This window comes from Brassica napus, chromosome A5, assembly GCF_020379485.1.
Source record: "Brassica napus cultivar Da-Ae chromosome A5, Da-Ae, whole genome shotgun sequence".
NCBI classification, from domain to species: Eukaryota; Viridiplantae; Streptophyta; class Magnoliopsida; order Brassicales; family Brassicaceae; genus Brassica; species Brassica napus.
Genome location: NC_063438.1, coordinates 13736604 through 13877414, shown reverse-complemented (window position 1 = coordinate 13877414; position 140811 = coordinate 13736604). Strand labels below are relative to the sequence as shown.

General features: G+C 35.9%; 19 protein-coding genes, 1 long non-coding RNA gene and 1 other non-coding gene across 24 annotated transcripts; 8 read left to right on the top strand and 13 right to left on the bottom strand.

Moving 5' to 3' along the window:
* The first annotated feature begins 12021 nt into the window (after positions 1-12021).
* On the top strand, positions 12022-16691 carry LOC111213155 (zinc finger protein WIP5-like). Its single transcript, XM_022714823.2, has 2 exons — positions 12022-14229; positions 15041-16691. The coding sequence occupies exons 1-2, from the start codon at positions 13666-13668 to the stop codon at positions 15497-15499; spliced, it is 1023 nt and encodes a 340-aa protein (XP_022570544.1). The 5' UTR covers positions 12022-13665; the 3' UTR covers positions 15500-16691.
* Positions 16692-19194: 2503 nt separating this feature from the next.
* Positions 19195-25270, bottom strand: LOC125609557 (AP2-like ethylene-responsive transcription factor PLT2). The gene is made up of 8 exons (XM_048781054.1): positions 24008-25270; positions 23335-23776; positions 23152-23234; positions 22970-22978; positions 22785-22873; positions 22609-22682; positions 22378-22505; positions 19195-22076 (listed from the first exon to the last, which is right to left on the bottom strand). The coding sequence occupies exons 1-8, from the start codon at positions 24144-24146 to the stop codon at positions 21346-21348; spliced, it is 1695 nt and encodes a 564-aa protein (XP_048637011.1). The 5' UTR covers positions 24147-25270; the 3' UTR covers positions 19195-21345.
* Positions 25271-43068: 17798 nt separating this feature from the next.
* On the top strand, positions 43069-60504 carry LOC111207240 (non-structural maintenance of chromosomes element 4 homolog A). Of its 3 annotated transcripts, none has more exons than XM_048779562.1 (9): positions 43069-43401; positions 43561-43637; positions 58359-58581; positions 58661-58741; positions 58826-59075; positions 59162-59252; positions 59584-59800; positions 59885-59976; positions 60062-60504. In XM_048779562.1, exons 3-9 carry the CDS (start codon positions 58377-58379, stop codon positions 60287-60289), a joined length of 1164 nt encoding a protein of 387 aa, XP_048635519.1. In that variant the 5' UTR covers positions 43069-43401; positions 43561-43637; positions 58359-58376; the 3' UTR covers positions 60290-60504. The 3 variants fall into 3 exon arrangements, with proteins under 3 accessions (XP_048635519.1, XP_048635518.1, XP_022560823.1); XM_048779561.1 differs by having other exon boundaries at positions 43070-43358; XM_022705102.2 differs by lacking the exons at positions 43069-43401; positions 43561-43637 and having other exon boundaries at positions 58236-58581.
* On the top strand, positions 43645-47376 carry LOC106429031. The gene is made up of 2 exons (XM_048779560.1): positions 43645-46858; positions 46959-47376. The coding sequence occupies exons 1-2, from the start codon at positions 45967-45969 to the stop codon at positions 47261-47263; spliced, it is 1197 nt and encodes a 398-aa protein (XP_048635517.1). The 5' UTR covers positions 43645-45966; the 3' UTR covers positions 47264-47376.
* LOC106429043 lies at positions 47607-55516 on the bottom strand. The gene is made up of 4 exons (XM_013869788.1): positions 54848-55516; positions 53952-54716; positions 53715-53858; positions 47607-47798 (listed from the first exon to the last, which is right to left on the bottom strand). The coding sequence occupies exons 1-4, from the start codon at positions 55514-55516 to the stop codon at positions 47607-47609; spliced, it is 1770 nt and encodes a 589-aa protein (XP_013725242.1).
* Positions 60505-60586: 82 nt separating the features above from the next.
* LOC111209359 (AP2/ERF and B3 domain-containing transcription factor At1g51120-like) lies at positions 60587-61630 on the bottom strand. Its single transcript, XM_022709197.2, has one exon. It carries the CDS (start codon positions 61628-61630, stop codon positions 60596-60598), a length of 1035 nt encoding a protein of 344 aa, XP_022564918.2. The 3' UTR covers positions 60587-60595.
* A 4140-nt stretch (positions 61631-65770) lies between these two features.
* On the bottom strand, positions 65771-67405 carry LOC125608914 (transcription factor bHLH115-like). Its single transcript, XM_048779559.1, has 5 exons — positions 67150-67405; positions 66795-66860; positions 66634-66711; positions 66401-66563; positions 65771-66328 (listed from the first exon to the last, which is right to left on the bottom strand). Exons 1-5 carry the CDS (start codon positions 67266-67268, stop codon positions 66077-66079), a joined length of 678 nt encoding a protein of 225 aa, XP_048635516.1. The 5' UTR covers positions 67269-67405; the 3' UTR covers positions 65771-66076.
* A 415-nt stretch (positions 67406-67820) lies between these two features.
* LOC106443096 (probable histone H2A.1) lies at positions 67821-68470 on the bottom strand. Its single transcript, XM_013884699.3, has 2 exons — positions 68228-68470; positions 67821-68154 (listed from the first exon to the last, which is right to left on the bottom strand). The coding sequence occupies exons 1-2, from the start codon at positions 68414-68416 to the stop codon at positions 67942-67944; spliced, it is 402 nt and encodes a 133-aa protein (XP_013740153.1). The 5' UTR covers positions 68417-68470; the 3' UTR covers positions 67821-67941.
* A 2447-nt stretch (positions 68471-70917) lies between these two features.
* LOC125608599 (phosphatidylinositol 4-kinase alpha 2-like) lies at positions 70918-72335 on the bottom strand. The gene is made up of 5 exons (XM_048779018.1): positions 72252-72335; positions 71886-71960; positions 71741-71776; positions 71205-71380; positions 70918-71143 (listed from the first exon to the last, which is right to left on the bottom strand). The coding sequence occupies exons 1-5, from the start codon at positions 72333-72335 to the stop codon at positions 70927-70929; spliced, it is 588 nt and encodes a 195-aa protein (XP_048634975.1). The 3' UTR covers positions 70918-70926.
* Positions 72336-73533: 1198 nt separating this feature from the next.
* On the top strand, positions 73534-74315 carry LOC125609626. The gene is made up of 3 exons (XM_048781159.1): positions 73534-73875; positions 73960-74097; positions 74199-74315. The coding sequence occupies exons 1-3, from the start codon at positions 73681-73683 to the stop codon at positions 74298-74300; spliced, it is 435 nt and encodes a 144-aa protein (XP_048637116.1). The 5' UTR covers positions 73534-73680; the 3' UTR covers positions 74301-74315.
* A 408-nt stretch (positions 74316-74723) lies between these two features.
* Positions 74724-75503, top strand: LOC106355693 (glutathione S-transferase T3-like). Its single transcript, XM_013795595.2, has one exon. The coding sequence runs from the start codon at positions 74724-74726 to the stop codon at positions 75501-75503; it is 780 nt and encodes a 259-aa protein (XP_013651049.2).
* Positions 75504-83987: 8484 nt separating this feature from the next.
* On the bottom strand, positions 83988-85247 carry LOC111215626. 2 transcript variants are annotated; one of them, XR_002664538.2, is made up of 3 exons: positions 85023-85247; positions 84786-84895; positions 83988-84616 (listed from the first exon to the last, which is right to left on the bottom strand). It is a non-coding gene; the product is annotated as an uncharacterized LOC111215626 (long non-coding RNA). The 2 variants fall into 2 exon arrangements; XR_002664536.2 differs by having other exon boundaries at positions 83989-84616; positions 84806-84895; positions 85023-85244.
* A 1098-nt stretch (positions 85248-86345) lies between these two features.
* LOC111216046 (gibberellin 2-beta-dioxygenase 7-like) lies at positions 86346-88442 on the bottom strand. Its single transcript, XM_022720326.1, has 3 exons — positions 87997-88442; positions 87227-87548; positions 86346-86576 (listed from the first exon to the last, which is right to left on the bottom strand). Exons 1-3 carry the CDS (start codon positions 88440-88442, stop codon positions 86346-86348), a joined length of 999 nt encoding a protein of 332 aa, XP_022576047.1.
* A 3247-nt stretch (positions 88443-91689) lies between these two features.
* LOC106453769 lies at positions 91690-94544 on the top strand. The gene is made up of 5 exons (XM_013895980.1): positions 91690-92346; positions 92443-93084; positions 93165-93299; positions 93394-93740; positions 94037-94544. The coding sequence occupies exons 1-5, from the start codon at positions 91690-91692 to the stop codon at positions 94542-94544; spliced, it is 2289 nt and encodes a 762-aa protein (XP_013751434.1).
* A 1109-nt stretch (positions 94545-95653) lies between these two features.
* On the bottom strand, positions 95654-99250 carry LOC106453767. The gene is made up of 6 exons (XM_013895979.2): positions 99115-99250; positions 98502-98936; positions 97639-97902; positions 96958-97547; positions 95811-96641; positions 95654-95737 (listed from the first exon to the last, which is right to left on the bottom strand). The coding sequence occupies exons 1-6, from the start codon at positions 99248-99250 to the stop codon at positions 95654-95656; spliced, it is 2340 nt and encodes a 779-aa protein (XP_013751433.2).
* Positions 99251-105881: 6631 nt separating this feature from the next.
* Positions 105882-109065, bottom strand: LOC106455005 (protein disulfide-isomerase 5-3). Its single transcript, XM_013897067.3, has 15 exons — positions 108907-109065; positions 108662-108752; positions 108471-108565; positions 108294-108351; positions 107924-108108; positions 107777-107834; positions 107639-107679; positions 107470-107544; positions 107333-107389; positions 107142-107208; positions 106908-107051; positions 106605-106826; positions 106373-106534; positions 106209-106286; positions 105882-106110 (listed from the first exon to the last, which is right to left on the bottom strand). The coding sequence occupies exons 1-15, from the start codon at positions 108945-108947 to the stop codon at positions 106033-106035; spliced, it is 1452 nt and encodes a 483-aa protein (XP_013752521.1). The 5' UTR covers positions 108948-109065; the 3' UTR covers positions 105882-106032.
* A 6921-nt stretch (positions 109066-115986) lies between these two features.
* On the bottom strand, positions 115987-118515 carry LOC125608598 (meiosis-specific protein ASY2-like). The gene is made up of 5 exons (XM_048779017.1): positions 118296-118515; positions 118087-118221; positions 117106-118004; positions 116196-117018; positions 115987-115997 (listed from the first exon to the last, which is right to left on the bottom strand). Exons 1-5 carry the CDS (start codon positions 118513-118515, stop codon positions 115987-115989), a joined length of 2088 nt encoding a protein of 695 aa, XP_048634974.1.
* A 2598-nt stretch (positions 118516-121113) lies between these two features.
* On the top strand, positions 121114-121276 carry LOC125609762. The gene has a single exon (XR_007339909.1). It is a non-coding gene; the product is annotated as a U1 spliceosomal RNA (small nuclear RNA).
* A 3356-nt stretch (positions 121277-124632) lies between these two features.
* On the bottom strand, positions 124633-125370 carry LOC106345302 (vascular-related unknown protein 2-like). The gene is made up of 2 exons (XM_048780326.1): positions 124999-125370; positions 124633-124656 (listed from the first exon to the last, which is right to left on the bottom strand). Exons 1-2 carry the CDS (start codon positions 125368-125370, stop codon positions 124633-124635), a joined length of 396 nt encoding a protein of 131 aa, XP_048636283.1.
* A 7389-nt stretch (positions 125371-132759) lies between these two features.
* Positions 132760-133565, bottom strand: LOC125609206 (protein LHCP TRANSLOCATION DEFECT-like). Its single transcript, XM_048780325.1, has 2 exons — positions 133200-133565; positions 132760-133111 (listed from the first exon to the last, which is right to left on the bottom strand). Exons 1-2 carry the CDS (start codon positions 133470-133472, stop codon positions 132854-132856), a joined length of 531 nt encoding a protein of 176 aa, XP_048636282.1. The 5' UTR covers positions 133473-133565; the 3' UTR covers positions 132760-132853.
* A 475-nt stretch (positions 133566-134040) lies between these two features.
* On the top strand, positions 134041-137325 carry LOC106453763. Its single transcript, XM_013895976.1, has 8 exons — positions 134041-134955; positions 135117-135387; positions 135474-135742; positions 135842-135976; positions 136084-136430; positions 136540-136621; positions 136705-136771; positions 136874-137325. Exons 1-8 carry the CDS (start codon positions 134041-134043, stop codon positions 137323-137325), a joined length of 2538 nt encoding a protein of 845 aa, XP_013751430.1.
* Positions 137326-140811: the final 3486 nt, after the last annotated feature.

Below are 140811 nucleotides of genomic sequence, written 5' to 3'. Positions count from 1 at the left end.
TAATGCCTCCGAGAAACACTTCTGAAATGAAATTACTCTCAGGATCAATCCTTTGATCCATCCACTCCCTTAAATCAAAGTAGAAAGACATAGTTTTGTTTAGAAAATTTGATTGAAGAACGAAAGTTCTTAATGTTTCACACGTGAAGAGTATATATTTTAGAAATTAGCCACGATATAGCCACGGAAAGTTCGTGGCTTTTAAAAATATCACTGCCAAACTAATCTTTCTCTGTTTCGAACTGCATAAATTTAATCTAGCCACGACACATACATGATAAAAGCGTGCCTATGCACACTGTTGCACATAACACTGCCGTTTTGATGTCGGCACAAAAAAAACAAAATCTAGCCATGACCGTTTAAAGTGGTAAGTTTGTGGCTGTTATGTTTGCCACGAAAACTTTGTTGCTAGTTCGTGGCTGCTGTAGCCACGCTTTCTTTTCGTGACTAGTTCATGGTCTGATTTTTTGGGTTTACCGTGGCTATTTCGTTTCGTGGCTAAAATGTGGCGGTTTCGTGGCTTTTTTTAATAGCCACGGTTTTGTAGTGGCACTTCCGTGGCTATACGGTAGATATCTACTAGTGTAAAAGGGCCATTATAAAAAACTGACAATTCTCTTATAATTTCTTTTAAATTATATAATTAATTATTTATTAAAGGTAAATCATTCTAATGGCTCTAACTTTTAACGGGAAAACTCCAATGTGAAAAATCATTTTATAAATAATAGTATAGAAAAAAATCATCCTAAAAATCTACTCAAAAAGTTATTACACCTATTCATTTTTAGCCCAACCTATTACATATAACCAAATGTTATAACTAACCCTTATTTCTATACTGTTTCAAAGAGATTTTTAAAAATAAGGTTACTAAAATATTTATCAACTATATATATATTTAAACGAGAATTAGTGTATTATAACCAATCAGAATATTTATAAGTTTTATTTTCTTAATATTCATTGGTCCATTTACATATATTCTAATAAGGTTAAGATATTATTCTGTTTTTATAATACTTCATTTAATATAAATTGATAAACACTCAAAAATGAATATCTTATTAAAGATACTAATTTGGGTAAACGGTTCGGTCTTCGGGTTGGGTACGGATCGTTTTTCTTTATCTTTACTGAATCCCTCAAGTTCTAGACATTTAGACCTAATTAGGTATTAAAATTTTTTTTGGTTTGGGTTCAGTTTGATTCCTTTCGAGTCTGGTGGGTTCGGGTCCATAATTCAAATACATGTAAAATAATTGGGTATGCAATGGGTCAGGATTGGTTCAGGTATTTAGGACCCCAAAAAGACTCGTAGTACTTGAAAACCCAAAAATAATTTAGAAACACAAAAAATACCAGAACAAAATTCAAATACTCAAAAAGTACCAAAAGTTTACCTGAAATCTGACTCATAGAATCAAAAATACCCAAAATTTTATCAGTATGCTGAAAATATATTTTAATTTTTTTTTGAAATTTTACCCAAAACTCAAAATTATAACCAAAAATCTGATCCCAAAACTTAAAATATGTCTGTAATATTAAAAACACATATGAAACACGTAAATATACATAATATACTTCGGGTACATTGGGTATCCGATCGGATCTCGGGTAGGACCCGGACTCAAACTAAGACCCGCAGTCCAAGAAAATACTCAATAGGTACTTTTCCTTGAACCTAGAACTGCACCAAACATGTATTTTTTGGGTCGATTTTGTTTGTTTTTTTGGTCCGAATAAAATATCCATACCGAAGAGAGAGTTACGTAAGAGTGTATATACAAAATTCAAATAAAATTATAATTTTTTAAAAAAAATCCTTCTACAATATGATATGATTTTGTAACATATTAATGCAACAATCCCAAAACACTAATTCATATAAATTTTTTATATAATCCAAAAAAATATGTGTTTTCGATGCGCGAGTCAAAATTTAGTAGGATATATATTTTGATTCAAATTTACTTGTATCGCCGTGCCATTTCTGTGACAAAAAAAATATATTTTGGATGAAAACTGATCCCCAAGTGCGATTAATATGATGTTAACCATCAGGCTTGTGCTTATACAGATCAAACATATAAGAACATAGATAGATACACATGCATGAAGCATGCATTATTACTAAATTGTATTAGTATAGTATTGGTGCATAGATAGAAAAAGTATGTTTGGAGAAGAGAGAACAACGAAGAAATAGTATAGTGTACTGGATGATGCATAGATAGAAAAAAGTATGTTTGGGGAAGAGAGAACAACGAAGAAACAGAAGACAAAAGACGGTTTGAAAGAACGTACTGATGCAATTGCAATTGCAAGTGCAACCACAAAACATTCACACTCGTGCTATCTCGGGAACATCTCATGTTTTAATATCCTAATTAATAATTAATTATATAAGAAGTAAACTGTATGTCAACATAGCTTGGACTCTAAACCAAAGATCTTCGCGTTCACACACATTGACATTGCCACTGCCACCAACACAAATTAGTTTCAAACCCATACTGTTTGACCCATCTTCACAATGTTTGATCTTGCAGTAAGGAAACAAATTAAATAGTCAATATATCACTTAAGCCCTTTATCTAGCATCGGTAACTTGACCGATTGGCCATCTTTTTAACCGTAACAAAAAAAACCCCAGAACTGGCTGGAATATGGACGACGAAATTGAAGAAAGTTACTAATATGTTGATTGTTCTAGTCACCTATCAGAGATTAAGACCTATAACTTTTTGCATTCTTAAGAAAAGTCCATTGTTTGTTTTGTTCCACCAAAAAAAATTTATATATTGGTTTGTTTGATTTTTACAGTTTATCTATTTGAGAAAATTTCTATCGAAGTATAATTTAAAACAATTGAGTTCTGCTTTTACATATAAAATCAAGACAATTAAACCAAATAAAATTTAACTTTTTATGTAGATTTATCTACTTGCCACTAGCTAAAATATGTAATGTATCGAGGAACTAGCACTACAAGAAAACATCGGGATACTGAGGGAAAAAATCGTCGGTATGTCGTCGGAATAACGTTATTCCGAGGACATACCGACGAAAAAAGTCCTCGGAAATAACTCCTCGGAAATTCATAATTCCTCGGAATTCCGTCGGAATTTTCCGACGGAATTCCGAGGAAACAAAATTCCGAGGAAACTCCGAGGACACAATGTTCGTCGGAAGGTTCCTCGGAAAATACCGAAGGAATTCCGATGGTCCAATCCTCGGAAGTTTCGACGAAATATTTCTCGGAATATTTATCGGAAAATTCCGAGGGAAGAAAGTTCCTCGGAAAATTCCGAGGAACATTTGTTCCTCGGAAAATTCCGAGGAACTTTCTTCCCTCGGAATTTTCCGAGGGAATTGAGTTTCTCGGAAAATTCCGAGGAATCCTTTCCCTCAGACAATTCCGAGGAACTTAATGTTCGTCGGAATTTACCGAGGGATAAAAGTTCCTCGGAATTATCCGAGGACCTCCATTCCCTCGGAATTTTGAAAAAAATTATTTTTTTAAAAAATTTATTTTTTTTAAAAATTATTTTTTTTTGGAAAAAAATTAAAATTTTTAAAATTTAAAATTAAAATTGAATAAAACATAAAATAAAACATAGTAGATAATATTCAAATTTAAATAAAACATTCAGAGTTTTTGGAAAAAAAAAAACTACGGGTCTTGAATGTTCGGGAACGTCTCGTTCGGGTACATCCTCTTCATCATGTCCATCATCTGCTCGTTCAGCCTCTTCTGGGTCTCATAGCCCGCCTGTTGAGCTGCCATCTGAGCCTCCAACGCAGATATCCGATCATCCTTGTCCTTCAGCTGAGCCGTAAGAACTTCTGGATCAACATACGCATGTGGTGCAGAAGAAGGAGCAGCCGACCGGGAGCGACGACCCAAACCGACCAAACGTCCCTTTTTCTTTGGAACCGACTGAAATATAAATAAAACGAAGTTAAGATAATTTAAATTGATGATAAAATAAAAATCAAGAAATAATTAAATTGAACTTTTAAAAAAAAAAACTTACCGATTCAACGATTTCGTTGATTCGAACCCGAGACAAGTTGGTCGAGGCCGTCGAATCGTCATCATCGGTTTGAAGCTGAGACACTTCGTCATACACCTGAGTCTGGACCAGGTCGACCACGTCCCTCACAAGACCATCATCAATCTGGCCGGTCTTCTTGTTGGTATACGCCCTTTTCATAAGGGCGAGATCATCAACTGGGTGGCCTTCATTTTCTTCCGCCTTGAAAAAAAATAAATTAGACAAACATTAGAGATTTGAAAATGCAAAAAAAATAAAATTCTGAAACTTAAATAATTGAAGAAAAAGCGGTTGAGCTTACCATGCGATCCGCCAGAGTGGCAATAGATTGAGCACCCAAGTTATGCTTGTAGATGCCCTTTCCTTTACGGTCGCTCCTGCGGTTGTTGGAGTTGGTGGAAGAAGTTTCTTTCGTCTCTTCTTTATCCCAATGCGCACACAACTCCTTCCAGACCGTGCCGTTCATCGACTTTGGGACCTTTTAATTAAAAAAAAAAAGTTTAATAATTTTAAAAATAGTTTAATAAATTAAAAATTGTTAATAAATTAAAAACTACCTTGTTTACTTCCCACTTCTTCTTCCACTCGTACATCTGCTTCCCATAGTTGTCCATAACTTTATGGACAAAATGGTGATAGATAGAGAGCGTATCATCGGCATTCCAGTTGAATTCTTGCTGAAATAGTTTAAAAATAGTTTTTAAGCACAAAAATATAATAGTTTAAAAATTACAAAAATCGTCGTTTTAATAAATAAAAAATAGTTTAATAATAAAAAAATAATTTAATAATTACAAAAATAAGTTTTAATAATATTTAAAATGTCTAATAAATATATAAATTAGTTTAATAATTACAAAAATAAGTTTTAATAATATTTAAAATGTCTAATAAATATAGAAAATAGTTTAATAATTACAAAAAATAGTTTTAATAATATAAAAAATATAATTTAAAAATTAGAATACTTACCGCAAACTGCTGAAACCACAGATGCTGCTTCTCGACAGGGAAGTGAGTGAAAGTCGGATGTCCGCTGTCGAGGGCCGAGTACATCATACGGTTGATCCATGCGCTGATCCCGTTCCCGGATCGGTTGAACCTAACAAAAAAAATAAATTATTAATAAAAAAATAGTTTAAAAATTAAAAATAGTTTAAAAAATAAAAGTTTAAATTACCATGTTTGACCATGTCCATGTGGATACTCAGTGAGATAGGGAAGATGGTCACGACCGGGCTGTCGAACCAACTCCGCAACCCTCATCACTCCCAGAGGACCAGGTGCAGCAGCGGGACCAGGAGCGGGTGCAGCAGCGGGAGAGGGAGCAGCAGGAGCGAGTAATGGAGAGGGAGATGTTTGGTATGAGCTGTGGGGCGAAACGGAATCCTGAACATGGCTGGAAGAACCCCGAGACTGGCTCCCCATACCACCCCGGCTACGACGCTGGCGAGGCCGGATCTGATCATCATTAGACCTGTAAATTAAAAAAAAACATATTTAAAAATTAGTTCTAATAATTTTAATTAAAAAAAACAGTTTAAATTAAAAAAAATATAAAAACATAGTTTTTAATCACAAAAATATAAATAGTTTAATAATTTTAAAAATGTTTAATAAATATATAAATTTATATTTTACATATAAAATACAAAAAAAATGTTTTTAAATATTATATAAATGATTTTTAATCTTAAAAAAAGTTTTATAGATTTTAAAAATGTTTAATAAATTTATAAATGAATTTAAAATGCAAAAATAGATTTTATATACAAAAAACGTTTTCAATATATATATATATAATTTCAAATTCGATTTTTATAACCACAAAATTGATAAAAACTAAAAAAAAAATTCAAATCAAGTGAAATACATAATCAAACTCCATTTTACACAAATCTACCATTCACCCTAACAAAATCTATAAATCTCATTCCAAAATCATCAAATCTACTTAAAAACCATACAAATCTAACCTAAAAGAGTGGGATAGGGTTCTTACATGATTATGGGGGAGGATTAGGGGAGAATCGCCGGAAAAACGGGAGAGAGAACGGTGGAATCGCCGGAAATCGCCGGAATCGCGAGAGGAGATGTGCAGCGGCGCGGAGAGAAAGAGAGAAATGGGGAAGAAGATCGGGCTCGCCCTAATCTTATGAGGCGTCCGACGGAAAATATCCGTCGGAATTTCCTCGGAAATATTTTATACTTCCGTCGGAATTTCCTCGGAATTCTATGATTCAATTTTCCCGAAATATTTGGCGGCTTCGTTTACCCGGTTAGATGAAAATATTCCGACGAATCCAGTTTCCTCGGAATACCCTCGGTAATCTCCGAGGAAATTCTGAGGAACCAGGGTTTGGGGTTTTAAAACATCGATTATTTTCGCCGTATTTCATTTCTTATACAATTATAATGCATACCATTGAGGATTCTTTGTATAGATGATCATAAACCATGAAATAACACAATTTCAAAAATAATTCTAAGTATTCCCTTTACCGTTTATTAAAGTGTATAAGTGTTTCTCTTACGTTGTGTGGTTTTCGTTCATGCAATCGTAAAAGTGTTTGTTATTGGATAAAACACCAAAGTTCATAGTTCCAAACATCATAATCTGGTTATGACACTTAATGAAGGTTATATACGTGTTATTCAATCCGTAAAACGTTGTTTTCGATTTAAAACCCCCAGTTCCTCGGATTTTCCTCGGAATATACCGAGGAGATTCCGAGGAAATCCTTATGTTCGTCGGAATTTCCTCGGAATATACCGAGGAGATTCCGAGGAAAAAGAATCTATAATCAAATCCCCATCTCCTCGGAATTTCCTCGGTATTTTCCGAGGAAATTCCGACAAACATAAAGAGTTCCTCGGAATTTCCTCGGAATTTTCCGACAGAATTCCGAGGAACTTGGGGTTTTCAATCGAGAAGATCTATTCCGAGGAAATTCCGAGGAAAACCTATCTGTCCTCGGAATTTCCTCGAAATTTTCCTTTAAAAAAAAAAAAAAAAAAGGTCGAGGCTAGTCTTCTTCCGAGTCGTCATCACCAGATGAATCTGAATCTGGATCTTGGTGAAACTCTCCAATCACTGGTTCATCCTCTTCGTGAACGGCGGCTTCTTCTCCGAAGTCAGTTAAATCGACTACAAGGCCAACTCCACCTAAATCTTCTGCTGCACTTAAGTTGCCGGATGTGCTTGGTTGTAGTGGGTCTTCCAGCTCAGAACTTCCCTGAACTCGGCCTCTCGGGTTGAGTCTTGTAACAGTAACCCATGGATCATCTCTGTTCCTTACCCGGGGGTACTTGATATAACAAACCTGATCGGCCTGAGAAGCAAGAATGAAAGGATCATAATATTGCAGCTTCCGTCTTGAATTTACTGATGTAACACCAAATGCATCTGTTCTCACACCTCGATCTGGAGTGTTGTCGTGCCAGTCACAATAGAAAACAGTACAGCGCAATCCAACCATGCCCAAATACTTGATTTCCAAAATCTCATTTATGTGTCCGTAGTATACATCATCTCCTGATGCAGAACAAACACCAGCATCGTAAGTCGTACTCGAACGTCTCCTCTTCTGAGTTGTGAATGCATATCCTCGAGTACAAAATCTCGGATATGACTTCACAACAAAGTTTGGTCCAACGACCATCTCGCGTATCCAATCGTCAAATGTTTCACCTCTGGCCAAACCATCACTCACATAGGTAAACATCCATCCACCAAATTCTCTCTGCTTCATTTCTTCTAGTTCGTCCTCTGTGGCGTATCTATATTCTAACCGCTTTTCTGCCATGAAAATCCTTTCATATTGAAGAACATCTTCGCAGTTGGTGAGTAAATATGTTTGCAAATGACTGCGCTCCTGATCAGTAAGTCGACGGTCTTTTGGTTTTCCGCTAAGTCGTCCAACGTCTGTGAAAATGTCTGGAACCTTCCAATGATATGTTGCCCGTTCGCCTCTATCATCATGCCGAGCAGGTCTTCTGTTTTTGGTCTGAACTTCTGCTGGAAAGTAGTACTCGGCAAAGTTTGAAGTTTCTTCATTGATCATCTGTGCGACTATAGACCCTTCCACCCTACTTAAATTTTTCACCATCTTCTTCAAATGGAACATATACCGCTCATACAGATACATCCATCTATACTGCACAGGACCACCAAGCTCCAATTCTCTTACCAGGTGAATAACAAGATGCTCCATAACATCAAAAAATGAGGGAGGAAATATCTTCTCAAGGTTGCACTGAATCACAGCTATGTTAGTCTTCAAATTTTCAATACCTTCAAGAGTCACTGATCTTGTGCATAAATCGCGGAAGAAACCACTTATCCCTGCAATTGCTTCATGAACATTTCGTGGTAATAGTTCCTTGAAGGCAAACGGAAGGAGACGCTGCATCATTACATGGCAATCATGGCTTTTCAAGCCAGTAAACTTTCCTTCCTTTCTGTCGATACAGTTACGCAAATTAGATGCGTAACCGTCTGGAAATTCCACATCGTTTGAAATCCAATCAAAGAACGCATCCTTTCCCGCTGCATCAAGTCGGTATATGGGAAAAGGAGCCCTACCACTCTCATCAACATGAAGTTCTGAACGAGCACATATATCGACTAAATCCAGTCTTGACTTCAAATTATCCTTTGTTTTACCTTGAACATTAAGGATCGTGTTCATCAGGTTGTCAAAAAAGTTCTTCTCGATATGCATGACATCTAAATTATGCCTTAGTAGATGATCCTCCCAGTATGGCAGATCCCAAAAAATACTTTTTTTGTGCCAGTTATGTAGGTTTCCAACACCATCTACCGGAAAATGCTCATGTCCACCGACGTCTGGCGTTCTTTCTGCACCAAAATCTCTAAGTTGTGTCTTCAAATCTTTCCCACGAATTTCCGGAGGTGGACTGTCAAACACCCTCTTGTTCTTCGTAAACAAATTCCTACTTCTACGATATGGATGATCTGGTGGTAGAAATCTCCTGTGACAGTCAAACCAACACGTTTTCCTTCCGTGTTTTAGTTGGAAAGCATCAGTGTTATCTTGACAATATGGACATGATAGCCTTCCATGCGTTGTCCATCCAGATAACATACCATATGCTGGAAAATCACTTATTGTCCACATTAGTACTGCCCGCATTTGAAAGTTTTCTTTATACGAAACATCGTATGTTTCAGCACCTTGAGTCCATAGTTGTTGCAACTCATATATTAGTGGCTGAAGAAACACATCAAGTGATCTCTTAGGATGCTCTGGTCCGGGAACGAGAATCGAGAGGAACAAAAACTCTCGTCGCAAGCACAAGTTTGGGGGTAGGTTGTATGGTGTAAGAATGACTGGCCATAGAGAATACTGTCTTCCACTCTTGCCAAACGGGCTGAAACCATCAGTACATAATCCAAGGTAGACATTTCTTCTCTCATACGCAAAGTCGGGATACTTTGATTGGAAATGCTTCCACGCTTTTGCATCTGAAGGATGTCTGATCTCACCATCTGTTGAGTGCTCCGCATGCCATCTCATTGGTTGCGCTGTGCGTTCAGACAGATACAGCCTCTGCAACCTTTCCGTCAAAGGCAAATACCACATCCTTTTATATGGTACTGGAATTCTTCCACTCGTATCTTTATAACGAGGCTTCCCACAAAATTTGCATGAAACCCGCTGTTCATCCGCCCTCCAATAAATCATGCAGTTGTCTCTGCATACATCTATTACCTGATACGATAAACCAAGACCAGCTACGAGTTTCTGAACCTCGTAGTATGAGCCAGGAGCTACATTATCTTCAGGTAGAATACCTTTTACATAATCAGCAATCGCATCCACACAGTCTTCAGCCAAATTATAATCCGTCTTAATGCCCATCAATCTTGTAGCAGATGATAAAGCTGAATGACCATCTCTGCAACCTTCGTACAATGGTTGCTTTCCAGCATCCAACATATCATAAAATCTCCTAGCTTCGGCATTGGGTAAATCTTCCCCTCTAAAATGATCATTTACCATCTGCTCAGTACCTACACCGTAATCTACATCCGTTCTAATTGGATCTTCTAATCTAACCGGTGGCTGAGGTTCGCTAGTACTACCAAGTTCATAATCAGTTTCTCCATGATGATACCAAATTTTGTAACTTCGTGTAAACCCACTCAAATATAAATGAGTCCAAACATCCCATTCTTTAATAACTTTTTTATTTTTACAATTAGAGCAAGGACATCTTAACATACCTGTTTTTGCTTCCGGTTGTCGGTGAACTAACCCCATGAATTCGGTTATACCTTGTTGGTATTCTTCCGTAAGCAATCTCGTGTTCGGATCCAAATGAGGTCGATCGATCCAAGAACGAAAATAATTGGAAGAAGACATGTTTTTTATGAATCAAATTCGTGTGTAAAGAAAGTGAGAGGGAGGATGAAGATATGGTGTGAATGAAGAGGAAGAGGGGTGCTTGTATTTATAGGTGAAATCCTGCCGACGGTCCGAGGAAATTCCGACGGAATTCCGATGCAAACGGCTAGTTCGTCGGAATTTCCTCGGAATTTTTAAAATCCCCCAACGGCTCTCCAACGGCTCTCTAACGTCTATAATATTTCCTCGGAATTCATCGGTTTTTTCCGAGGAATACTAGTTTCCTCGGTATTCCGTCGGAATATTCCGACGAAATGTGTTTTCCTCGGAATTCCGTCGGAATATTCCGACGGAATTCCGAGGAAGCAAAATTTTGTATTTCCTCGGAATTGCCTCGGAAATGCCTCGGTATATTCCGAGGAATTCATTTTCCGTCGGATCGTCCGTCAGAATACCGTTGTTTTCTTGTAGTGTAGTTATTAAACTTTAAAAGTTTCGATTTCCTCAAGTTAAATGTTCATTCCTAGTGTGTACCCCCATAGCAACAAAAGTCTATAGACCACAAAACAATTAGAACAGTGAACAAAACTATTTCAGCATTATTACAGAACATATAAATAATATATGCCTTTAAAATAACATGATTTTCTATTAAAAATTAGAAAAAAAACAAAAATATCATATGTTAACTGTGTTAGAAGCGTATATATATGTGCATGAAAGCAAACGAAAATGCAAACCAAAGAAAAAGAAAAGAAAGAAAATCTTGTATATAAAATAAAACAAAATAATATACATCGACGTAACATCTTTTAAATTACAATAAAACAGTAAAATACACATTGAAGTGTAGATGAATAAGAAACTGGGGTCACCATTCCCAAGTAATATGTTTCTGAAGCAGAGCCGACATGGAAACGAGACCACCAAAGCAACTGCTGTGTTAGATCGCAACTATCTCCTTTCCCAAAGCCATCAATATATTATCCCCAAACACCTTATTATTAATCAATTACCTATCTCCATATACGGGTATATATCTTTGATTCATGCATGTAATCCATTTGATACCGTTGTTATACATAGGGTTAGTTGGTGTTTTGGTGACCAATAAATTCACTACTATTAACATATAAAATTTGATACCTTTGATATCCAACTAGGTAGTAACACATACACCCTGTGCAGGGTGAAATTTTCATTAATTTGTTTTTCTGGGAATCAAGTACAAAAACTCTCTTAAGATCTACTCCCTCTGTTTTTTAAAGATGGATGTTCTAGGAAAATATTTTGTTTCCAAAAGATGTATTTTTCATGTTTTCAAAGCATATTTTGTCAATTAATAATGAAAAATTGTGTGTTTCAAAAATATTAATTACATTTCTTTTAATCCTATTGGTTTAAAAATATAGGAAATATAAAGTTACAAAAAACTATGCATTAATAACTAAGTTTTAATATGGTTTCTTAATAAATGTGAAAATCATAGAACATTCATCTTTAAAAAACAGAGGGAGTACTTTGCTAGAGCATCGGCCAGTCTATTAAAGTTCTTGAGCTTTGCAAAGAGCCGATATGATTGCATTGAAGTTCTTGAGCTTTGAAAAGAGCCGATATGATTGCGATTGCATTTGCAGTAAGCGCAGATAGAGCAAAGGAACCGAATATAAAATTTGATTGCAGACAGAAATACTCAATAGAATACCATAAATCTCTAGAAATAGGGTTCTAGGAGTTTATCCATCGGATAAGTTAATGGGAAGAGAGTCTGACTGGACGATTAATCTTCTGACTCCAAGCTCATTGAGCTTTGAAAAGGGCCGGTCTTATTGCAATTGTCTCCGTAGTAACGGTCGATCTGACTGCAATATATAATATATTGATGTTGTGAACAAACGCGAATCAACTAGAATAAAGCAAAGTAGAGCAAAAAAGTATTGAGCCAAATACATGTTTAAGATTTTTTATTATTATGTGAATGAATAATTTTACAATTCTTAACCTCATATTTATATCAGCCTCAAAACCAGATTTCTTTTTTTCTATAATTAAAAATACATACTTATCTAGAAAAAAAAATTTCTAAACAGAAAATGCATACACCCAACGAATACTGGGCATTTACTGGTGCACAGAGATTTAAGATACTACATGGTGCAACAATTGATGATATTGCTTAGAAATAGAACATATTATAAAAAGAAACCATTTATAAACCAAAAAAAATTACAACTATCTTGCCTAACCAAACAATTTGAAGAGGAAAAATATTTTGGATGATACATTTTTCAATACTGTTCATATATTTGGTTTAGTCTATGCATAACCATCAAAGGAAATTCATGCACAACATTTCATAAAATCAGGCTTCAAACACTTTTAGTGATACAAAACAAAATTGGGCATTTAAAAAAGTTACGAGGCTCCTTCTATGCTTTCCTTCACATTTTTCCAGTTCAGCTGGCTTCAAAGAAAACTTTAGATGCATTTGTTCAGATTTCTCTGGTTAAGCTAACTTCAAAGAAATCTACACTTATATCCTATTTTTTACATTATGGGCAACCGTAAAACATTTCTAACCGTTATCAGACCAAATACAAATTCTCTTGAAAAATCATAAATGATTAAACACCATACACCAGATTTTTACCTAATTTAAGCCACTTAAGTATACTTTCGTCATCCTAGTTCTTGAAGTACAAAAATCTAAGGTTCTAAATGATGACGTGCGGGACAATTGTGGAACAAGTGCAGTACGGTTGTAATATTAACAAAAATATATAAATACATAAATATATATATAGAGATTTTTGTTACTATTTACGGCGATGCGTTGCGGAGCGGTTTATCATCGAAGCCTAAATATATTTGACTTTATAGTGTATACTCGTACATCCAAAGACATACCATTGCGAGTCCCAAAGATAGTTTGTTTAGTTTCTTTTTTGCCTCTTCAACTTTCTTCTTTCTTCTTGGGTCTTTTCACCCTACTTCCCTCTCCGTACCCTTTCTTTATCATCATGAACATTTTCCACCGCTTCGTCACATCTCAAAAGTTACATAAATATATATTATATACACGCACACACCCATATATATTATATACACGCACACACCCATATATATACGTACTCAAACTAACATCCCTATCTCCTCTCTCTCTAGCACAAACCCATCAACCATAGCTACGGTGTCTTTCTTCTTCTTTGTCTTCTCTCCTCGAAGTCATGTCTAATCCAGCTTGTTCTAATCTCTTCAACAATGGATTTGACAATACAAACTTCAACTATTCCACTTCTCTCTCTTACATTTACAACTCTCAAAATAGCTTCTATCACCCTGATACCACAAACCCTAATTACATGTCTCCTACTACCACTACCTCCACTTTCCCTAACTCACCACCGCTCAGAGAAGCTCTTCCCCTTCTTAGCTTAAGTCCCATAAGGCACCAAGAACAACATGGTCAACCCTGTTTCTTGAACACAGATAACACTACCTCTTCAAACTTTCATGATGTAACCGTGGATCTTCATCTAGGGTTACCAAACTACGGGGATGGTGGGAGCTATATTGCTCCTGAGGCAACCACCGAGGAGCAAGATCAAGATCATGACCAAGAAGTGGAGGTCACAGTCGAGTCCCACCTTCATGATGATGATGATCATCATGAAGATTTATACAGAGGTCATCACTATTGGATCCCTACTCCTGCTCAGATTTTGATTGGTCCTACACAGTTTTCTTGTCCTCTTTGCTTCAAGACATTCAACAGATACAACAACATGCAGGTACTACTACTCCATTGATTTAAGAATCAAATAGTAACTCATTTCAAGATTTGACTTCGTGTTATTGAAAATAGATTTTAATTAGTTCGTAGACTTTTTGGTAGGTCTAATATACAAACTCGTTATTGATTTATGGATATTTAGGTGTATATCTAAACCCATACTATGCCGTGATGTTTTTAGTAACTCGAGAACAATTAACTCTTTTACAAATTTGATTGTAGACGTCAAATCGATTTCAGGGTGTTGAATGATGGTGGCTATGTAAAGATCAACTTACCAAATAAGTCAGAAGATCTTCTTTAACCAACAGTCTTTTTGTCAGACTGAATTTATATAACCCTGAAACATGCTTAGTCCACCTCCATCTTTATTGTCTCTCTTGATTTTTGTAAACTCATAAAACCCAATAAAATACGAGATATAAATATGAAACGATAAAGAGGAGTTAATGTCTAGCAGATTATTTGTGCCTATAGACTTTGTTTTGTTTAAATCAAAAAATATATTTTATTTTGTTTTATAGATATATACTAGTAAGAGAGTAATACTACCCAAAAGGCCAAAAGATAGACAAACAGCTAATAATTATGTGGGACTAGTTATTTCATGCCAAAAGCAAACTTTAACATGAAATAACGAGGACTGTATATGTACATAACTTTACATATAGTGTTTTTCACATTTATGATTGATGAAATACCTCACAACAATAGTATTTATCCTAAACTTAAAAAGATTTAAGCCAATACTTTCTAATACTGATGATGACTCATTTATGATTGGTGACATAAAAACGTTTTCATTATAGATGCACATGTGGGGACACGGTTCACAATACAGAAAGGGACCAGAGTCACTTAGAGGAACACAACCAACAGGAATGCTAAGACTACCATGTTTCTGCTGTGCGCCAGGCTGCAAGAACAACATTGACCACCCACGAGCCAAGCCTCTCAAGGACTTTCGAACCCTCCAAACACATTACAAACGCAAACACGGATCTAGACCTTTTGCTTGTCGCAGGTGTGGCAAAGCCTTTGCAGTGAAAGGAGATTGGAGAACGCATGAGAAGAATTGTGGTAAACTTTGGTATTGCTCATGTGGCTCGGATTTTAAACACAAGAGGTCTCTTAAGGACCACGTCAAGGCTTTTGGGAATGGTCATGTTCCTTGTGGGATTGATAGCTTTGGGGGAGATCATGAGGACTACTACGAGGCTGCTTCTGATAACGAGCAACAAGATGATTGCAACAACAATGAGTGTTAGTCTTTTTTTCTAGTTTGGTATTATGTTCAGAGCTTCCATTGTTTTGGTCAAGACTTGAACATAATTTCTTTGGAGTTTAGAGGTTTTTTTTAACTTTTTTGCACCTCTAAGCTTTCAGAATAGCTGAAAAGCAGATTGTGGTTGCAGTAACATGTAACCAAACCTTTATTATTGCAATGATATTTACCATTTAGCAAAAAAAAAACAATGAGTGTTAATGTTATTTCGTGTGTTCTGTTTTGTTCCCTCATGCATTAAATTTTTATGCATGTGTCGTTTCGTTTTGGCCATGTTATATGTAACATTATCCGCATTTGTCCCACCTAACCTTGGTATGTTGTGTTGCTTTTTTACTAATTGTGTTGCTTTTTTACTAATTTTTCTTAAAATTATTTTAATTCTGGGCCAAAGTCTAATTTATGACACCCACGAATTCTAAGATTGAGTCCATGATGCAAACAGATATTTGGAAATATTTAAATATTTTATCATTTATTTTATCAATTATTTTAAATCTAGATAATAATATTTTAGGGTTTTAGAGATTTATGGTTCTTATATATAGCCATTTATAGTATTCAGTTTAAGATTTGACTAATAAAATTTAGAGTTTTCTCTTTATTTCTTATTTTCAGTAGATCTATAGAGATTTCGACAAATTTAAGAAAATATTGATCTTATGCATTTGAAGACTAAATAAAATCATTATGTTATCGTGTTCTATCTTTGAACTTATGTAATATTTTATATTTTGTGAATTTGACTAAGTTTTCTTGAGAATTCTTCTCTCTTAGTTGTAATAAATTTGATTAATTTTTTATGTTATTGTGTTTTGCTATTGAAGTTGTATCAGTAACTTCAATTATGTCAAGTAATTTTGGCAAGATAATATTGTGAAAAAATGAACATATTTACCAAATTTTTTTATTAATATCTCTTCAAATTTACAAAAAAAGTCACAACTAAAGGAGTACACATGCAAAACATAAAACATACCACAAACAAAGCTATTATAGAACATTCCTCTACAAAGACAAGTTTAAATTCCATTTGATATGGAAGAAGACTCCGTCAGAAGACTTTCTAGAAGACTACTTTAAAGTCTTCTGAAAGAAGTCTAACTGAAAGTCTTCTAGCGCATTATATTTTAGAAGATTTCCGAGAAGACTTTCCATAAGTCTTCCAAAGTCTAATCCAGATCTGAAAAACATGTATATCAAACTCAAATTTGAAAAACCTGCATATCATATCAAAAAACGTTCAAATGGCTTAAAAATAGAGAAAACGAGTGGAAAATTAGATATATATATATATATTTATTGAACACACAAAGTACATATCCAAGTGGAAGATAAGAACCATCTGATTAAAAACCTATAACAAAAAGATAGATTAGTGAGAAAGACATAAGCCAAAAATGAAAAATTCATATAAAGTTTAGTGTTTTCAAGTCAAAGAGATTAGAATGGATTTGGAGAGTTTTAGTTTGGAAAAAAGGTATGAACTTTATGCAACAGGAGGTTACCAAATGAATAAAAAATCAGACATAAAAACTTACTAAAACGCTCAGATCTATTATGAAAGGGAAACAAGGGAGAAGACTCCGTCAGAAGACTTCCTGGAAGTCGTCTGGAAGACTTCCTGGAAGTCGTCTGGAAGTCTTCTAGCCCAGAAGTCTTCCAGATCTGAAAAACTTGTATTTCTAGATTTGAGAAAACATGCATATCAAAAAACGTTCAAATTGGTTAAAAACAAAGAACATGAGTGGAAGATTAGATAGATCTACCTTTATAGAACACTCAAAAATACATATCTAAAATTAATAGATCTACCTTTAAATGAGTGGAAGATGAGAACCATGTGATGAAAAACCTGCATAAACAAGATAAATTAGTGAGAAAGACATGAGACAAAAAACAATAAATTGATATAATGTTTGATGTTTATAAGTTCAAAGAGATTAGAGAGAGGTTCGAAAGTCTTAGGATGAGGAACATGACATTTTTGTTGCAACCATTTGAGAGGAGGAGAAAGAATGTGTAAATTTTCTTTACATCAATATTTTTCCTTACATCAATATTGAATCTTTACAATAAATTTTAGCGGGAAACTAAAATAGAATATTTCCTAGACAACTTACATGTTAGTCGTCTAGACCTTAAACATAACCTCTAAACTAAATTAACAAACTAAACAATTCATAAAATCAAATTAAACTTAAAAAGTGTTTACAATACACATAAATAAACACATATAGGTAAAATTTTAATTTTTCAAAAATAAAATTAAACTTTCCAAAATATAACCTTAAGAATACATACAATACTACAATATATATTGTCAAACCCTAAGCCAAAGAATATCATGATTAACATTCATCTATGTTGAAAACTATTCAATTTTATTATATCTTAATTTACATCACTTAAAACTATTTATAATTACATGATTTTAATTTTTCACTTGTTAAAATATTTTTTAAACCATTTATAAATTATTTTTAAGATCAACAACACTAGACGACTTCCAGTATCTCAGAAGACTCAGGTGACTTACCGAGGGTATATTGGTAAAAATGAGTTTTGTTTTTTTGTTTCTTCACAAGGGGTTGGGTGTATTTTTACAAGGCTTTTAGTTTAGTTTTGCATTTGATTCAAATTTGGATATAGGTTTGCATTTCAAATCAAGTTTTGAGTCATATTTGACAAATTCTCCTAAACTCAAAATCAAGAGAGAGAGACAAATATAATCCGCAATGATTACGTACAGTTCTGCGTGCGTTTGGTGCCTATGTCTTCAATGCATTAATGAGCTGGAGGGAGTCTGAGTAGACTTGAATCTTACGGATCCCTCTGTTTTTTTGCAGAAATAAAGAGTTTCTCGGAGAGCCAATCCTTCAGCCATTAAAGGGGGATAGAACATAGTGGCAGTGAGCCATTCTCAAAACTGGTCGCTGATCATCTTTTAAAACCCATCACAGTCCTGCTAAATGAAGGTCTCCTCTCCATGCTGCATCCATTTTCAGGAGAGGTGTTCGGTGGAGTCAGTGACGCCCGGTGTGTCAACGTGTTTCGAGGAAAGGAATTCCTAGTATGTTTGTTTAACCATTCCCTAGCAGCTGAGACTGCAGTTGTGACAATTTCCTCCGCAAGGATTTCTTTATTATCAAAGACCAGCTTGTTTCTTGCTGTCCACAGACACCATAAAATCCAAGGAGCCAAAGGTCCTGAAGTAATGCGGACGGGTGAGAGGCAGGGTCACTCGCAGAGCCTAGACCAAGTAGATCCTAAATCTATGAGTCCTCTAATATCAAAGCCGGGTGAGAAAGGTGCAAGGATCCAGACTTTTTGCGCAAAATAGCAGTGAAGGAACAGATGAGTGATAGATTCAGTAAGGTTACATCGCTTACAAGCTATGGCAGAGGATATATTTCTTGCTGCTAGACATGCTCCCACTGATAAAGCTCCTTGGAAAAGTTTCCAAAGGAAGAGTTTCAGTTTTGGTGATACCTGTAGTTTCCAAATACTTAGTTGACAATCAAGGGGGACTGTGAAAAAGGTGATGTCGCATTGAGATCGTTCTTTGCTGTCCAATATCCAGAGCTTGTTGAGTACTCCCCAGACTTGGTACCTAACTATATTAATCTGTCCGCTGCTCTCAGCTTTCTTGGTTTTATCATGAGAATATTCTCTTCTTCCTGAGGGATACATCTTTGAATTGCATCTTTGTTCCAGTCTGAACCATCTTGAAAATGGAGGCTGTAGACTTTGAGATCGATTTGTCTCTCACGTATTAGTTCCATAGGTCATTCCTTCTCAGACATACTTAGCCATGGCTCTGTGCATTAGTTTATCATGAACCATTCCCAACTGCCCATCCCGAGTTACACAAAATGAGGTCTTTCCCAATTAAAATACTCTTCCAGCCGTGTGACTCAACACTTCTGTGGGAGACTTGAAATTGTTTTGAATCATTGCAATATTTTCCGAGGAGGACACGACTAGGAAGGCATGCTGGGTTGTGAATAATTCTCCAAGCTGAGCTTAGCCAAGAAGGTGTCATTGAAACTCGGAAAATCTCGGAAACCCAAGACTCCAAGCGATTTCGGTTGGGTCATTTTTGAGCAAAAGACCCAGGCCATCTTTCTACTTCCGCTTCTTCCATCCCACCACAATCGTGTAACCGCTGAGTGGATTCGTTTAGAATAGAGAGACCGGCAGCTTAAAGCATGTCATTCCAGAAGACGAAATAAGCTGTCAGATGCTTTGGAGCATGACCATCTTCCCCGCTGTAGATAATAATTTATTTGACCATCCTTTCGCTTTGATCTTAATTCTAGCTACTATTGAAGTAAACATATCTCTTTTACGTCCTTCAAAATATTCGGGTAAGCCTAAGTGCATCCCGGTTCCGTCTTCCTTTTGAATTTGGAGACCGTCCTTCACACGGTCTTTGGGCGATGTAGGGGCTTTCTGTGAAAAGGTTATAGAAGACTTTTCAGCGTTGATGAACTGTCCAGATGCAGATTCATTCTGAGACAAGATCGATTTCATAGCTGAAGCGTTCCCTTTGTTGGTTTTAAACTTTTAATGAAAAACATTGTGTCATCCGCAAAGAGAAAATGATTGACTCGATGACTCCCTCACGCCACTCAAATTCGAGCCATATTACCGGATTTTTGAGTTATGTTACACAAACCCGAGAGCACTTCACCGCATAGTATAAATATGTATGGTGATAGTGGATTTTCTTGTCGGACAACCCTGCTCGGTTTAACTCTTCCTCTAGGCAAGCCATTAATAAGGAATATAGGTAACAGTCGAGACACATTCCATTATCCACATAATCCATCTATGGTGGAATTTGAGTCTCTCAAGAACCAGTTTAATAAACTCCCATTCAAACGTATCATAGGCTTTGCTTGCTCATATCTGTCTTAACTGCCATTGATCATCTTTTACGTGTTTTAGAAGGTTGAAGGAAGTGTAAAACCTCATGCATGATTAGGACCTTATCCGAGATTGCTCTTCACGGCACAAAAGCAGACTGCATTTCGGAAATAATGTTTGGGAGAAGCAAAACCGTAATTATATCAAGTTTTATAAACTTAGAACCGTACATAAATTTAAAAGTATAAGACCCTATTATGAAGAGTGGGGAATCAACAATATGTGTTTATTCCTCAACAGTCATGATATTTATACGTTTACAAACTATAGAGGGGAAAATACACACTAGATGTCTGAAAAATTCTGTTAAGGTTCTCAGCTGGCACATTATTTACATGTTAGATACAGGAAGATACAAGTTAGACTTAACTTTTACGCACTTCTAAAAGTCAATTAAGCTATACTACAAAATTGATTGACCTAACAACTGCACATATTTGTGAAGTTTTGTGGTGAATTTTAAGCAAAAAAAAAAACTATGTGGAAGAGACGCAAGTTTATTCACATGCAGTGTAATATAGACTCAATATAGTTAAATTTGTTGGCAAAAAAGAGTTATATTTTTTTCAGCAATATAAGAGAATAAAACAAAGGGAACATAAATCTTCATTATAAAAGGAATTACAGGTTTGAGAAATTAGTCAAAAGGGTTAGCTTTTAAACAAAATTTGGGCACGTATCCATCTTGTTTCAGTGCCCATAAAACACTAACCCTTGAGGACTTGATTAACCGCCGTCTACAAATTCATCATCTTCGCCGTCAAAAGTGATAAAAATTCTAAAGCCTCTGCTAATCAAGAAGACTCCAGCCGTTTCTAAACTACTTGGTAAACAAGAAAATAATATCTATCATTCAGAACCATACCTTGCCTAGCAAGAGAGACAGAAAACAACCTTTTATTCATTCCACATTGTGAAGACACCTCCTGGATTTGACCCCTGACCATGCTCTCCATTAGTCCATCGTTCACACCCTGTGGCTCCACCTAAAGGAGGCATATCGTAATCAACTTTAACCGTGGGAAACTCTTCCTCGGCCGATGTTCCTACTGTGGAGGTTGACCCAATACCAATCCCGTTGTTTCCATAAACCGCTGGAGTGTTGTTATTATCAGAGACAAATCCGTGAAGCAAACCAGGATTGCTCTGAAGATAAGCATTGTAGAGTTGCGAGTTGTGACTAGAAGACTGCAAGTAATTGTTGGTTTGTTGTTGGTGAAGATGAAGCTGCGTCTGGATGTAACTGTAGGAATCATGAACGTTAGTATTATACTGTGAGACATCGTTGTTGTTCTGTAGGGTAAGTAGAGGCTGGTGATGAAGATGCTCAAAAGGTTGTTGAATGCTTAGTGGGTAAGGTTGAAGCTGAAGCCCAGAGCTAGAGCCGCTCGCTGCACCATACTGATGGAAATTTGAGCTGAGGGCTATCATTTCCTCACGTTTTCTTGATGATTCTAGAGCTTGAGCTTCTTTCAGCCGTTTAGCTGCACCACCTCCTATAGGAAGTGTGTTGCTCTCTAGGATAGCTTTTACATCGTACCGGTTAATCTCAAAATTCGTAACCGCGTTTAGACCTCGAAACTTTATTGCAGCTATGTCGTATGCTTCTGCTGCTTCTTCCTCTGTGGCTGACCAAGGCAAATGAGAATATAAGCATGACAATCTATTTACGTGAGTAGTTTATTCACATCTTCGATAAAATATACTTATTAAACAGTTATCTTTTTGCAATATTAAACTTATCTCTAGGTCTACTGATCGCCAAACAATTTGAGTTGTATAGTGCGGTTCATAGGCTAAAGTATAATTTCCTCAATAGTTTTAGAAGGTGTTGTAACAGATAAGTACTGAAATAAGAGTTTTAAATAAATATTTTTATATTAATATGAATATATATATACAATATAGGATAAAACAGAATGTACTTACTGAAAGTTCCCAAGTAGAGATCTTTGTTTCCAGCAACTCGGCCAATCCTTGCTTGCCATCTTCCATGTTGATGATGCCTTGTTACTCCTCGATACATCGATGCACCACGCGAGAATCCGCTACTTTTCCTAAAATGATTAAGAAGTTCTTTGATTAGAAAACTCCATACTAATATACTATATATCTATGCAACGAATACGTTCAAATCTAATGAAAAAGGGTTAAGACAACCTTCTAATAGCAGCCACAAACTCTTGTCTCGTCATATTTTTCATCTCCTCAACTTCCTTCTCATAGTTAGTAATCTAAAATATGTGAAAACGTAGGAAATTATAACGATATTATCAATCATTACTACCGTTTAGAAGCTTTGAAATATATAACCATGACAATTTGAAATAACTTACCGGAAAGTTGGTAGTAGTAGAGGGGCCCCAATATTTGAGTGCAGCTAAATCATATGCTCTTGCTGCTTTCTCTTCTTTGTCATACCCACCTTAATGTAATTATACCTCTATTAAAAAAATTCTTAAATTCTTAAATCAAAGTATATATAATGGAGACCAATAAAACAATATTAATGTATACTCACCTAAGTAGACTGTAGAGATTTCGAAGAAGTCCAAGATTCAAGCATCAAAACCATAAGAATGATGAGGAACATAATTAAATAGCGTATCTATAGTCCAAATTAAATATTTTTGCAGAGATGGGACCAAAAGAGGAAACGAATTAAGCAATTAAGAAATTAATAAAATACATGACTACACTTACCTTGTCTTCCTTTCCTTGATTGTCCTTCTCTTCTACAACTATTATCCCAAAGATGAGCTTCATATCTACCGGTCCATCTATGTCTATAATACCAAGAATAAAAATAAAATATTTATATACATTTCGTTACTAAACTTTAAGATAAAAAGTAAACAATACTTTAAGACTTGATATCATTAAGACCTTGTAACACCACGATAGATAGAGGTTCGTTGTCCAAAAGTTTCCACGGTCCGTCTAGGTGCAGCTTCAACGGTGGTTCCTCCACTTATGTTAGTAGTGCTACTACTATTATCCGCGCTGGTCTCACCAGGCGAGGCTTTAACGGCCGCCGCTGCAGCAGCGGCGTCTCCGGCACTTCCCATTGAAAGGGTGAGAGATTGCAAATTGTGGGCACTCTCTTGAAGCTCATAGTTATTAGGAGTGTTAGAGGCACAAGTGACAACCGTAGGTAACAGACTATTTGTTTGGAAGTAGTAATCTGAGTCATTGGTTTGATGAATGTCGTTGTACGGTACGAGGTCGGCTTGATGATTGTCCGACTTGCTAACTCCTAAGAAATCAGCCACTTTTGGAATCTCTCCTCCTTCTCCGCCTCCACCGTGTGGATTGATCATATTCCATTCTGAGAAAGCATACAATGCTTTTGTGAAAGCAATTAAAAACAAGAATCTGAAAAACGGATGATATAAACATTTCCGTTTTTAAACATGTGCTAGTACATTCGACTAGATTGCGATTTAAAAATAGTTACTATATTATTAATGAGTGTAGAATTTGGACCCTCGTAACAGATATATGATAAATGAAACGATTTCAAATATACATGAACATATGTACGTGTGGACGCATATACCTTGGTTTTCAAAAGGGTTGTCCATATTGTCGTTGACCAAGCCGAGATTGAATTGAGAGGTTTGTGAGGAGTGGATGAGAGGAGGCAAAGAAGAATGGGTTGGTGATAGAGGAAAGGCAAGCCAGTTGTTAGAATTCATTATATTTCCTTCCTATGAAAATCAAATCTTAAATCACTTTGATAAAATCTGGAATAAGGGGACATAAATTGATTAGAGACGTATCATAAGATAAAGAGAGAGAGAGAGAGAGAGATTTAAGCTACTTTAGTGAATAGAAATGTTATGATGAAGAGACTTACCTATCAAGGATAGACGGGAAGAGATCTTGTTTTGCTCTCTATGTATGGCTGCAACACAGTCGCAAACTTGTACTTTCTCTCTCTAAACACACACTCTCTATCTCTATCTCTATCTCTATCTCTCCGATAACTTGAGGGGTTTAAACAAAGTAGACGAAGATATTTGTAAAACTCTTAAAAATAGGAGGAGTACTTTTTAGGAAGCTAAACAGGTTTTGAAGTTAAACCTATTACATTAAATGCTCGCTTTAAATTGTTTTTGAAACCTCAACAAAGGATTGCCGCAATTTTATTATCAACCATTAAAATTATGCAAGAATAAGTGTAAATATATAATATAGAGTTTTTATCTGATTGTTATGCACAGCCACATTATATATCAAAATAATAACTTACTCATAAATATATATATCTTTTTTTTTGAACGAATCTCATAAATATATATATCTTAGATAGAAATATTGTAGATATATATTAAATAGACAACCACATGTTATCATATCACAATAATAGAATGAAATGAGACGATAGAAAAGTGACTAAATTAATACAAATGTTACACTTCACATGTTTGATCATGTATCTGGGATATGATACTGCGATAGATTTGGGACACGAGTGTCGCGAATAAGACAAATCTACGCTTCCAAGTGGAAAAAATCCATACCCTAAAAGCAAACAAAATCAAAATCACTTAATATTTTAAAACCAAAAATTTACCCCACTTGGATTATCGGAACTCACGTTCCTCGTTTGTCGCGATTAATGACTCCCCAAAGCCCAGCATTCCCACACTCTGCGAATCCTCTCCCACTCTCTTACCATTGACCATTCTCTCTCACTGCATACACATGTACTTACATATCCTTAAACATGTGTAAGCACAGGGCTACGTATTCGTATACGTTTACGTGTACATACATGCAATCACATTGAAATGACTCAAAGGTAATATTCATACAATTGGATCGACCCTTTTAAACTATGCTATTATATTTGTAGATCCCCGAGTTTGCTATTCTGCATGTGTTCAAGGACATACAATGATACAATATTATATAAAGCACATAATTTAATAATACTTACTAAGAATATTTGGAAAGAGTGAAAGTCACTCTTCGTTGACGTTCATAATAATTTGAATATATGTAAGATGAAAATAATTCAAATAGCTTATAGTATTTAGAAGAGTAAAAATATTTTATTTATTTAGTTTTCACCTGTAAAAAGGATATTAGAAAATGAAAAAGAATTGGGGTGGGATTTTGTTTTGGTCTTCCCGAGTTTAAATCTGTTGACTGATTGATTGGACTTCGCACCCGTCAAAGAGAGATATTGTCTAGTATTTTAAGATTAAATAAAAATAACATAAAATTAAAATAACTAATTGTCGTATGCACACTAGAAGCTTGTATTGTGCTACTAGGACTCTACTATTTAGTAGCATGCCTTTGTGTCATCCATAACACAGTTCCTATTATTGTATGTGTAATTGATAAATTATAGTTTAATTTTTTTTTTCGCTAGTTAAAATTTTATTGAGGTTTCAAACATACAAACCCAAAAAGAAAGGCCCACCAGCAACAAACCCAAATCATAAACTAAAAAACAGAGGCCCAACATTGGTCTACCCTAACACACAGAACACAAACAAACGGTGCCGCCGATACTATGAAACGTGTTAAAATAAACATGGAAAGAGGGACACGTGTTGTTACAATCCTCCACCATCTTCACCGACAGAAGGTCGTCACCGATCCAACCCAAACTGCTAACCACCAGAATCTTTCGGGAAACAAGACCACAGCCAACAAAGCCTTCCAACGACTATATTGGAAGTTTGGGACTCCATCAGCTACACCGTCTACGCTTGTGCTCGTCCATCGGAGAGTATCAATCACCGAGATCTCATCCAAAGCCAAGCCACCAAACACGAAGACACCCACACACGAGAAAGAAAACTCTTGCGTACACCTACAGACGATTGGATACGATAGCCGGCGACCAACACCGAAGAAGACGACACGGCCCCAGAGTCAAAAGCCAGTCATCCACCATAAGAAGGTGCGATACTGGAACGAACCCGGACATGCAAACTCAACAGAGCCAACGATGCCGGAAAGAGATCAACAGAGACACGGACAAACAAACTTACAAGATGAAACACAAAGAAAAAAAAAAGAAGAGGATGGTAACCGGCGGCAAAGCCACCGGCCACCGTGAGTCAACTGTTTTCTGAAACCTTTTTCTAGTGAGAAGTTGGGAGCTCGTCTCTCTCTCACTACAAAATTAGAATATATCTCATTAAATTATAGTTTAATTTTATTTTAATACGTAATTAACAGGTTTTAGTATAATTTTATTAAGGCTCCGGATGTTTTAATCGGCCTCGCACCGTAGCGCAGTTAATAATAGCAAAAATCTTTACATATACCATATATTTATACATTTTTATAACTATTAGAACCGCACCGCAGTTGTACTGCTTGTCCCGTACCGCTCAATCCGTTATTACCATTCATAACCTTTTTAAACATAAGAGAGAATTAGTCAATATTTAACACTAAACAGTAGGGATGTGCGTTTTACGTGATACCCGAATTCGAATCCGATTCGAACCCGAATGGATATCCGAAGATAACCGAACATATGTATACTTAACCATATATTTCTAGTTTACCTCTTTTATTTTATTCTAAATATTTATATTGATGCTGTACATTGCTAAATTTATATTCCCTCTGTTTTATATTAAGTGTCATTGTAGAGAATTTTTTCGTAACAAAATAAATGTCGTTTTCGACTTTCAATGCAAAATTTATTAGTTTTATTCAATAATTTATTTTTCTATTGGTTGAAATATGGTTGGGTGTATTGGTAATTGTGTTTTTATATTGAAAATGTACAAAATTAATTGTTTTCTTAATCCGTGTGCACAAACCCAAAATGACACTTAAAATGTGGACAAAAAAATTTGGTATTCACTTAAAATGCATGTTATGATTCTTTTTCATGCATTACCAAAAATTACATTCAAATTCTCAAAACAAAAAATAAATTAGTGTTTTTATATTTCCAAAAAAAAATTCCAAACTATTAACGTTCAATCTATTATAAGAAACTTGAGTAATAAAAATTTTGTTTTTTTCAAAATCTAAATATCTAAATCCGACCCAAAATAATCGAACCCGAATTAAAAATACTCGAATCCAACCCGATATCTAAAAATATCTGATTGAAGTCTATACTTCTATACCTAAGTACCCAGAAATCTAAAATCCCCAACCCAAACATGTATCAGAACACCCAAACCTACTGATCAGTATATTCCATTCCATTTGACAAGAAAAGAAAACGATTTCCCATGTGAAGACCACTTTAGTTTATTCAAAAAAAAAAACACTATAGTATTCGTTTGTACTAATTTTAGTTTTCCTGCTCTACTTCATACTTCATCAATACTACTAAAAGGGAATGAGTTTAAATAAATCTACTTACAAAGTTGTTTGGACTTTTATTTTTATTTTATTTTTTGGTCTTTCTTATATATTATATTTATCCCTATTTAATCTCACTTTGTTATCAGCAAAATAAATATTATTAATTGGGCATTGGGCGTTTAACTTAAAAAAGATAATTTAACTGATACAACACATTTAGAAAAGAAAATTATAAATCCAATTAATTTTTGTTACAGAAAAAAAAAATTAACCAAATTAACTTTAGACTTTTTTTTACAAAATCCCAAATTATAAAGACCATTTTATACATAAATACATATAAATGTAACATTATTTAAATTGTATGGATTTCTAATAATAAAATATCTGTCACATGCTGATTTTTTTTTTAAAAAAATTGATAATGGTTTGATAGAAAATTAAATAAGGAAAAAAAATAATACTTGCTTCACTATTTTGGTAGATTTATAATTAATATATTTATAAATAAACTTAACAATATTTATTAAAAGAAATTTCTTATACAAGTCAAATATATATTAATATATCAAAAATTTATAAAACAAAAAACAAATTATATTTTTCTCATTGGGTTAATAACGGTCTTTTTGATTTTCAGATACTTTTACTATATTCATTTTATTATATTCTATCCCACTATATATGAGTTACTAGATCTTACAGTTCGACCACAAGTCTGATTCGGATATGAAAACTCAATGAAAACATTGTACCGGACTGAAATAATAATAATAAAATAGCTTTTAAATATTTTAGATATCTAATAATAAATATAAATTCATTTAATATTTGAGTTTACGGTCACCAAAAAAATATCCGCGCTTCTTAAGTGTGGGTCAAAATCTAGTCAATACTATTAAAAGGGAAGTAATTTTAATAAATCTACTTTAAAAAGTTGTTTGGACCCTTTCATTAACTAATAATATTTTGGTCTTACTTTGATTTGGACAAACAATATATTATCTTAAATTTCTCAAACAACTATTTAGTCAAAGTTTTTATTTATTGGACTCATATCTTTTTGTAAACGAAAAGATTATACCGTATATATAAGACCACATAAATTTGGTTCACGAAAATATAATATCACGTACACTTTATTATACTCTTCTCTAAATATGTCTCATTAACTTCATAATTAAGATAAGTTTAAAAATTATATATTATGTTAATTTTATTTTATTGATAAATAACAATTTAGTATTTAAGATAAGTTTAAAATTATCAAAAACCCAACAAATCTTTTTTTTAGTGCTCAACAAAAAACCTACTAATCTATAGTATTAAATTAGCCAAAAACCTCGCATATAAATCTTAAGTTTCACCAACTGAACAAATGTAACTTTTATAAAATGCACAAAAATATAGTGAAATGTTAGATTTGAGCATTTAGATCTTCGGGTCAAATATAAATTGGTTTCTTTCAGGTCCAAGTTCTTTGGGTGTTGGACATTTATATCCAACTAGGTATTTAAATTATTTGTTTTTGTTCAGATCGGTTCTTTTTAGTTCCAGGTCAGTTTGAGTCAATAATTCAAGTATCTGTAAAATTTACTATGTAATTTAGCTACGTAATGAGTCTAGCTCGGTTTGAGTATTTAGGACAAAAACATCTAAAGAATCCGAAAAGCCAAAAAATCAAAACACGAAAATACCCAAAATCAAACAAATATTAGAAATAACTAAATATCTAAAAGACCAAAATCTTACCCGAGAAACAAAAATATCTAATATTTTAAATATATTTTTAAATTTTGAAATTTTACCCAAAACTTGAAACTATAACAGAAAACGCGAATCCAAATTTTACAATAATATTTTTATACTGAAAACATATATGAATTACTCAAATATACATAATATGAACAAAACATTCTGGGTACTTTGGGTACGTGGAATCCAACAGAGACTCGCAGGTCCAAAACAATCTAATAGGTACTTTTTTCCTAATCCCGAACCTCAACTTGTATTTCGTATTTGTTTGGTTCGTTTATCAAACCTGGGTAAAATTTTCATACTTAAGAAAGAGTTACATAAGAGCGTATATAAAAAATCTCGAATAAACTTATTCATAAGTTATATAATTTTAAATAAATTTATGTATTCGATATAATACGACTTTATAACATAATAATACACAATATACTCAAAATACTATCTCATACCCAACTTCGTATATAACCCATAAAACCCGCACTTTCGAAGCGCGGATCAAAATCTAGTAAGATAATTAAATTATTACATTTATGCATACATAAATTAATACATACCCCATTTAAATAGTATCAACACCAAAATAAAGGTCTAAATTAATATTTCCTCCGTTTCATAACAGATGATGTTTTAGAATTTTTTTGTTGTTTCAAAATAGATGATGTTTTGATATTTTTTATGTTATTTTTAATTTTATTGAAAAATGTGTAACAAATTAGATATTGTAGTCATTTATGTAATTGGCTGGATGATTTTTAAATTAGATTTTTTTAACCATTTTTTAGAGAAAAATAAATTTATTAATCTTTGTTCACTAAGAAATAATATCATGTATTGTAAAACGGAGAGAGTACATACAAATATATATATATATATAAACAATGTAACTTAACATAAGCTCTGTTGGTTGTAGATTTAGTTTTCTATTCACACAAATACAGTATTTTATCAAACAGGTCTAAAGGTCTGCTCCATAGATTTTCTGTTGTTCTCATTTCTAAGATTGACGCTATACAATAATTTTTCTATAAATTAATAATATTGTAATTTTTTATTTTACCAATTTGTTAAATTATTAAATTATAAAAATTTTCCTTTTAAAATTATACATATTTAAATGTAATAATGTTTAAGTTGCTGACAAAAAAAATACATATATATTAAAGTATGTTTTATGTAAAAATATGAATATTATTTGATTTTACGGTATATGTATTGATTATATTTAATGAATAAAGATTTTCTATCGCTCTTATTCGATTATTTGGTCTATACAGTAAATGTTAATGCATTTTAAGTATAAAAAAAAAATTATTTAGAAAAATTAAGAAAAGCTAATAATAAAGTTCAATATGAATAAAAACAAATTACAATATTGATTATATTTATATAAAATTTATTTTCATTATTCTTAATTTATATTTATATTGGGATCATATATTTATATAAGGTTTTCAAAAATTTGTTATTTTATTATTTTATCAAATTGAATCATATTTTACACTTATCCAATTCCTTTTTTCTCATCTAAAAGTTATATTATTCTATATGTTTATCAAAGACAATAACATAAAGTTGATACGATTCATTTCATCAAGAAGCCAAACCAAGCTCTTGAGAAACAATCTAATCTAATGTGTTAGAAAAAAATGATTTGAAGTATACGACTACAATAAAAATAACTGATGAAATCAGACCAAAATTTGGTTAAATACACTATCAATACATTGACATCAGAATAATCTTGTTATACGCGTTTTAAACAATTGAAATGCATTCCAACCTTACAATGGGTTGTAGTCACATTCATTGCCTATACTAATCCTGTTTAGAACCGTTGAAATTTATTAATTATAACTAGATAATAACATGGGCGCACGCGCGAGGTGAGTTTTTTATACTTATGTTTGTTCATTAAATAATTTTAACATTTGCAAAATTACATTTTTTTATCGATTATAAAATGACGAATACAAATGTTGGTCTCTTAAATGTATCATCGTTGTTGAAAAGTTAACATATTACAGCTCATTTTAGTTATTTTAAAACTTCATATACAGACAAAAAAATTAAGTTTTGCGGCTGACACAAATCATTAAAACATGATAGGAAATTATAAAATAACGAAAGGGGATTAGGTTTTCTTTCCTCAATCTGTTTACTATTGACTCTCCATAAGTGATTTCATTTTGTAACTCTATAAAATTGTGCTTTCGCTCTCGTTTTTGTTTCAATGATATGAATTTTGTTATTATTTTTTAACTTCTTATGTAAATTCTGTGAATTACGTAAGTCTAAATTTAAAAATACGGACATCTGTAAAAATTTGTTCCACTCCAGATACATATCTAAAAATCAAACTTTTGAAGAAATCACCGGCAAACTATATTCACAGGTTAGTATTCAAATCTAATATATCAAGTTGTTATGGAATATATGCAAACTCGAAATATAAATATTTGTCTAGTATATATTAACCTGTTCGGTCTAAAAATCATCTAATTTTGAAACAGCAAAATAAATTACTTATTTTATTAACCTACGCTTTTGAGGTTAGTTATTTAAGAATATACCAATAAAAAATATAAAGTACTTTTCCATTCCATTATATGTAAACTAAGAAATTTTTGATTTATTAAATTATAAACTAAAAAACTTATAATAAATAGTTCAAATATCTTATTCTTACTATTATAATAGCTAAATATGGTATTAGGAAGAAACAATTATTAGACGGAGGATCAAATTTATCATTCTTCGAACATACTCAAAAGGAGATGATTGGAATCTTGTCATGATATTCACTAAAAGCTCTCTAGGAATAAAAATCAAGACTGAATTATTTAATCTGAATGAAATAATATATAGTGCTTACAATATTAAAAAGTCACATCAATTTGAAAAAGTATATTTCTAGGATTGTGAGGATCAAATAACATATCAGAAATCACATATTCGAAAAATAATTTGTATACATAAAATTATACGCATTAGAGTAAACACATAAATCAAAATCAATATATTTTGAGGGTTATTTATTTAATGCCATGTTTTTGGTAAATAAATCAAAATAATCATTTTATTTACTTTATATGGTATATAATTAAACTTTAGTGATATTGACACATATATATATAGTATATTTTAATAAAAAATATTTATTATTATAACAAAAATTAAACCGTTAATAGCAAAAAAAATTAATGTGAGATTTTTCAATACAAATTTCAGAATTAAAATAGTAAGATCTCAATAATTTTTCAATGCAAATTTTGAAATTAACATATTTCATATTTTTATAGTATATAATTTAAATAATTAATATATGTATGTGAATATTTATTAAATGAGATGTCATATTAATACGATTTATGATCATTTTTATTCTTCTTGAACAAAAAAAGTTAAACCATTGATCACAAAATATTCAATGTGAAACATATACCATTTTTAGTAATTTATAGTCGTTTAAAAAAATATAACATATAAAATATAAGAAAAAATATATTTTTATTATATGCTTAATGTGAATGTTTAATTTCTTTTAATAATATAAAATTAATTAAAAAGAGAGAGGATACAAAAATTGTTATCAAATATATATTATTTATAATCATTAATTGTCATATATATGTTAATCATATGAGGTAATTTTATAGTTTTTATTTAAGAAAATAATTGAGAATATTTTTTTTGTACACTACTAATTAATTTAACAGTTAGCTTAATAAAGATATAATATATATTTATGTGAACCAATTTTTTTTTTAAGAATTCAAAAAAATCATCATATTGATAACACTTGGCTACAAAAACATGTTGTAATGTTCCAGAATTAATATACATGAAATGTTTATTAATTTACTAAATATTAATTTATATATTTTTTATTGTATGTAAATCATTCGCTCTTTTCTACGTTTATTAAAATTAAAGTTTAACCAAAAGTGTCATTTTTGGCAAAACTATAACGAAGTTAATAATATAACAAAAATTGTGAGAAAAAGATGGATTTCCTTTTTCGCTTTCTTCCAAACTGAACTCACTCAGACTGCAGCGTCTCAGATAATCAATGCTCCCAGAAACTAAAGAATAATAATCAAATAAAGAAAATAATGTGTCAGTTATCAACTGATCATATGATTGTCTATGTAAGGAAACAGTGATCTGATGCATACATTTTAGAAGATTTAAGTAAAATAATGGACAAACAAAAAGGAATCACATGTTGCGTCAATGCTCTTCGAACTTTATATTTGAAATTTTGAGAAGTGAGATATTATATTTGAAATTTTACTATTCAAAATTTCAAATTTATAATTCTTAAATACTTTTCCGTTTATCGTATTAATCCTTTATATCTCATAAAAATTTCAGTTTCTTATAAACTTATTTTTTACACATAAAATTAAATAAAATTTTATAATAAGATTTAAAATATTTTAAAACAAGATTTAGACAACAACAATACAAAAAAACTTAACAACAAAAAAAGCTTCTAGAAATTACATGAAGATATAAATATTACACAACAAATATTACAACAACACTAATAATCATTTAAATTTGATCTGGAACCTCCAAAATCTCCAAAATATTGTCTAAACAAATTTTGTGTAACCGAAAATAGTTGTTGTTGTTGTTGTTGTCTTGATGTCTTTTTCGTATCATTATTTCTTATTCAGATCGAATGAATTCACGAGTATTAATATCATCGATTGAAATTAAGTCTTTTAGAAATCTTTATTTTCCTCTTTTACTTTCTTGTTCAGATCTAATGTATTTACAAGTTTAAGACCACCTGATTTCAACAATTTTTAGTTTGTACGATACAAATTGAAAATATAGAGTCATTTTTTAGTTTGAAATGTACTAGTTGATCATATATACATTACGAAAATAATTTTATCGAATAATATAGTATTTTGCTTAAAGTTTAATATTAACCATGTTATTTCTATTTAAAATTTATGTTTTAATATAACATTTAATTAATTAATATTATTGTAATATTTTTAAATATGTGCTTAATTATTTACAAAAGTTTTATGAATTTAAATTGATTATAAAAAATATAAAGACTATAGTATAAAATACAAATAATTTTGAAGTTAAGTTTGAAGTTTTGTTTTTGGAGAAAAACACTTTTAAACTTCAAATTTAGTCTTGTTGAAATTTTATAATAGAATGTCTTTTCGAAGATGTTCTTATCTTTAAACGTTTACTTCTAAATTTAATTATCTATACTATTATTTGCGAAGTAAATTTTTAGAATCGAGCTCTCACGTTAAAAGTTAGAGTGGTTATTATCGTTTATACCCTTAATGAATAAAATGTATAACTAAACTAAAAAATAAAAACGAAATTTTAATTTATTTGATTAGATAATTGATTAAAATTAATAATAGTAAGAATTATCCAAAATCTTAAAATATAATTTTAAAAAGAGATAATTTATGTATATATTGTATTGTTATTTGAAAAAGTCTTTTAGTAAAAAGTTAAAAAGATGAATTATATATAAAAAGTTAAAAACATGAATTATATAACTAAATATTAATCAAATAAAATTCTTAATTATATAATTAAAATAAAATATTGAATTATCCAAAATCTAAAAATATAATTAAAAAAAGATAATTTCTATATATATATTGTATTGTTATCTGAAAAGTATTTTAGTAAAAAGTTAAAACATAAATTATATAATTAAATATTAATCAAATAATTTTTTTTAATTATATAATATTAAGTTATTTTAAGATTTATTTTAGTATAATGAACATCATGTACAAAGAACTTTTCAAAAATTATGAAAATGTTTAAGTCCGCGTCGCGGACAAAACACCTAGTTGTAAAGTACTTACCAAACTAAGTTCGTCTTTAAGTTAATAAAGCAAAAGGCGATAACAACAAAAACAAAAGTAAAAGGCGATAGTAGGAATCAAACAAAAGACGAGAAGAAAGTGAAAATGTTTATGTTAAATAAACTGAGTGATTAGAAAAAGAACAACTCGATATACTAGAAATAAACATACAAGTTATATAATTATTACATATCAAAGCGTAGGGCTAGCATAACCAAAATCATAACCGAATCAGGACCAAAAAAAAACAAATCCGTCATCCAATCCAAAATGCAAAAATTGCCGAACAAATCTTGTAAAATAATATATAAGGCGGTATTAGTGGGAATTGGATTTATTGAGTTTTAAATTTCTTAAGTCTATTGTTATTGGTTTATAGATTCTCACATCCTCATTAATAGCTAGTGTTATTAGTTTGATGATTCTATACAAAATCATTTATTCAAAAAATGTAGATTTTAATGATTTTACAAATCTATTAAAGTAAGCGTTACTGGGAGATGAATTCTTAACATTTTAACTCACAAAACAAGAATTTGAGAATACTATATATTTCCCTTGAATTTTTAGAATCATTACATTATTTTATTTTCATAGATTTTCACAATATACGAAATTCTCTACAACTCTTTCCAAATTTAACAAATTTTTCAACTTTTATAATCAACAAATCTATAGAAATCTAAGTCTCACTAAAACATATCCAAATGCAAAAAACAATTAACGAACCCTAACGATAACCTAAATTCTAAAATTAATAGTCAATAAAAATATGTAAAACATATATGAAATACTCCAAATCATCAAGTCAGTTTTTATTTTGGTAGGATACATAAAAATAAATATTAAAACTTAAATAAATACTTTAAATATCAATTACCGATAAATAAGTACTCATTATTTGCTCTTTAAATTAAATAACAAGTTTATTCCATCTATAAAGTAATACATATTATTTAGAAACTATATTTATTTCATGTTTAATTTAACACTTTATTTTTATTTTGTTAATTTGATGTGTTTTAGATTTTTTTTATTCAGTTTAAATGTTTTTTATTTTGCTTTTAAATTTGTCTTTTATTTCGGATATATCTGAACCAAACCTATATAATTTGAATTTGAACAATATAAAAATATTTTATAGTTTTTAGGATGTCTTACAAATATGAATCCAATGTGTTATTATTCAAATTTGATAGTACTTTAAAAGTATTAGAATGGAATTTAGGAGAATAAATTCAAACCTCAAAATACTAATTCAAATCCAAACAGGTACCTGAATGGCCAGTTATATTAAAGGAATTTTAAAAGAAATTGTTCAGGTTTTACTGGAAAAATACTAAAGAAACATATAAACTTACATATTAGGAAGAATCTAAGGAGTTGAAATGTGTCGAGAAGCGTGAAAACGGGTGCAATTTGCTGACTTTGGTCACCGGCCACCACCGGTGTTGTTATGAAATTTTCTTATTATTCGCGACTTTCCAGTTTTTGCCCTATTCTTAATTACGATCTATCCACCGTCACGTGTCAATTTATTTGATCAGCCATATTTTGATTTTGCAGAGATTTTTTTGCTGTGAGTTTTTTAAGAAAAGAAAAACTCGATTGGTTGACATATATATTTCTAGACTAAATTTTGGTTGTCGAGAACATCTACAGCCACAACCAATCATCCCCTAAGATGCATAAACAAGAATACAAACCCAATTCACTATTTTGTCTTACGTAGAGACATATACTCAACTACATGCTCATTTTCTAGGTTTACGAAACCATTTGAACCAGGAATTGAAATCTTATGTAACGGCCCGGTTCATGGCCCAAAAATTCTCATAAAAGATTGGGCTTCTCTACGGCCCATTTGACAAAAACCTAGGGTTCCCTTCACCCTTTCCTATAAAAAGAGATGCAGCCCCTTCTTTTCTCTCATTTCTGAAACTTGAGCGAAGCTCTGCAGAGATTTAGAGAGACTAGGAAACCCTAGCCGTCAAGCTTCTCTTTTCCTTTTCTCTCTTCTTCTCTCACGCCTCTCTTTCTCTCTCTCTCTCCGTGATCTCTCTTCTCTCTCCTTGCCGCGAGCCCCCCCAAGAGCAAGCCGAGCCGCCAGTGGTGGTGGTGGTGGACGTCCAAGGGGTGGTGGGGTGATCGTCGGAGTGTGGTGATGGTGGTGGCTGTGTGGTGTTGTGGTGGTGACCAGATCTCGTCTCTCTCTTGTTTACTTGTTCCAGATCTGTTCAGATCTCCTCTCCCTTGTCTCTTGTTCCCAGATCCGGATCCAGATCTAGGCTAAGGTGGAGTGTCTTGAACCCATCTTGTTCTCATGTTCTGTATACTCCTATATGTTGGAGTTAGGTTTGATTAGGCCCTGTTTGGGAGTTAGGTTGATAGTACATGGTATTGCTAGGATGATAGATGAATGGATCATGATGCATAAGAACCCTCATATTGATAAATGGGACTTGATGAACTGAACTGAATTGTTGTGGTAATGGTTGATTGGTAGTTGATACTTGTATGTTAGGTTGTGTTGTCCCATGTGTGGTTGTGATTGAAGTTCGGATGCTAGAGAGAAATAAATGCTAGGATGATAGATGAGCAATGATTATCGAAGTATTTGAAGTAGAACTTGAATGCGATGTGTATTGTGGGTGACACCGATAACGGGTGGTGTCTAGTGATTGAGTCCAAGTTCAAGTAGGAATGAAAAGGGAGGTAATTGGGAATGGGAAGGGTTAAGTGAAAACGATAAGGAAGTGAAAGGATAAGTAAAAGTATGAAAGAATGTTGTTAAGGTTAAGCATGGGTGGGAAAGCATATAGAGAGTCTAAGGAAAGTAGGTGGGGTAGTAGTCCACGCTAGGTATCCATAGGAGATGTGGCGAATCCACATGAATATGGAAGCACTCATAGGAGATGTGGCCAATCCACATGAATATGGGGTAGAAGCCTAGTGGGGGGCTACCCACTGAGGAAAAGATGAAAGGGATGAAAAGATGAAAAAGATGTGCATTGTAGGGTTTTAGCTCATGGTCGGGTAACAGGAAGTTAAAGAAGTCATAGGATCGAGTCGGACTGGTAAGATGAGTCGGTTAGGACTAGGGTTGGCGTGTGTGGCAATGAGTGAGATCATTGTATTGATTGATTACTAGGTTGTTAGAAATGAATGGAAGTGTGTGTAGAAATTACAGATGGTGATAGGAAATGATAAAATGCATTAACTGATTGTAGTGGCTAGTCGGTCCTAGTTCCCGCATAGAGTAGCATAGAGTGTCATGCGGGCAGGCTGGTCTATAGTCACTTCACTGAGTAACTTGTTGCTCACCCTCCCTCCATTTCCATTTTTCCCTGTGCGCAGGACTGTAAGTAGAAGTATATGGATGTGGGTGTGACGGTATTTCAAAGAAGGTTATGCGCTCGTCTCTCGGGACCAGTAACGGGACACGTAGGGTTGTCTAAATGAGTAGACACGTGTCCATAACACCCCTTCGATAACCCCGGTCGGACGCCGGGGGATCGGGCTGTTACATCTTAAATCTTCAATATAATCACTATGTGGTAACATCTGCCAAAATCAGAATATCGAAGTATCGAACTTAAAACGGATCTCATTATGCTGAAAAATTATTCTTTCCACAGTTACGTATGAATAATCATTTGAAATAAGACTTATTTTCTTTAAACATCAAATTTTACTTACACCTGGTAAATACGTTGAACCATTCCTACCGAGACTTTATTACATGCAATATGTTGAACGCATGCATGCATCGTACATATGCATCAAAGGATGTGCAAAACCTTGTATATGAGTTTAAGTGGATGTTAGAATAGTATATATTGAATCACTGTCAACGTCAAGTACATATGAACATATGATTGTGAAGTATACACATTTTTGCTTTCAAAGATTTTAATTTATCAGTATTGTGGCGGGTTAGCTTCTTCATCCTTTCCAAATAAGAGCTTCTATGATGTCCTGGCTCTGGTGGTCCCTCTGGGCATAGCAGCATTGTTAAGTGTTAGCTTTTGCTGATGATCTCATGATCTTCACTGATGGTACTCAAAGCTCTGTGCAATGCATAGCTGATACGATGGAAGAGTTTGCTCTGTGGTCGAGGCTGAGAATGAATAAGGCTAAGACAGAACTCTTCACTGCGGGTCTAAACGATGCTGAAACTCTAGCCATATCTGGCCTTGGTTTCAGTATGGGATCGATGCCAATCAGGTATCTGGGGCTCCCACTTATGTATAGGAGGCTGCGGTTTTTGGACTACAGATCCCTCATAGATAAGATTGCTTCGAATTTCAACTGCTGGTCCGCAAAAGCCTTGTCTTTCGCAGGGAGGAGACAGCTTTTATCATCAGTCATATACGGATCCATAAACTTCTGGACCTCGGCATTTATTCTCCCTAAAGGATGCATAAAGAAGATTGAAAGCATGTGTTCCCATTTCCTCTGGGGTGGAACTGAAACGAAGAAATGCATTGCCAAAGTCGCATGGAGCACTGTATGCCTCCCAAAGCGTGAAGGTGGTCTGGGCATGAGAGATATAGCTCGATGGAACAAAACTCTGTGTCTAAAGCTGATCTTTAAGCTGTTTACGGAAGGAGGTTCACTTTGGGCAGATTGGGTAAGAGAGTACAGGATCAAAAGCGAGAATTTTTGGTCTATTGATGCTGAGAATGCCACTTCCTCAACTTGGAAATCGCTACTATCTCTACGGGGTCTGGCATCTCAGTTTATTCGTGCAAAAGTAGGAAATGGCCGACAAGTAAGCTTCTGGTATGACCATTGGACGCCTCTGTGTCCATTAATAAACAGATTTGGCGACTCGGGTCCAAGGGAGTTATCTATTTTTATCTCATCCACTGTATCAGAGGCGTGCACTAGTACTGGTTGGCTTCTGCGTGGCGCTCGATCTCCTGCAGCAGAGGAACTCCAGACCTATCTCACGACTGTCCCGCTCCCTGGAATCAGTCAAGTAGAGGACCATTATGCTTGGGAGGTGGAAGGAACAGAACTCCAATCCTTTTCTACAAGCAAGACTTGGAATGTAGTTCGTAACAGGGCAGTGGAACAGGGTTGGACACAAAGTATCTGGTTTAAGGGTCATGTCCCCCGCCATGCCTTCACGGCCTGGATAGCTCAGCAAAACCGCCTCCCTACCAGGATGAGATTAGCCAACTGGGGTATGAATGTCTCTCCATCTTGTTGTCTCTGTAACAGGGCAGATGAAACCAGAACGCACCTACTTTTGAATTGTGAAATCAGCGAGGCAGTCTGGACTTTGTTCCTGAGAAGGCTTGGCTATTCTCATCGAGCTTTCCACACATGGATAGCTTTCGCAGAATGGACAGCGTTGAAAGACTCGGTAACCAGCAGAACTCTCAAGCGACTGGTTTCACAAGCCACAATTTCGAGCCTCTGGACTGAGAGAAATAAGCGTCTCCACGACTCAGTGTCTCGGACTCCGGCAGCTATATTAAAGATGATTGACCGCTTCATCAGAGACGCCCTCCTTGGGAAACGGCAGCTTAAGCACTTCCAGCCTCTGATGCAGCTTTGGTTGCGATATGAGTAGAAATTTTGATCCAAATTTTGTCAACTTAGCCTTGTTTATTTTTTGCCTTGGCTGACTTGACCCAGCTTATCTATTTTGTAAATTACAAACTCTTCTCATATTTATTATGAAATTCACATTTTGGCAAAAAAAAAAAAAAAAAAGCATTGTTAAGTGTTGATGCTCATAGCGTACGCTTCCGTCTGATGTAGTTTCTGGATCTAGGGTTGTAGTAGCTATTTTTTGGAGACGAGTTTGGGCTTGCTTTAGACTTGTAACTCATGGTTTTCACTGATGCTAGTCCTCATTGTGTTCACCTGTGTCCGGAAGTGTCTGTGTCCGTCTGATGTAGATTCAGGAGCTTCGGTCGTAGTAGCTACTTAATGGAGGCGAGTTTGGGGAGGCCAAAAGACCGGCTCGTCTCTCTGGATTTTCCTTTGATGCTACTCCCCTTTGTCTCCACCTCTATGTCCGGATGAGTCTCCACTTCCCTTGGTGTAAGTCTCTGTCCAGCTTCTTCATTGGTAACTCAAGATTCATCAGGTGTTGTGTTTTCCGTTTTGTATTTCGTTGTTGTTTAGCTTGTTTTCAATTTTCTGCTACTCGTAATCTCTGTAACTTCTGTAAAAAATTCAAAATGGTATAATATTTAATATTTATCTAGTAAAATGCAGAATGAATACAACATGGCACCATTTATGTATATCTCAAAACCGAGCCCAAAAAATTATTAGGTTTAAAAGGAAATTTGTTAGGTCCATCGCCATCACGATTAAACATAGGATTTACCTCTCTTTTTCTTATAAATAGAGGTTTCCTCTCTCTTTTTCTACAGAACAAAACCACAGACAAACCGTGGAGAGATTCAAAAACTGATACTAGGCTTGGGCGTTCGGGTCTTCGGATCGGGTTCGGGCCGGTTCCTTTCGGGTCCGGGTCTTTCGGGTCCTAAATATTTAGACCCAATAGGTACTTAGAAATTTTCGGTTCGGGTTCGGGTCGGTTCTTCTCGGGTCTGGGTTGGTTCGGGTCTATAATTAAAATACCCATAAAATACCCATAATTTTTCGGGTCCATATCGGGTCCGGGTCGGGTTCGGATACTTAGGATATAAAAAAGATATGACATACCCAATTCTATCAAATTTAGTTAATATTTGTCATATTAATAATTAACATAAAACATTTTTAAACTCTAAATTTTACATTTTAATGCTTTATATTACTTAAACAATATTACAAAATAATAACAAATGTTGTTAACAAAAGATATTTCAACTAAATCATAAAATAATATATATAAAATATAACACAAAACATTATAGTTTTAGATATACATGTTTTTAAGTCGGGTACAAATCGGTTCTTATCGGGTCGGGTCTATTATGGTCGGTTCTTTTCGGGTCAGGGTCTATTCGGGTCGGTTCCTTTTGGTTCCAGATCCATTTGGGTACAAAAAAATTAGACCCAAAAGGTACTTATAAATTTTCGGTCCGGGTCGGATATTTGTAGGTCGGTTCCGGTTCGGATCAAGGTTAAAATGCCCAGGCCTAACCGATATCTTAGCCGTCAAAATACCTCTCCTCTGTCTCACCTCTCTCATTACGAGAAAATAGCTCTATTGCAACATAAAAATTGCAACATCCATTTTCGTTAATAATTTGCTACGATAATTGCAATAATGAATATTCTTTATAGTTTCATTACAAATTTATTGCAAAATAACAACTATAACAGACGTATATTTTTTTTACTAAATTTCAAATTTTTACAACATAAATATATATCCTGAAAATTTTGCAAAAAACATTCAACACTTTTCAATCATTGCTAATTTGCCAAAAAAAAAATGTGTGGCAAAAATGTGAAAGTGATTATACTTTCTTTTTATATTTTTATAGAAAAAATTAAATGGCTTTCATATATTAATTACAACAAATATATAATATATATTTCTATTGTATATTTAAATATGTACACTATATTTTTTAAGTTTCAGATTGTTGAGATTTGTTAACAGTTTTATGTTATGAATTTTATTTTGTTTTGGTCTAATATGGTATGGCTTACTTATTCCTAGTCAAGAAAAAAAGGAAATTAGACAAAATAATCATTTAAATATTCGTTCAAAGATAATTATAAAATAACTATGCTATAAACGTAACTTTTATCTCTTTTTCCCTTTAATTCAGATAAAGATAGGTAGCTTACAAAAAAAAAATTCAGATAAAGATAGGTCCAAGGTCTTTATCATTAAAAAAAGAATTAATAATTTCAAGAAAAATAAAACTAGATACATACCTCTTCCAAATCATTAACGGAAAAAAATACTTCTCATCTCTTTAATTATCGACATACCCCAGAATCTCTTTCTCCACTTTTTGTCGTGAAACAGAGCATATTACAGCAGGTTTCATTAATATCACAGTACGCTGACTCCATCTTTCTTCCTTTGATATTTCTTCTGTAGGTAATGTTACAATTTCCAGTACGCTGACTCGTTTTTTCATGACGATCCCTCTTATCTATTATGTTTCTCTCTGCATTTATTAGCTTTATAGTTTAAGTCTTATAAGGATTGACTTTTAAATTATTTGTTTAACCTCTGTTTTGATCCATTAAAAAGCAGATAATTGTGTTGCTGTTTCCTCCTTGATTGAACGGCTCGGAATACTTACTTGTTGTCATACGATTCTGTTCACCTCAGTAAGTTTTGTTACATGCGCTCATGATACATGTTCTTTATGCATTGAATTAATGATTTATTCAAGGTCTAGATTGGTTGATCGCAGATTTTTCAAAAATTCAATTGTCTTAAGAGTAATGATAATCATGCTACGAGGCAATGGATGTACGCAAGAATTGATCCGAATACCAATCAAGTTTCTAATGCATTTATAGAAGGATTGCAATATTTCTTGGTTGTTGCTAAAAACCATGTTTTATTTACTCAAAAGCAGAAAAAATTTTACCCGTGTAGTAAATATGAGAATAGAAAATTTCATGACGAGCAAACAGTTGTTGGCCATTTATATAACAGTTAGCCCATTTTTAGTAAAGTTTTACACTCTTTAGCTTAAGTTGTTTAGATTAGTCCATTGAGCCTTCCTTTTGTTTCTATAAACCCACATTTTTATTCTCCTTTTAGACCAAGCCTTTTTTGTGTTGAAAGAAGAGTTAATTATTCTCTAACTTTTTTTTAGGGAAAATTGGATAAATGAGACACTTTGAACTTTTATTTATCACAGTAGAATTTCTGATATTTTGGACAATTCTGGACATATTTTACCTTTTCTATGAAAAAAATAGTAAACTAAATTTTAAAAATGTTAAAAAATATCAAAACTATTGGAAACATAAGTATGACAATATATATGTTTAAATTGTTTTTTTTTAAAGATGAATCATATTTTATTTCATCTTCTAGCTACAGTTACAATATTCATTATGGTCATCTACTTAGTCTAGAAATCGGCTACTAATGTTTATACATAGATATATCTTTGGTATACAACGTCACCTATCTTTTCTTATATATTCTAACCATAGCTAGGTTACGTTACGTTATAATCAAGAAAGATGTCTTCCGTATACCTTTAGCTTGATAACGACATATAGCCACAATGCGTTGATATACCTTATCTATATTTGGAGCCATGATATGTTTTTTGTTTTACCTTATGTGGCGCTTGAGAAAGAATATGTTTTACATCTACTTTACTGTGTTCTGACTTCCCTAGGTTATACATTCTACAGGAAATCCGAAAAATATGGAAACTTCCATAATCGGTTAAAGATGTTTCTTAAATCTAAACTAAATCTTCCCTAAATATCTCCAAAAATATTTTCTCCCACGTTTTTCTCCTTCTCCCACGATCTTTTGTCGTCGTTCTTTGTGTTTCTCTCTTCTTCATCGACATAATCATCTCTCTTTTCTCTATCAATACAACATGGTTCTAATCTATGTCAAATCTGGTGAATGGATGTGTAGCCGCGGTGATGACTGGAGTTTCATGGTAGACAAAGAAAGGCGTGGTCGAATGGTAACATTAGCAACTACTACGTTGAAGCAGCTCAAGATAATGGTGTGTGAGGATTATGGGGTGGACCATAATGCCATTAATGTCGAGTTCAGTTATTCGTTGTTGACTCAAAGAGGGAATCCTCCAATTATTATCACCAATGATCGGCAAGCATCTAATTTTGTGGGCTATGCAAAGAGGGAATCGTCTACTACCTTGTGTGTGATGTTCTCTGTTTCTGGTGTAAGTCAAAAGGAACGAGTCAATATCGATTTGAATAAGGAGCCTTGGGATTCAAGTAATGTTGAGGATGAAGAAGTTCCTGAGATAAATCGAGTAGAGTTTGTGAAGCCGTCAAAGGAGTCTTGTGTTAGAAGAACGAATCATGTCACTGCGGATGGTTGCGGTGCTTTAAGAAGTGAAAACATTAAACTTTGTCAAAACAATGGAGACAGTGATAAGGATGGTCGAGCTTGGAGAGGAGACTTCGTGAAGAAGGATCAAATTTTCACAAGTAAAGGGGTTCTGAAGGCAACAATGGAAATTTTGGCAATGAAGAATAATTTCGATTAGCCGTTATCAAATCCACGAGAAAATGATGTTATATTCGATGTCAGGATGCATTGTGCAACTGGACTGTGCGTGCAGAAGGTATAGATGGGTCTACATATTTCATGATCAACCAATGTGATGGAAGACATTCATGTGCTCCTTCAAAGAAAAGGAAATTCGGAAAAACAGCATCGGCAAGAACAATTGGGAGTATGATACAACATCGATTTGATGATGCAAACGATGGCCCAAAACCAAATGACATCATTCAATTTATGAGATTGGAGCATAGTTGTGAGATTACTTATTGGCACGCTTGGGAAGCTTGTGAGTTTGCTATTGCAGCTGCTAGAGGTATACCAGATCGCAGTTACTCTAAAATACCAGCATATTTGCATATGATTAAATAAGCTAATCCTGGTACGCATACTCACTATGAAACTAATGAGAAGGGAAGATTCATGTATCTATTTATGTCATTTGGGCTATCAGTTAGAGGATTCTGCAATGCAATGCGAAGGGTGATTATCGTTGACGGAACTTTTCTGAAAAATAAATACAAAGGGACACTTCTTGTTGCTACTGCTGTAGATGGTAACTCTAATTTGTATCCGATTGCATTTGGGGTTGTTGATTCAGAGAATGACGATTCATGGGGGTGGTTCTTCAGACAGTTGAAAGTGGTTATTACTGATTGTCAAGACCTAGCTTTTGTCTCAGATAGAAATGTGTATATTTCTAAAGCTATTGGGACTGTCTACCCTCGATCAGCACATGGAATTTGCATTCATCACTTATTGACCAATGTGGTCTCATTTTTCAAGACAAAAGGGTTGACTGCGTTGGTGGAAAAGGCTTCACGGGCATATAGGTACACTGAATTTCAAGAATGTATCACCAAAATTTTTGATATGAGTCCTGAGCTTGGAAGATATCTACGGGAGGCTGATGTGCGCAAATGGGCTCGTTCTCTCTTCCCTGGCTCCAGGTATCATATTAGGACCATGAACCCTGCAGAGTCTATAAATTCAGTTCTTAGAATACCTAGAGAATATCCGGTTATTCCTTTGCTTGATAGTATAAGAGAACTGTTGACTCGATGGTTCTATGAGCGTCGCTTGTTAAGCTCAAAGCATCTAGATCCTTTAACCGCTAAGGTGCAGAGAAAGATTGATAGGAAAATTGTGAAGGCAAAAGGATTCCAGGTTTACAAGGTTGACAACTTCAGATCGGTAGTAAAAGGAGACATATATGATTGTCATGTTGATTTGGAAAGAAGAACATGCATATGTGGTAAGTATGATATAGGAAAAATTCCTTGCCGACACGCCATTCCTGCAATTTATTCACGAGGTATGGAAGTATAAACACATGCATACTTGAGAATTATTTATTTTCGGGATTTTCAGCATATAGGCTTCATATTTATCACGTTTTTTTTTGAGATTGACAGGTATGGAAGTGCACAGATTCACTGACACCTTATATATCACTGCAGCGTGGAGAACCGCTTATGCAGATTCCATTAATCCAATAGCAGTTCTAGAGTCTGAATGGAATGTCCCTGCTGAGGTTAAACTTGCAAAGGTTTTACCAGCAAAGACAAGAAAGAGTGCTGGTCGACCAGTAAAGAGAAGATATGAATCAGTAGAAGACAAGATCGCATCTTCTCAAGGATCAAGGAAGAATAAAAAGCATAAGTGCAGCTGTTGTGGAACCGAAGGACACAAGAGAGGAACATGCGATTTACCCATCTAGTTTGTTATGTGTCTGCATCTGTCTTTTTTTTTTCATTATTGCTCTTGAAACTATTTGATCTTCTGTTTAAGAACCTATTTGACAATTTGGTATTTGGTAGTTGCTAAACTCTAGAGACAAATCAATTTATGCTAGTAACAACCAAACTATTTACAAAATAATTAGTTTCAGTAGATGATGATCACCTCGAAATAACAAGAAACATGGTCTTAACTTCTTTGAAAAAAGAACAACAAATTGAGGAAGCACATCATGCATAGGTATGGTATATGAAGACCATCACCAAACAACACACAAACAAAGCTTTTATGCTCCTTAGTTCCCTAATGCATTTCGAGGTATTCTATTCGCAAGGTGCGATTGCATCTTCCATCTCTTGAATTCTACTCTCATGGCATTTCATCATGGCCTCACCAGCTCTCACTGATTTCTGAAACTCGGAATTGTCAACGAGTAACACGTCAAACAGGTCTTGGAAGTCTTCAATCTCCTCAACAACTGACTTGTCAGTCCATTTGAATAAGTGGGTTTTGTCCTTCATCAGTAACATCCAGTACACAATTAGATGGACCAATTCTACTCTCATCGGACAACAATGAGACAGTTGTATGATTACAAGACTAACCTTCTGAGATCCCAAAGGACAACAATGAAATAATCTTCCCGGATTTTTAATTGTTTTTGAAGTGAAACGAGACACTGCCTCACCGCAATTGCATCTTGTGGGAATTCCCCTTTGTTTGGCGATGCGATCTCTTGTAGTGGATGAAGAATTTACTGAAGACATGAGGGAGTCGATCTCCAAATTTTCGCCGCTGCAAATCTCTCTACCGAGGAAGAATGAGGAAGAAAAGGGATTAGATCAAAAAAATAACCAAAACTACGTCGTTTCATACTCCCATAACGCGTACTCTAGCTAAGGCAGAGCAGAAAAAATCACAAGAACTTTGTCTTTGAACCCTCTAAATTAGTGTTAAAACATCTTACAAACATAGTGGACGGACGTACATAGCTAGTGACCAATGTACATAATATTCAATAAATAGATGTGTGTTTGGGGCGTTGGATTAATTTATACTTTGGTTTTAGTTAAGGGTTTGGTTAGGATATGTCTACGGTTATGGTTTAGGGTTTGTTTAGGGTAAAGGGTTTGACTATGAAATACAGATTTAGGGTTTGTTTAGGGTTTGATTAAGAATCATTATTGTATTATGGTTTTAGGGTTTGGTTAGGGTATGTCTACGGTTATTTGTTTAGGGTTTGGTTAGGGTATGTCTACGGTTATGGTTTTAGTTAAGGGTTTGTTTAGGGTTTGGGTCCTCAGGTCTTATGATCTTGTAGCACACAATTCTTTGTAAAAAATCAAACTCAAAGCAAAAATTGTTTCATAATTTATACAAAATCAAATCTAGAGTCGTTTCTTAATTCAAATCAATTACCAAAGCCAAAGTTGTTTTATAATTCTAACTCAATTTGGCGTCCTCTTTTCCGGGAATCTGTCACAATCATTGTCAGGTTCAGTTCATGGTCTTGTTTGGAAGGGAGCTCGGGCCAGAGTTTGTTGGAACTCAATTTTAATACATATTTTAAAATTGAAGTTCGTTCGAATGAGAAATGTTTGTCTTATGATTGTTGCTTTAATATCACAAAATAGACATTGTGGAGAAGTCTAACAAGGTTGATAACCTTAAACAATTATAGAGAATGTGAATTTATATTAAACCAAGTGCGCACACCAAATTGAGTTAATGTAAACTCGGACTTGAGTTTGGTATAGATAATGGTTTGGATACATGGATCATGATCCAACAACCTATATTTTTACATCAAAGTTTAATTTTATGTAATTGATCACTGCATAAATAAAAATTTGGTTAAAAAAATAAACAAGTCTTTTAGAGAATAAAACTTGGTCAAAAGTCATCAATTCTTGTTAAGAATTAGTCTTGGTCACCAAGGTAAAAAATATCTTTAATTTTGTGATTAATTTTGTGGTTAATACCAAAAATTAATGCAATATTTATCTCCACTAAGACCAAAACGTTTTTGAATTTTTCCTAGGCTATATAATGTCCCCCTCATTCCACTAAGAAGATAGTGAACAACAAAAATCTCTTCCACTCCTTCTCTTTATTTATTTTTTATTTGTCAATGAGAGTACACATTGAATGAAGGTTTGCTAGGCTTCTTATTCCAGTGATGTGAATAGAAGAAATATAGTAGTTTTATCCTAGGACTCTAATAAAACTCATTATCCATTTCGTTTGATTCATGGTATTTCTGTATTTATATAATGTTCTTTATAATCTATCTTACAATTATTCAGATTGTGCTCCTTTATAATTAAGGTCCTACAATCATAACTCTGAAGAAAAAAATCGTTTATTGCTTTTAAATCGTTTATTCCTCAACAAAATTTCAGTGATAATTAATTTATTTTCTATGATAATTTGTTTAAGTTGTTGAGTTTGACTTCGAATATAAAAAGTTGTCAAGATGAGTTTGCTTGATATACGTTTGATTCTGATTTTTATTATTTAAAATCAACTAAGTTTCAGCTAGTTCTAAAATAAAAACTGTCTCCACTCAGTGCTCTGGGAAGGATTAATGGGGCCTGAGGATAACAAATGGAACCTTTTTTATAATTTTTTTAATTAGAGAATAATATATATTTGGAAAAAAAAAAACAATAACTTATGAAACTAAGACAAAAAATTCTTTTCATATTTTTCGATAAATTTTTTATCCAAATTTCATAATCTAGATTCTTAACTAATTCTCTTTCATCTAATAAATATAGATATGATTGTTAGACCATTTAACATTTTTTGCGACATGATTGATCGCATATATGAATTTATTAACTTTAACTTTGACTGAAATTAGAATCGTCAAATAATAGACAAGATATCATCCATGAGTTAGGATAACACTTTTCCCTTCTTTTCAAAAAGTTCAAAACTTTTAAGAGGTCTTTTATAATATCGTGGCAAAACTTCTTTTAGAACCACCAGTTTAAAACACAAACCATCGATCCCAATAACATCAGAATGATTTCCAAGCTTTAAAGCTGCTTCAAGATTGGTTCAAAATGCCATCAAACTAGACTGATATGAAGACTGTATGTAGAATACTTAGGAATATATAGAAAATATATATAAAGTAACCGTACTTTTTAATTTTTTTTTATTTAGGATTTTGACATACGAAACATATATTCCTTTTCAATTTGAAAAATTGATAGTAAAATAAACAACTATTTTTTCTAAAAACAATTTAATGAATAAATAATGGCAAATTTAAATTACCATGCTACTATCTATTTTCTAAAATTTAGAATTCTAAAAAAATTATATAATTTGGGGGCTCTAGGTAAAAGCCTTTTTGGTTATGCTTCTAGCACGGCTCTGTCTCCACTAGTTTAGTGGTTGCTAAGTGTTAGCAAAGTTCTCGCCATTGACTTTAATTGTTCTGAATGAGTCAAAAACTTTTTTGAAATTTGGCATACTTATAGTTAACTAATATAAGTTTAATAAATAAAAAGCGTTACGTGTTAAACTGCTAAATCCTTGACTTGGTAGAAAAGGTTATTAGTTCTAAATTGGTTTTGTTCTGAACGTGTTATTTATTTAACAACAACTTTGACCAGTTCTCATTTGCCTATTATTCCCAATTTATTTGCAGTATATTAGGAATAACTTCTAAATTATTTGAACAAATTATTCTAGAGAATTAAATTGTTTTAATTTCTAGACTTTGCATTTATGAAAAATTAGTTATCTTAGAATTTTATTAATTCTAGAGATTTAATCTAATTTGTGTTGCAAATTATTCACATTGTTCAAATTATTTAATTAATGTGTTATTTGGCATCTAAAGTTAGATAACATGACTTTAAATATGTGAGTCGACATCCCATTTTGGGAATGGTCTGCCATATATTGGAATTTTGATTTTTATCTGAATGACCACACTTTATTTACACTGGTTGTGATAGATGTAATAACGGTTAGAGATATAGTGACTCGAGACGCCAAATTCAGTTTGGTAGTGCACATATGATTGTATCAAATTCTGATATTTATCAGATTTTCACATTAATGTCTAATGCTATAAGCTTTGGATTAATTATGGATATAACTCAATTTTCACACTTTATGATTGCATATGTTTTCTCCGGAGAATACTAATTAATAGTTGAATTCTATTCAGTATTGAATCTTATAAACTGTTTTATGCAAAGTGGTTCGGCATAAGAACAAAGAGAAAATCAACTTTAGTAAAGTATGTACAAAAGAGGCAAGTTAATGTGAATGAAATGCAATTCCTAGAGAAAATGACATTATTCACCCAAACTACTCTTTATTCATTTCTACTGCGATGTAGAATTTTCTTTAAGAACAAGGAAAAAATTTAACTCTTAACGAATTATGGCTGCAAATCCGCATAAGTTTGAGTTATCTCTTGAAATGTGGGGGGGGAAACATGTCTTACCACATATATTCATTGGTGAGAGAGGCCACATGAACTTTGGAAAGGTAGCATACATTTGTATAAATACCTTAAAATTTGGGGAGTGCATAGCAAAAAGCGCAATATCATTTAAAAAAAAACCCACAATGCTGGTGCCTTTCGATTCTGATTTATAAAATCAAATAAATCAGATATTCATGGTAATATAATCATGGAATAAATGTATACACTTTTCTAAGAAAATGATTTTGTACAATGATAAAAATCTAAAACAAACTCATAAACAAAGAGAAGCAATCATATTTGGAATTAAGCCTAGACGCAGCAAACGAACTCGTAAGGAAAAATTCTATTGCGAAGACTTCTTAACTGTTTTCTTCTTGAGGATAAACCAAGAAATTTCACAAATGAGACACCTTTATTGAAGGAAATCATCAATAGTAAAATAGAGTCCTTTATGAAAAATCATACATACTATATGACATATTTACTAAACGGGTTTAAAGCCGTGGATTGTAAATATATGTTCAAATAAAGATTTGAAAATTGGTGGCTGGTACAAGGTTAATTAGGCTTGTGATTCAAAGTTTTCCGGTAGAAAAAAAATTGTTTAAATTTCTTGACTCCAAGAACAATTGTAATACTAATGTTTGGAACAGTACAACATTACGAAACATAGAAATCCTAGTGATGGATGTGAAATGTTATATGGATTTAAGCTAAGTCCAAAAATGACATGAATATTTACTAATATCATATTTTCATAATTTATACAAAATCAAATCTAGAGTCGTTTCTTAATTCAAATCAATTACCAAAGCCAAAGTTGTTTTATAATTCTAACTCAATTTGGCGTCCTCTTTTCCGGGAATCTGTCACAATCATTGTCAGGTTCAGTTCATGGTCTTGTTTGGAAGGGAGCTCGGGCCAGAGTTTGTTGGAACTCAATTTTAATACATATTTTAAAATTGAAGTTCGTTCGAATGAGAAATGTTTGTCTTATGATTGTTGCTTTAATATCACAAAATAGACATTGTGGAGAAGTCTAACAAGGTTGATAACCTTAGACAATTATAGAGAATGTGAATTTATACTAAACCAAGTGCGCACACCCAATTGAGTTAATGTAAACTCGGACTTGAGTTTGGTATAGATAATGGTTTGGATACATGGATCATGATCCAACAACCTATATTTTTACATTAAAGTTTTATTTTATGTAATTGATCACTGCATAAATAAAAATTTGGTTAAAAAAATAAACAAGTCTTTTAGAGAATAAAACTTGGTCAAATATCATCAATTCTTGTTAAGAATTAGTCCTGGTCACCAAGGTAAACAATATTTTAATTTTGTGATCAATTTTGTGGTTAATACCAAAAATTAATGCAACATTTATCTCCATTAAGACTAAAAATGTTTTTGGATTTTCCTAGGCTATATAATGCCCCCTCTCATTCCACTAAAAAGATAGTGAACAACAAAAATCTCTTCCACTTCTTCTCTTTATTTCTTTTTTTCATTTGTCAATGAGAGTACACATAGAATGAAGGTTTACTAAGCTTCTTATTCAAGTAATGTGAATAGAAGAAAGATAGTAGTTTTATCGTGAGATTCTAATCTCAATACAACCGTCACACTACGGGACGTGTTTTGAGCTAAGGAAAGAAATTCCCAAGTCTCGACTCTGCAAAAACTCATTATCCATTTTGTTTTTTTTTTGAATGAATGTTAAATTTTATTCATCAAAAATGAACTTTGTACAACAAGTGTAAACCTTATACTAGGAACTACTACTTCTCCTCTTTATAAACTCAGAATTCTAAGATATTTACATTCTTGTTGCAAACCAATATTGAAGTATGTCTTCCCAACCTTTTCCTCCCTTTGATTTTAACAAGCTTAACTTGTTTCTTATTCCCTTTTCAATAAACTTCTTCAGGCTTTGCACAGGAACCAAATTCTCTCCATGTCTGACCTTGTTCCTAGCTCTCCACACTGCATGGATACAAGCTTGAAATGGATATCTGATGCAGAATAATCTCTTCTTATCAGACTGCCCTTCCATAATCAATAACATCACATCTGACCAGATATTAGTAAACTCACTCCTCAAAATCCCCTGAATAAGATGTTCCCAAACCGAAGTGGAATAAGAACATTCAAAAAACAGATGATCTCTCGTTTCCCTAGCCTGCTTACACAGCACACAAACCGTATCCACTCCTTGACTCCAACTAGAAACTCTATCCATCGTAGATAACCGGTCTAGAGTTGCAAGCCAAGCTATAAACGCAAACTTAGGAGTAGCTTTCGAGAACCAGATGCCAACCGCCCAATCACAGCGAGCCTTTGGCTCCCTTACTAGCTTCCAAGTTTCGTGTGTAGAGAAGCTTTCTTTAAAGCCCGAATCTCTTTTCCAAAGAGAAATGTCCTCAACATTAATTCTCAGCTTATCCTTCAGTAATAATAGCTCTTCTTCTACAGCATTGAGCTCAGTGATACGATGCCTTCTCCTTCTCCTAACATTAAGAACGGCATCCTCCACCGTAGCATTTCTAATGATGCCCATATCAACAATACCTCTCTCTCCAATATAATCAATCATCACCCCCTTCCCCGACCATTTATCATACCAAAATGAGATATGCCTCCCGTTACCTACTTCTTTCCAATAAAACCTCTTCGCCAAGTCTCTCATCTTTAACATCTTCTTCCACATCCAAGACCCAATCTGAGTTGTATCCTTTACTTGCCAAAAACTTTTCCCTTTAAGCAGATACATTTTTATCCAACTTCCCCAAAGAGACACTCCAGACAACATCCTCCATATCAGTTTCAAACCATAGACTATATTCACTTCCTTAAGAGCTCGAATACCCAAATCACCTTCCTCCTTTAACTTGCAGATATCACTCCATGCAACTTTTGCCCCCGTGGACTTAAGAGCCGGGCCCGACCAGAGGAAATCCGCACATAGCTGGGAAGCCGGAAAACCGCAGCCCAAAAATTTACTATACTCAGCAGAACAGACTTTATGAGTTGAAGTCTTGCAGCATAAGAGAGGAATCTACTGGTCCATGTGCTGATCTTGCTTTTGATTCTTTCTACCAATGGCATGTAATCCAATCTCCGCATAGCCTTAGTCATTAGAGGCAGGCCAAGATACCGAACCGGAAGAGATCCCACTGCAAGCGGAAAGTTGGTCAGAATTCTACTCTTTTCAGTCTCCGAAACTCCTGCCATATAAACAGTTGACTTCTCCAAACTAATGCTTAACCCCGACCAAACAGCAAACTCATCAAACACTGAAATAGCACCTTCTACTGACTCTTTTGTACCCTCCACAAATACCATCAAATCATCCGCAAAACAGAGGTGAGTTAAGGATAACAATTTGCACCTAGGATGATATTTGAATTTCCCTTCCTTTGCTGCTTTGTCTATCTTGTGTGAGAGAACGTTCATACACAAGACGAAAAGATAAGGGGATAACGAGCAACCTTGCCTTAGCCCACGCTTACTCTGAAAATAACCCGCTAACTCCCCATTCACTTGCACCGAGAAAGATGGAGTAGTGATGCACAACTTTATCCAATGTATAAACTTCTCCGGTACTCCTAGAGCAGCCAAGCTTCTCAAAACAAAGCTCCACTGAACTGAATCGAAAGCCTTCGATATATCTATCTTCATCAAACACCTTGCCGATATATCCTCTCGATGGTAATCTTTTACCAGCTCTGAAGCTAACAAAACATTTATCCATTTTGTTTGATTCATGGTATTTTGGTATTTATACAATGTTCTTTATAATCTATCTTACAATTATTCAGATTGTGCCCCTTTATAAATTAAGGTCCTACAGATTTTGCGCTCTCTTGGTTTTGGGGTCTTTGGGTTCGTTCTTCGTTGGCTTCTCGTCATCGTTCTGTCACCGGTGGCTGAGTTTAGAGTCTGAAGAATCATCACTGGTTCTAAGTGGTGGAACGTGTGAGATTTTGACAGGTTTCAGGGGCCATCGATTGCTTTGTCCTCTCTCCATGGAGGCACATTTTGGACATCTCCATCTCAGTTATAAGGATGTGTCAGTTGGCTATATTCGGTAGGAGCGGTCTTTTTCTTTAGTTGCAAGTTCCCTTTGATGCGCTTCGGACCATAGACCCTGGCCAGGATGATGCGACCATGGCTGAGCCAGATGATTCTTCAACAAAGGATAAATCAGGATGGATTAATGGTGAGCATACTGATCTAAAACCAGCTGGTGAGACAGATGATGAGCTGAAACATAGTGTGGACGAGCTGGATCCAGCTGAAGAGAGTATGCATGAGCTGAAACCAGCTGAAGTGAGAGTAGATGAGCTGGATGAGCTGGGTGAGCTAAGTGACACTACTTTGGAGCTGGATGAGCTAAGCGACACTACTTTGGAGCTAAGTGACACTGAAGATAGAGCTGGTTTAGCTGTTGGACGAAATGGGCCTTGTTCAGCCCAAGGAAAAGTTCATAAAAAGTGCAATACGGGTTTGTTTCTTGCCAAATTCGACCAGCATTTTCTTCAGTCCATTTCAAACTCATTCTTATCAAGAAATATCTGAACAGAGTCAACAAAGAAGTTCAGGTCGTGGGTTGCATTGACTTCTTCAAAGTCAAGTCAAAATTCAACATCTCTGTTCTACAAAAGTCTTTAGTCTTAGTCTTTGTTTGTGTTTTCTAAGTTTCTAGTTTTCCACAATTTCTTTATCTTTTTCTTTGACCATTTCTACTATAAATATGTAATCTCATTCCATGAATAAGACAATGATTTTTTCCCTTTTCATGAGTTTATCTCTTTGTTCTTTGTAGAACACTTCTTGTTTCTTGTTGAGTTTTCTCCAAGTAAACATTCTCTATTTCGTTAGACTTGTGCGTCATATCAAGCAACGTTTAGAAGCCCTTCTTTTGTTGGACTTGTGCGTCATATCAAGCAACAACTGAAGTCTGCTAGTATCAAGAGAATTTCCGTCCCTCTTGTGTCACCATTCAATTCACCAGTTCTCCCTTTTGGCGAGTTCATATCCCCTTAGTCCGGCTGAGTGATCCTTCCCCTAATTTAGGGTGTATCACCCTTTCCCCTCACAGAAAGGCGGCTTCATGTTAATCCGATTTTCTCCTTGAGTGAACGCATCTTGGTGTTAGGTTCGTAGTCATCCTCAGGTATGGATTTATCGGATCTTTGTTCACTCTCTTGAGCTTAAGAGTTGGAACACATTCAGCAGTGTATGAGAAATGGGATGCATAGCTCCTTACCCTGATCAACCGATTCAGTAGTGAGAAACAAGTCTGATCTGGGGATGTTGAAAACCATTCCGACTTTGTCGACTTAAGCGAGGAGAGCACACAGTATTCTTTAGTAAATGGCAAAAAAATAGTTTGCTTTGTGCCTCACCCCATGGCTGCGTGATTTCTTCAACCAAGAGAGAGCCACTGTTTATAATCTAACTTCGGCTGCTACTCACAGAAAAAGTGTCAATTTCGGCCCCAACAATTTCAGTCGTGCCAAATACGACCCGAACAATTAATCAGTACCAAAATATGACCTCAACTCAATTATAATTCAAAAAAAACTACCCGAACTTCTTAAAACGTGCCTAAATCTACATTGACTCTAACAGGAGTTAGTCAACCGTTAACAAGATAAAACGACGTCGTTTTGATTTACGAGGAAAAGTGCCAATTTCGACCCCAACACTCTCAGTCGTGAAATAGTCAGTGCCAAAAACGACCTCAACTCAATTATAATTTAAGAAAAATTACCTAAACTTTTTAAAACGTGTCTAAATCTACATTGACTCTAACAAAAGTTAGTCAACCGTTAACAAGATAAGACGACGACGTTTTGATATATATATATATATATATATATATATTTTTTTTAAATATGTTCATTTCGGGACTCAAACCCGTGTCGGGATATCCTTTTAAAGAGGCACACTAACAACTAGACTAAAGTAATTTTTTGAAATATTATTAGAAATTGAAATTTCCCATTATATAAACTACTATTCTTCTTTATCTTATACAATTTAAAACTTTTTTGATTGCTTTATATGTTTTAGTTATTGTTTAATATGTCTAATATTTTGTACAACATATCTTAGTGAAAGAAAGGTGAAATGCCTCTTAACATTTTTGAGAGTGTTGGGATCGAAATTGGTATTTTTTCCTTATTTATCAAAACGACGTCGTTTTATCTTATTAACGCTTATGTTAGAGCCAATGTAGGTTTAAACATATTTTAAAAAATTTGGGTAATTTTTTTGAATTATAACTGAATTGAAGTCGTATTTGACACATATCAATTATTCGGATTGTATTCAGCACAAGCTAAATTGCTTGGGTCGAAATTTGTACTTTTTCCCGCTACTTACTCCCATGTTTTCGAAGTGGGACTATTAAAACCAAAGAACAAAATATACGCGCTACATATATAAAACTTTAATGGGCCCGAAATAGATTTGGGCTTTGGATAAAACTAAATTAAAAATTTGGAAGCTTTATTTTGGGTGGGGGTTGGCGGGAAAATGGCAGCGTCGTCTTCTCTTTCTCTCGGGAAAATCCCTTAAAATTCCGTTAGGGTTTTCTCAGGCAATTGTGGAATCAATAATGAGGATGAGGAGGAAGGTGAAGCGAGAATCTGAAGCAACCGGCGAAGGCAATGGGAGGAGACATGTCGACGAGTCTGCGAAGAACAAGGGCGTAGATGACTCCGTCCCAACCGACGAGCCTCCGACTCAGGAAGAAGAACAGCGAATTTCTGATCGGAGGATTCTCAGATCTCAGTATCTCGCTCTTATTCACAAAATCAGCGGTACTTACACTCTCTCTCTCTCTCATTCGCCTGTTTCGTCTTGAAAAATCATGGCTTTATGTTTTGTTTTGTTTTGCAGATTCTAAAGATGATTTAACAAGAGTCGATTCTGACAAATTCTCCAGAATTTTTAGTGAATTTGAGAACCTGCACCAGAAAGGTAAAATACCTTTTATGAGGTTCTTTGTTATCTTTCAGTATAAGCTTCATTAAGTTTGGTTATATTGTTATAATTGATCTGCAGTTCAGAAGCCAAGAGAGCAAGTTGCAGATGCGGAGGCGTTTCTGGATATAGCAAACACCATTATGTCGTCTGTCAAGTCTCACTCTGCTAATGGGGTTTCTCCTGCTGACTTTGTTAATGCTTTGGTCAATGGATTTGGTCAGGCTTCTCTAGGGGTTGATGAAACTTCTCCTGTTTCTATCAAATGGAAGGATCTTGGGCTTGCTGTCTGCTCTACTGCTTTTGTATCATCATTCGGTTGTTCCACTATGTGAGTTCTCAAAATTGCCTCTCAACATTGACCTGGCTTGCTAACAGCTGAGCATGTTCTGTTCTTTTGCCTGTTTTGTGAATCAGGTTGGGACCTATGAGTACTGAACTGAAGGAAAGGAAAAGGGCAGTCTACAGAAAGCGTACAAAGCCTGGTGAAGGCGTTCGTCCAGAGGAGGTAAGAAACGTTGTGTTCGGTTAAGTTCCTGACTGATAATTTGCTCAAATGAAGTATATGTGATTCACCTATGGATGTTAAACCTTACATATGTAACTTTTAACTCTTCACCTAGCTTTTTCGAGTGTTTAGTATCTCAGCTGATCAGTAACGTTTAAAGGTTATTTGCGCTGTGTGCAATGTTGTATATGTCTGAGCACTGTTTAATTGGAATCTCTCTTCTGTTGATTGATTTGAATGCGATGGTTTGTCTCTGGAATTTGTTGATTGTTATGTTTGGATTTAGATAAGAAACGATAATAGTTGATTTGAGTACTGTATTGTACTACAGGTGGATGATATACAGTCTGAAGAGAAGACTGATACAGACAAGAACATGGCGATAATGTTTAACATCCTACGGCAAAAGAAGCGCGTGAGGCTTGAAAGTTTGATGCTCAACAGAAGATCATTTGCACAGACTGTAGAGAATTTGTTCGCTCTATCTTTCTTGGCCAAAGACGGACGAGTAGAGATCATTGTTGATAAGACCGGTTCTCATTTTGCCTGTAAGATCACATCTCCATCCACTGATGTCTGTTTCAGATATTCACTTCGTTTAGCTTACATCTGATTTCCTAACTTGTCTCCAGTGCCGAGAAACGCACCTGCTGCAAATCTGGTGATGTCAGGGGAAGTCATCTATAACCATTTTGTGTTTAGATTTGATTTCAAAGACTGGAAGGTAATAAAGCAGAATCTCACTTAGTTATACCCTCAATGCGTCCTGATGATATCTTATTTTTGTGGTAATGATGTTTGTCTAACAGCTGATGTCTGAAATGGTGCCGATGGGCGAAGAGCTAATGCCACACAGAGAAATTGCAATCGCTTCATCTTCTTGTCCCTCAGACTTCCCACAAGATTCTCAGACAACGCCAATAAGAAAATTCTCGAGAAACCGAGGTTTGGTTGTACAGGAAGATACTGTTGTTGAAGATTCTCCTGACATCGAGGGGGATGGAACTCGAAAGAGATGTAAGCGGAGGCTCGCTTGAGAACATTAGTCTTGTTGTATTTAGTATATAACTACAATATAAGAGTAGTGTGTCAAAAACTACCGATGCTGTTTGGTTTTGTGACATTAACTTAATGTCTTGTTTAGTATTGTTTTGTTTATGGTAGGAGTGTAAGCATCTAAGTGTCTTTGTCATGTTAACTCTAAAAAGCATCTTCTTTTATTTGATCAAAAAGAGACATTAATCTTGGTAAACTTAATGTTACATATCAAAACGAAAAGCACCAAGTTTGTAAATCAAAAGCCTTGCGTAATACAAATAAAAACCAAACTCTAATTAAAGTAGCTATTGAATCCTAACACCAAACAGCATGAACCCTCCTTTGCTCACCTCGGATTTGGTTTCTTCTTCTACCTTCGTGCCAAAGAAGTTTTCTGTCTTCATTTCTCTTTCAGAAACGTTATGAACCATCTCGTTAACTTCCTTGGGCTCCACGGAACCCTTATCTGTAAAGTAATCAACATCAATCATCAAGAATTTGTTGCTTTGACCTTCTAAAGTCTTGAAATTGCTAGGGACATCGCAAGTGTAGAAGACAATAACATCTTTCTCCTTTAGATTCTTCTCCTTGACGAAACCATTCCATCCTCTGGTGAAGACAAAGCTCTGGCTACTCTTCCAGTAACAATACCTAAACTTCCATTGCCTCATCGCCCTGTCGTAAAACACAACCTCAACATCCTCCACAGCTCCTCCTGTTTCGCCCTCGTCTCTCTCGCTTATGAAAGGCAAATGCTTCACCGCGTGCTTCTTGGGTATCACAAGCCTGTTGAGCTTCCCAACATCGCTCGGTGTCAGTTCCTTGTGGAAAAGCTCCGTGCAAGAGAAACACTTGGTTGATTCTTCTCCTCCTCCTCGGCGCTGTTTTGATCCCACGATGTTGATGTTGGCGATGGCTACCATCTGAGATCTTACTATTAGATAATCGCTGAACTTCTGTTGGTAAGAACTTTCTCTGATCATGTTCAACACAGCTTCCGTTGTGTGGCTTTTTTGAAAGTCCGGTTCATGGACCGTGATTTCAGACCAAGGGAAGTTCCGGTGCGAGTTAGCGTCGAAGCTTCGGAGCTTGATAGATGCGCTATCGTAAGCAGCAGCGGCTTCAGCAGCGGATTTGAAAGTTCCAAGCCAAATCCGTTTGTGGTCTGCGTAAATCTGAGCGCCCCAGTGACCGTTCTGTTGCTGAACCACACCTTTGTATTTTGTTGTCGCGGTCGGGGAGACAGTAGGTTTCATGCGTTTGGCCAGGCGCAAGTCACTTGAGACAGAAGTATCTGTCGTTGTGTTGGCTTCATGGCTTGTCTCCTTGAGGCTATCCATCGGTAAAAGAAACAAAAGCAAATCTAACAAATAAAAAAGGAGACAGAGAGACAAAAGAGTATTTGAAGGAGAGATTTGAGAGGAGATTAAATCCGTGAATGTTGTATCCTTATCGATGATTCTTTAGAATGATACACTTTCCATGTTTTGTATTTGTTTCTAACTTTTCTGACGTAAAAAATGGTAAACTTGACAGAGTTGTTTCCATGTTTGTTCTTGTTTCTAAACTTTTCTGAGGTAGAAAATGGTAAACTTGACAGAGTAATTAATTACACCAGAAGCTGTTTGTGGTAACTTTCCCTTGTTAATGAGATTCTTTTTATGTCAGATATATTTTCTCGGTAGAAAAGTTAATTTTCCTTGAGGATTAAGACAAAGCTGGAGAAAAATATTCAAGTTTTTTTATAAGGACATATTTACTTTTTTGTCTTAATTTAGACATTAGTTGCGAAACTTATATCATCATGTCATGTCATGTGGTTTCTTGTTTTTGTTTCTGGTTCTTGTTACATCTGAAAAAAAAAAACTACTGATCAGAGAAATTTAACAATCAACCACATTTGACAGTTTCTTTCTTTACATGCATAAAAGGATGAGCGTTATAACAGTTTCTTCTTTACATGCACATGGATATTCAAAAAGGATAAGTAACCTGAAATCTCTTGGACGCAGAAAATGTTATCAAATCCTCAGGTTATTCTCATCTGTGTAGCTTCAAACATAAAAATTAAGCATCTTTGTATTAATGTTGTTTGTCAGTTCGATCGGATATCTAAACGGACTTCATGTACCTGATGTATTGTCCACTGGACCGGCCAACACTTTTATGGTCCTAAAGCAAAAAAAAAAAAAATTAAACTCTTAATTTTATGTTAATTTAATGTTTTAAATAATTTTTATAAATTTTTTAATGATTACATAACTATACACAAAATATTTTGGGACTTTTTTCAATCTACTTTATTAAATATTTCAAATATGTATAAATATATATATATATATATATATATAACCACTTAATAGTTAAGATACACTAGAGGTGGACCCACCCGGTCGGGCGGGTTTTTTTGTTTACGTAATGTAAATAAATATTTTTTACACCATTGTATAATCTATAAAAATTATAATAAAATGGTGACAAAAATACATCACATAATACATATATTGCTGTTATATAATTTCACTAATAGTAAAAGTAAAATAATTTATATAACTGTAAATGCAAATATCACGCGAATATTTGTTTTTATTTAACCGATATCATTTTTATTTACATGATATCGATTTCGCTAGTGGTAAAGAAAATGCTATTAGCATTTCACTGGTCGGGTTTGATACGGATTGGAAAGAATTATTTACAACATTTGGGTTCTTTGTAAAAAAGAGAAACCATTTTTTTATTTTTTAGGAATATACTTTTGTTTTCTATAAATAATGTAATATTTATTTTTTTTTTCATGTATTATGTATTTTTTGTTATGACATTAGCATAATAATTAAAATATATTTTTTAGTTTATTTTTAGTTTTTGTGTGTGTTTTCCATAAACTAACATATATATGCGAAAATAATATTTGAGATGTTTTGATAGGTTTTTGGTCATAAATGATAACTATATTTAAATTTTCAACCCGTTATATAAGTAGTCTTAAGTTTTAATTTCTCAACCTGATATATAAATATTTGTCATGCATTTTTAGTAAAATATTTATATTATGCTTATTACAATGAGTAATTTGTTAGAATGAGTAATTGCATTTCTTGTATTTATATTATTATCAAATTAATTTATTTTAACTTATTGACTTTAACATTTTATTATATGTAGGATTTTTATTTTATATGAATTTTTTTTCCTTTTTTAGAACATTGTTATCTTGTCTAAATAATTTTTTTTACGTACCAAAATTGAAGAATATTCTTTTGAAACTTTCCCTATTACAATTTTCTCATAAGAAAAATCTTAGGTTTTTTTAATTTTTTTAATACTAATACTTAAATGTACATGTTATTAGCAAATCTAATATTTCAAATCCTTAATTTAAGGTAAAATTCAATTAAGCATATGTAATATCATACATAATTTAAAAATAATTTTCTAATAGCATTTTAGTTATATATATCTAAAACAATATCGTCAATTAAATAGATTAGTCAAATTGGTTATTTGAAAAGTTAATTAGGTACAAATTTAGAATTATCAAGTAAAATGGATATTTTAAATATGTTCTCATTATTAAGTTTTTATTCCCAAATAAGGCATATCCCTTAAATTTTTTAAATATTGTTAATTGATTTCATTAACAATAAAATTTTGAAAAATGTAATAAACATTATTTAATAGAGGATAATACCCACAAATTTATGGAAAGAGGTTTTCTAATTTACATATTAAGGTTTATAGTATTAATGTGCATTAAGTGTAATATTTATCATGAATTTGTTGTGAAATAGCTCTAGGAAAAAAAAAATTTAGATTTAAGTTTACTAATTACTTTAATGGAATTGTATTGTAATTAAGTTGTAAGTCTTATGGTTATTTCTTATTTGTACTTTTGTTTTAACAAAGTGGATATTTATCATGAATTTGTTGTGGAATAGATTTAGGAAAAAAATTAATTTAGATTTAAGTTTATTAATTACTTCAATGGTATTGTATTGTAATTAAGTTGTAAGTCTTAGAGTTATTTTTTATTTGTACTTTTTTATTGTATTGTACTTTTTAATTTTTAAATGAAACTAACTAGTTTTTTGAAAACAAAATAATAAAATTATATTAAACTTTATTAAAGAACAAAATAGGTAAGCATAAAATTATATAAAGTTTAACACGTTTTTTTGTAAAATAAAATTTAACATATGAGAAAAGGTAAAAAAAGAATACCGTTTTGAAGAAGACCAAAAAAAACTTTATTACATATTGTTTGTATTGTTGAAATAAAAAATTATATGTGTTAAAAAAAAGATGAGTGCGTTATTTACAGAACCGCACCTTTTTTCATGTGTTTGCGGTTTTCACTCTAAATGCCATATTATGTGAGTTATAGGTTTCTGTGCGCGGTTTCAATTCCTATCTGGCGGTTTTTATAAATTACGCAAATAGAAACAATATTTGTGTGATTGGTGAACAGAGTGCGGTTTTCAAAATTCCGCATTGAAAAATGCGAATCAATTGTCACCATTCATAACCTAAAAGCATCTCCAATGTAAAATTTCATTTTTTCCTCCAAAATGGAGTAAAAATATTCCAACCCTACTCCATTTCCTACTCTATAATGGAGTAATGAACAAACAAAAAATAGATTATTCCATTTATAGAGTAAATCTCATTATGGAGTAGAAAATAAAGTAGAATTGGAGAACTTTTTACTCCATACTTACTTTTACTGCCTCCTGATTTCCTCCTGATTTCCTGCAGATCATGAAACCAATCAAGAACAACAAAAAAATAGTAAATGATTTTTTAAAAGACAAAGAGACTTGCAAAAATTTGCCTTTCATGGAGAATCTACATGCCAGAATGATGTTAACTTGCAAACTTTATTCTTCCATCCTTCTCAATGATCTGAATCAAGTTCCTCATTTTCGCTAGACAAAGCATCTAAATTATCTAATAAAGTGTTTACCTACCTGTCTTCCCATGAGACCATTTACTGCATTTTCAAGCCAATTCATCTCTATTTTCAAATGGCCGGCTCTGTTCACAGTATACATCCATGGGTTTGTTTTGGAGACCAACTGTCTTATAATGGGGTCCAAAATTTGCCAGTGTTTTTATCATCTTCAAAGACACCATTGTTCACACGTTTTCCTAAGATTAATAAAGGAAGCTCATTGAACAGAACATAAGTTTTCTGATTACAGATTTATTTTTATGATCATACCAAGATTTTATTTAACATTACGGTCTCAAAAATTCGATAAGGACCCTGTTTAAGTAAACATACCTTTTGGCTAGACTTAATTTTTGACCAATCACGCCACAACAAAACAAACATGCTACTACTTACGACGACCAGGGCCACTATAAGATTCCAGAAACAAATGAGCATCAAATCAAATAATCTATTGGAGACACCAAAAACGGTGAATATGAGTATGATCATAAGTTGATAAGGGTAGTTTGAAGAAGTTAAAAGATATAGATAAAGATGAAAATGATGATGAACAAGCTGAGGTCTCAATGACAATTTCTAACTTTACTTATTCATCTCAAGTGCCACTAACTTCTACTCATTTACATTTTTCTCAGCATTTAAGATCATAAACTCCACAAGCTGTAGAACCATCATTTCAAAAGTTTACAACATTTTGCACAATTAGTGCATATGCTTATTTCCATTTTACATGCAAATGAATCGCATGATGACCATAAATCACAATACAAGTTTGCGTAGGATTGTCTACATCAGAAAAGGAGAACCGTCAATAGTAGATGCTGCTCTTTTAAGCAACCGGAGGACGAAGGACATGGTCCTGTGAGGTATCAACTGCAGCAGGTGGCATGAACTGCCACATGGCAAAGCCAGGGTAAGTTGTGAAAGGGACAAGCTTGCTTACAGGAGCTTGAGGCTGAGACAGTGTTGGCGGGTTTGGTAAGAAACAAGGCTGTGTGTTGATCGCTTTGAGTTGCTGCTCGATTCTGTCTTTCTCAGTCTTCAGCTTCTGTTTCTCATCACGCAGCTCGTTCTTCTCATCCTACATATTAAAATACATCATAGGGTCAATAGACAGAACCTCTCAAGGGCTAACGTTCTAGAGTATTTGTACCTTCAACTCCTTGATTTTCTCCTGGAGGTTTGAGTTCAAGTCTTTCAATCTCTGTGCTTCGTCTCTTGCTTGATTCACCATGCGGATAGCGTCATTGATGATAGCCACCTTGTCTGTTTTCGGAGCTCTCCCAGGTTCCAGTATGGAACTCAACTCCGTAAATCTACAGTTAATATTAAAAGATTAAAGAACTTAGAAGATTGAAGAGAAAGGAAGAGAAAGAAAGAAAATACTTGTCATTTAGCTTATCGCGTCTTTGTTTCTCCCTACATGCTTTCGAGCTAGGACCAGCATAAGATTCGGATTTGACCCTGAAGCAATGAAGAACATATAAACCAAAAGAACACTACACAGGTTCAAAATCAATCTATATAACTGAAAGCTAGAACCTTACCTCTTCTTTGAGCCAGGTTCTTTGATCACATCCGAATCACAAAGGAAGCCATCAACTTCTTCAACACTGTGAAACAAGATCGCATCAAAAGAAAAGGAAGGATCAATTACAAGAATTAAAACCAGTTCCTAGACAGATAACGACTTCACATCAGTAACAGAATCTAAAGTAGAAATAGAGAGAGATCTGTAGATTCGTACTAGTTTAGGAAACAGAGGAATAAATGCAAAAACAGAGTTGACAAAAAAAAAAGTTTCATATTTTCTAACACAACAGAACCATCTTAAAAGAAAAAAAAAACAAAGTCCAACGTTCTTTAGATAACCCCTACAACACCAAAAGTCCAAAGCCTTACCTGACAGTAGTAGCTGAGCCATCGATCTGCCAAGGGAAAGTGGGACTGTGATGAGAGAAAACACCATCAATCAACAAAGGGTAATCACTGAGCCAGTTGGTGTTCTCCGGAAACACCATTTCTACAAGTCAAAACCAAAAAAACGCGGCGGCTGCTTCCGAAAAAGGGTCGACGAATCTGAATAGACAAAATGTGTGGAAAAGTGAAGAAGAGATATTGGTGGTAGAAACTCTCTCTCTCTCTCTCTCAATCGGTTTCTATTAAATATATATTTCAAATCTCTCTTTTTCATGGATGTCATACACTATTGCCCCACCAATCATCACCGTTCCTTCAAAATCTTTATAATATACATGTCAGAGTTGCTCAATTATATACACGTCCTGTGATGTCATTCACATTTAGCTTTCTCGTTTTTTAAATCGAAAAATCACATCTTTACGCAAACCTCCCATCATCAAAACAGATCAATTTAAAAACTCCCCAAGTGGACATCTACGAGAATTTACAAATCTGGGTTTTAATTTCATACGATTTTACGAACATTCGTTATATCGAAAAACCACATCTTTACCCAAATCTTCGATCACCAAAACAAATCAATTTTATCTCAATTTACAACAATTCTCGTTTTTTTTTTTTCAATTTTATCCAAAATTACGAACATTCGATTGGAGAAACCAAAAAGTCTGAACTTTGATTTAATTCCGAAATTGAAGCATATGAACATTCAATTAAACAAGTTAAAGACGGAGAAACAAAAAAAACGAAAAGAACAAGATAGATTTTGAATCAATCGTCATCAGGGGATGGCTTGGAAGAAGCACCAGCCTTCTTAGGAAGAAGAAGATTATGAATATTCGGCATCACTCCTCCGTTAGCAATCGTAACATCTCCCAGCAATTTACTCAACTCCTCGTCGTTCCTCACCGCGAGCTGAATGTGCCTCGGCACAATCCTCGTCTTCTTGTTATCCCTCGCCGCGTTTCCAGCCAACTCCAATACCTGATTTCAATTTTCAAAAATTAGGGCTTTTTCAATCATAAAGATCCAATCAGGGGAATCAGATTGATTTTACCTCGGCGGCGAGGTATTCGAGAACGGCGGATAAGTAGACCGGAGCTCCGGCCCCGACGCGTTCGGCGTACTTGCCTTTCTTCAGGAAACGAGCGATACGACCCACCGGGAATTGGAGACCCGCTTTGCTGCTTCTAGATGTTGCCTTCTTCACGGCCCCGGATCCTAGAGTTTTGCCGCGGCCCGCCATTGCCAAGAGATGAGAGGGAAAGTAAACGTATTGGTTCTGTGAGTTTTCCGATCTTCTCTCTTTAGTTTATATACAGTTTGTAGATTCCGCTTAACATTAGTGAACCAATAGAAAGAGAGTACGCGGATCACTGTTTATCGCCGTTAGATTATTTTCTAATTGACGGTACAGATTGGTCTTTCGGGATCTGTTTAGATGGAAATTACCTCGCTGGCTTTCTACAGTTTGATGTTTTTTTTTTAGTCCCAAACGTTTCCAATCGAACTAAAGAGCCCAATGAATCCACGCTAATCCTTGAACCTTCGCACTACAAACGATGTTAAGTTAACTTGACTTGGGATCCAAGTAGGATCCAAATAGGCTCCAAGTCATTATTAGGTCCATAATGAATGGGCTTAAACCCCACATCTATATTAGGTCCATTTTTGACCGAGCACTATGGAAGAGGAAGAAGAAGAAGAGGACATATCAAACAACTCATGAATCTTCTCCGACCATCTTTTCATTTGATCAAATCAATCTGTGAGGTTGGCTAAATACAATATATTGTCCTAAAACATAACTATTGGAATGATACCAACAGAGACTTGGAAGCCAACAAGAGCTTCATCAAGAAACCGTCACAAATCCGGCTGTGAACCAACTCCAGAAGTCCTCGAATCATTTTTAGTTTTGTAAAATTACTTAGCTAACCGGTTTTAAAGCAACAACCCGGTTATTAAAGTATAATTAAAGAAAGAGTCATGCCACCATTTTGGATCCAGTATACATGGTAGAGACTCGGCAATTTTTGTTTTTTTCATTCGTAGCATTGTTCCAACCAGGGTGTTTTAGAGCTTCAGCAAATGTTCTTGGCTCTCGAGAAACCACTTTGCTTGTCCATAACGCATACCAAGAATTTGGTTTTACTATCTTTAATCTCAATCTTATAGCCATTGGATGCACATATGATCTTTGATCAAGGAGTTGGTCATCTATGCATTTCCAATGCTAGTGGAGCCAGTCGTAGGTGTTAGCTCCAGTATAGGAGCTGGTTTAATGTGCAACAGAGGATGTGTAACACAGGTGGTTCGATATGTGAAATACCAGTTCAAAGACGTTATGAAAGGATGACGTGGAGGCATCTATTAAAAGATCATTGCTTTAGCGATAAGCAAGTGAAGATTTAATGTTAGCGTAATATTAGGAGAACAAAATATTATGTAACATGGTATATATAGTAACTAGGGAGATTGCCTAGGGTACGGTACGGATTTTGGGTGTAATCAACGAGTGTTAGAGGCTGTTCTACATTGCGTTACATTTGTAGCAATTGGTGAATTATCATCACCATCTGCGGATAGATTAAGGATTGGTCTGTGTCAAGTCAAGTGTGATATTGTGTAAACCGGATTAGACATATTTTGGATGATTGTCTAAGAGATTTTTAATAAAACAAGTTACGTTATTTGAAAGGTGCTTATGTTCTTGACTATAGGTATCCGTTTGATCTTTCATTTGGTATCAGAGCAGGTTACCTCTGTAGGCTCAAGAAGTCTACTCATAGGTTGAGATCATGCGACTATCATAGAAACCATGAAAGAACTTGTAGCACTCCAAAAACCGATCATGTTGGATGAGGGAAACTTTGGACAGTGGAAGGCTAGGATGCAACACATAAGGCATAGATGAGGATGCATGGACAGCTGTTGAGCAAGGATGGACTGCTCCTACCATGGTTATGAAAGACACATCCATGAGACCCCTACCCAAGGAGAGGTGGACTGACTCTGATAAAGCTGCTTCAAAGTTCAACTCAAAATCCCTCACCACAATCTTCTCTGCTGTTGACCTCGATCAATTTAAAATAATCCAAGATTGGGAATCTGCTAAGGAAGCATGGGACACACTTATCAACCACTTCGAGGAGAACACAAGTGGGAGCTGGTTTAATGTGGAACAGAGGATGTGTTACACATGCAATTCGGTATGTGAAATACCGGTTCAACGTCATTATGAAAGGATGATGTGGAGACATCTATTAGAAGATAATTTCTTTGGCGATAAGCAAGTGAAGATTTGCTGTCAGCGTAATATTAGGAGAGCAAAGTATTATGTAAAAGGGTATATAATCGTAACTAGGGAGATTGCCTAGGGTACGGATTTTGGGTGTTATCAACGAGTGTTAGAGGCAGTTCTACACTACGCTACCTTTGTGCAGTTACCTTTGTAGCAATTGGTGAATTATCATCACCATCTCCAACCTATATACAAGCGAGAACTAGATTACACTAAACACAAACCGGTGAAGCATTTTTTTTTAATTTTTCGAAGTGATCAGGTTGGGACATGTATAACACACTAAGTGACTATAAAACACTGACTAGTGGCTACGTTTGCTCACTTATATCTGTCCTAGCTAATATGCATTTTTAAAAGTGGAGGCAAAAGACATGTAATGATTTATTTATTATGTTGGCTACTACTATGTAAACATCAAATGATATCAGTTTTTAGATCGGCCTACGAATTTAGAAAATGCAAAAGCCTACCTTGAAAATACAAGCCTGTGGTTTCACATCATTCTGGTTACCATCACGATCGACGACGTCAAAAGTTATCATGATAGGGACTTTGGCAGCTGACTGAAGGGGTATTCCACTGTCTATCTGGATACCCTTAACAAGCTTGCTAGGAGCGGTAGGCAAATAAAGGTCTTCTCCTTGCATTTTGATTTTCTCCAACTCCCTACCAGAGAAATATCACAGATTATCTTGCATGTTACGAAAACTGAATATTAGAATGCTACCTACTTGTACCAGCTCTTCGTTCTTCCTTTGGAAGAGGAAACAATGCCCCAGAAATAGATGTAACCTTTTCAAAGAAGTCAAACTCTCTATAGAACAAGTCCAAGGCCTTGAGAGAAAGAGCATCAATGATATGCTGTCGAACCTCTGACAAGATTGCTTGGAATGATGAATCATTCTAAAATATAACAGAGACACCCGCATGAACACAAAGTGTTACAGCCAACAATACAAAGCTGTAGACATTTTTCCGAGAATATATATACATGAACATGCTAGTGGCCTTTTCATGTTTGACTTAGTAAGTATTATCACTGCTATCTCCAAAAGCTTTTTTTTCAAGAACAAGCCCAAGCAAAAGCAGAACTGTAGACTATATGAAACCAATTTGGAAATATATTGGAATGGTTTGCATGTCGTGAAAGATTCAAATCTCATCAGTTGCATAATCCCTATGTTAGCAAACAATAATACGGTAATGTTTCCACTCTAAAGTTGTTGACACCAAGAAGTACAAAAGGCTTAATAGAGGACAAACCTTCACGGAAGCACCATCTTCCTGAACAGACTCATCCTGGCATTATAAAAAAACAAAGTTGAATGAATTTACCAAAAAAAAAAAAGGTCTATAGGTTCCATAAAAATTCAAATATTCATAAACAGGACGAAATTATTAAACTCACCTGCAAATGCCACGTGAGGATATGAGCAAATATGTAACTTCTTTGGGCAGCTCTAAGAAGATAGATACCCTTCAACTAGCCTCTGTTACCAAAAGACAACGTCTTAAAATGAGCCACCCTTTTAAAAGCCTTAAAACAAGTGAGAGGAACGATTTAGTCAAGTAACATAACACACAACATCAAAGCCCATGGAGATATGAAAATTTTCACACCTTTTAAAGATCAATTAGAAAAACATACTACTGAGAGTCTATCCAGAAGAAGACTAGACTTGGCTTTTGAAAAATGCGTGGCCGATAGATCGAACACAGATATGAAAATATGGAAAGAAATGAGTGATGTCGTGCTTTTCAATTTACGACTTACCCCTCTATCATAGCGCAGAGACTGCATGAAGAAAGTGACACGTTCACGGGGATAGGACTCTAAAACGCGCAGGACATAAGCCATAACACGCGGATCCCCTCTTGTAAGCAGGTGTGAGAAGCCCAAGAGCCTGTGTAATTGAACAAGCAGCCCAGTGTGGCAGCTGCCGCAACAGCGCTGAGTTCTCTTCGACGGTTTCAGGTGTGACAAAACCTGGCAATTCCTCAGGAATTGTACGAAGATCTACTATATGGGCCTACAAAAGTATTACCAGTGAGAAATTTAATCTAATACACTTAAACACTACAAACGCATCATATCACTTTGTACATGCTTGGTCCATTTCCAAGAGCTTAATTTCAGCCGTGAATATGTACTTTCCGTGTACGCAAGTTGCAATTTGAAAGAAGTATCAACCAAAGTAGCTAAAATAGTAATGAGAAGTGGAACACCATAAAGATGATGTGTTACACTGGACTTATAGGTTGTGCCCAAACGTCAAGCCTATCGGACTCATGCTGGCAAAGAATTTGTAGCAGCTGCGTAGTACAAGGGAAACTTTATATAGACAAAATCAGACACACGCAGGCTAAGGGAACAAAAACCAGTCGGGCTAACCTGATGAGCCCAATTTTTTAAGATATTTTTTGCACCTAAAAATAATAGCACAGAACCGTACTCCAAAAGATGACGCCAACTATGCAAAGATTTTCAACAAAACGGTCGTCAGCTCTTAAAAGGCTTAACCCTATGAAACTGTTACTAATAATAGCTTTAAGCCATAACAGTTTCAAATCTTAGGCCATCAGCATTGAGAGTTCATGAGGGGTTCATGGGCCCGGGTTCATAAGCCCGTAAGGCAAAAATAAATAAAAAATTGGGTTTATTTCCGCGACCCGCCTCTTATTACTGACCCCGTATGAGCCCGGTTCATGCCAGGTGTCACCCACCCATTGGAAACGCGATCGGGAGTTCACGAGGAGGAAAGGGGAGAGAAAGCATTTCTCTCATTTCTCAAAAAAATCTAGGGTTTCTCTCCGAAAGGCGATTTTGGTGCGACGGTGACCGTTCTTCACTTTCCTCTATCTACTCGCCGACGGAGTGTCTCCTCTACGAGCCCAGGTGAGTATGGAGTTGATTCACGGTTTAATCAAGCGTTTATCGTGTCGAAACCGATGTGGGGGACTCGAAATATATTTTGTGGTTTCGAGTTTGGGTTCGAAATCGGAAAAGGGGTTTTCGCTATATGGTTTTAAAACCTCATGCGGGGTTCGATTTATCGAAATTTAGGGTTTGTTTATCTGGGATTTGAAATCGAATTGGGGGTTTCGAGTTATGGTTTTAAATCTGCATGTGGGTTCGATTTATGGGTCGTTTCATCTTAGTTTTTCGTGATTATTTCGTAATCTGTTTTATCTTTGTTGTTTAGATGGATCCCGTGGAAGATAGAAGAAATACAAAGCGGCAGGAGGAGTACTACAACAGTATGGTTCACGTGGCCGATTCAGAATATAGGATTCCCAGGAGGTGTCCCTGTGGTGGGAGAATCCAAGACGAGGTTCGCGTGAAGGAGAAGTACGACACTCTGCCTGGGAAACGCTTCTTCACGTGCATCAACTACGAGGTAAGAGATACAAGTTTGTGGATTTGAAGATGTATAGATTATGTTTTAGTGACGCGAGTCTAATGTGTTTATGTTGTCAACAAGGCTGATGGGTTTCATTACCGTCAGCCTTGGGTTATAGGTGTGCAGGAGGAGGTCGAAAGTCTGCGTAGGCGGGTGGAGAAGGCTGAGCTGGTGATCAAGTTGGTGCCCAATCTCAATAAACATATCGACACAGTTGAGGTTAGTGAACTTTTTAAGAGTATCGAATAGGTACTGTAAAGAATTGTAAAGTTTGGTTATTTTTAAGTCCGTAACAACGGTTTGTTTGTTTCCATCTGCAGGCAGAGGTTAACCGCCTCAGTTTGGCGGTTGATAACCTCACTGCTGAGATTTATTCTCTCACTGTGCAGGTCGCAAATCTGGAGAAGGTCTGCTTCGAATAAAAACCTTAAGGCAAACACTCAAGCTTAACTAAGCTTAACTGAACTGAAGTATTTAGCTTGCTCTGATGAATGCTGAACTAGAGGTGAACTGAACTAGCTAGAGTAGGTAACTGAACTAGAAATGAATTGAACTAGGTAGACTAGGAACTGAAAAACATTAATTATCAGTTGGTTGGTTGCTCTGATGAATGCTGTTTTGAATGCTCTCTGTCCACTTCTTGTACTAGTTTTTTAAAACAGATTTGATGTGTAATGAATGCCGTTAGAGAACAACTTGTTGTGTAATTAACTTTAATGAATTTTGGTGGTTACACTTACTTTAATTGCTCTCTCTTATCAAAGCACAATGGTAGTTTAAAAACATAGTTAGAAGTAAAAAATCTGAAAACCAAAACCACGTTTAAAACATCACCCCAAACCAAAATGGAACCGTTTTCTCTAGATTCTCCCGGGTTTATGAACCTTTTATCTTCCCAGACCAGTCAACCCATAGACGTAGGGTCCATAGGCGTAGGGTCTTCTAGTGTTCCAAAACCGGTGGAGAGGAAAAAGTGGACAACACAAGAAGACATTGTTCTGATCAGTGCTTGGTTGAACACCAGCAAGGATCCGATAGTTAGTAACCAGCAGAAGTTAGGGTCGTTTTGGAATAGAATAGCAGAGTACTTCAATTCAAGCCCTCAGCTGAGTGGCTACGCTCCTAGAGAGTGGAGTCAGTGTAAGCAGAGGTGGGGTAGAGTTAATGAGCAGGTCTGTAAGTTTGTGGGTAGTTATGAGGCGGCATTGAAGGAACAAGCTAGTGGTCAAAATGAGAACGATGTCATGAAGTCTGCCCATGACATCTTCTTTAACGACTACCAGCTCAAGTTCACTCTCGAGCATGCGTGGAGGGAACTGAGGTTTGATCAAAAATGGAGATCAAACTTTGTTTCCAGAGATGGTCCAAAAGAGAAAAGGAAGGAAGCTGCGGTTACAGAGCCTGAGTTGGAAGAGGTTAGGCCTCCTGGTATTAAGGCTTCCAAAGCTGCGAAACGAAAGAAGCACGGGAATGAAGCAGCTCTTGATCAGATAGAGAGCATACTAGCAAAGAAAACTATCATATCAAACCGGAAAATCCTTGATCGTCTCTTAGGAAAAAATGCAGATACACTTTCTGATCAAGAAAGGACACTCAAGAATAAACTGATATCCGAAATGCTTTGAGTTGGTCAGTGGGTAATTTTTTTGTGATATGTGATTTTTTGTCTGTTTTGTGTTGTCTATTTAGATGGATCCCGTGATATGTGATTTCTTGAGTGTTGTCTAGACTTTTTGTTTAACTTTATTGATTCGACTCTGTTTTGTGTTGCAGGTCACGGGTTGCAGGAGGTGGATGGTTGTACTTGTGTTCCAGTCACGGGTTCACGCTTTCTCTGTTTCTTTTATGTACCTGTCTTTTAGCTTTATGTACCTCTCTTTTAGCTCTATGTATGTCGGTTTCAATCACGGGAAAGTGTAGAATGTTGGATTTTTCTACACTTCTATCTTATGTAATCACGGGTGTATGTACCCCTGATAACTTCATTCACGGGTGTAAACATTGTCTCCCTATATATATTATGTTTGTCACTTCTCTTTGGCGATCATTTATAAAATCTCCAATGCAACTTCTCTTTCTTTCTCACTTGTCTTTGTGAAACACACTGCTTTCCTCATCCTCCTCTACACCAAGTCTCCAAAGTATTTGTGTATCGACCCACTTCTTTCCTCATCCTCCTTTACACCAAGTCTCTCTCCTTGTATTTAGGTAATCACATATTTGTGTATCTTGAACCGTAGCTTTTTAAACGAAAGCTATAATCACATTTTAACCGTTGTTTTTTTTTTAAAAAATGAACCATTTCTTTTTAAACGAACCGTTGCTTTTCTTACAAGTATCATATATGAACCGTTGTTTTTTTTAAATATGAAACACCGATTTTGTTTGAAACATATATGAACCGTTGTTTTTTTTATATGTATATAAAATACAATTTAAAGAAATATGTAATTATTTTGTTTAATTAAATATGATAATAATTTTTTTTTTTAAATATGTACAAAGGATATCTTCCTCATCAAGTGATGAAGTAGATGAAGCTTTAGATGAAATTGTCGACGAAGTAGTCGATAATTACATCGACTCAATGGTTAATGCTCAAATCAACAAGCCGAAGCGACGAAGTTATATCGAAAGAGACCGGGAACTAGGACACAAACAACTATGGAACGATTATTTTGCGGAAAACCCAACATACCAGCCGGAAATGTTTAGGCGCCGTTTTCGAATGAACAAAACTTTGTTCCTTCGCATAGTCCAAAGCCTAACTAATGAACTGCCATACTTTCAGCAAAGAAGAAATGCTCATGGAAGGTTGGGGCTATCTGCACTTCAAAAGTGCACGGCAGCAATACATATGCTGGCTTACGGACAATCGGGAGATATGTATGACGAATATCTCCGACTAGGTGAAAGTACTTCACGTTTATGTTTAGATAATTTCACTAATGGGATTATACAATTGTTTGGAGCTGAGTATTTAAGAAGACCTACACCGGCGGATCTTCAACGATTACTCGATGTTGGAGAGGCACGGGGGTTTCCAGGAATGGTAGGCAGCATCGATTGTATGCATTGGGAGTGGAAAAACTGCCCAACGGCTTGGAGAGGGCAGTTTACACGTGGTTCAGGAAAGCCGACAATTGTCTTAGAAGCTGTGGCATCACAGGATCTTTGGATATGGCACGCATTTTTCGGTTTACCAGGTACTCTCAACGATATCAATGTTCTTGATCGGTCTCCAGTTTTTGATGACATTTTACAAGGTCGAGCACCTAAAGTTAATTTCAAGGTCAACAACCACACCTATCATATGGCATACTACCTTACTGACGGAATTTATCCGCATTGGGCTACATTTATCCAATCCATCCCACTTCCTCAAGGTCCTAAAGCAGTGCGGTTTGCTGAACGCCAAGAAGCCACTAGAAAAGATGTCGAACGTGCTTTTGGAGTATTGCAATCGAGATTTGCAATAGTTAAAAACCCAGCTTTACAATGGGACAAGGAAAAAATAGGAAGGATTATGAGATGTTGTGTTATATTGCACAATATGATAGTCGAGAACGAAAGAGACGGATACAATCAAATTGATACATCAGAGTTCGAGTCGGGAGAGTCAAGCAGAAGTTCCCAGGTGCGAAGAAGAGAAAGTTTGAATGGCCATAATTTCTTTGGCATTCGCACTGAAGTTCGAAATTCCGATAAACATAATCGTTTGAAAGCTGATCTCATCGAAAATATCTGGCAAATGTTTGGTAATGTAGATGATTGATCGTTGTATGTTCATGATTCTCAATGTATTGAATAAATGTCTTTTTTTAATATATTGGTTAATGTAATCAATTCTTAATGTATTCAATATTTTAAAACTTATTATATTTTATTCATTTATTTTCAATATAGTAAAAAAATTGAAAATAAAAAAAATAATATTATTTTATTTCTATGAATCCCTTCTGCAGGTTCACCAATGCAGGAACACAATCGATAGAGGTTCACAACTATTTAAGGTCCCACCCAAAAAATAATAAAAAAACCTTATGAACCCCAAGAGGGGTTCACCAATGCGGATGCCCTTAGTAGAGTAATAAAGTAGAATAAGCGTCATCTATCATATATTTTATATAAGGCAGCAGTAATCAGATCACAAAAGCATTCAAAACTGATTACACAAAACTTCATTCTGCACAGCAACGCAGCTTAAGAAGGAACAATATAAGTCCGCCATGTCAATAGTACCTGGGCCTCTCACGTGTTTGTACGGTCAGCATAACGCTTTTCAATACTAGTTGAGACCTCTTCTAAGTCACCAGACTGCCAAAAGCACACAAATAATATTGGTAAACTAACAAATTGTTGTCTGGTGGTTAGTAACATTACGGTTTGAATTAAATTGTTTGATATAGAAGCAGAGGAAACCGCATGAGTAACACAAATATACAAGTAACTTACAAATAAACCTTTCACTTATGCATGCCAAAAGAGTTTGACTTGAACTAGAAGATATGTAATCATTAGTTAAAATGCAGTGATTTAAGATCACATGACAACAGCATAAAAAAGTAGCTTAAAATCATATTAGAACCATATAATACAACCCTAAATAACCCATGGCAAGTAAGGTCAGTTTCTGCAAGTAGACGGTAGAGGTGTCAAAACTGAAACAAGCTTACTCTTTTTGTGGAAATACTCAGCAGAATCAACTATAAATCATTTCTGTCTGAGACCTACGTTGAAAAGCACACTGGGAAACAGAAAGAAGGCAGATATACTCAACAGCTTTAATATGTCCGTCCACACCTGTGGCTGCAGCAACCGTACTAGTGTCTCCTTTTGGGATCTTAAGAAATAGCTTTGAAGCATACGCCTTAGAACTCGTGAGCGACCTGTAAAGAGGAGACCCTTAAAAAAGAATGAATTCAAAATCTCCATCCATCTTATATAAGACCACGAATTAGAGCATTTCAACTGGACAAACTGTTAAAGAGCACAAGTGTATATATATGCACTCCCTTGTAGAAACCTAGGCGGCTTGCAAAGCTGATTCAATTAAGAACTAACATGGAAACTAAAATGGATGTTTAAAAGTCTCATAATATTGGTAGAACCGAAAAAACGGAACCCATGCAAGATCAGAGTTCAGCCGCTTTCACTTGCTTTCTAAGGAATGCACACAACAATCAAAATCAGAGAGGGAGATGAACTAAAATCAGAATTTGCTAAATCTTTGTTTCTGGTTTACCTGTAGAAGTAGAGGCACCGGAAAAATTTAGAATAAAGTTTAAGCGTATATATACAAAATTACTAAGTGCATAATACATTAGCTGCAAGCTTCTTTGCATACTTCATGTGAAGTTTGGATACATTACGACCATCATTTCCCATTCACCTTTTCAGCTCCTAACCATTCGACTGTTGAGTTAAGCTTGAAACAAAAGATAGCTTGAGAAGGAAGCTAAGGAAACCTAATCCTACCGAGATATGGAAAAGGAAACATAATAAGTTTAGGAGTTATCTAAAGTTATGTTACCCAATAGGATTAGGAAAATATAAGTTCTATATAAGTAGATATTAAGTTGTGATATCACTTACAAGAATTTAGAGGTTGAGAACTTGAGTTTTGAGTTATTTTCTCAGGTTAATAATAAGAGAGCAATTCTTATTTGAATCTTTAAGTTCTACATTTGGTATCAGAGCCAGCCAAAGCAATGGGAGACTTAGCGATAGTGACGACATTGAAACCGAAGGAGGGGGGATCAACGATCAAATGTCCTATGTTAACCTCATCCAACTATATCGTGTGGGGCATTAGAATGAAGAATGTACTTAAGGTACATAAGGTTTGGAGCATCGTTGAAACAGAATCAGAAGAAGAAGAAAAGAACGATTTGGCAATCGGTCTAATGTTTCAAGCGATACCCGAAACTCTAGTCCTACAAGTTGGGGAGCTAAACACGGCAAAAAAGGTGTGGGAGGCTATTAAGATGCGACATGTTGGTGCTGAACGAGTCAAAGAGGCCAGACTTCAAACTTTAATGTCTGAATTTGATAGACTCTCGATGAAAGATGCTGAAAAGATAGATGATTTTGCTGGAAAATTGTCTGAAATATCATCGAAAGCTGCTGTGCTGGGAGAAGAGATTGAAGAATCAAAACTGGTTAAGAAATTTCTTAAAAGCCTTCCACGCAAGAAATACATACATATCGTTGCATCACTGGAGCAAGTGCTTGATCTTAAAACCACCAGCTTTGAGGATATTGTTGGTCGTCTAAAAGCTTATGAAGAGAGAGTGGCTGAAGAAGAAGAGACTCCCGAAGATCATGGGAAACTCATGTACGCAGATTCTCAATCTTCACGCGAGTATAATGACAATTACAAAGGAAACAGAGGACGAGGTGGAAGGTCCTATAGAGGAAGAGGCCATGGACGTGGCTATGGAGGCAGAGACACATCAAGGATAATGTGTTTTAGGTGTGACAAGATGGGTCACTACGCCTCAACCTGTCCCGATCGGTTACTGAAGTTGCAGGAAGCCCTGGAACAAGACAAGGACGATACACAGCACGCAGATGAACTTATGATGTGTGAGGTAGTATATTTAAACGAAGATAAAGTTGTTCCAAGCAAATTCGAGATCCATGACGAGCAAGAGAACATGTGGTACTTGGATAACGGAGCTAGTAACCACATGACTGGAGATCGTAGATACTTCACAAAGATCAACGAATCTATAACAGGAAAAGTGAAGTTTGGAGATGATTCTCGGATCGATATCAAAGGGAAAGGATCTATCGAATTTGTTGATCTCAATGGTGAACCAAGAGTTATGTGCGACGTAAGACTAAAGGGAGAATGTTTGACTATGCACGATCGAGACGGAAAGTTATTAGTAAACGCCAAGAGATCCAGGAACCGATTATACAAAGTACGAATGGGTATAAAAGACAAGACATGTCTACTAACAACAGAAACTAGCGAGTCTACACGGTGGCATGAGAGGTTAGGTCACGTCAATTGGGAGACGATTAAAACGATGGTACAAAGAGAACTTGTGGTCGGAGTACCTCAAGTTACTGGTGACAAAAGGGTGTGCAGTTCGTGTTTACTTGGAAAGCAAGTAAGAAAAACTTTCCCTAAAGCCACAATGTATCGTGCAAACAAAGCACTCGAACTTGTTCACGGGGACTTGTGTGGACCCATAACACCAAGCACACGTCCTGGGAACAAGTACGTGTTTGTACTCATAGACGATCATACACGATACATGTGGATTATTCTGTTAAAAGAGAAAAGTGAGGTGTTCGAGAAGTTTAAGAAATTTAAAGCAATGGTAGAACAGGAATCAAAACAGAAGATTCAGACTTTTAGAACAGATAGGGGGGGAGAGTTTACCTCACGGGAGTTCAACGATTTCTGCTCTCAAGCAGGAATTCAACGTCACCTAACAGCACCATACACTCCTCAGCAAAACGGGGTCGTTGAGAGGCGAAACAGAACTTTGATGGAGATGACTCGAAGCATCTTAAAGCACTTCAGACTTCCAAACTATCTATGGGGAAAGGCAGTGAGGCATTCAACGTACATATTGAACCGTGTTGCTACTAGAGTACTAAAAGAAGTAACCCCTTATGAAGCTTTCCGAGCAAGAAAGCCTAACCTAGCCCACTTGAAGACGTTTGGATGTATAGGATATGCAAAAGTGGTGAAGCCGCACCTGAAAAAATTAGAAGATCGATCTCAGATACTTATACATCTAGGGACCGAGCCGGGGTCGAAAGCATATAGGATGCTTGATCCGCAAACACATAAAATCATTGTGTCTCGAGACGTAGTTTTCGACGAAAGCAAAGGATGGAATTGGAAGAATGAGGACACAGAACAAGGCATAACTGACGATTTCAAGATTTGTTTGGGAAACTTTGGAAACCATGGGATTATGGACGAGACTCTTGAAAGCTTGAGCAAGGAGTCTTCGACACAGCAGACCGATATTAATGAGGCAAAGTTTGAAACTGAGATACAAGATGACGAAGAAGATGAGGAAGAAGAAACAGAGTCAGAAACAGAGCCAGTACTAAGAAGATCGTCTAGACTAACTAGCATGCCTAAATATCTAGATGATTATGTACTTTTATGTGCAGAAGCCGAGGAAGAAGGAGAGTTCCTTCTTATGCATATAAATAGCGAGCCAAGAGACTTCAGCGAAGCAAAGGAATCAAAAGAATGGAGAGATGCGTGTGTTGATGAGCTGAAGTCTATTGAGAAGAATGGGACGTGGATCCTTATAGATCTCCCCACCGGAGCTAAACCAATTGGTCTAAAGTGGATCTTTAAACTTAAAAGGAACTCCGATGGAAGCATAAATAAATACAAAGCGAGACTCGTTGCAAAGGGCTATGTACAGAGGCATGGAATAGATTTTGATGAAGTTTTTGCTCCTGTGGCACGGATAGAAACAATCAGGTTACTCATAAATCTTGCAGCCGCACACAACTGGGAGATACATCATCTCGATGTCAAAACGGCCTTCTTACACGGAGAGTTGAAGGAAGTAGTGTACGTCAAGCAACCGGAAGGATTTGAAGTAGAAGGGTCTGAGAGTAAAGTATACAAGCTGAATAAAGCACTATACGGCCTTCGCCAAGCTCCCAGAGCGTGGAATCACAAACTTAACTCGATTCTGCGGGAACTTCAGTTTGTAAAATGCTCAAAAGAACCATCAGTCTATCGAAGACTTGTTCAAGATGATCTCTTAGTAGTTGCAGTTTATGTTGACGATTTATTTATTACAGGATCAAACGTACAACACATAGTTGAATTCAAGAAAGAGATGTCGGCTCAGTTCGAGATGAGTGACCTTGGGAGATTGACATACTACCTTGGGATAGAAGTTATTCAACATCAAGGAGGTATAACGCTAAATCAAAAGAGCTATGCAGAAAGAATACTAGAAGAGGCTGGAATGAAAGATTGTAACCTAGCGCACACACCCATGGACTCGGGGCTCAAACTATCAAAAGCGGAAGAAGAGAAGTCCATTGATGCCACAGGCTATCGAAGGAACATTGGCTGCCTGCGCTATCTATTACATACACGACCAGACCTATCTTATTGCGTTGGAGTACTTAGCAGGTATATGCAAGATCCGAAAGAATCTCACGGAGCGGCCATGAAACAATGCTTAAGATATTTGAGAGGCACCACGAGCTATGGGTTGGCGTTTGAGAATGCAAGGACAACACGACTTGTTGGTTATAGCGATTCAAGTCACAATGTAGATCAAGATGACGGGAAGAGTACAACAGGTCATGTGTTCTACTTAGGTGATAGTCCAATAACCTGGTGCTCATCAAAACAAGAAACGGTAGCGCTCTCATCCTGCGAGGCGGAGTTCATGGCCGGCACAGAAGCAGCTCGACAAGCGATTTGGTTACAGGACTTGCTTGGTGAGATCAGCGAGAGCCTATGCAAGCAAACAGTTATACGGATAGACAATCAATCCGCCATTGCACTCACAAGAAACCCTGTCTTCCACGGACGATCGAAACACATACACACTCGTTACCATTTTATTAGGGAGTGCGTGGAAAAAGGGTTGCTAGAGGTCGAGCACGTTCCAGGAAACGAGCAAAAGGCAGACATATTGACTAAAGCACTTGGAAGAATCAAGTTCAGAGAAATGAGAGATCTTATTGGAGTTCAAGATCTATCGAAGATGGAGTTCAAGCTTAAGGGGGAGAATGTTGAGTTAAGCTTGAAACAAAAGATAGCTTGAGAAGGAAGCTAAGGAAACCTAATCCTACCGAGATATGGAAAAGGAAACATAATAAGTTTAGGAGTTATCTAAAGTTATGTTACCCAATAGGATTAGGAAAATATAAGTTCTATATAAGTAGATATTAAGTTGTGATATCACTTACAAGAATTTAGAGGTTGAGAACTTGAGTTTTGAGTTATTTTCTCAGGTTAATAATAAGAGAGCAATTCTTATTTGAATCTTTAAGTTCTACATCGACGACATTAAAGTTGATTGAGAGGCCTGAGAACATTAAATACGATAATGTGATCAAAATAAAACATTAGCGATTTCCTTGAGAGGTAACACGGCGCTGTTAATAAAATTTCCTATTTGATAATTTATCTCAAGTATTTCGTATTCAATCCAATCCTGCCTGATCTTCGAACTTTCTCTCTGCAAAAAGCTTCTGGCAAAGCATTTCATTTTGATATATATAATGAAATTTTTTACAAGCATGCCTGACCAGAAGTAATCTCTCTATATCTGACTTCTCTTTCATGTTGACCAGAATCGATTTTACCTGCTTTCTGAAATAAATTTATAGACAAATTATGGACGGATAAGAAGGATCCAAACGGTTGAGATACTGCAACCCATTTCTCACAGCAAAATGAATAAAAAACCCAGCAGAAAATACGAAATGAAAAGAAAGGTATACTAGAGCATTACATATAACATACCAGTTCCTACATAAATCTGATCATATGAGATTAGTTCCCTGCTGCAAAAGCTGTGTATCAACTCTTCCCTCACAGATGGCTCCAAAAGCATCAAAAACCAAGCAAGAATCAGATAATTTCCTTAGGAAATTTGTCTCCTCTATTTCTGTCCCAGCACACGTATAAACTATTAAGAAGTAGGCAACTTCCACTTGCTCCTCTAAATATTTCCAGAATCACAATAGACACGAGTAGTAGGAGGTATGCCCTTGTTTTCTGGTGAATCATAGACAGCAAAAACTTTAAAATAGAGTTCATGTAAATTTTCCACATAAAGTACATACATTTGTCCCCAGTTCTTTGTTAGCAGCAAAATTATTTACATAGTTCACGTAAATTTCCAGGTCTTAGACAGTCCACGGTTGCACAGAAGAAAAAACCATACCTTTAGTGAGGAACACTAACCTCTGCAGGACATGTATAGTTCCAGAGTTACTCTGTCTGCGGTAAATCATTCCCAAACCAAAAGTAAAAGTTTCAAAAGCATACTTCAATCTGTAACATAGAAACAAACCATTTTATATTTTTTTTCATACTGGATACAAGATAAGTTCTCAATCATTCACAAGAAATCAAGAACTAAGTAATAGACTGACTACTCACGAAAAAAAAGAAGATTCACCTGTTGACGAGTTTGATATATAAAAAGCAGTGATCTTCGACAAAATCTCCCAACCGACGCCGACAAAACAGCTGTTTCCCCCGTCGGTGTCCGTGCCAAACATTCAGACATGAACTTGTACGGTTTATTTTAAATAGGGAAACTCACAAGAATCGTGGTTCGTACACATAACCGGACCGGTTTGGTTATTTCTGTATAATCTCAACTCTCTTACCGTTCGATCCTTGTAAGATGTTCTCGGTTGAGTGACGCCGTCCAGAAATCAAACCGAGAACTAGAAGGCTAGTAGTACCGTATTAGCATGGCCTATTAAGACCACCTTCATCGGCGGTATGGTGGATTGTTGATGAGTATCTAAAAACATAATTAATGGAGATTCTTAGGATAAAATTTGAATATTTAAAAGTCAGTTATTAGTTTTTTTAGTTAAAAATTAAATTACTGGATTTTATATTACGTTAAGAACTCCATCCTAAAAACTTTTCACTAATAATGCTCTAATAAACTTAAAATAGTAAAAAATATATAGGAAAGACGTACATGACCAGTATTTCAATCCAGAACTTGCTAGAAACATTTATCCCTTCATTTTAATCAATTTTGTTTTGAAAAACATAAAATTATACTTTTATATTTTCTACTATATTATATTTTTTAACTGGATTAGATATCTAATTATATGTAACTATATATAAAATATCTAGACATATCCGAATATTGTGAAAACGAACTTAAACTATAAAATTTTGACTCGAACAAAATGGAATCAAAGCTCGGATATCTGCTATGCATCTATCAAAAATATTGGACTAAAACTACCACACAAAATGTAATGTTACTTTTATTTTATTTTATTTTTAGTCTTTTATATTTTTGTTCGAATATCCCCAAACGGACATTTTTTTATTTTCCATTTATGTGCAAAATGACAAAATGATTGAACGAAATGATTATTCATTTCACAATTTTAATTAGTGCTGGACTTACGTCAATCTCATTGAAAAGCAGAGTGCAACCTCTTTTTGGAGGGCAGTGCTACTGCTAACCACAATAGCTACAGAAGGGGTATTGGGTACCACAACTGATCATAAGTTCAACAGCAAGTTATATAACGATTGAAAAAAATACTGGCATGAGAGAAAATGTGTCTAACAGAAATATGGAAGATATATTTATATAAAACATTAGTTTTCTTACATTTCATTATTAGTAGACCTTGTGGTTTGAGCATAGATGTTAAACTCATGAGTTTGGGGAATAACAGCAAGAGAAAAACGAAAACATTATTTTTAACTTCTGTATATCAAAGGTCAAAGAGATGGATCAGATGATAAACCTAGACAAGCCTACCTTATCACCAGTTTCTTTAACATCACGTTCACTCTGCTCTTTGTACTCTCTGAAACTGAATCTTCTATACTTCTTCGGATTCCCAGAGAATTCAATCTCTGTTTCCTGATAGGGACATATGAAGAATGCTATCGACAACCTCTCCACGTTTGCTGGAGGTATCACTCTATGTCTAACGCTCTGGTACACTCCATTGCTCAGTGCCTATAGCGTATACATAAGATAATTAGTTAGATTTTAGGATGATTAATTACCTAATTGTAAGAACAAAGTCAAGTGATTAGCAACATCTATTAGATTACTTATAACAAAAACATCTATTCGATTTTGGATTAGTAGTGTTAAGTTTTAGGGACTAGAATCTTACACATAACTTTATGTCCACAACTCCGAAAACGTTTTTTTTTTAAAGAGTTAGGGTTTCCCCTGAATGTTTTCTTATGATCCAGATGATTCATATTGAAACTACTTGGTAAAGGAATTTTTTTTTATCACAACTTACGTAGTAAATTCATTATTTTGTTTTCCTTGGAATTAGTTAAAGATACTGTTGTAACTAGATTAAAAGAATATATGAATAAATGAATTTTTGATTGGTGATAACAGAAAAATTGAAAACGAAAAACCTTTCTTTTTCATTCTATTTACTTACATATCTCGGATAACATTCTTTTATATACTAAACCAGATAACTTCCTTTATAGTTTGATATGTACTCTTAGACTTCTATAGTCTAAGTCATTGGGTTGAGAATTAGTCACAAATAATTTAGAAGTTTAGAACTAAGTAGAACGATTTTTAAATGAGACAACATGTAAGCTTAAAAACTTTGATAATTAATGATTAAAAGTTACCTGAAACATGTCACCAATGTTCACAGTAAGAGCCTCCGAGCAAGGTTTTACGCCAATCCATTGTCCATTTTTCTTCAATTCTAGTCCTCCGATTTGATCTTGAGCGAGTATGGTGATGAAACTTGTATCGGTATGAGGAACCAGACCAAACACTTGCGAACCAAAAACACAAGGGTGATACTTGTTAAGCCTTAGAAAACTGTTTTGTAGTGCAAAAATATTCTCGAAATACTTCGAGTTCACTTTCACTTGATTCCCCAGTATTTCGCATATCATGTGTGCTACTCGAGCTACCTCTTGCACATACATTGCAACGGTTCTTCTGTAAAAAAGGATAAAATAAATAAAATAATTGAATGTTTCTTCATCTATATGATCGTATAATAATGATATGATGTTGTATTTATGTGTATCTTTAACAACCGACCGATCTCTATATATAGAATGTTATCAGAGTTTTCTATAACTATAAAATAATTTGCTATGTATATATACTACTAGATAGACGCTCTGTGACTATGAACCTTGACCTTCCAAAGAACCTTAAATTTTCATTCCAAAAAATTAAAATATTTCCATTTACCCATACCAAATTTCAGAAAAAGGTTACAAAAAATCTTAACGAGTTATTGTGACTTGCTAAGAATTTTGTCCTGAAATGAAATCACTATTTGAAATTCAATAATTTATAGTTATTAAAAGTAAACACAATTCAAGAACTAGGGTTTCATCATACGACAGATCTCAAATCAAATAAAGTAGTTTGAAACCTGAAGTTGTTGCCCTCATCAGAAAAACTTAAGATCTCAGCAAGAGTGATGTGAAACGCTTCAGAAAAGGAGTACTGAGTCGGGGAAGTGGCGTTAGGGTTTCCCCACCGGTAACAATGCTTTGATGAGTCCGAAAACTTTTCTCGGACTTTTTCATTAAAGGATCGGTCAAAGAATTTCTTGTCTTCACGAAACATCATCTCAAAGACTTCTTTGGGAATCCCATGGTTCACAACTTGAAAGAACCCCCACTCTTTTGCTGCCTCAACCATTTGTTTCACACATCTTTTGCGCGTGACTTCCTCGCCATTAGTTAGATGGCTAAGATCGATCACCGGAAGCTTTATACCTGAGGTTTGGACGGTTGGTTCATCACTAGTTGATCTCGGAAAGGAGCTTCCAAAAATGGATGAGAAATGGGTCTCAAAGGGAGGTCGAGAAGCCATGTAAAGCTGCTATGGTTGGGAAGAAATGAAATTTGAGAAGTGGTTCTTTTCAACTATTCTTTTCTTTTCCTTTATATCGATATATGAGGGAAAAACCCTTACCCTCTATATATAGATATAAAATTTCATGTGTGTCGCTGTCAAATCTTCTGTAGACGGAGCAAATTATTAAAGATCATGTACTGTTAGAGAAATGATTAGATACCATTTAGGGCTGATACATAATAATATCAACATGTGCTTTTTCAAGAGAAAAACGTTGAAAAATATGTCTATATAATACTAACGAAAAGTAGCTTAATTAGAGAACATATTAATCTGTTGACGTAGATTTAGCGTTTGATATTTTCATCTTATTGTGGGTTTAATAAAATTTCACAAAAAACATACATCACGCATTAATTGCCACAATAATACACAGCTATATATGTCGTGAAAAATACGAAGCAAATATATTTTATAATTTATATGGTGCATAAGCTCATACGTACGTGACATACCGTTCAGACAAACATAAAAGTGAAGAAACCTTCCTAATCATTTTGCTAGATGGGGAAATATAAATATAATGGGCCTGCATAAAAAAAAGGAAAAAGTTTAATTAAATATATAATGGATTCCGTAAATATTTGATGGTCGATGTGTCTTGACCAAGTCCATGGTGAGTTGGTGACTCTATGGACTATCGTTAAGACTCGATCAAGCATTAATTATAGTTTCTCAAGCTATGAAACCACATGTTTATGTTTCTTTCTCTTTCTCTTTCTCTTTCTCTTTCAGCCCTTACAATAGTTTTTTTATTTTATCAAAAAATCCCGAGAAAACTCTTGAAAGACTTAACAAGCATGTGTGAATTTACATTAATTTTTGACCCAAATATTATAAATTTTTAGTATGAATGAAGAGTTCGTACGCTTAATCTCCGTACCACATAAAAAACATATAAATAACATTCTCATCGAAATATAACCAGTAATTTAATCGTTTTACAAATATTTATTAGTTTATTTTTTATTAATTAAAAAACCAGCATATAATAACTTATTATTTATATTTTCAAAAAAATTAAATCAAACATATATATATGACAAAAATCTAATTAAATATATATGTTTAATTAAAATTTATTAAAGATAACATTGACTTTAACCACTGAATTTATTTTAATTGTTTTATAGTTTATTTTTAAATTTTATAATTGAAAAATATGTTTTAAGATAACAACACAATATATAAGAATTGTCTAATTTTTAAAAAAGTTAATATTATTAATAAAAATTTGTTTTTGATTATATAATTAATTATATATAAAATTCATTAAGGGTATAAACGATATTAACCGCTCTAACTTTTAACGTGAGAGTTCCGTTGCAAAATTTACTTCGCAAATAATAGTATAGATTTATTTATACATTTTATTCATTAAGGGTATAAACGATATTAACCACTATAATTTTTAACGTGAGAGCTTAATTGCAAAACTTTACTTCACAAATAATATTATAGATTGGATTTTTTCTTTTGTAAAACCTTTCTTATTTAATAAATAAATATTACGTTTCAGCTGAATCAAATGAAACACATAAACAAAAGCTTTTAATGGTTGTCTCTCATGTCGACAAGCAGATTCTTGAAACTTCGGAACTCTTATTTAGAATTTTTTTCCTATTTTCAGTAAGCACATTAAATTAAATGAAAACGAATTTGAAAAGTCAGATAACTTGCATCCGTTTACTCAATTTGGCGGCAATTTGCTAGGCTAAATTAGAACTGGTATAAACGCTAATCCAAACCGTTATTCATGGCCGGTTAGACCGGACATATTGGATTCGACTTTTAGATGAGGATTTTTTAAAAACAATTATTGCTGTGGCTGATTTTTAAGAATACAGTCTCTTTAGATCGGAAAATTTGTGACTGAGTTCAAAACGAATTTTCTTTTGTTTGCTTTTACTTTAAACCAGTTTAAGTTTAATCCATGAAACACTATCTAATTTTCTGATAGTGGTTTGAATTATTGGGGTTTTTCTTTTTATTTTATAAATATATATAATTTATATCAGATAATATTCTTGTAACTTTTTTAACTTTCTTAAAAAGTAAAATCAAGTTAGTTTGTTCATCATATACTCTTTTTATAATAAAAATAGTTTTAAAGTTTTGTTCTTATTTCAAAATATAAGTTGTTTTCGTATAAAATGCAATTTTGCATGTATTGGTATGGTGTGAGTCGTGTGACTATGAAAATCCATATATACTCATTTATGATTACTTCAGTTATATATTATCTATGTATTAAATATTATTCCATCTGTTCTTAAAAATGTATGTTTATGTGTGTACGTATTAAGAAAACATAAAAATTGATAATAAATATATTATTTTCTGTATTTAATTATTTTCCATAATTCTAAGCTAATAGTATTCAAAAGTAGTTTTTTTTTAAGTTTACGGTCCACCATTATTAACTAACAAAATTGCATAGAAAATTCAAACATGTATTTTTGAATAAATTTTTTATGTTAAACATTTTTTTTAATTATATATATATATATATATATTTTTTTTTTTAATTTTTGTGGTTTTAGCTAAAGTTACTTGTATCATGAAACATAAGACGTATTATTTTAAACATAAAATAAATTTTAACATGTGTTTAGTATATATTATAGAGTCATTCAGGTGAATAACCATAAAAGGGGTGGTTATTAAGTATCTGACCATGTTGTTTTGGCAAAATATAAGAAAGGTGAATATTCCATTTATACCCCTACACTTAGGTCGATAGTATTAGCTGACATTCTCTGTGCTCATGTGCTAAACCTACGCTCCCCTATTGGCTACTAGAGAGTGACCTACTACACGCAAGTAATGATGTCTGAGATATTGTTATATTCTATACGGTTCTTCATCGGGAACTCAAAACGTTTTAATTGGTTATCGACATACTAAAAAAAAATTATAGCTGGGGTGGTCATCTTTAAACGAAAATGGCGTCGTCTCCCATAGTTGACATCGGAGATAACGTAAATCAAAATAATATGGGGTCGTTACCGGAAATGATGTTTGCTGCCGGAGAAGAGCCCGTCGGAGTCAGGGTTCTGACCTACCAATCATCTCGAGCGATAAAAAAAAAATCAAAGGGCTTGATGAAGAAGAAATACTCTCTATACGGGCATCATCTTTTGGGAAGATAATCGACATTGGAGATAAGCCATAGTTTTCGGGAAGATTCGCGAGGTACATGATGTCAAGGCAGCTGAAGGTAAAGAAAAAGCACGAGGTGTGGTTTAGGTTTGCCGGACAGCCGATTAGATTCTCGCTGCGAGAGTTTGCAATAGTAACTGGGCTTCCATGTGGTACATTTCCACCTAAATCGAAGATGAAGATTAAGGAGACTATTACTGAGAAGCCATACTGGCCTTCGTTGTTTGGGAAAGTGGAGGTTGTGACTGTAGCTTCTGTAATCAAGATGCTCCGCCGGAGAACAGTAAGGGATAGAGAAACCCGGATTAAGTTTGCATGTCTGGCTATTCTCTCTTCTGTCCTGCTGCCTACAAGCCTGAATATGAAGATCTCCAGAGAGCATGCTGAGGCCATTGAGGATCTGGATGACTTCTATTCATTCCCGTGGGGGAGATTGGCGTACAAGATGCTGATGAATAGTATAAAAGAAAGAGATGAGATCTCACTGTCGCAAAATACAATTGCCGTGAAGGGCTTCGCTCTAGCTCTTCAGCTAGTACTGGTAGAAGCTGTACCCTCTTTAACAGAAGTAGTCCAAGAAACATGTTCTTTTTCAGAATCAGAAAGCGCGGACGATGTTGAGGAAGGGTCTGAAAGGTCATCAAAAAAGCAAACGCTAAGCCCTGCTCACGCCCGTAACCTCAACAAGAAAACTGAGGTTGTGTAATGAACAATTCTTATCGAAGAACAACCGAAAATATATATAAAGTGTGATTATTATGTTTCTCAGCTGGTGGTTTATGTTGCATTGCAGGTGTATGTGAAGAGCATAATTGATGAAGATCCAAGCCGACCATTGGATGAGAGTACGCTCGGATGGTCTGATGATGTGGAAGATGTTGGGGTTGACAATCTAGTGAAGCTTATAAATGAAGGCTATAAGTTTAGTGCCTCTATGTTTAAAGGTGGAGCCACAAAGGCTGATGTGGAGAGGATGAGAGAGGATGCAAAAGTACGAGGTAAAGAGAAGAAAAGTAGAAAAGCACCAGTGAAACCAACCGGTGTAGATGGAGGAAATTGTGAAGTTGCTGCTGTTTTGATGGATATGATAAAGCCGGATCTGGATAGGATTGATGGGAATGTGTCATCTACAATGAGAGCCGTTGATGATATGATCACAAAGATAGGAGTGTGGCATGGGGCCATAAAAACAGAGGTGGGAGAATGGATGGGAAAAATAAAAGAGGATATTCAGGGGCAGATTAGCTTGGCTCTTAAAGAAGCAGTTGGACCATCAACACATCCTCCAGGAGTTCCTATAGTCACACCAACTGCCCCGATAAATCCAGTAGGTGGAGGAAGTGTAGAGGAAGCGTTTTATCGGGATACCATCCGAAATATTATGGGGAGCATCGAACAGTACAGGACGCCTCCGCGCCAGAACATCCAGGTTCAGGTGAGTATGAAACTAACTAATTTACTAATAATGTAGTTCCCGGGTAATGAGTTAATAGATTATTTGAAACACATAATTAGGAGGTCGGCGTTGTTGATGGACGTCAAGACGTTGGAGCCGAGGCCAGCGTCCCTATTGTTCCAGATAACGACGGGACTGCTCTATTAGCATCGAGCCACACTCATATGAGGAAGGATGGAGTCGATGAGATAAAGGTCAGTTTGTAAACTCATGGTGTCTTGCTACATATAGGATATGGTGATTGAGAATGAATTTGTAAATAGAAGATGACATAATTATGGTTACTAGGTAACCGACAATGCGACAAAGGAACAAGCACCTGCTACTCCTAGTTTTTCACTCGGTCTCACTCAGCAGGAGAGAAGTCCTTGTAATGAGCAGTTTGGGACAGTAAGGCTAGCTGCAGATCTAAATGTTGCGCATGACGAAGGGAAGGAGGATGTGGAGGCAAATAACGTGTGTAGGAAAAGCAAGAGACAAAAAATATTTCCCACCAATTTGATGGCCGATTACGAATGCGGGCATAACATAGTGGGTCCTGGTCGTCAAGCCCCTGTGTTGCTGTTTGTGTCGTCAAACAGTGAAGATACTCTAACAAAATACCAGCAATTAGGGGAGAAGCTTCTGACCTCATTGTAAGTAAATAACCGGATCAGACATTGATTATGTGTATCCAGCTTCTGTTGTATACAACCGGATTTAAAGTGCAGTTTTAACGCAATGCTTGGTTTTGTAATGTTATCAATGTGGCCGGACTATCCGTGTCGGATAAGGACATTAAGGACATCGCTGAAAGATCCCGTCCTCTCACCGCAAAGATTGTCGATCTACTCACCCGTATACTCCGTACAATTCAAGACAAACATCTAATCAGTGAAAGGAGTACAAGAGATGAGTTCTTTGATACCAAATTTGCTGGATCTCTGGCAAGAAATTACTCCAAGTTCGCCAAGTGCAAGAACAAAGAAGGTCACGTGTTCCCAAAAGGTACATTGGATTTTCTATACAATATAAAGGATTCAATATGTATGATACGTCGGTTTTACCTGCCATTCAACTTTGACAAAAAACACTGGGTGGGAGTTTGTATTGACTGCGAGAAGTGGAAAATCTATGTCCTCGATTGCAACACGTCGATTAAGAGTGACAAGGATATTGTGAAAGACCTTACACCCATAGCGGAGGCTTTTCCGTATCTGCTCAAACAGGCGTGTGGGTCGGCCTACGAGGAGAATTTAGATCCAATGGTTATTGAGAGGGTAAAAGGAGTAGGACAAAACAAGGAAGAAAGCGTCTCCGGCATTACTGCAATGGTGCTAATGTGGAATCATTCAATTGGAGGGTTGGAGGGTTGCCGATCAGTCAATGCTGATCATGTAATCTTAGAAGCAAAGGGTGCAGCTGTGATGGCATATGAGCTCCATGAGGAGCTGAAGTGATAAGATCAGTTAATGTGTAAGCTTGTTTAATTGCACCGTATTTTGAATTATGTTTGGATTTTCAGTGTGTTTTCGGTTAATTTGTATCTCTGACTTGATGAATACTTGGTTTATGTATGAAAATTGATGCATGTTATCGTGGTTTATGTATGCCTATTTAGTGTGTTGTGTTCAATAATGAATTTTAGAGATTGTGTATCAGAATGTGATCTGGATTTCCTAGGTCATATTCTGATTAATAATAAATTAAATCCTTTAAAAAATTACAAAGACTGGATTTAGTGGGTATGTATGTTCTCTATGATCCGGATTAAGTTTCTAAATGACTCTTTTCAGAATAGGAATGGTTCAAGCTTTAGGTGATATTAGTTGATCGAAGTGTGAAGGATATTGATCAAACATGGTGATATTTATAGTTGATATGCGTGATTGTATGAAAAGTAGAACCGTATTTGGTGGGTTGAGTTCTGATTAAAAATGAATTAAATGCTAAATGAGTCTACCTTCTAAAAATTATGAAAATGACTGTGTCATTTGTTAACCATGAATTGAAATCTGTGAATAGCAAACTAATACTTGTCGAAATTAATTAGATTTAAGTGAATTGAACCATGAATTGAACTCTGGATATAAAGGTTATACACCTAAATTACTCTTTCCCACGTATTGAGTGTTTTTTTGTCATAACCAACTAAAAATGTATTCGACCAACCATACTCATTGAATAACTGGATTGCAATAAAATAACCGGAGTACCATCAAGGATATGTTTTGGTAGAACCAGATATGATACGTAAATATATGTACAATATCTGGATTTGTGACCTTGAGATTTAAAAAATTTGGATTTCGATAGTTTGTGTGGGTGTAATATGAGTGTTATAACATTCATCGAAGAAGAAGCTATGGGAAAATGGATGGATCTTTATTTATAATATAGTCTCGGGTAATAATACAATCCTGCCACTACCATAACTGGTTATTATATTTCACATAAATGATTAGGAATCATAATCCTAATGCTGCCCAGCAACAGCTACCACCGATCTTGCCTTACACCTTCATCATCCGAGTCGACCATCTTTCCCATAAACATACTCCGAAATAACTTATATTGGCATCTTGCAAGTAGCCTTGTTGTGACCACTTGCCTTACAGCGGCTGCATATGTGTTTCTTCCTCTGTGGCTTCATCTGCAATAAACAGTTATAGTTATGTAAGAGTTGTACAAGTTATTTAGAAGGGAATGATAATTGGAAGTCTTACCCTGATTTCTCCACGAGAGAGGATTCTGGATTTCCTTGGACGACCAGGAGGACGTCTAGTAGTTGGCGGAATTAACTCGACATTAACATCAGTAACAACATCATCAGTATGGATCTCAAGAGGCACTGGAGTGGGAGCTGAGTCTGTAACCGGTAGTATGTCCATATCATAAGCAACCAGTAGATTCTCTAGAGTGTAAAAATGAGAGACAAGGCTTTCAACTCTAACTTTACCAAAAACAGCTGCAGCAATCACATGGGAACAAGGAATCAGTAGAGTCTGGAACTCGTTGCAGCTACATGTCTTTTTAACTAGGTTGACATGGAAGACAATTCCTTCCTTGTCACTCACTTGATACTCAGACCGGTTCACATTTGTCACGCCATATCCACCCCCGAGGTCGAAATTAGCAGCTACTATCTCTGCAACTCGCGGAGTAAGGGTGTCGGATGAAATGCAGGTTGTAGCTCTTCTAGTAGCGAACCACTGCATTAGCTTGTCTCTGATAAATTCAACGAGTGGTTTGATAGGGAACTCGCGAGCTTCGCGAAGGACAGCGTTCCATGATTCAGCAACATTGCTGGTCATGATGTTGTATCTCTGACCTTTGAAGTGGGAACGCGACCAGTGCTCAAATCCAATGCCGATTAGGTAGTCTGCGCAGGAAGGATTTATCTTCTTGATCTCGTTGAATATGCGGTAAAATTCTGAAACCTTGTAAGCCCTAGCCGCTTTTCCAACCATGTAACCTAGATGCTTGTTCTTGAAATGAGTCTTTATGTTTCTTTGCAGATGCAACACACAGGCGCAATGCCTAGCAAGCGGATAGACCTACAGAACAAAGAATTTGGAAAACATAAATCACATGAATACGTGGAAGGACCATACCCAGTAAATGCAAATAATAATCCATACATTGAAACCGGTTTTATGTGGTTACATATCCATATTTAGAAACCGGTTTATGTGGTTACATGTCCATACTTTAAAACCGGTTTTATGTGGTTACGTATCCATATTTAAAAGCCGGTTATTGGACTGTGGGTTATCCAGTTATATATATATAATACAGCAACTTTTGTCAATGCAAGGATTACTAATATTGAAACAGGATATTACGACATGAAAGATAGATGTGATCACGAACCTTCGCTATTGCGTAATAAATCGAAGAGTGGCGATCCGAGACAAATACCAAATCCTCAGACTGTGGTACGACCTCCAATAAGTTTTCAAGGAACCACTCGCATGCCTTGTCGTTCTCGCCATCGACTATCGCAATAGCTAATGGATAAACTTGGTAGTTTCCATCTTGAGCGCAAGCGGACAAAAGGCATCCAGCGTATTTTCCCCGGAGATGTGATCCGTCAACGATTACAACTTTCCTTAGATACCTATACCCTTCAATGCATGCTCCAATCGAAATGAACAAGTACTTGAATCTTTGGCCAACTCCATCCTCAAATTCCGTATGTAAAGCTGTCTTCGTCCCTGGATTTGCTTGAACCAACTGCTTCAGGTAGTCTGGAATCAGGTTGAAAGAAGCGCCAGAAGATCCTTTAGCAAAGTCCAGAGCAATTTGTCTAGATCTCCAAGCTTTCCAATATGAAATACGGACATTGTGGTCACCTTGCATGACCTGTCTTATTTCTCCAGGACGAGGTCCAGCGCCACTACCGCCAAACCTGGCTTTCATCATCTCCCAAATGACCGAATGTGTAGCTTGGCTTTGATACCCTACACGTATCACGTGTTTAGACAGTTTGTAATTTACTGTTTTTTGGATAATATGTAATTATAGTAGTAAGGATAAGCAGTTGTGTAATACCAGCACGTGAATCAACAGAACACGTGTGTTGCAAGTCAACTCTTCGAATTTCGTAGGAAGTTACGTTTTTCATCCTTTTGGCGTATACACGCCAGTTACAAGTGCTACTAAAGCATCGTAATACCATCCCATCTGGAGAAGACCTTGAGTTACGAAACCGGAATTTATTTTTGATCGCATATTTAGCCATGTGGTGTTTGAACTCTTCCCTGCTTTTGAAAATCATGCCGACGTATACAATGTCGTCTATTGGTTGCTTTGATCCTACAAATTTTCCATAACTGATGTTGATTAGAAATCAGTAGATGTTTGTAAATAAATCTAATTGACACTCTTGTGGTTTGACTATGGTTTAATGATTTAGTAACATAGATTGCATTACGTAAACTGAAGACATGAAAAAGGTACAACATTGCCACCCGGTTAAAAAGACATCAATCCGGCTATGAAAGGAGACATATAGCAACAAAATCCGGATTTACTCCGCCGCAAATATTAAAAGTAAACAAGCAAACATAGATATAAGACCCTAGCTTCGTCATAGTAAAACATGCAATTAGCTCCAAATCTATTGAGTCGGACCAAACCCACCATCATTCTCGTCGGTGTCAGAGGATGAGTCCCCCAAGTTGACGTAACTACTCCCCGATCCATTTTTGTTATCAGTATCGAGACCCAAACGCAGATCAAGTGAAGGACCACTGCCACTCCCACTTCCTTGCATGAAAGACTGAAGCAGGTTTCTGTTTGGTAGAGCGGGCGCATTGGACGTGCCACCCGTGGAATAAATATTGAATGAGAAGGAACATTAATGCGTAATTATATATTGGAAAAATAGGATTTATTGGAAATGTGCAAACTACCTTGTTCAAATGTTCCTCCACCAACAGGTCGATGATGTGAGTGAACCGGAATCCCTAACAGCGGGGGCGTCCTGATATGAGTGATATCAGCAATGAGTCCATCAGATGAGCCAGTTTGTGAACCAGAGCTGTCTCCATCGCTAAGAAGCGTAACAGTTGCTCTAGCTGTCATCTGACATGGCTTTGCGGGCTGGGATAGTGATAAAAGACCTTGTGTTGGTCTCGGCTGGGGGGGAGGAGGAATTGGGTCATCATGCATACCATCCCAGAAGTCGTCGTCGTCATCACTCGTTTCACCCCACGCATTTGGTAGACGTGGGAGACCCCTTCCTCTCTCGATGTCTAGACTGGCACCTCTAAATATATCAGAGGAATGGTCTGGAGAGATTGGGTTTAATGGCTGAGAAGCAAAACCCGGAGGTTGAGTTGCGGTCACTACGTTACAAAGTATAAGGAAAAAAAGAATCGTTAGTTACATTGAATGTGATAATCTGGATATTGTATAATAATTTGATTACATAAGACCAAATGTGGATATTTGTTAAAATATTCGGATGTGGAGTGAAAATCCGGATTAGACAAAAAAGGGTTATGTGATATTAACAAAACGTACCGTTGTTGAATGGATGAAGTGGCAATACTTGATGCGCATGATTGTTGGGGCCCTGAAGTGGTAACGTTTGGTACGGTAGTTGGGGAGGAGAATGTTGAATATCGTCATCACACGCGAGTGCGGCGTCTATCTCCATTGCCATACGATAAACAATTATCAGTTGTTGTTCATCGAATAGTAGCTCCAAGACACTCTTAGCGCATCTTATGGGATCGCCTCCGACTAGATCTTAATCAAATAACACTGGCATGTTAGTATGTTTGCTATTTTTAAAAGGTCAATGAATTAATTGAATAAATAATCGCCACGGTTTAAAGAAGGAACGTTACCCCTAATAGCATGACGGTGTTGAACTTCCGTTGTCCCGTCGCCGAGGAAGGTCATAGAGCCAACTGTAAATGGAGATCTACAGTGGAACTGGTATTTGGCAACATTCTGTGGACCGAATGTGACATTAAGTGTAGGGTCCGGGTCGTAAACCCACTCGTCATCACCTCAACATCGTTGTTGGTACGAATGGTGAAGGGGGGGGGGGTTCTGTTGCCCTCAGGTACAAGCATCCATTGAGGGAGCTGATATGTTAGAACGAGAGGTGTGGTTTGATTCAACATAAGCCTCGCCCTAACCATGTTGGTCAGATCTTCATAGGTTTCGTTCTCTCTGACTAAGAGAGTTTCACCAAGGTAAACTGATGATGATTCAAAACGCCAGTCTCCGATTGCTGTTTTGGTCCACACACCTTGAAGGAGACGCAAAAGCATCACCATCTGAGACAAACATTTTCGAAATAACATAATCAGACGAGAGACGTTGTCGCTATATAGAGGGAAGAGATAAGAAGTAAATCATGCAGAAGAGAAGAGAATATATTTGCGACCCCACAAACTATAAACGGACCGACATCATAATAAATGATAGAAGTAAAGATTCAATAAGACAAACCTCTTCTTTAATTTCAAGTTCTCTACAATATCCGGAGAAAACAGAAGAAAACAGGTTTAAGGTTTCTTAATGGAAACAGATGAAAACGGATTTAAGGTTTCTTAATGGAACTGGAGTAGATGCAGTGTGCATTTATAGCGAGATGCAGTGCCTATATCCAGACACAATAGCAGAGATAGAGATATGGACACTGACATAATCAAGCTCATGCATTGGGTTAATGCTTGCCGCCTACCAAAACATAGGTGTAATCATTATCTCTAGGAATAGCTTGCACTCTGACACGCCATCTTAATAACGTTTTGATTTCCATTTTTTTTTGAGTTGTAGTTTCCAAGCAAACCAGATTCGAAATTGAATCGACAACCAATTTTAAACCAAAACCCGGTTATTTTAACAGTATCAAGCAATTGAGCTGGATAGATTAGACGTATATGGTTTCTACTAGAAGATAGTGGTGTAGTGCACGTGTCAATATTAGAAAACCCTGTGGCTTTCACGCGCCAACTCTCCTACTAGATATGTCCAAAACTCTGTCTTCACTTGTACTCTTCATTTCTCACTTTTACCTTTACTGAATCAAAATGGCAAACTGTAACTCATCTTCGTCAACTTCTGCTGTTTCGGTGCGTCAGTCTCATGGTCCGTCGTGTCATGGACTGATGCAAATCTTGGAAGACGATTTTACAAGTGTGAAGAACATGGAATTGTAATCTGGGCAGACGATGAGAAGCCAGGAGGTTGGCAGAAAGAAAGCTTGTTGGAGGCGCGAGATCAGATCCGACGATACCGATCGGACATCAACCGCCTCAACGTGTCTGTACGAGAAGCAAGAGAGCAACTGGTTCGTGAGCGTGCTCTTCGCGTGGCAGCTGAAACTGTATCTGATGTTGTTGATCACGAGATCTTCCAAGAAGAGCTTCTAAAGCGTGAAAAAATGCTTAGACAAATGTTCGCAATGTCCTGGGGTGGTTTTATTCTGATGACTGCTACACTAGTCTACATGCTCAAGAACTAGATCTACGCTTCTTGTTTAAGTCACGATAATAATGTTTTATCTTTCTCCCTATGTCATATCTTTCTCGATCCTTGTTTAAAGTATGTTAATCCTGTGTTTCCGGAATGGTAAGTGGAATGTTATGTTTCTTGATCTAAACTATGGAGTTATGAACTTTGATTGTAATATTGCGATCTAATTGTAATATTTCTATTCGAGTATAAATTCTAATTTGTACACATATCCTCTATTGAAATTGTTAGTTTACAATGTAGTCAGCTAGTGTAAAGATACTAATTACATAACTGAATCACGATAATAAACATCAACGTACAAAATCTTGATCATGTCGACTTTAAAATCGAATTATATCAGCTTTACAGTACAGTTATAACTAAAAAGGTGGACAGACCAATTTTCGAAAAGGTTTTGGGTTAATCATCATTGTTTAGCCGTTGTTCGTAAGCTACGCTCAGTTAATTAATATAATACTCAGATTTGTCGATAATGAAAAAACAGTGTTAAGCATGCGCTCCTTATGGCCACATATTAAAAAATGTATACGCAAATCGAATCCACTTGAACACTACAAAAATCTGACACACTTTCTAGTTAGCAGACAAACCTAGATAGCTACAATACGATTTACGATGACGACTACGTATTAAGCTAAGCTTCGTCTAGGATATTACGGTAATGTCATGTAGTCACTGTGACCATTGAGCTAATTATATAAAAACATTACATGGTCAGCTAATATATATCTCGTTCGTTACTACATAGTGCAAATACTCTATATTATATTACTCTTACTAGGTAATAATCTGCGTCTTGCACGGAATGTGATTATTAGTTTCATTATTTTTTAATAAGAAGACATTAATCTGTTAAATTTGGATATCAGTTTGGTTTTAGGTTATTTTTTTTTTTGTTTTTAATCTCCTAAAATATAACTATCATGTTAAATCAATATTTATTTGGTTTGTTCGGTTAAAATATTTGATGTTTTTGTTTTTTTTCCTGTGATAATTAAAAATTACTATTATTTGTTTGTTTTCATGTTATGATTCTTAGATAGTCGTGATGTAGAACCAATAGTTTCATATTATAGTTTCTAAACGGATAATAGTTAAAAAAGAAAATTATTAAGAAAAATCATTTTACTACAATTTGGTCGATAGTGAAAGACACATTAAGAAAATAAATATTTTAACTTCCAAAAAAATTAGATATCAGTTGTAGAAGGTGCTCACGTCAATGTGCACATGTATGTGTATGTAAAAGTATATAAAGATGGTTGATAAATGTATAAAGATACTATTAATTAATATTAAATGACATTTTTTTCAAAATAATACATGAAAAATAATATTCTTAAAATGAAATTATTTTAAAACAAAAATATTGTAAAATTCATATAAACCATAATATATAACTTATATATAATTCTTTAAATATATATAACAAATCAAATTGGATATCCGTTCCTATAAATATTGATATTTGTGATTTGGTTTTTTTTAACGAATATTGCAGTTTAGTATTTGATTTGTTTCGTAGAGTAACGGATATCCAGATTTTTTGGTTCGAATCAAAACGGATAACGAATCGAATCAAAATTTATGAATAATTTGTCCAGGTCTATTCGTAAACAGTAAAAATAACGTAAAGAAAAACCATGCATGTGAGTTTTATATTAAAAAACATATGAAAACCTCTCTACATGTGACATGTGTCCATTTTAGTGCGAACACATTTATTACAATGCTTATACACGTGATATGTATCCAGTTTAGTGTCAACACGCTTCTCCTTTAATATAGAAGGGATTTAATAAATCATTATTTTGCAGTGTTTCCATAAAAGCATTATTTCACATGATATCACACGATATAAAATATTGTAAAAGCCCAATATTTTCAATTTAAAGTGTATATCCTACACGTTTTCGCTTTTCATGTGGATTATATATCAATGAAGCACGAGAATTACCAAATTTCTGGTTATGTTTTTTTTTTCTTTTCTTCCAAGTTTGTAACTGTTTGCCAAAAAAAAAAGGTTTGTAACTGTTTGCAAAAAAAAAAAGGGTTTGTAACTGGATAAAAATATACAAATATTCCGGAAAACTATTATGAACTTCAAATGTGTCAAAACACCCAACATGTGACATTTTACTGTTTTAGATAAATCTCAAGAAGTTGCCAAAAAAAACTGATATAAATACTTTAGAGCTTCAGATTTAGTTACTGTATACTTTAACTATAAACTTGAATCATTAAGAATATTTTCTGAACTTCATACGTCCATGATATCCAAAATTTGCTTCAACAAAATCTTCTTTGTCAACAAGTATGTAATATGTTCAACCAGGATATGTAAACTAATGATTATTATTTATGTGTGTATATGTTCAACCAGGATATGTAAACTAATGATTATTATTTATGTGTGTTTATCAATACTTTGCTTTTTGTTGAAACTGATTTGTAATAAATTACATCAAAGAAAGTGAAAAAAAAAAGTCTACACTAGAAATTAAACGAGAACACGTATAAAACGACAAAATTATCAAATTTAAATAGGCTCTTTCTTTATTATCTTTGTTATTTTTGTTTAGATAGCCAACTTTGACGATTTTCTTAATTGTAAAACGACAAAGTTCTCAAATTTAAATAGATTCGTTTTAATTGTTTTTGTTAATTTTGTCTAAGTTGAGACCGATGTTGCACGAGGTTGAACTGCATAAACGGAAGGCCAAACAGACTAAAACTAAGCATCTAGAAAACACAATAGATCTTCTACGAGATAAATAAATAAACTTAAAAACTGCATTCTAATAAAAAATCTGAATTCCAACAAGAGAACCAACATAACTCACATAACTGAAGCCTATTTATCAGCTACTAAATTTGGTAATAGATCAAAACACGAAGGAAAGGACCCAACCACAAACATTAACCACTAGTAGTCGCCTCAAAGATCAGTTCCAGAAACTGACATTTTCTGTCAGAAAAAAAGCTGAAGTCATTTTCAAAAGATAAATTTATCTCAACCTGCATATTAGAAAGGAGACATGGAACAAGATTAGATTTTTTTTCAATCGTTAAAATCACTATTGTCAAACCAGACGGCCGGAAAGACCACATCGTCTTCTGACCTGAAACTCCAAGATTCCCTCTAGACTCCTTAACTAGAAGTTTGTAAGTTCATAAATCCTCCAGGTCGAGACTAGAACATGTAATTTTAGAATCATCCTAAGCATCACTCAATCATGTGACCTCTAGACTTTGTCTTCAGTATTTTCCATTTGAGCCAATGGCATTTGGTATGTAAAAATGGATACACATCTATGGTGATGAAATCTGCACAGCTCAAGCAACAAAGGAGGGTACAAGGGCACATAGTTTAAGCACTACAACGCCTAATTAAGCATGAATATAGTTCCTTTTCTGAAAAGATAAACTATTATTTCTTAATAATACAACTATAAAGAGAATATGTTTGTAATTGGAGTGTGAAAAATGTGACTCCTATCCGGTAAGATCTTTATAACAACAGTATTTAAAAGTCAAATAAGACTCATAACTCATGAAATCAAATCCTCAATGTCGACGATGTATTGTAGTAATCAAGTGATAGTTATTGAATTGGATTGAATTGAATTTAAATTGACTTGACCGAATAAAATATAAGTTTTTTTTGTGCCAAATCCAGAAACCAACATTATAATTCAGTCACGACTCACGAGTGATATGGTATGGCCGTAGAATGTAGATGTCGGCACCATTTTTATATCGACACGTGTAAAGGTCAGGTTCATCGACATTATATTATATTGTTAACAATAAAATGAAGCCCATTCAACTACTTTTAGGCCTCCTCTTTCGCTGTCTTATCTGAAGAACATTCAGTTTTCCACTCTTACTCTCACTCTCACTCTCACTATCATCCTCTCACTCACTTAGTTATCATTATCACTATCATTAAATAATCATTACACTATTATTTTTTCCTTTGCCGAAAATGTTATGATCAGTCAATCATCACCATTTTTATTTATATCGGGGCTAAGTTTTGTTTCTCTTGTCGACATGCTTATAAACGTTTTAGATTTGATTTATTTAGATGGGTTGTAAGCCCTGTACTAAAAATCAGCCGCCTAGGCTAGATGGGTCATAAGGCATGTTCTAAAAATCGGCCGTATAGTCTAGGCGGCTGCCTGAGCGCTATACATCACTCTTCTGTTCCGATTTATGCCAAATCGGTTTAAAAAACCAGATATCCGATTTTCTCCGTCTAAACCGCCGAAAGGACGTTTAATCTATATTTTTATTATTTTATTTTTAATTATTTTTTGATCTAAAATTTTATAAATATCATTTATATTCATAATTTTGTTGAAAATTACACTATATTAAGTTTATATATTCTATTTGTGTGTTTTATACGGTCTTAAACATAAAAATATATTAATATTATACACAATTAAAGATTAACATGTTTTATAATATAGTAAACAATCTAAAAATTCCGATCAGTGTAATTTTCGATTAATCCCCAATTTTCTTTTTATGCGCTAGACTTAACCCAGTGCTCTATCACTTAAGAGACTCCTACTGTTTTGCCTTCTGTTTCTTTATCTGTTCATTTATGTTAGTAAAATAGTAAATAAGTGTCTGTGTGTGTGTATTGTTCTCTCTTTTCAGCTAGTGTAAATGATATACAATATTCATAATACCATTAGACCTATATACAAATATGAATGATAAAGACAAATGATGGAGAAAATTAAAAAAAAAACATCAAGAATCATGAAGAAATAAAGACGTACAGCCAACATTGTTTCCTTATTCTATGAAACTGATATTCCAAAACAAACTTAGTCTACAAGGTATGTAAGAACTGAGTATTTTCTATGGTTTTAAGATCTTACAAGAAACTGAAAAGAAGTAACATCTAAACCACTCATTCACTCTTGATCAAATGTTTTTTCCAAGCTCGATCTTCTTCACCAGTCTGAATGTGTTTTGAAATATCGAATCTAGTATCCCCGCAACCTAAAACCCAACAAGCAGATTCATACAGTCACCATGGAGTACATAAGCAAATGAAACAAAGTTAAGACTGAGAGAATGAACAAAAAAAAATACTATACCGTGAAAACACCACCTATGATGGCGCAAACATTTGTGATGAAGTGTGAGAATGACTTTGGGTTCTCACTTATTAAGACCTACAAAAAACATAGGGAAGTTTTAAGAGAGGAGAGTATGAATTGACATTGGTGACTGGTGAGAGATCAAATGCTGAAAGAGAAACCTGCATAGGAGAGAGATCAAAGCGAAACTTGGCAACAGGGTAATAGTAACCATGAGCCACACTGCTATGAGCCGTATACTCATACTCCTCTATCACTGAGTGTTCTTGACCGAATCTTCTTGAAACGACCTCTGTTTTGACTACTTGAAGATAGTGTTCGATCTGTATTTTCACACGTTAAAAGTGTAAACCCCGACTAGGAAAGTAAAAAAAAAAAAAGGGTGGGACTTACGGTAACATTAGCAGCAAACTGTCCTTCATTTACGAACCATTTGCTATTAAGTCTGTCATGGCTTAGGCCAAGATAAGGCATTAAGCGTTTCATATCAGTCAACAACCTTTCTGAAATCATTTTACCAAAGGTGAGATGGGAAACATAATGAGACATGTTCATTTGAGAAGCATCGAACGAATGAGCTCCTGAATGAGCTGAGATAATGATTTCTCCAGGGACCTGAATCAAAAACCAATATCAATACCAAAATGGTACACCATTAGAAGATAAAAACTAGAACATTAATAACTTCACTTTTACCTTCTTGGCACGCACATAGCCTACGATTCTACAACCACCACTAACTGGTGCCTTTTTAATACCTGAAACCACATTATCAGTTTTACCATCTAAAGCTAACTTGTGGTCCTCCTTTTTGATAGGTTTGAGCAGTTCTTCCACCATCTGGATGAAACAAATCATTGTAAATTTGTACAAACTGGTGCACTCATATATTCATTCCTAATGGTTGAATCTAACTTAGACTAGTATTACCTTGAGTATGCTCTCTGTGTCTCTATCTCCATGGTAAGATTCATGTTCATGGTGGCCATGGTCCTCCCTGCACAAAGATTTGAGAGTGACCATTATAAAAAACAATTGATAACCAAAGAGGATGTGGAGTTTACATAAATAGAGAAGAATAAATGGCTTCAAGTAGATGACATGAAGAGCAATTTGCTCACTTAAGATCACTGCCTTTGCGGAAAATCCTGATAGATGGGTAGCCTTGTATATGGTTCCTGAAAATTTCATTTGATACAATAAACTTTAACAAGAAATAGGTGAGAAAACATCAAACTTGGTATATATATATATATACCTCTTGCATAGAGTAGTTTCTTCTGTGCAGTCAACGCTTCCTAGAAGAACACGCCCATCAGTTTCAGGATTATATCTGCAAACTCCAAATAGAAATCATCAGAAAAGCATGACTTAATAATTCTTAACCGTTTAATAAAAAACGGAAAAGAACACAACTAACTACGCACCTCTGTCTTGTTATTTCAGCTGCTTTCTCCCAAGATGGTTTCTGAAAATGTTTAGCAGAGAGAACAAAAGAAACGTTGTAAAATAGTAAGCATTTACATATTTTATGGACCTAACATAGGTAATTAAACCAACATTACCAAGCGATTACTCCAGTAGCACCATGGAGCATAGAAATTAACAACCAAGATTTGAAAACTGCACAACGAAAGTTCCATTTCAGTTAAACCCTTGGACATGTACTAATAGTAGTATACATAAAATAGAAGAAGTTGTCAACTACTTACTGATGTGAAAACTTGTCAAAGGTAGCACCAGTTAACGGTATAGCAGCATATGTATTGTTACCATGATCTTCGTCTCCATGGTTGATGAGATGTAAGCCAGAGGTGGAGTGGACTTCTGCACCAGTGGCTCTTAAATGCGGATCAATAGGGACTTTCTTAATCGTTTTTGTTAGATTCAACCTTTTCTGAAAAAAATATTAACAAAGTTTAAACATAGGTTATATATAACTTTAACTAATGTTGTTGTACAATCTAACGTACACTCTAAGAACCATTCTCTGTGATGTCAATACCTTTGTTATTTTCCTCTCATTTCATAGTATACAGCAATCATCAGACAAAGACTGAGAAGTGGAAACAGAAAACTTACAGTTCCCAACACGTTGCTGACATCAACCGATGCAAATTCACATGAGAGGGAAGGAAAGCTACAGAAAAAGGGTCAACTTATCAAGAAATGACCAGCATTGTAGTGAAGACTGAAACATAGTCATAAAAAGAATGATACTGTTAAAATGGCATGCATGTTGGTTGTTGTTCAGCCTACCTGACGTTGAAATCAATGCGTAAGAAGTCCCCATCAGAGCTGTTGTCAACTATAACAGATGTATTGGTGGTAACTGCCAAATAAGTACTCAGTTCCTGCAAGTAAAACCATTAGCTAGAGAATCAGCTGACAGTGCAAGAAGCATATAATACTGTAAAGTTGTGAAGATGGAAACAAGGCAAAGAGGTTACCATTCCAAACAAGAAGACCATAGCGAGGGCAGCTATAATGGACAATCCAGCACCAGAGAGAGATGCCTCTGTCAAGTCTCTTGGGATTTTCCTGAAGAACAACACAAACAGCATAAGTATACAATTCTCAGAGTAAGTATCCAAATATACAGAGTAAAGGTCGAGACTATATGCATGTGAATCAAAAGCCAATAATATCATCAGAATAGGGACACAGGAGAGTAAATGCAAGAGAGGATGGTTACCTGTAGAAATCAACGGACTTGATCTTGGTGGTGGAAACCATGGCTGCGAGAAACAAGAAAGGGAATTAAACAGAAGCAGATCCCTACAATGAGCTCTCTCTCCTCTCTGTATCTCTTAACCTGTTCCTGTGTGATTCCCACTTAACTAAACTCAAATGTTATCTTTCTTTTAAACGGAATGAAGATTTTTCATCATTTAAAGTTTATATATTTGTAATTCTCTTTCTTAAATAATATAGAAAGGAATCATATCATATAATTATAATTATGGTATCTAATCCTAGTATGGAAGGGAAGTAAATCAGTTTTGATCTTTTTGAACTTTGACCTTTTTTATTTTATTTTTTTTAAATAATGATTAAAATAATAAAATTAATTTTAACCTTTGACCAGAGAAGCGACACCGTTTGTGGTTTCACAAAACGCCGCAGTTTCAGAAAAAAAACTCAGCTAGAGAAGAAGTGCCGTCGGTGTAGTTCAAACAATGAGTGGCTATGAAAATGTTGGGAGATACCTGAGTTGATTGGAGAAGCTTCCGGAAAAGAAATGAGCACCCGAGAAATCCTAAGTGTAGGGAATGGATCTAACCATCCCACAAGGCCCAAGGAATAGAAGGCCTGGTCCGGACCAAAGAAAGCGATGGCTCGGATAGTCGGCTTAAAAGGTCAGTCTCTCGGCTCGCTTCTAGAGTACCTTGAGTCGACCGTCGTCGACTAAGAGGCATCCAACTCGGCAACCGCTCGGATGGGTACGGGCCTTTCGGCCCAATAAAGAAAGCCCACAAAGACGACATAAACTAGGTCAAGAACGACACATCAGAGGACTATATAAGGAGAAGGAAGGGGAATGAGAAAGGGATCCGAAATCATCTGACTAACACTTGGCGGCTAGATTAGGGTTTTCACCTTTGCTTCATCTGACCGCTATTTGTACTTTTCCGGTAGCTCATCGAGTTACCGGCCTCTCTTCTGTCACACTCTCTTTACTTCTCTTGTAACTGACTGAACGTTTCTTCCGACCATAATAAGACGTCTTTGTTTAACCCACATTTCCTTTATCACCGTTTTCCGATCAAACAGTTGGCGCCCACCGTGGGGCCTCTTTAGCAAAGTAACGTTAGTACTATGGTTGTCAGCAACGACAGTTCTTCGTCAGGCGAAGAGCGCGAGGCTCTCGAGGTGATGCCAGCTCCCGAGGTGACACCTACGCCTACACCAGTAACTCCGCTACCCCCTCCTGCGTCTATGGAAACCATCTTGGCACGCCTCGCCCTACAAGAAGCGGCGCAGAAGGCGGTGGTCGACCAAATCACAGCGATAGAAAAAATACTCGCCCCTATCGCTGCAAACGCCGAAGCTTCAACGGCGCAGTACCGTCGACACCTGTTCGCCAATGAACGAACCACCAACGTAGCACCTGCGCGGGACAACAACAACCAGAGCGCCGGTAACGACAACCAGAGCGCCGGTAACGACATCAACGCACACACCGCAAGCGAACTAGCCGCGTTGAAACAGTCGGTCCTTGACATCGACTCAAAGATCCACCAGGTGACGACCTCGGCGCCCCAAATCGAGCACGTACTCGCGGAATCTCTCCGTACGCCCTTCACGCAAAGGGTCACCGGCGTACGGCTCCAGAAGATGGAGAAACTTCGCCTTCCAACTTTCAAAGGTCTCTCCGACCCTTCTACTCATGTCACGTCCTTCAACATAGCGATGCGACGCGCGAATCTGACCGACGAAGACAAAGACGCCGGCTTTTGCCAACTCTTCGTCGAAACCCTAGAAGGACCGGCTCTTACTTGGTTCACAGGCCTCAGAGAAAACTCCGTCGATTGTTTCCACGACCTCTCGACGGCCTTCCTGAAGAATTATATCATGTTAACCAACCAAGAAACGACCGTGTCAGATTTGTGGAACCTCACTCATACCAGCGGCCAAAGCCTCCGCGACTTCATGGAGAAGTTCAAGGCTATCGTCTCGAAAGTTGATATTCCTGACCATATCGCTGTCGAGTCTCTGATGAACACTCTGCACGTTGACTCCACGTTCCGTCAGGATCTTTACCGATACCCGACGAAATCTGTTTCCGACGCCATCGCTCGCTCGAACAACTTCATCCGCATGGAAGAAGACACAAGAGCGAAGTTCGCAATAGAAGCAGCAGCGAAACAACGACCCGCCCGAACAAACGACACCCGCCCTGAGCCCCGCCAGCACTCCTCCGGTGGGAATACCACTCAGAAGCGAGGCTACGTTAGCTCGGTCGGCGAAGAGGAATCGCCAAAAACAGCAGCAGTCACGCGAGAGAAAGCCTGGAACCACTCGGATCGAGACTCCGCCTCGAAGCAATCAAAGTCGTCCGAACCAGCGAGTTCAAACTCCAAGGAACCAAAAAAATGGTGCCTCTACCACAAAAGGGATTCCCATGATACAAAAGAATGCAAAGTCCTCATCGGGCAATTTTTCGACGGGATCACTAACGGGACAATTCAAATGCCCACTTCTCCAACGACACCGAAAAACACCAAAAGTTGGAGTAAGAACAAGGAGAAGAAGGCACAGAAGTCTCAACAGAACACGGCCCCGAGCGAGGAAAGAGCGAGCCCTGAGCGCACTCCTGTCAACAACGTTGGCCCCGCCAACGATTCGTCAGAAGACGAACATCCGCGCCGTCGGCGACGAGTGGAAGTCATACTCTCTCGCCCTTATGACTCCTCCGACGATGACTCCTCGACAGTGCAACCAGATTTACACGACCAACTGAATAGCAAAGCCGAGCAGTCCCTCACTCCCCCGATAACAGATAAAGACCTGCGCACCCTATTAAAGCGAAAGAGCGCTACGAACGAACACGTAGGAAGCGCCGACCTCCGTGCGACCATCTCAAAATCCAGCGCCCGGAGAATAAGTCAAAACGGCAACCTTCGCGACCAGCTCAATTCAAAGGCCGATGACCTACTAATCCAACTCAACCGTTCGAAAGGGTCTGATCTGCGACGACGTCTCGAATCAAAAAAGAAAAAGCCCGCAGAAACTCCTAAATTCGAGAACACAACTGATGATTTGAGGAAGCAACTCGAATCAATGCGAGCTACCCGCACCCCGCACATTAGCGTCATAATGGGAAGATCACCTCCTTGCGGTGACTCAGTTCGAGCCGTCAAAGACTACAAACGACAAGCCACCACCTCCAAGAAGTGGCCTCCTCCAGTCGAAAATGATCACCAGATCACTTTTTCGGCACTAGATACCAAGGGCGTCCACTTGCCACACAACGATCCTCTCCTCGTCGACTTCGACATCGGAGAATGTCTAGTCGCGAAAGTCCTTATCGATACCGGCAGCTCAGTCGATCTCATCTTTCGCGACACACTCGACAAAATGGGAGTCGATTTAAAAAGATATGAAGCTTTCCTCTCGCACGCTCACCGGCTTCAACGGAGCCTCGGAGCAAATGATCGGAACAATTCGTCTCCCAGTATACGCAGGTGGTATAACCCGTACCGTCAAGTTCTCCGTCATCCGAGCCAAAGCTCCCTATAATGCCATCCTCGGAACACCATGGTTGCATTCCATGAAAACCGTTCCTTCGACGTACCATCAATGCGTCAAGTTTCCCGGCAAAGACGGAAAAACACAGACGATTCGGTAGATCAACAAGCCGCGAGAGAACTGCTGATTGCAACTGTAAAGATGCAGCAACAGGCTTCCCTCGTCAACTCCGTCAGCAAACCACTCCACAAGATATACCCCCAGAAGGAGGAAGTTCGCGAAGTCGCAATTGATGAATCCGACCCAACGAAAATCATATGAGTTGGCGTCTACCTGTCCGACGACATATGTTCAAGGATCATCTCTTTCATCAAAGACAACGCTTCAACGTTCGCCTGGAAGACCTCCGACATGAAGGGTATCAAACCCCGCAGTTACCTCCCATGAACTGCACGTCGACCCGACGTTCAAACCCATCCGACAGAAGCGACGGAAACTCGGTCCAGAAAGATCTAAAGCAGTGAACGACGAAGTCGACAGGCTCCTCGACGCAGGTTTTATTACCGAAGTTCGATACCCTGAATGGTTAGCCAACCCGGTCGTCGTCAAGAAGAAGAACGGCAAATGGCGCATATGCGTCGATTTCACGGACCTCAACAAGGCATGCCCAAAGGATAGTTACCCACTCCCTCACATCGATCGTCTCGTCGAATCAACCGCTGGTAACGAACTCCTAACCTTCATGGACGCTTTCTCGGGATACAACCAGATCTTGATGCATCCCGATGATCGCGAGAAGACAGCATTCATCACCGACAGAGGGACTTATTGCTACAAGGTGATGCCCTTCGGGCTAAAAAACGCCGGCGCGACTTATCAGCGACTCGTTAACCGAATGTTTGCTGATCAGCTTGGCAACACCATGGAAGTGTACATCGACGATATGTTAGTCAAATCGCTCAAGGCCGACGACCACCTAAATAACTTACGCGACTGCTTCAAGATCTTGAACGACTATGGAATGAAGCTCAACCCGACCAAATGTACCTTCGGTGTCACCTCCGGGGAATTCCTCGGCTACATCGTCACTCAGCGAGGAATCGAAGCTAACCCCAAGCAGATCTCGGCGATTCTCGACCTTCCATGCCCGAAAAACAGCCGCGAAGTGCAGCGACTAACGGGACGCATAGCAGCTCTCAACAGGTTCATCTCGCGATCGACCGACAAGTGTCTTCCCTTCTACGAGCTACTAAGGGGAAATAAGAGGTTCGTCTGGGATGAAAAATACGAAGAGGCGTTCAATCAACTCAAGCATTATCTCACGACCCCACCCGTGCTATCAAAGCCAGAAGCCGGCGACACACTATCTCTCTACATTGCCGTCACATCCTCCGCCGTCAGCAGCGTATTGATTCGAGAAGATAGGGGAGAACAGAAACCAATCTTTTACACAAGTAAAAGAACGACGGAGCCAGAGAAGAGATATCCAACACTCGAAAAGATGGCCCTAGCCGTCGTCACCTCGGCCAGAAAACTGCGACCCTACTTCCAGTCGCACACGATCGAAGTACTGTCCAACCAACCACTCAGGACGGTTATGCAAAATACTAACCAGTCGGGACGGGTGACCAAATGGGCGATGGAGCTGAGCGAACATGACATCGTATACAAGAATCGCACAGCAGCAAAGTCACAAGTCTTTGCCGATTTCTTGATCGAGTTAACGCCAGAGCTGGAGCAAGACCTCATCCTACCAAGTGTAAACTGGATCCTCCACGTCGACGGTTCATCCACGAGTAAAGGATCAGGAGCAGGAGTGCAATTGCAATCACCAACAGGAGAACTCATTCGGCAGTCATTCAGTTTTGGTTTCGCGGCATCAAACAACGAAGCTGAGTACGAATCCCTCATCGCGGGGTTCCGTCTCGCCAAGGCGGTGAAAGCCAAAAGAATCAGCGGTTACTGCGACTCTCAACTCGTCGTAAGCCAATACCTCGGTGATTACGACGTCCGCAACGAAAGGATGTACGCCTACCTCAAACTCGTCCAGGACCTTACGCGAGACTTCGAGTTCTTCGAACTCACGAAGGTTCCTCGCGGAGAAAATGTTTGTGCTGACGCCCTCGCCGCTCTGGGAAGCAAGCTACACGACCAAGTCAAAAGGACAATCCCGATCCACAAAATCGAGAAACCAAGCATCGACACGAAGGCAGAACAGGCCGCGATTATAGCAGCGATCAACGACGCGATGGACATCGACGAAGTGGAACCTCCCTCGCAAGATGATCACCCAACAGATTGGCGCAAGGAACTCATCGATTACCTCGCGGACGGTTTACTGCCCGTCGAGAAATGGGACGCCCGGCGACTAAAACGACGCAGCGCACACTACGTCGTCATGGACGGGGAACTACACCGATGGACTGCAACAAAGGTACTGCTCAAATGTATCGCCGGCGAAGAAACGAGACTCGTCATGGCCGAAACACACGAAGGAGCAGCAGGCAACCACTCGGGCGGGCGAGCTCTCGCACTAAAAGTTAAAAACCTCGGATTCTACTGGCCAACCATGAACGCCGACTGCGAGACATAGGCGCGCAAATGCGATAAATGCCAACGTCACGCCAAAACCATACACAGCCCAACGGAGTTTCTCCACACCTTGACTGCTCCATACCCATTTATGCGATGGGGAATGGACATCATTGGTCCGATGCCAGCATCTCGACAAAAGAAGTTCATCCTGGTCCTCACCGATTACTTCACCAAATGGGTTGAAGCCGAAGCCTACACCAGCATAACCGACAAGGAGGTACAAAACTTCGTCTGGAAGAACATAATCTGCCGACACGGGCTCCCATACGAGATAATCACGGACAACGGTTCGCAATTCATCTCGCATCATTTCAAGGGCTTCTGCGACAGATGGCGCATTCGACTCAACATGTCGACCCCGAGAAACCCGCAAAGTAATGGTCAAGCCGAATCGACGAACAAGACCATCACAGACGGTCTGAAGAAACGACTCGACTTAAAGAAAGGTTGCTGGGCAGACGAACTAGATGGTGTCCTGTGGTCCCACAGAACCACTCCTCGCGGAGCGACGAAGACTACACCCTTCTTAATGGCCTACGGCGTCGAGGCAATGGCTCCCGCAGAAGTGAACGTGACGAGTCTGCGCCGATCGCAAATGCCAAAGAACGCTGAACTCAACCGCGACATGCTCCTCGACGCACTCGACGACATCGAGGAAAAGCGCGACCAAGCGTTACTCCGTATCCAGAATTACCAGCATCAAATCGAGAGCTATTACAACAAAAAGGTCAAGTCGCGTCCTCTCGAAATGGGCAACCTTGTCTTAAGAAAGGTCTTCGAAAACACTAAGGAGTGGAAATCCGGCAAGCTCGGAGCCAACTGGGAAGGACCGTACAAGATAGTCGAAGTCATCAAGCCAGGAGTATACCGCCTCGAGACTTCAACAGGCGAAGCAGTACCGAGAGCCTGAAACTCCAAACATCTCCGCCTCTTCCATCCTTAGTCAAGGCAAACACCAACCCGAGTAAATGCACCCCAAAAGCCACTTTTACTCGCAATCTAAGAATCGAGTAAATGCGCCCCAAAGGCCACTTTTACTCGCCAAAAAAAAAAAAAAAAAAGAATCAAGTAAATGCGCCCCAAATGCCACTTTTACTCGCAATCTAAGAACTACGAATGGCTTGATTCCCGCAAAGGGATACGTAGGCAGCCCAAAGAAAAAGGGTCCAGCCGAAAAAAAAAAAAAAAAAAAAAAACCCCTCCCCGAGGGTCCAGCCCAAAGAAAAAGGGTCCAGCCCAAAGAAAAAGGGTCCAGCCCCAAATGCCGCTCCTCGGTCAGATGAGTGAGCGGAGTGTGAAGAGTCAGCGAGGTCTCGGGATCGATCAAGCCGGCGTTGGACCCATACGGGTCGAAACTCGCCAAGATTCGAGCATCCACGAACTGAGAGTCCAACACAAGAGGAGAGAGTGCGAGATCTCCCGCGGGAATCTCGCCCACTTTGAGCTTTTCAGCCTCTTGCTCGTATTTCCTCTCTTGCTCCGCGAATATCTCAATGGTAGCTTGCGAGATGTCGCTCCCAGCCCTCCTCAAGGCTTCGAGGCATTTCCTGGTTCCAAAAGCTTGGCTATGAAGTAACCGAGCTTCATCATAGGGGCCTCGTCGCTCTTCTCGGGAACGAATCCTCGCGAAACGACGGTTAGCTTTCGCGGCCATCTCGGCCTCTACTCTTCCCCTTTCCTTTGTGACCTCTAGGATCCTGGAGTCTCTAAGGCGTTTCATCTCCCTCTCATGAGCCGCAGTAAGTGAGACCTTCTCGCTCTCGAGATCAGCATTCTTCTGTTCAAGCTCACGGACGACACCTCGGGACGCCTCCAACTCGGCCTTCAGCGCGTCTCTCCGAGTTATGGTGCGACTCACCATACCATTGAGCTTCTCGAGATCGCTCCTTTTCTCGCTCAGCTGGCGAGCAAGGACCTCCTCCTTCTCAGCAAACTCCTTCTTAGCTAGCTCGAGCTCGCCCAAAGCTCCCTTCAGCGCAGTATCATACTTGTCAATCAAGACATTCATCGCACTGTCCCCCTAAAGACGCGAAGCAACGAAAACCGCGAGGAATTAGCACTAGGGTAATGGAGCAAGAAAAAGATAAGAGGAAGTTGAGTTATTTACCAGCAATTTGGCCCTCGCCGCTTCCTCGTACTCTCCCCCGAAGATATGGTCCTTCACAGCGGGCAAAGGTTTCGCCCTTCCCCTAAACTGACGAAAGAGCTCCCCGCATTTCTCCGGAACGTACGCCAACGGAGCCGGCCCCTCGTAGTGAAAGTCGACTTTGTCAGGAAAGCTAACTCCGGGCACCCTCCTCAAGATGGCATCACCGCGAGAAGAGGTACCAGTCTGGACGGCCCCGATATTGGGACGGGCCGGAACCTCTGCATAAGGAGACATCGGAGCAGGAGATCGCTCCTCGCCATCTGCTTTGTCGTCACGACTTCTTATCAAAAGTGGCGACCCCTCAGATTCCTCTTCGAGGTTATCTGAGTCCGCATCTCCGAGAGAAGCCTCGGACTCCTGCCTGCCGACGGCTTTCTCCTTGTCGTCTTCTTCTCCAAGGGCCCCATCTGCGAGAACCTCCTCCTCAGGACGAAGTTCTTCTTCCTGGACATCTCCCCCCTCAGTTTCGGTCGGTCCCTCGAGATTCCCCGACTCCTCGCTAACGGACTTCTTCTTTGTCCTCTTATTCTTTTTCTTCTTCTGAGGTTCACCAGAAGGAGGGACATCACTCGCCTCCTCGGTACTCCTCTCAACTCCCGAGCCGTCACCTCTTTTCCTTTTTCTACCCTTCCCCGCGCCTCTGGCTTCGGAAGGGGGAACTTCGCCAGCACGAGGAACCGCCATCGAAGATCTTTCCCCGCTAGTCAGCCCCAGCTGGGCCGCTATCATCGCGCTCAGATCAGGAAGAGTGCCCATCTTCTTCGCCTCGGAAATTTGTTTCTGGATATCTCTCGGGAAGATGTCTGGTCGCTTAGCGCGAATAGGAAGAACGGTCGGAAGGTCGGATCTCCACTCTCCTGAAAATATGCAGAAGAGTCAAGACGCGACAAAAGATCTTACGACTAAAATGATGTAATCAAAGGGTGCGGGAAAGCATACTTCGAGCGATTCGATCTTTAAGCTCGCGGATCTTCTTAACGGTGATCTCGGACCAGCGATAGATTCGAAGCAGAGCGACGGCACAGACACTCCTCAAGAAATCTTCGGGATAAACGGGAGAAGTAGGATGGCCGACTGCATACAAAACAAAAAAATATACGTGATTAGAATCGACAAAGTTGCTTACGGATCGCGACAGAATAATCTACCGCAAGAACGGTTCCAAAGAACTCGATAATCATTTTGGGGAGGTTCCTCAAAGGCCGAGCTGTCGGACTTGAGGAAGAAGTAGGAACGTTGCCAGTTCTGCGTCTTATTCGGATGACCGGCACATACATTACAGTTCGGTCGCATCTTCACCGAGTAGGTGCCGTCCTTCATATCGGTTATTGAGGTCATCTCCTCGAATGATCTGACGCTCATCGGCATATCGATCTGCTCCGCCAAAACCGACAAAGTAACCGCTAGTCGCAGCGAGCCATTCAGCAGCTTACTGATCGCAAGATCTCGGCGTCTGGCGTATGCAGTAATCAATCGCGGGATGGGGAATCAGCAGCGAGTGTCTCCCTGAAAATAGGACTCATACACTGTCTGGTACCCAATCGGAGGAGACCAAGGCCTCTGCGTTTCCGTAGGCACAAGGAAGGTCACGCCCATGGCGCCAGCAGCCCGAAGAACCCTCTTCACACTTCCTGAAGTCGACTTTGTCTTCTCTACGCCTTCCCAGTCCTGACCGGCTAAGAAGGCAGGACGCAATAAGTCGGTATGGAGCTGAGGAAGCTCTTCGAAAATCCCGTCAGGGTAGAAGATAGTCGGGAATAGTTCGGCCTCAGAATCGTCGCTTTCCGAGGAACCGCCCTCCACAGGTCGAGCCCTCAAGGTGATCGACTCAACAGGCATCGCCCCGCTCTGCCCATCTCTCGCACATTCCGTCGCGTCTCTCGTAACGACATTCTCACCCCCTTCCCTCGCAACTCTCGTGGCATCCGCGACCAGAAGCCTCTGAGAACGGGATAGGTTCGCCGTATCCATCATCGCCCCACGATGAATCGCTTCTGGATCTCCGACGCGATCCCCGTCGGGATTTCTTGCCGTATTTGACGCCGCTGCGACTGCCTTCCCTTTCTGCTGCCTCGATAACCTCTGACCCGACGACATCGCAGAGCGTAACGGCGAAGGATGCTTCGAATGAATCTAACAACACTTAGAGAAATAAAGGAAAGAGAGAGAAAGTACCTTTGATCGCGGAGAAAAACTTGAAGAAATGAGAGAAGGACCGCGTATTTATAAGGAAAAGAGAAGGGGGAAACTCGAGGTGTCATCATTAGGCCTATTCGGGCCTAAATGGGCCTCGAAATCTCCCCTAAAAACCCAGCGGACCCTCGCGACGATTCCGCTTCTCGACGTGTCATGAAAAGAAGAGACGGGGGAAAATCGAAGCATCATCATTAAGTCTAAACGGGCCTAAATGGGCCTCGAAACTCTCCCTAAGATCCCAACGACTCCCGCGACTTTCCGGCTTCTCGTCGTAATTAATCAACGGTTATCCTAAAACTGGTTAAACCGGCAATTAACCAAAACACGCCGACTGAAATCTTGAAGCCTGCGATTCAACAATTCCGAGAGAAGGCATCACCACAGCCTTTTCCGCGGCCCATCGTTTCCACCTCCCGACAGGACTTCTATTCCTTTGAACCTTCAAGTTCCAGAATCCATCATGAGCTAGGCAACTCCTCGCTCATTGATGGACCGGGGGGACTTACTGTAGGGAATGGATCTAACCATCCCACAAGGCCCAAGGAATAGAAGGCCTGGCCCGGACCAAAGAAAGCGATGGCTCGGATAGTCAGCTTAAAAGGTCAGTCTCTCGGCTCGCTTCTAGAGTACCTTGAGTCGACCGTCGTCGACTAAGAGGCATCCAGCTCGGCGACCGCTCGGATGGGTACGGGCCTTTCGGCCCAATAAGGAAAGCCCACGAAGACGACATAAACTAGGTCAAGAACGACACATCAGAGGACTATATAAGGAGAAGGAAGGGGAATGAGAAAGGGATCCGAAATCATCTGATTAACACTTGGCGGCTAGATTAGGGTTTTCACCTTTGCTTCATCTGACCGCTATATGTACTTTTCCGGTAGCTCATCGAGTTACCGGCCTCTCTTCTGTCGCACTCTCTTTACTTCTCTTGTAACCGATTGAACGTTTCTTCCGACCATAATAAGACGTCTTTGTTTAACCCACATTTCCTTTATCACCGTTTTGTGATCAAACACTAAGCTCTCAGGTGCAGACCAGAATAACTAGTATATAGCAAAGCTGTAATGATAAAATGGAATGAATAAATCATTGTCATAAGCTTTCTCTCACTTTTGACTCTCTGCCACGAATATAATACACAAATAGAAACCCATTTGCATTACGAATTACGAATTGGGTGGACATTCTTTGGTTTGGTTCTATTCGAGTTTTGGAGTATTGGAGTTTAAGATTTCAGTCTCATTCGAAGATTTATAAATTTTGATAGGGGTTCGTTTCGGATCTTTGCGAATTCGGTTCGGGTTCGGATAACCCGTTTAAATTATTTTTTAAAATTTTAAATTCATATATATTTTAAATATCACAGAATTTAAAATAATAATATTTTAGATATTTACTTTTGACTATTTGTATATATATTTTAAATATTTTGGATATTTAAGTATATAAATTTATTTCGGTTTTAGTCGGGTTTGATTCCAGTTCTTTAGATACCAAAGTTTTGAACCCGCTTGAATATTTAACTAATATTTAACTACTTTTAACGGATCGGATTCAATTCGGTTCTTCCAATACGGATTTTTTGCCCAGCCCTTGAAGCCTATTTGACACACCGTTCAAAAAAGAGAGCATTGAAACGGCACGCTGTGCGCCTTTATGTAACAAAAATGAGGGATAGTGTGAGATTAGCAAAGATCGCACATCGCTTATGAGAAATGGAGGGGCCGTTGGAACTTTGATATAAATAAGACATGCGTATCACTGAGCAATTCACTTACCTAGACGGGGTCAACTCGTAATCAAAAAGATAAGTTACCTAGACTAGTGACTTCATTGCACCTTAAAGAAGGGAGCTTAGCCTAAGGTCTTCTCAATTAGAAGAGCCTGCGTCATTAGTTGTGGAATAGAAGGTTTTCGTTCGCGCAGCCCCTACCAGTAACTTAGTCTTCATAAATTTTCTGTTAACCAATATTGTCTCTCTTGGTTAGGGAGAGGAAACCCCAATTTACTAATTGATCGCCTGGCTTAATGTTACTCTATTAAACCACAATTTAATGAGCCTTCCATAACTATAAAATTAAACAGATTATTCTCTGATAATATAACAGACTAGGTTAAGATCTGCGCCTTGCGCAGGATAAATATTATTTATAAATTATTTTTATGTATTACATATTTTTTACATATTATGAAATAATAAATATATTGAATAATTAAAAATTTATTAACTATTACGTATATAATTAAATTGGTACAAATACTTAAATAAATTTTATTTATCCAGACAAACACTTTTTTCTATTTTATATGTTATAAAATTAAGTTTAAATGATATTAACATGGATATATAGTACATTTTTAATATTGACATCTGTTAAAAAATATTTTATACTCATATTATTTTTGATCGTTTGTATTTTTTAATAACAAAAATTTTAAATCAATGATAACAATAAAAACTTTATGGGATGTTTAATAGTTTTAGTAATTTATAATTTTAAAAACATTCAATACAAAGTTTAAAATCTAAATATTAAGTTGTCAATAATTGTTCAAAATGTTTATCAAAAAAATTCAAATCAAATTCGAAATTAAAATACTTATGTATTTTATATGGTATATAATTTATTTTTAAAAAATATTAATATGCATATATATAATATTTATTAAATGAGACTTCCTACTTATGTAATTTCATAATCATTTGTATCTTGTTATAACATAAATTTTAAACCATGGATCACAAAAATTTCAGTGTCAGATTTTTAACAACTTTAGTCATTTATATTCGTTTTTATAAAATTCAAACTATAACATATACGAAAAAATCTAAATTTTTTATTATATAGTTAATGTGGTTGTTTAATTTATTTTAAAATGAATTAAAAATGATAGAGAATATACTGATTTTTATCAAATCTTTATTATTCAAAATCATTAATTGTCATATATACTTTAGCCATATTAGGTAATTCCGTGATTTTTATTTAAGGAAACAATGAAGAACATTTATGATTAATTTATGATTAATTTAATAAAAAGCTTATTATATATTTATATGGACCAACATAGTTTTCTTAGGATTATAAGAATGATTGTGGTGATGAAATGTGACTACAAAATATGTTGTAATACTTCTCTTTTAATATATAGGGGATGTTAATTAGGACAAATTAAAAGTTTTGTTTCACGTCATCATAATTAGCCAATCTTTGGCTGCAGTTCCTTAATCTCTCCCATGTCCAAATTTGGACCAACTTAAACAAGGCACTTAGATCAATCTTGTCTTCGATTTGGTGAAATCTATATTGTGGTTTTTTAAGAGACTTAGCTCAGCATATAAGTTTGCATGAACAGGTGGAGCAACAGCAATCTGTGTACCAGGTGAAAGATGAACAACGATTGGAAAAATAGTTTGGTAGAGATGCTAGAAGTATAGATGGCACAAATTAATAGCTACGCCACAATACAAGGAAAGATACATGTTCAAACCTAAAACAGAGAATTCTACCTTAAAGAACCATTACATCTTCAAGTGTTGTGGTTGTCACCCCAAGGGAAAACGAAGGTTTTGGTGTCGTGTCACCATTTCTCAGCAATAATCAGAACTAGCTCTCTGAGTTTTATGGACCTTGTTTGCGGATGCCATAACTGCTACGAAAATTCCAGCGTTTTCCATGGGTATGCAAATCGTACATTTTTTATAGCCAAGACTTGAAACCTATCTTCACCATTTGATTCCTCATTTGACATATCTTTCAAATACTATCACCATAAACTTTGTATCTTATAAGCTGTCGACATATGTAAAGATCAAAATAAATTTCCCCAAAATATTGATAATATGTTACACTGTTGTTTTGACTCACTAAGTTACTATAGGTAGCTGATCATGGACCTGTTGGAAATTTTTTTGAGGTGATACTCCAGTTTCTAATTAAAGAATCTTTCGTTGATGGCAAAAGAAAATAAAAATAATAAAGAATCTTTTGGAAACAAAATAAGAAACTGAAACGCATCTCTTTTATCATTTTACTAGGTAATAATCCACGCCTTGCGCAGAATGTGATTATTAGTTTTGTTATTTTTTAATAAGGAGACATTAATTTGTTTAATCTGGATATCAGTTCGGTTTTAAGTTGTTTTTTGGTTTTTAATCTCCTAAAACATAACTATAATTTTAAATCAATTTTATTTGGTTTGTTCAGTTAAAATATTTGATGTTTTTGTTTTTTTTCTGTGATAATCAAAAATTATTATTATTTGTTTGTTTTCGTGTTATGAATCTTAGATAGTCGTGATGTCGAACCAATGGTTTCATATTATAGTTTCTAAACGGATAATAGTTAAAAAAGGAAAAAAAAATTATTAAGACAAATCATTTTACTACAATTTAGTCAATAGTGAAAGAAGCATTAAGAAAAAAAATATTTTAACTTCCAAAAAATTAGATATTTCAATTACGGTAAATACTTAGGTGCTCAAGTCATTGTGCACATGTATGTGTATGTAAAAGTATATAAAGATGATTGATAAATATATAAAGATGCTGTTGATTAATATTAAATGATATTTTTTTCAAAATAATACATGAAAAATAAAATTCCTAAAATGAAATTATTTAAAAACAAAAATATTGTAAAATTTATATAAATTCTAATATATAACTTATATATAATTCTTTAAATATATGTATATATATATGCATATAACAGATCAAATTGGATATTTGTTCCTATAAATATTGATATTTGTGATTTGTTTTTTTACGGATATTGCATTTTAGTTTGGATTTGTTTCGTAGAGTAACGGATATCCGGATTTTTCGGTTCGAATCAAAACGGATAACGAATCGAATCAAAATTTATGAATAATTTGTCCAGCTCTTTTCGTAAACAGTAAAAATAACGTAAAGAAGAACCATGAATGTGAGTTTTATGTTAAAAAAAACGTAAAGTACATAGTGTGAATATATTTATGTAGAGTTTGGCTGAGAAGTTTTCTACATGTGACGTGTGCCTATTTTAGTGTAAACGCATTTATTACAATGCTTATACACGTGACATGTATCCAGTTTAGTGTTAACGCATTTATTACAATGCTTCTTTTTTAATATATAAGAGATAACCCTCTGTATTATCAGATGCAGGCTATAGTAATCAAACAGTGTATATAGCAGATTTGTAACTAAAAGATGGGTATAAAGTATGAGCTCAGTCTCACTTATGATCATAGAGTAGACATTTCCAAAGTGTTAAATTTGCAATCTGAATTCCATTTTCTATATATTTAATTGTCAATAATAGTAAAGATCTTACATCAAAGAATCAGAAGAATAAAAATTATGATCACAGTTAAAAACCCTTTCTTTAAACAAGAATCATCAAGCAATAAAATTAGAAAACATTGATAAAGGAACTAGACAAAGTCCTCTCTTCTTCAGTTCTGCAGATAAGAATTCTTCATTTATGTTCGATCTTGTGTCTCTTGCAACACAATGTTTCTTGAATATTACCTCTGATGTAACATTTACATTATTTTCACCACCATCCAACACATGACAACCCTGAATAAACACCAAAAATGTTAGAAACTTAACAAAACGAAAAGACCAACTCCACAAATTAAGATACACTCATATATATATAATCTAACCTTAGTTTTATTCGAAGGAGAAGAGGCTGTGTCTTCTTCTTCGTCTTCATCTCCTTCTTCTTCTTGTTTTTTTTCTTTGTGTTGATGGAGGATACGTCTCTTTTTAGGGTTTGTATTAATACTATTAGTCTTTCGACGAGCAACGTTATGTATCTTTGTGTTGTGGACAGGAGATGCAGCGTCTGAGATCATCGATGAATCATTATCGTAGTAATGACTCATTTCTTCGACCATTTCGTCTTCGTGATCAATGTCTTCAAAGTAGATTAGCCAACTACTCTCCTCTTTTTGATCTTCTTCTTCGTGTATCGTTCTGACTTGGTGATTAGAGAATACCTTTTGTCTCACGCAGTTGTTTACGGAGTTCTCCATTGAAGTGCTGGGGGGTATGCAAAAGAAAGATGTGTATGCACAAGCTGAGACTTTTGTTGCCAAATGATTTTGTTATGAGACAGGGTTTCATTTATAAAGGAAAGAATAAGTAGAGAAAGAGATCATGGAAGGTGAAGGTGTGGCACATTTCGGTCCGTTTGTAATTTTTTTGTTTTTTTTTAATTCTTTTATTTAGTTTTTAAATTGTATTATTGTTTTTTTAATATCAACTAGTGTTGGATCTTTGATATGTACTTTTTTCAATTCAAAGACACAATGGGTGGCAAGATTAACACCACCATCTAAATGAGGCAAAGATATGTGCTTCCGTTTATATATGAAGATATCTTTTTATAGAGTTTAAAAGCATTGTTTTGTCAAGTATTTTGTACGAACTGAAAATTAAGACACAAAGTTTACACAATTTAATTTTCATCTGCATTTACATGTTCGTAAATTATATACGGAAAGGCTAGCAAATAAATTTAGATTCAAAAAGCAAAAAACGTCTCATTCAGATATTTAAAATATATATAGATCGAGTAGTTTGGTTTCTTGATGTGCAAGAATAACAAAGGAGGGAAAGTGGTGAACCTTCTTGTGGGTTAGTGGATAATGTGATTGTGCACGTTTCACAAGTCTCGTTGGTCTCTAAAGTGAGTTTGCTCAATCTTAGAGAAACAAACATATAATATGAATAATTTCATTTATAAAAGAAATGTATGTATACTAAAGACTTGATTGGTAGAGCATTAGTATTAACATTATACTCTACATTATCTAATCAACAATTGTTAGAAAATCATTTAGAGAAGCATTTACTAAATGCTAATGCTCTCCAAATGCTCTCTAGCCAATGCTTTCATATGAAACTTTTAGAATAGTATTTGCATTTATAATTTATAAAATTAAGAAAAATATATAATTAATTCATTTATTTTATTTAATAATATCATAAAATTATTTTTATATCCAAAAAATAAAATTTTGATTTCTAAAAATTAATCTAAATAAAAAATTTTTTAAATAGTATTTCACATTTAAAATATAATTTAATTTATATAATTTAATTTAATTTGTATAATTTAATTTATTTTAAATTTGAAAAATTATTTTTAAAAATATATATTTTATTTATAAAATTTATTTTAAAATAATATTTTCTATATAAACATATTTTTAAAATTATTAAATAAAATAAATTAATTATATATCTTTTTTAGAAATATGTTCGTTAAAAATAAATATATTATATATTGTATACTAATTTTTATAATAGTTTTAAATAACATACTCATACTGTTCTACCAATCATCATATTAAACAGTTTAGTAAAAGCATACAACTCCTGCAGCATACTGCTTATATAGCATACTACTACAGCTAATGCTAATGCTCTACCAAATAAGGTCTAAGCTGGTAAGCCGTGACATAATTAATCCATAAGATTCACTTAGGGGTGTTATTCAATCTAAAATCAATTATTAATGCAATCCATCAAATTTATAATTTTCTGATAGTTTAAAGTTAGAAAATTCTAAAATCTGTGTAATATGCCTTAGTTTTTGATTTCAGTTATTCATGAGATTCCACAATAAATGATTTGAAATCAATTTAAAATATATAGAAGTTTCTTTAAAATTGAATAATACTAGATTTAAAATAAAATGGATTTAAATAATTCATTGAAGAACACCAAATTTTAAATATGATTTATAAATAACATATCTAATAACGCTCTATTCTATTAAAATAGAATCACTATTTTAATCTCATGTTGACAAATCATATGACACTAGGATAAGACTTGGATGGTGAGTTTATAAAATTAAAATATAAAACATACGGTTATGACAAATTTAAGATTTATAGATGATTGGTTATATATATATATATATATACATGATTGCATAATTTGAAATTAATTTAAATACAAAGAAGTTAAAAAATGAATTTAAATCTTTATTAAATGAAACCAAATTTTAAACAAGTTTTATAAATAATATATTTAATAACAATATATTTTAAAATAAAATCTATAATAATTCGAATAATGATGAATTGTGTTTAGGTTTAAATTTTCTTAAACACATAATTGAATAACATCCGCTTATTGAGATTATCTAAGAATATGAAAACGAATAGCATTTTCATACCAGTGGTAAAAATCCATCACTGACAACAATTGAAACATCATGGTCTAACTAGAACTACATCACATTTTCTACGTAATGAATTCCCTTTTCTCGAATATTTCTATATGTATATATATTATTTTATTTTTTCTTGTTAGGTTCTAAGAACTTTCTATATGGGTATTCAAGATAGATTTTTTTATATATTTATAGTTTAATGTCGTTAAAACCGATTACCTAGTTTGGGGTAATCACTATTATAGATTTCCCGTAACTGATAATGATTAAACTATTTATACTTTAAAACGGAATCACTAAAAAATTATTACAAAAGTCTTAGTTGAACCATTATATTTATTTATTTTCTTATTATTTTATCTACAACTAAGTTAAATTATTATTAAATATATACTCTAACCTTTCACATTATTTAAATATTTTCAAAATTAAATATCAAAGAAAATATTCTTAAATATATTTTCTAAAATTGCATTTTAATAATATCCTTTGATATATTTTAACTTAAAATATAAAGATATATTTATTTTAATAATAAAATTCGTAATTAATATTAAATGTTATTATAAATGAATAATTTATTTTTTATTTTTTTTGTCATTATTAAGTCGTATTTGATTTAAAGAATAAGAAATAAATTTTCTACAGTATCTATTTATTCATAGTTCATATGCATAATTAAATTACTACACCAATTAATAAATATAAACTAACTTAATCCATTTACTATTTATTTATAAATTATAAAATTAAAATAATTACATTTACGGAATAACATACATTCATAAATTTACATCCTTTAATATTAAAATAAGATATTAAATTTAAATATATAAAATAGTAAATAACAATTTTAATATAATATTTGAATTAGAATATTAAAAGATAAATTAATATATATGAATTTGTATATACTGAAAATACTAAATTTAGTTGATATTAATATTATTCAATTATCTGGTACATTGAACTATACGTCATGTTTTACAATTACAGTTTTTACGGATTATTTCATAAATATGAAAATATTTTATTAAGTATAAGACGGGTTAAATAACATATATATAATCTTTATTGTAATAAAATATATATTGACCAATATAATAAGTTAAAAATAAACTCATACTATAAATTTAATTCTTTAAAATATAAGTAAAATTATTACGAGATAAGTTATATAAATAATTTTTATTTATTCTTATAAAATATATTTATATAAATTTCAGCTTAGTTATCTATACTTTAAAATCAAAATTTATAAAAATACACATATATATATATATTTGAATTTTCAGTAAATAATTATTTAAATAAAAATTACTTCCATATTTTGAAAGCGCGGACAAAAATCTAGTTTTAATTACGTGCCTTCTTATAATTGATCTTGACAAGCTATAAATATATAAGTAATTTAAAATAAATTGTTCTCAAATATAAGAATGGATGAAGTAATATAAATCTTTAGATTTAATACGATTTGGTTACTGAAAGAATTATAAGCTCTTATATTGTTTGAAAAAAATCCACTTACATAATACTAATCAATGAACTATGATTATTTAGTGTTGTCGGTATAATCTTATCTACCATATATAAAATACATATATTAGAACTATATGTAAACAGTTCTTTTGATAATTGTCACACGATAATTAGTAATGAATATTCACTAGTGGCAACCACATATTAACATCAATTTTTCACTATGACGAAATCCAATCTAGGTCAAATTTTCGACACCTTAATTAATATGATTACGCATCATCTAACGTCACACATTTTATACGTCACCAAAATTACATAGAAGAAGAATGGGAACATAAGATAAATTTTGTTGCACAAAAAAAATATAAATTTATCTAAGTATTTCATGACAAGCCAATTCAAATAGGTGTTTACATCAAACATGCTGTTTTAACCCAACACATTCTTAAATAAAATAAAATTTGTTCTGCCGGATTCAAAAGGTTCAAGTAGCGTGGACCAACTATATTAGAAAAACTATAGGTTTAAGTATATATACGTCGCCTTTTGTTAATCTGGCCTTAACCAGACTATTATCTTCATCACGTTTTGTTCTTTAATTATTTATTTGCCTGTTTTAAAAATCAGTGAAGACTATTTTTCGCCTGCTTGCCACGTTATAAACCACATTCTCGTTGAATCTTTATTACCACTTCCCCACGAATTACATGTCTTAATCATTGACCATGTTTATTTATTACAAGAAGTAAGAACTAAGTACTTTGCCGACTCTTAAAATCATTTGATTCTGAGATTTGTTTTACACATATGTCATCTAGCTAGTCTTTTCTAGTTCGGTCATCAAAGCTAATAATTCAGTTTCTCCAAAGAAAAAAATTCTTCTTCTTCTTCTTCTCTTCTTCTTTTAGAGTAATTTTATTTTTACTTTTTTAAGAGAGAAATAAATCTAAAATAAAAGTATATATGTTCGTAAGTGTACTACTGTAAAAACAAATATAGTAATTTACACAATAGAAATTACATGGTCAAAACTATGTGGATATATAAAATTAAACAACATTTAATAAGATTCTCCAATTTTGTTTGTCAGAAATTATTTAAAATATCAATTATTCGTCGGCTAATGTTTTTTGTCAACATCATCGACTAATATATTTTACCTTCTCTCTTGTCACATTGTGCTTGCGCAATATCTTTCGTCACGTTAGTGTTGCTTACGTAAATATCTTTGCACACTTCAGTTTCAAAAAAAAAAAAAATCTTTGCACACCTAATTTTTGAAAAGAAGGCCTTTTAAGAATTTAATTTAATTTTTATGAAAATAAATATTTAAGAAAATTTTAAGAAAAAAACAAAGACAGTAAAAAGAGTAAAATATTCAGGGTTTTGATTGGATATCACTAGAGTAATATAGAATAAAAGAAATAGAGGAAAAAATGTAAAAAACAAGAAAGAAAAAGCGCAAATGAGGGGAAAGTTATTACTCTAGCAAAATATAGGTTGTGATTGATAAACTTTAGAGTAATAGAGAGGAAATAAAAAGTGAAAAGTAGAGTAAATGTTACAAGGTGAAAAGAGGAAAGAAAAACCAAAACCAGCGAAAAATATATTTTGCTTGTAAATTCAAAAGTAATTTTTAAAGTGTTTTTTCACTAAATCAATAGTACAGAAAGTAAAAGAGCAATAATAATAGTTTACCTGATTGGAAACTTTTTACCTGATTTAGAGTAAAATGGTTTTATTTTCAAATATTTACTCTAAAATGACTATACAATTACACCCGTAGAGTAAAAGTATGAAAATATTTACTCTAAAATGACTATACAGTCACACTCGTTGAGTAAAAGTGTGAGTATATTTTTCACCATTTAAATAGTAACTAGAGTAAAAATGTAAAAGTAATTTTCCACCTGATTAGTAAATTTTTAATGGACTTTGGAGTAAATTAAATTTCAGAGTAATAAGTTACTCTAGAAATACTTTCCAGTCACACTCTCAAATTGAGATCCTTAAAAAGATAACAAAAATCTGGAATAATTTGGCACGTCACGTTATTTTCGTGCTACTCATTTTTCCAACAGGCCCTCAGCACCTGAGCCGAGCCGTATTTTCAAGAGTTAAGCCGAACCAAAAGTTTGGCCAACTCGGGTTGGAGATGATAACCGATTGCTGGCTCGGTTCGGTAGTGGTAAACAGATCGGTTTGAATTAAACCATTAAACCCTAATTTTAACCTCCCTGTGTCTCTCACTGCGTGACCGTGTTCTGAAACTTCTGTTTCTTGTCAACCATCGATTCATTCCTGTAACTATAGATTCTATAGGTAAGGCTTCTTGATTTTTTTTAGAATGTGAGTAGTTGAACGAGTCACGCTTGATGTTTCCTTGGTTTTGAGCTGAGCCGCCCCGTGCCAGTGCGTGTTGGTTCTCTGTGTCTCTTTCAAACTTTGTTACTTGCTTCTAATATAATCATCATTCTACTCGTGTCTAGTTCGAGTTTTGTGAAGTTTATGAGTCTGAGTGAGTGACTTTGATTCAAGTATGTGACGAAACTGAAACTTTTATTGCACGCCTTCATAATGGTTTACGTAAAATAGACGCTAACTTTTATTGCCTTCGTGGATTATAGATAAGTTTCCAGAGTCAGAAAACACAATGGATGATGATGATATACAAGCCAAAGATATAGAGGAGAAGCTGAAGAGTCAGTCGAGCACGCGGTTGTCGAGCACAAGGTATCTACTTCGTTTGTTTTTTTCGTGATAAAGAAGGATTTATTTCAACTGTTTTCAATTTTTATTGCTCAGGTGAGGAGAGATTTGAGGCTTTTGGGAACAGCAAACATGGAGGAGATTCTGAGACCATGCTTTCATGTTATCTCGGGGACAGAAACTTCATGTTTTGAAGAGGTAAGGCTTATCTTCCATATGTTTATTACTGATTTATGATGAGAGAATGGAGACTGGAGCATAGCTGACATTTTGGGGTTTATGCAGCTTGAAGTTGAATAAATCTGATACTGGCAAACCAAATCTCTTGGACCGACTACGGGGAGCTCTTCATCTACTCTCACAGGTACTCTTATGGATCTTTCTTTGTTGTTTGGGTAGAGATCAGCTGTGTAAACAAGCTCATAGATATGAACAAGATCCGAGTGTTCTGACTGGTCATTGTGTTTGTTGCAGATGACTGAACCCATCTTGAAGGCAGCTAGGTACATCAGAACTGTTTGTATAATTCCTTTAGAGATAATCGCATTCAACTCTTAATTGTTTTGATTACTAAAAAAAAACTCTTAATTGTTTTTTCTTTCAAATTTTTGTTAACAGTGGGATATCCATTCTGCTGGCTTGTTCATTTTTCATAGGATCTTCTGTGACATTTTTGGCTCTGCTTTCACGTCTCCGAGTGTTGATTGAATTGTTTAATTGCAGAAGATACCTCTCCTTCTCCTCTGCTTGAAGGAGACGAAAACGTTGGTGTTACTGCTTCCGAGAGTTCAACTCCTCTCGCTGAGGCAGCTTCTTCCAAGACTAACAATGGATGATCCCAAAGAGAAGACTCAGAAAAACCATATATGATGAATCTACAAATCTTGTGAGCCCGGCAAGAATCAACACAGACACAACTAAACCAAGTTCAGAGCAACAACCAAGGTGGTGGATTGTCTACCTGTGAAAAGATCTTCCTCTGCAGTAACACCAAACACCACAGAAGAACCCTCAAAGGAAGAAACAAGAAACTTGCGCGAAAGACAAAAGGGTTATAACTATAAAGACAGTTTGTTCTAGCACATAACAAAACTTGCGCAGTTCCAAGTGTTCAAACTTCAAACTGAAGATGGAACTCAAGCCTTCTGAGTGGAGTAGCCAAGGATCAAGTCACGGATCTCTTCACTGTTGGCTCTGTCGAGAGCGGTTCTTCCATCGGCATCTTTGACCGTGTAACTAGCACCAGCTCTGAGCAGCTCCTCGATCTTAGGTTTGTCACCTTCCGTGGCGGCTAACATCAATAGAATATCGACTGGGTGAATGTTTAGGTTAAGAAGGGCTTCCATCTTTGAATAGGTGCCTTCTACCGCAAGCATCCCCATATAATTGAAATACTACATCAGAAACAAGATACATATCAGTTTCTTTCAAGAACCAAAGTGGTTAACTCGATGTGATTTTGATTCGACAAGAAGACAAAACCTGTTCAACGTCGTCTTTGTCGAAGTCATCACGAGACTGACTGCCGTAGATTCCGGCACTTTCGGCATCGACGCCGTTCTTGCCGAACTTGAACCAGCAAGTGGTTCTTGACCCGTTTGAGGGTCCGAGTCTGGCGGGTCGGATACGATGTTTTAAGTTTCGGGTTCCAAGAAACCGAGAGGATAGCAGCGTCCGTGTAGGAGAATGGTTGGTTGATTTCGTGGAGACAAGTGAAGGCGCGCATGAGAATGAGATAGAAGAGGAAGAAGCCATTGCTGTTCTGTCTCTTAATGCTTCCAACTGAAGCAAGCAGATTCAGTGGTTTTATTATCCACTCATTTCTTTCGTTTTTCTTATTATCTAAACAAAATAAACCTATGAGCCATATATTAAAGGGAATATATTAGTTTTTAATTTTTTATTATTATTTTGTATGATTATTAATTCTTAATAACGTTAATTTAATAATAAAATAGGCCAATTGCACTTCATACACAAGAAAATAAATATATTTAGGTGATTGGTATGATACTGTTGAAGTTTTTATATATCTCAAAAGTACCCCAATACGAGGCAAGTGTATCCGACTCGCGTATGTCGTAGAGTATATGACCCTGCTCCTATAGGTTGTAGTGTAATTATGATTGTCTAGGGAAGTAAATCATGATATGGATTTTTTAGTCCTCCAAACAATCTTTATTCAGTCTTTTTTAAATGCATGCAAACAATCTATCTTCTCCATTATTCAAGAAATACTATTCAAAAGTCTTTTCTCTTGGTAAAGGGGCAGCGATATCGAACCTGAAGGTCTTGGAGCATAGTCGGAGTCTGAACGGTTAAGATGGTGTCTACACGGCTTGTAGATTTTCCGGAGGAGGCAGACGACGAAGATAGTGGCGTAATACCTGATATGATGTTTGCCGCCGGCGAGGAACCTGTAGGTTTACGGGTTTTGACGTATCAGTCTTCGAGTGCTCTAAAGAGGATATTTAATGCGTTAGACGAGGAGGAAATTGATATTATTCAGAGATCGAGTTTTGGAAAATTGATAGAGATAGCAGATAAACCGGTCTTTTCTGGTAGATTCGCAAGGTATTTGTTATCAAGACAGCTTAAAACCAAGAAGAAGCATGAAGTGTGGTTCCGATTTGCTGGCAATCCTGTTAGATTCTCCCTACGAGAATTTGCTTTTGTTACCGGATTACCTTGTGGTAAATATCCTCAGAAGTCGAAGATGAAACTAAAGAAGACAATATCCGAGAAACCGTATTGGCCGTCTTTATTTGAGAAAGTTGAAGTTGTGACAGTATCTTCGGTTATCAAAATGCTATACCGTAAAACTGTGAAGGATAAGGAAATCCGGGTCAAATATGCCTGCTTGGCACTTCTGGAATCAGTTCTGCTACCAACAAGTCTTAAGATGAAGATAGCTAGAGAGCATGCAGAAGCAATTGAAAATCTTGAAGAATTTTTTTCTTACCCTTGGGGGAGACTAGCTTTTGACATGCTCATGGGTAGTATTAAAGACCGAGATGAAGTAGCTTTGTCTCAAAACACCATTGATGTAAAAGGATTTGCGCTTGCTCTGCAGCTTGTAATGGTTAAAGCAGTTCCTTCTTTGACTGAGGTTGTGCAAGAGATATGTTCATCATCAGAATCAGATAGTGAAGAAATAGAAGGAACCGGGCGTGATATCTTTACTAAGAAAAACACTCTTAATCCAGCACATGCACGAAATGTGGACAAGCAAAGCAATGTAAGTCATTCATTGCTTCCATATTTAGTGATGTTTGGGTAGCTTTGTAGATATATCAAATTGGAATTGACTGTTAGCTGCTCATTCTTGCTGTTTAATATATGTTAAGAAACCCAATTTTTATTAAAAGTCTGGTATTACATTATTATGTATATATGTAGGTACATGTTAATTGTCTCATTCCTGCGGATAGTACCCGAACTATAGACGAACTCGATTTAGTTTGGTCTGACGAAGAGGAAGATTCCAAAGTTGATACACTATTAGCGCGTATCAACCGAAACCATAAGTTCACAAATTCATTATTTCGAGGTGGTCTTAGTCATACTGATGTGGAGCGTTTGCGTGAAGCGGGTAAATCGACTTCTAAGTCGAGGAAAGCGACCTATATACAAGGGCATGTCCAACACGTTGAGCCGGGTACTGTCGCAGGTATTGTGCTGAAAAAATCAAACCACAGTTAGAAAACTTTGAGAAAAAGATCAATGTGGCATCTAGCACGGTTGCTGGAATTGAAGGAAAAGTTGTTCTTCGAGTGGAGGATATGTTACTAAAGTTCAAATCGGAGATGAATATATGTGTCAAAGAAATGGTTGCGGAAATATGTGAGCAGCAGGTTGTTCCCCCTCCTGTGCGAACTGAGATACCAAGGGCAGTTCCGGTACACGTACCAGGTCCAGCTACGGTTAACACTGAGGTTGATGATGCAAATGCGATTACTATTGGAAATGTGCTAAGAAACATAAGTGAGTACTCAACGCCGCCACGATCAACCCGTATGAGCCAGGTTAGAGCTTTGCCTTTATTTGTTTGGTTTGGTTCAGGATATGGTCTCTTCAATTTATAATGAACTAACATTTATTTTACATCAAACTTTTTAAAATAGGACGAAAATCTCTCTCCCTTCAAGAAAGACGATGTTGTTCCCAGATTTGTTTGTGTAACTCCGGAAGCCGAGACTTGTGTACAATCTGCCAATAGCCTGAATCGTACCCGACAAAATGCTTTCCACCAAAGTTTGGTAATATTCGTAATTTGGCTCTTTCCCAAAACAAATTAATATATTGTTTGGCTAAATTCATTTCAATATCTAAAGCTGCTCTTATAATGATCTTATTTTGATAAAAGGAGGGTCATAAGAGGCAACGGGAAAACGTCACGAGTGAACCTTCTTTCTCCCTTGGGTTAACTCAGGATGAGCAAATTAAGGTTGCAGAACCTTGCTTGGTAATCCAGGCTCGTGATCAGGAATGTTCAGCCAGCACCAACGTTGTTGAAAACATTGAGCAAGGTCAGGGTTCACGAAAAAGTAAGAGGCACAAAACGGTTCCTTCTGGTCTAGTTGAGGATTACCAATGTGGTCGTCACATTATGTCGCGAGTTAGAGAAGGGCAGAATTATGTTTTTGTAGTTGAGGATCAATCTGAAGTTAGAAGGAAGTATGCGCAGCTGTGTGTCAAATTGGGGGAGAAGTTGTAAGTTTTTTGGCATTTGAATCATGTTTTAACAAACTGAAGAGCTGTATTACGGTATAGCATTAAAATTTATATGATGAACTAAATATATATAGAATTTCTGTTCCAGTGTTATTAACGTTGGTGGACTTGCTGTTTATGCTAAAGATATTCAACTACTGCTAGAGAGACCACGTCTTTTCCCCCCCAAGGTTTGTTTGAAACCTTTTACTTAACTCGGACCTACAACAATCATGTCTGTGTTTATGTGAACCAATTTTTTCATGTTTTGCAGGTTATCGATATTCTTATTCGAGTTGGCCGTTTGGCGGTCAGTCGAAACCTCCGTCCAGAAAGTCGAGGTACTGTCGAATTCCTTGATACCAAATTTGCGTAAGCGATAAACAGGACGTTCCCTAAGTTTCTAAATAGTCGAAATAAAGAGTCCTACAAATTTCCAAAAGGTTTGGTCGATATATTTCCTTCTAAAGATGATCCAGCAGTTCACCTAATAAGGTTTTACTTTCCTTTCAATGTTGGGACGAAACATTGGGTTGGGATTTGTTTTGATGCTCGCCTTGGGGTTCTCACTGTTTGGGATTGCAATACGAGCATCTACAAGGATAGTACTGTTGAGAAGCATTTAAATTCTATCATCCAAATGTTACCCTATCTGGCTAGATATGTCGGTCAAAGCATAGGTGAAGAACCCGTTATGCATTGTTATGATGTTTCGAGGCCAAAATTTCTTGCTCAGAATACAAATCCATCTGATTCGCGTTTAATGGCAATGTTGTTAATGACAAGACATGCTGTATACAGCATAGATGCTTGTAAAAATATCAGTCCCGATATTCTCGAAGAAGAAGGGAGGAGGGCCGCTATACTGGTGTATGAGTTGAAGGAGCAGCTATAGGTCACGCCGATGGTTTATGTTTCTTGTATGTTATGTGTGCTTATTGTGTATGAGAGTGTAAGTTTTTACAAATTAAAAGTATAACTCTGTGTCCGGTTTTTTATACTTGTATCGTTCCCATGTTGCTGTATTTGGTATGGTTGCATTTATGTTTCTCGGTTTATACGTCTTCATGTGTGTTGTAACTTGCTTATTGAACTAGATATGAAAGATGTTGTCTATTTAGTGATAATGTTGTCTTATAGCTTCTACAGTTGACAATAACCGATTTTGCTGAAACTATTGAAACTCATATGTTCACACTCATTGTTTCTGATTATTAAGTTGTGTTTATTTATAGAGATCGTGATGACTATGTATTCCTCATATCTAGTAAAACAACCTTAAAACATCTACTTGTTAATTATGTCTAAAACTTTGCAAGGGTACTAGTATCCGACATACATAGCTTCATGCATGTGTGTGTCTTATCAATTCAGGCACGCGTATTGAAAAACTATAGAGTTTGCATTTTTGTATCATATATATCACAATATTTTCTGTCGGTGTGTCAGATATCGAATATCATGAGCATACCTATCATACTATAGGTACCTATATTGTTTAATAATTCATTTGTGGCTGGGGGTTAATCTTATATTTAACTGTCGCGGTTTCTCTTCTATAAATAGATATGTCCACTGATTCTTGAACACTCACACCAGAAACACCCTCAAACAAACGAGAAGTAGGTTAATCATAATATATATCGTTATTTTAACTTCTTTGATTGGTATTGATTCGCTCTTCTTTTGTAGATGTCCACATCATTACGTCCGCGTTTGTTTCATGGGGCTTGGAACCAGAACGAGGATGGTCATTGGATTTTCCAGAGGAAGCCCAGTGATCTTGGGTATACTGTTTTAGTGAAGCAAGATGAGACTTTCGAAGACTTGGAGACGATCATCCGTGATCGTTATAGATTGACTGCTGCTATACCCTTGTCCCTGGCTTACCATCCACCAGAGTGGTTGCTTGAGCCGGAGGGAACTCGAACTCCACCGACTACACTTACTTCAACTTCTGATGTTAAAGAAATGATGGGCCTTCGTTCTTGGTATGCGGAATTGACGTTGTGTGTTACCTCTGGTGCGGAAGATGTTTCCCATTACCAGTTCCTTACCAATACGACATTTTCCATTCGTCGGGCAACATTTGTTTTCACCGGTTACGAATTCTCTTTTCTATATACAAATACTGCCGCTTTTTGATTATAATGAATGTAATATGTCTTTGTTATGTATTGCAGGACTTGGGGAGGAAGAACTTGTTGCAAGTAAGGAAATACTTGAGGAAATATTTAACGAGAAAGAACAGGTGGGGATGTATAGGCCCATCTGGAAATTGAGAAGGCGAAACAAGGTAGACAGAATGAAGCATCCTCAAGTGTTCCAAACAATGAAGTTACTAACGAAGGTTTGTAAGTTTTTTTGCACTTGTTTAACATTTATCTGGACGTGTCTAATTTGTAAATATTTTATATTTTATTAGATTTGTCTACCTTTCCAAGTGGATCTCAGCCCTAAATCACGACTACGACTCTTTCTCGTGCAATCTGGAAGTATAAGGGAGTTTGGTTCGTCTTTGCTTCAAGCGTTTAAGTGTATTGTGTAATATAATTGAATAAGTGAAGTGTATGCCATGCTTCATATGTTGTTTATTTATGTTTAAGATGTTGTTATGCATACGCTGTTTTCTGAATGTTTGATATCTGGTTTATAATGGACAAGTTGGTTCCTATGAATATATAATTAAAAAATTAACTTCTGTGATTCGAGCTTTATTATACATACCGTCGATTATATTGGAGAGAGTTGGCAAATATATACATATATATAAGGTAATCCTGGTAAAATTTATTCTCCATTCCTTGGAGTTATTTCTTGACGTTCATAAACAAGTGTCGTTCAAACTAGTTTATATGAGCGACACTTTATACGTAAAGAATTAGTAACATAAAAAGCAATAGATGTTACGTAGATGATAACCGATTATTAATTATGTACTTTTCTTATTTTTATGCTGTAACTGGTTAGCATGTTAAACGTTAGTTATTCTATACATATAAGTGGTTTATTAATAGGTCAATTCCATGAATTGAACAGGTTATCAACTTTAATTATTTCTTTGCTTATACCATAAACTTGTTTAATTTTATTTTTTTTCTAATCTTAGTTTCTGTTAATTTTACGAAAGATAGGAATAAGTTTTCCTGCCTTCATGTTGTAGTGGTGAATTTCCTGCATTTATGCTCTATTGATGTAGTTGTTGTCGTAATGGTCGACCCATATATTTGCCGTGTTATGCACTACTGTTGTTAAGTAACATATTAATTGTAGTTTTGCTTTGATGAAACTGCCAATGGGTAGGTGTTAATACTGAACTAAAACTCCTGTTTCATATAACCGTATTGGGTCTATAATAATCAGTTTCTCCAATATGAGCCAGTTATAACCTTTCTTTTTTCTCAATATTGGTTTATAAGGTTTATTTGTAGCTCTATTGTCACGTTATAGTTAGGACCATAGTAGTTAATATTCTTGTCGTACTTAATTCCAAACTCTCATAATTTAGTGTCCAATTTATAGTGGACCAGTTATAAACATGTTAACTTTAACATATAATTCAACATCTTATTTATTTCACATTCTCGGGCATTAGTACTACTTGCCTCACTCGAAACATGTATAAAATATTTTACAACACATGTTTACTTTTCTGTCATTGTCAGACCACCTTCCATATCAAACACCTTCATCATCCGAGATTATCCATATTGTCTTCTTCCAACATCAACTATATAGCAACTTTGCAAGTTGCTTTATTATGACCACTGCCCTTGCACCGGCTACATAAACGTCTTCTTTTTGGGGTTTTCATCTGAAATAATAATTTTTGAAATGGTGTTAGATGTCAGGAAAATTAAAGTCAATGTATTGAACCATATATGCGTACCCGTATTTCACCGGTTGACAATATTCTGCTCTTCTGAGGTCTACCTGGAGTCCGTCTGCTTGATGGAGGATAGATTACCATTGGTTCTCCCACTCCTTCGCTTTGGGCTTCAGTTGTTTGTACGTCGGTGCTAGTGGGAACTATATCATTGGCATATGCAGAGGCAAGCGTATCGACAGTGTAAAAGGTAGATACTAGAGATTCAATACGTATTTTTTCTTTGATTGCTGAAGCTATCGCATGGGTGCAAGGAATCAAGAGCTTCTGGAATGAACAACAGCTGCAAGATTTTTCTGCAAGGTTGACATGAAATGAATAACCAGCCTTGTCTTTCACTTCGAACTCAACCTGGTTAATCTGCCTCACAAGCATCCCACCGTTGTTTTCAAAATTTGCTTCTAAAATCTCGCTAACTCGGGGCGTGAGTCTTCCTTGCCCAACCGTTGCGAGATTACGTCTTTCTGCAAACCAGCTCATTAGTTTGGCTCTGAT

Bases quoted from the DNA above. Each gene is read 5' to 3' on its own strand.
- LOC111213155 (XM_022714823.2), top strand. From the start codon at position 13,666: ATGTCTAATCCAGCTTGTTCTAATCTCTTCAACAATGGATTTGACAAT. The intron at 14,230-15,040 runs GTACTACTACTC...TTTTCATTATAG, and splicing joins ACAGATACAACAACATGCAG to ATGCACATGTGGGGACACGG.
- LOC125609557 (XM_048781054.1), bottom strand. From the start codon at position 24,146: ATGAATTCTAACAACTGGCTTGCCTTTCCTCTATCACCAACCCATTCT. The intron at 23,235-23,334 runs GTCTTAATGATA...TTGGTATTATAG, and splicing joins ATCTATCGTGGTGTTACAAG to ACATAGATGGACCGGTAGAT. The intron at 22,506-22,608 runs GTTGTCTTAACC...TAATCATTTTAG, and splicing joins TTTGTGGCTGCTATTAGAAG to GAAAAGTAGCGGATTCTCGC.
- LOC106429031 (XM_048779560.1), top strand. From the start codon at position 45,967: ATGTATCTATTTATGTCATTTGGGCTATCAGTTAGAGGATTCTGCAAT. The intron at 46,859-46,958 runs GTATGGAAGTAT...TGAGATTGACAG, and splicing joins TCCTGCAATTTATTCACGAG to GTATGGAAGTGCACAGATTC.
- LOC106429043 (XM_013869788.1), bottom strand. From the start codon at position 55,516: ATGAATCAAACAAAATGGATAAATGTTTTGTTAGCTTCAGAGCTGGTA. The intron at 53,859-53,951 runs GTTTGTGTGCTG...CATCTTATTCAG, and splicing joins GGAGTCAAGGAGTGGATACG to GGGATTTTGAGGAGTGAGTT. The intron at 47,799-53,714 runs GTCAGACATGGA...TTACTGATGAAG, and splicing joins TGTGGAGAGCTAGGAACAAG to GACAAAACCCACTTATTCAA.
- LOC111207240 (XM_048779562.1), top strand. From the start codon at position 58,377: ATGAGGATGAGGAGGAAGGTGAAGCGAGAATCTGAAGCAACCGGCGAA. The intron at 58,582-58,660 runs GTACTTACACTC...TTTGTTTTGCAG, and splicing joins TCTTATTCACAAAATCAGCG to ATTCTAAAGATGATTTAACA. The intron at 59,253-59,583 runs GTAAGAAACGTT...ATTGTACTACAG, and splicing joins AAGGCGTTCGTCCAGAGGAG to GTGGATGATATACAGTCTGA.
- LOC111209359 (XM_022709197.2), bottom strand. From the start codon at position 61,630: ATGGATAGCCTCAAGGAGACAAGCCATGAAGCCAACACAACGACAGAT.
- LOC125608914 (XM_048779559.1), bottom strand. From the start codon at position 67,268: ATGGTGTTTCCGGAGAACACCAACTGGCTCAGTGATTACCCTTTGTTG. The intron at 66,564-66,633 runs GTATTTTCTTTC...TATTAACTGTAG, and splicing joins CGCGATAAGCTAAATGACAA to ATTTACGGAGTTGAGTTCCA. The intron at 66,329-66,400 runs GTACAAATACTC...TTTAATATGTAG, and splicing joins AGAAAATCAAGGAGTTGAAG to GATGAGAAGAACGAGCTGCG.
- LOC106443096 (XM_013884699.3), bottom strand. From the start codon at position 68,416: ATGGCGGGCCGCGGCAAAACTCTAGGATCCGGGGCCGTGAAGAAGGCA. The intron at 68,155-68,227 runs GTAAAATCAATC...AATTGAAATCAG, and splicing joins TCGAATACCTCGCCGCCGAG to GTATTGGAGTTGGCTGGAAA.
- LOC125608599 (XM_048779018.1), bottom strand. From the start codon at position 72,335: ATGGCTTATGTCCTGCGCGTTTTAGAGTCCTATCCCCGTGAACGTGTC. The intron at 71,777-71,885 runs GTGAGTTTAATA...TTATAATGCCAG, and splicing joins TCCTCACGTGGCATTTGCAG to GATGAGTCTGTTCAGGAAGA. The intron at 71,381-71,740 runs GTTTGTCCTCTA...GTTATATTTTAG, and splicing joins AAGATGGTGCTTCCGTGAAG to AATGATTCATCATTCCAAGC.
- LOC125609626 (XM_048781159.1), top strand. From the start codon at position 73,681: ATGGATCCCGTGGAAGATAGAAGAAATACAAAGCGGCAGGAGGAGTAC. The intron at 73,876-73,959 runs GTAAGAGATACA...GTTGTCAACAAG, and splicing joins TCACGTGCATCAACTACGAG to GCTGATGGGTTTCATTACCG. The intron at 74,098-74,198 runs GTTAGTGAACTT...TTCCATCTGCAG, and splicing joins AACATATCGACACAGTTGAG to GCAGAGGTTAACCGCCTCAG.
- LOC106355693 (XM_013795595.2), top strand. From the start codon at position 74,724: ATGGAACCGTTTTCTCTAGATTCTCCCGGGTTTATGAACCTTTTATCT.
- LOC111216046 (XM_022720326.1), bottom strand. From the start codon at position 88,442: ATGGCTTCTCGACCTCCCTTTGAGACCCATTTCTCATCCATTTTTGGA. The intron at 87,549-87,996 runs GTTTCAAACTAC...CCTTTTTTACAG, and splicing joins GATGAGGGCAACAACTTCAG to AAGAACCGTTGCAATGTATG. The intron at 86,577-87,226 runs GTAACTTTTAAT...TATACGCTATAG, and splicing joins ACATTGGTGACATGTTTCAG to GCACTGAGCAATGGAGTGTA.
- LOC106453769 (XM_013895980.1), top strand. From the start codon at position 91,690: ATGTCAAGGCAGCTGAAGGTAAAGAAAAAGCACGAGGTGTGGTTTAGG. The intron at 93,085-93,164 runs GTGAGTATGAAA...ACACATAATTAG, and splicing joins GCCAGAACATCCAGGTTCAG to GAGGTCGGCGTTGTTGATGG. The intron at 93,300-93,393 runs GTCAGTTTGTAA...TATGGTTACTAG, and splicing joins ATGGAGTCGATGAGATAAAG to GTAACCGACAATGCGACAAA.
- LOC106453767 (XM_013895979.2), bottom strand. From the start codon at position 99,250: ATGGAGATAGACGCCGCACTCGCGTGTGATGACGATATTCAACATTCT. The intron at 96,642-96,957 runs GTTCGTGATCAC...TTTGTTCTGTAG, and splicing joins TTTATTACGCAATAGCGAAG to GTCTATCCGCTTGCTAGGCA. The intron at 95,738-95,810 runs GTAAGACTTCCA...TGTTTATTGCAG, and splicing joins TCTCTCGTGGAGAAATCAGG to ATGAAGCCACAGAGGAAGAA.
- LOC106455005 (XM_013897067.3), bottom strand. From the start codon at position 108,947: ATGGTTTCCACCACCAAGATCAAGTCCGTTGATTTCTACAG. The intron at 108,753-108,906 runs GTAACCATCCTC...GTTGTTCTTCAG, and splicing joins AAGTCCGTTGATTTCTACAG to GAAAATCCCAAGAGACTTGA. The intron at 106,111-106,208 runs GTATAGTATTTT...GTTGGGTTTTAG, and splicing joins TCATAGGTGGTGTTTTCACG to GTTGCGGGGATACTAGATTC.
- LOC125608598 (XM_048779017.1), bottom strand. From the start codon at position 118,515: ATGCCGATGAGCGTCAGATCATTCGAGGAGATGACCTCAATAACCGAT. The intron at 118,005-118,086 runs GTATGCTTTCCC...GCATATTTTCAG, and splicing joins TAAAGATCGAATCGCTCGAA to GAGAGTGGAGATCCGACCTT. The intron at 117,019-117,105 runs GTAAATAACTCA...TCGCGTCTTTAG, and splicing joins CGGCGAGGGCCAAATTGCTG to GGGGACAGTGCGATGAATGT.
- LOC106345302 (XM_048780326.1), bottom strand. From the start codon at position 125,370: ATGGAGAACTCCGTAAACAACTGCGTGAGACAAAAGGTATTCTCTAAT. The intron at 124,657-124,998 runs GTTAGATTATAT...CTTTGATGTAAG, and splicing joins CTCCTTCGAATAAAACTAAG to ATCTTTACTATTATTGACAA.
- LOC125609206 (XM_048780325.1), bottom strand. From the start codon at position 133,472: ATGGCTTCTTCCTCTTCTATCTCATTCTCATGCGCGCCTTCACTTGTC. The intron at 133,112-133,199 runs GTTTTGTCTTCT...TTTCTGATGTAG, and splicing joins ACAAAGACGACGTTGAACAG to TATTTCAATTATATGGGGAT.
- LOC106453763 (XM_013895976.1), top strand. From the start codon at position 134,041: ATGGTGTCTACACGGCTTGTAGATTTTCCGGAGGAGGCAGACGACGAA. The intron at 135,388-135,473 runs GTATTGTGCTGA...CTGGAATTGAAG, and splicing joins TGAGCCGGGTACTGTCGCAG to GAAAAGTTGTTCTTCGAGTG. The intron at 136,431-136,539 runs GTAAGTTTTTTG...TTTCTGTTCCAG, and splicing joins GTCAAATTGGGGGAGAAGTT to TGTTATTAACGTTGGTGGAC.